The sequence below is a fragment of the Pristiophorus japonicus genome, chromosome 1 (assembly GCF_044704955.1).
Source record: "Pristiophorus japonicus isolate sPriJap1 chromosome 1, sPriJap1.hap1, whole genome shotgun sequence".
NCBI classification, from domain to species: domain Eukaryota; kingdom Metazoa; phylum Chordata; class Chondrichthyes; family Pristiophoridae; genus Pristiophorus; species Pristiophorus japonicus.
Window position 1 is genome coordinate 410,613,842 of NC_091977.1, and position 144,179 is coordinate 410,758,020.

The 144,179-nt window shown below is 47.3% G+C and overlaps 1 protein-coding gene and 1 long non-coding RNA gene across 3 annotated transcripts; both read right to left on the reverse strand.

Annotated features, from left to right (window-relative positions):
* Nucleotides 1-508: 508 nt before the first annotated feature.
* Nucleotides 509-86,263, reverse strand: LOC139275064 (NSFL1 cofactor p47-like). 2 transcript variants are annotated; one of them, XM_070892017.1, is made up of 9 exons: nt 86,147-86,263; nt 41,821-41,924; nt 34,332-34,409; nt 31,755-31,920; nt 29,759-29,851; nt 21,194-21,303; nt 20,446-20,583; nt 19,564-19,722; nt 509-5,763 (listed from the first exon to the last, which is right to left on the reverse strand). In XM_070892017.1, the coding sequence occupies exons 1-9, from the start codon at nt 86,255-86,257 to the stop codon at nt 5,601-5,603; spliced, it is 1,122 nt and encodes a 373-aa protein (XP_070748118.1). In that variant the 5' UTR covers nt 86,258-86,263; the 3' UTR covers nt 509-5,600. The 2 variants fall into 2 exon arrangements, with proteins under 2 accessions (XP_070748118.1, XP_070748110.1); XM_070892009.1 differs by having other exon boundaries at nt 34,332-34,412.
* Nucleotides 48,601-49,140, reverse strand: LOC139275072 (uncharacterized). Its single transcript, XR_011595667.1, has 3 exons — nt 49,064-49,140; nt 48,793-48,947; nt 48,601-48,658 (listed from the first exon to the last, which is right to left on the reverse strand). It is a non-coding gene; the product is annotated as an uncharacterized lncRNA (long non-coding RNA).
* Nucleotides 86,264-144,179: the final 57,916 nt, after the last annotated feature.

Sequence of the window (144,179 nt, forward strand, 5' to 3'; positions counted from 1 at the left end):
GGGTCTAGACAGAGTAGATATAAACTGTTCCATTGGTGGAAGGGTCGAGAACCAGAGGACACAGATTTAAGGTGATTGGCAGAAGAACCAAAGGAGACATGAGGAAAAACTTTTTTACACAGCGAGTGGTTAGGACCTGGAATGCACTGCCTGAAAGAGTGGTGGAGGCAGATTCAATTGTGGCTTTCAAAAGGAAATTTGATAAGTACCTGCAGAAAAAGATACGGGGAAAGGGCAGGGTAGTGCGACTAGCTGAAATAACCTTGCAGAGCCAGAGCACTGGCTTGACAGGCTGAATGGCCTCTTTCTATTCTGTAATCATTCTATGAATCTATGAAAAGTGTTTTGGTTGCAGCAAAATATGAGTGCATTTGGTAAGTGTTCAACTTCTTCTGGATTTTCTTCTTAAAAATCTATGATTTAACACATCCTGCAGCTAAAAACATACAAATTTAGATCAATTCACCAGAAATGTAACATTTATTTTAAAATGCAAATTGCTGATGCAAACCATTAAGGTACAAAGAATATGACTTCTTGCGAAGAGAACACAAAAATAAATAGCTTTTCAATGTGCCTGTTTACAGGAAAACATTTAATTATCATGCAAAAGGAACATTCCATAAGGTTACTAAAACGAGTGCCCAGTTTAATCTGCAGTTATTTTCACAGCTGCAAAATTAAAATTAGTCAACAACCTTGTGAAAATTACTGTAAATTGATGGTCATTACCATTTCTGATACATTCGATATTCATGACTACATGTCGCTTTTAAAACACAAAAAAAGAGATGAAGAGACTTAATAAATATGAGACGAAGCCAGCATGAGGCAATCAAGGTTGGAGTTTCATTTTCAAGCTGTAGGAGAACACAATATTTATATTTCCTTCCAAAAACTTAAAGAAAGGTTTAGGATGAAAATACAAAAAATGTATTAAAATAGTCAAATGTCTTTTATCTATAGGCTTAAGTTTACATACTGGCCCGGAATTTGCAGTCAGCGGCAAAATGATAGCGATCACTGCTGACCTCGAAGAAAGCTGCCCAAAAAGATCTCTGTGGTGAAAACTTTTGCTTTCTCAACCTTAATTTGATTGGAGCGCTGTCAAAAGGGGATCCTCAGCTTACACCAGCAGTGATGTCATCAATCTGTCTTAGCAACCAATCACATTAGATAGCAGAACAGGAAATAAAGAGCACTGATTATCATTTCACTTAAAACATTTTAGAGAATGAAATAAAAATTGGAACATACACATGGGGTTATGGTAGAAGCTGAAATATCAAACAAACTTTACAAAAATAGTTTTGTTATTTTAAAAATCTAGTAATTTTGATCATAATAGAGAAATTTGACATTCCACAAATATAAAATTAGTTTTTCAGTGCCGGAGCGGTTGTTCAGCAGTCAATATGGCGTTAAAACCCCAGTTAGACCTATTTCAACAAGGTATAAATTTTTATGGAGTGTTTAAGTGATACTAGAGCAGAAAAGGGGAATTTGTCATCAGTTCAACTGATTTCAATGATTGCCAGCTATGGGAAGTTCCACAATGCAGCCTGTGGTGGAGCTGGGAATGACTGACCGCAATTTCAGGAATACAGTTTTTAATCTGTGCATGCACTAAATCCTGAAATTACAGTCAGTTCCAGAGGGGTGATGACGGCGAACACTGAAAGTTTCACTGTCATTACCACCGCAAAATCCGGGCCATTATAACCAAACATTGCAAATTTTCTCATACTTTTCATTTTAGTGAGAACTCACCCATTTCAAACATTATCAAGCAAGGACAAGACCTCACACCACATTACCATCTACAAGGATCTTGTATGCTTAGATGTAGTTATAAAACTTCTGTCATCCACATACTCAACTAGCAATTCCATAAAACTGAGACCAGGATAATCAATCAACAATGAATAATATTCATTCCTTCATATTTTAAAAATTGTATTCAAAATTAGGGCAAAGATTCACCTTATTGTTTTAAGGAAATGTCAACAAGAAAATAAAATTTGTGAAAGGCACAGCGTAATTTAATTTTTTAAAAGCACAGATTTTTCAACAATGTAAAGGAGTAAACAAAATGTATAGAAACAAAAAGCAGCATGTTGTCCTGTGTAAATTCAGTCCAGTGCAAAGTAGCAGCCGAGAGCAGAATTAGAACTCTTCCCTGTTAAAGCTTGGAAGCCTGCAGAAGCAGAATAGAGCATGCTCATCTCAGATGGACTGATTTGACAACCAAAATTCAGACCATGTAGCCATTTCATGAAAAGGCTTCTGGACATAGTTGCTGTTTTGAATACACAAAATGATTATTGCTAGCTAGTAATTTTATGTTTGCTACAAGAACATAAGAATTAGGAGCAGGAGTAGGCCATACAGCCCCTTGAACCTGCTCCGCCATTCAGTAAGATCATGGCTGATCTTCAACCTTAACCCCACTTTCCCCGTCTGATCTCCACATCCCTTGATTCCCCTAGAGTCCAAAAATGTATTTATTTCAGAATTAAATATACTCAATGATTCACCATCCACAGATTCCAAAGATTCACAAATCTGTGAAGAAATTCCTCATCTCAATCTTAAATGGCCAACCCCTTATCCTGAGACTATGCCCCTAGTTCTAGACTTTCCAACCAAGGGAAACAACCTCTCAGCTTCTACCCTGTCAATCCACCTCAGAATCTTGTATGTTTCAATGAGATCACCTCTCATTCTTCTAAACTCTAGAGAGTGTAGGCCCAATCTACTCAATCTCACCACATAGAACAACCCTCTCATCCCAGGAATCAATCTCATGAACTTTTGTTGCACCGCCGAAGCCTTGCAGAATGGTAGCATGACTTCCTTACTCTTGTAATCCATGTCATTTGCCTTAATTGCTTGCTGTACCTGCACACTAACTGTGTTTCCTGTATGAGAACAGCTAAACCGCTCTGAAAACCAACATTTAAGTTTCTTGCCATTTAAAAAAGTTTTTCTATTCTTCCTACCGAAGTGAATAACCTCCCAATTCTCCATATTATACTCCATCTGCCACCTGATTGCCCACTCACTTGTCCTGTACTTTTATCCCTTTGCAGGCTCTTTCCTACTTAGCTTTGTATTGTCAGAAAACTTGGATACATTACACTCTATCCCTTTATCCAAGTCATTAATGAAGATTGTAAATAACTGAGGCCCAAGCACGGATCCTTGCAGCACCCCATTAATTACAGCCTGCCAACCTGAAAATAACCCAATTATCCCTACTGTTTTCTGTCCGTTAACCAATCCTCTAGCCCTAATATATTATCCATAACCGCCTTTATCTCGCATAGCAACTTTTTATGTGGTACCTTATCCAAATATACTACATCCATCAGTTCCCCTTTATGTACCCTGCTAGTTACATCCTCAAACACGATTTCCCTTTCATAAAAACCGTGTTGACGCTGCCTAATCATATTAGGATTTTCTAAATGTCCTGTTACCACTTTCTTAATAATGGATTCCAGCATTTTCCCCGACTGATGCTGTGCTAACTGGCCTGTACATAAGAACATAAGAAACAGGAGCAGGAGTAGGCCATATGGCCCCTCGAGCATGCTCCATCATTCAATAAGATCATGGCTGATCTGATCATGGACTCAGCTCCACGTCCCCGCCCGCTCCCCATAACCCCTTATCATTTAAGAAACTGTCTATTTCTGTCTTAAATTTATTCAATGTCCCAGCTTCCACAGCTCTCTGAGGCAGCGAATTCCACAGATTTACAACCCTCTGAGAAGAAATTTCTTCTCATCTCAGTTCTAAATGGGCAGCCCCTTATTCTAAGATCATGTCCTCTAGTTCTAGTCTCTCCCATCAGTGGAAACATCCTCCCTGCATCCACCTTGTCAAGCCCCCTCATAACCTTAAACGTTTTGAAAAGATCACCTCTCATTCTTCTGCATTCCAATGAGTAGAGGCCCAACCTACTCAAACTTTCCTCATAAGTCAACCCCCTTATCCCCAGAATTTCTCTCCCTCTTTTCTTGAATAGCAGGGTTACAATTGCTACTTTCCAATCTGCTGGGACTGTTCTAGAATCTAGGGAATTTTGGAAGATCACAGTCAATGCTTCCACTATCTCTGCAGCCACCTCTTTTAGAACCCTAAGATGTAGTCCATCAAGTCTAGGGAATTTATCAGCTTTTAGTTCCTTTAGTTTCTGAAGTACTTTTTCTCTACAGATTGTAATGACTTTAGGTTCCTCACTCTCATTAGCTCCTTGGTTCACAATATTTTTAGTATGCTTTTTGTGTCATCTACTGTTAAGACAGATACAAAATGCTTGTTTAAAGTCTCTACCATTTCCTTATTTCCCATTATAATTTCTCCTGTCAGTCTCTAAGGGACCAACGCTTACTTTTATTACCTTAGAATCATAGAATGGTTACAGCATGGAAGAAGGCCATTCGGCTCATTGAGCCCAAACCTTCTTCCCTTATATGTTGTGTGGAATTTATGTATTTAGCAGGGTCCAGAAATGCAGCCTTTTCTCTATAACAAGTTATTGCATAACCAGCTCCCAATCTAAAATTAAACAAAAATAGGGGATACTCAATAATAGAATACGAATGCTTGCATGCAGTTTATCAGTGATGATGACCTTATAACTCTGTTATCCCTGGAATAGTCTGTTCGTGCCAATTATTATTATTATTATTATTATTTTTTAAAAAGGCTCCCTCTTATTTCTTACTGTCGGATGGTGCTCTGGATGATGAAAATAGCGACAAATTTAATAATGTAAAAACTAGTTTCAAAATAAGTAAGAGTCATCGCTGAATTCCAAAGTTTAAACTTTTTAACTAGTTCCACAAGCAGTTATAAAACATGTTGCTATTGCTGTAAAGCCACTTCTAAAGAACTTAACCATCAATTTAAGACGTGACAAATGGTAATGTTCATCTCAGAAACAGCTGGAAGTGGCAACTGAAGCAACATTCAGCATGGCATAATTTTATGGGATACATTTCAAGAACATTTTATTCCACAAATATGAGTTTACCAACAGTATATACATTTTAATTACTTTTTACAGCTCCCATAAAATAACAGTATGATATTCCATATTTGTATACAACCAGTATCATGCATAAATACAATGTCTGCCCTTATTACTTAGTGCATTTTCCATCTCCAGATGCAGTTTAAATACATTTTCTTTTAAATTCAAGTAAATCTAGCCCAAATACAGCAGTGATTGTTTAAACCAAATTCCAAGATTATAACAGTAGTCAGAAGTCTCCAGTTACTTTTGCAGAATGTTTCCAGTTACTATTACTACAAAGGAATTCCTATATGAGATTAGTAGACTTGTACATATTCATATTAACAGTGCATTTATCGTACAGATAACTGTTCCCATAAGCTTTCCTAGGAGAGTGAGGAAAGCCTCCTGCTGGAGGCCAATAACAGCTTCACTCCTCCCTCCAGTGCTAAATGGTTTTGGGGTGAGCATCATGGCAATTTTACTATCTTTTGGCACGCAGCTCAGATTCAGCATGCTGAAAGATTTGTAAGGCTTGTTCCATCCTTTATGGTTCGACAAGTCAATGGTGATGTTACTTCAGACGCTGAACAATCACCGCATTAAGCAACTTGGCCTCTTGCAGAGTCTGCTCTTCATCTATCAGCTCTTTATTTGGGAAAGTGGTCATCAGTACGAAGGAGGAAGTAGCAAAGACAGAACGGTGTTGGATGATAAATTGACGAATATCACTAATTCTGTAATTAAAACAGAGAGTTTTGATTAACATGCATTCAAGACCACTGTGAGATTCAGAAACCGTCAAAAGGATTGAAGGAAAACAAACACAATTTTGAGAAGTGTTCATTCTAAAATATCCATTATGGAATCATAGACATTTGCAGCACGGAAGTATGCCATTTCGGCCCATCGTGTCCGTGCCGGCCGACCAAGAGCTATCCAGCCTAATCCCACTTTCCAGCTCTTGGTCCGTAGCCCCGTAGGTTACGGCACTTCAAGTGCCTATCGAGGTACTTTTTAAATGTGGTGAGGGTTTCTGCCTCTGCCACCCTTTCAGGCAGTGAGTTCTAGACCCCCACCACCCTTTGGGTGAAAAAATTACCCCTCAAATCCTCCTCCCAATTACTTTATGCCCCCTGGTTGTTGACCCATCTGCCAAGGGAAACAAGTCCTTCCTATCCACTCCCCTCTTAATTTTATACACCTCAATCAGGTCTCCCCTTAGCCTCCTCTGTTCCAAAGAAAACAGACCCAGCATCTCCAATCTTTCCTCATAGCCAAAATTCTCCAGTCCAGGCAACATTCTTGTAAATCTCCTCTGCACCCTTTCCAGTGCAATCACATCTTTCCTGTAATGTGGTGACCAGAAATGCACACAGTACTCCAGCTGCGACCTAACCAGTGTTTTATTCATAGAAACATAGAAAATAGGTGCAGGAGTAGGCCATTCGGCCCTGCAAGCCTGCACCACCATTCAATGGGATCATGGCTGATCATTCACTTCAGTACCCCATTCCTGCTTTCTCTCCATACCCCTTGATCCCTTTAGCTGTAAGGGCCACATCTAACTCCCTTTTGAATATATCTAACGAACTGGCCTCAACAACTTTCTGTGGTAGAGAATTCCACAGGTTCATAATTCTCTGAGTGAAGAAGTTTCTCCTCATCTTGATCCTAAATAGCTTACCTCTTATCCTTAGACTATGACCCCTGGTTCTGGACTTCCCCAACATCGGGAACATTCTTCCTGCATCTAACCTGTCCAATCCCGTCAGAATTTTGTATGTTTCTATGAGATTTCCTCTCATTCTTCTAAATTCCATTGAATATAAGCCTAGTCATATGTCTTCATATATCAGTCCTGCCATCCCAGGAATCAGTCTGGTGAACCTTCGCTGCACTCTCTCATTAGCAAGAATGTCCTTCCTCTAATTAGGAGACCAAAACTGTATACAATATTCAAGGTATGGCCTCACCAAGGCCCTGTACAACTGCAGTAAGACCTCCCTGCTACTATACTCAATTCCTCTCGCTATGAAGGCCAACATGCCATTTGTCGTCTTCACTGCCTACTGTACCTGCATGCCAACTTTCAATGACTGATGTACCATGACACCCAGGTCTCGTTGCAACTCCCCTTTTCCTAATCTGTCACCATTCAGATAATATTCTACCTTCTTGTTTTTGCCACCAAAGTGGATAACCTCACATTTATCTACATTATACTGCATCTGCCATGCATTTGCCCACTCAGAAACATGGTTGCAGGGTGGCCAAGACTGGGAATTAAACATACAGGGGTATCTGACGATTCGGAAAGATAGACAAGAAGGGAAAGGAGGTGGGGTAGCTCTGTTAATAAAGGATGATATCAGGGCAGTTGTGAGAGATGATATTGGCTCGAATGAACAAAATGTTGAATCATTGTGGGTGGAGATTAGAGATAGTAAGGGGAAAAAGTCACTGGTGGGCGTAGTTTATAGGCCCCCAAATAATAACTTCACGGTGGGGCGGGCAATAATCAAGGGAATAATGGAGGCATGTGAAAAAGGAACGGCAGTAGTCATGGGGGATTTTAACTTACATATCGATTGGTCAAATCAAATCGCACGGGGTAGCCTAGAGGAGGAATTCATAGAATGCATACGGATTGTTTCTTAGAACAGTATGTTATAGAACCTACAAGGGAGCAAGCTATCTTAGATCTGGTCCTGTGTAATGAGACAGGAAAAATAAACGATCTCCTGGTAAAAGATCTGTAATACAGATTGAGGGTGAGGAAGTTGTGCCAGAAACGAGCGTACTATGCTTAAACAAAGGGGACTACAGTGGGATGAGGGCAGAGTTGGTTAAAGTAGACTGGAAACACAGACTAAACGGTGGCACAATTGAGGAACAGTGGAGGACTTTTAAGGAGCTCTTTCATAGTGTGCAACAAAAATATATTCCAGTGAAAAAGAAGGGCGGTAAGAGAAGGGATAACCAGCCGTGGATTACCAAGGAAATAAAGGAGAGTATCAAATTAAAGACCAATGCGTATATGGTGGCCAAGGTTAGTGGGAAAATAGAAGATTGGGAAAATTTTAAACAACAGCAAAGAATGACTAAAAAAGCAATAAAGAAAGGAAAAATAGATTACGAAGGTAAACTTGCGCAAAACATAAAAACAGATAGTAAGTAAAAGCTTTTACAGATATATAAAATGGAAAAGAGTGACTAAAGTAAATGTTGGTCCCTTAGAAGATGAGAAATAGGATTTAATAATGGGAAATGTGGAAATGGCTGAGAAAATAAACAATTATTTTGCTTCGGTCTTCAGTGGAAGACACAAAAACCATGCCAAAAATTGCTGGTCACAGGAATGTGGGAAGGGAGGACCTTGAGACAATCACTATCACTAGGGGGGGTAGTGCTGGACAGGCTAATGGGACTCAAGGTAGACAAGTCCCAGGGTATTAAAAGAGATGGCGGAAGTTATAGCAGATGCATTCGTTATAATCTACCAAAATTCTCTGGACTCTGGGGAGGTACCAGCGGATTGGAAAGCAGCTAATGTAACGCCTCTGTTTAAAAAAGGGGGCAGTCAAAAGGCAAGTAACTATAGGCCGGTTAGTTTAACATCTGCAGTGGGGAAAATGCTTGAAACTATCATTAAGGAAGAAATTGCGGGACATCTAGATAGGAATAGTGCAATCAAGCAGACGCAGCATGGATTCATGAAGGGGAAATCATGTTTAATTAATTTACTGGAATTCTTTGAGGATATAACGAGCATGGTGGATAGAGGTGTACCGATGGATGTGGTGTATTTAGATTTCCAAAAGGCATTCGATAAGGTGCCACACAAAAAGTTACTGCAGAGGATAGAGGTACGCGGAGTCAGAGGTAATGTATTAGCATGGATAGAGAATTGGCTGGCGAACAGAAAGCAGAGAGTCGGGACAAATGGGTCCTTTTCGGGTTGGAAATCGGTGGTTAGTGGTGTGCCACAGGGATCGGTGCTGGGACCACAACTGTTTACAATATACATAGATGACCTGGAAGAGGGGACAGAGTGTAGTGTAACAAAATTTGCAGATGACACAAAGATTAGTGGGAAAGCGGGTTGTGTAAAGGACACAGAGAGGCTGCAAAGAGATTTGGATAGGTTAAGCGAATGGGCTAAGGTTTGGCAGATGGAATACAATGTCGGAAAGTGTGAGGTCATCCACCTTGGGGAAAAACAAAACAGTAAAAGGGAATATTATTTGAATGGGGAGAAATTACAACATGCTGCGGTGCAGAGGGACCTGGGGGTCCTTGTGCATGAATCCCAAAAAGTTAGTTTGCAGGTGCAGCAGGTAATCAGGAAGGCGAATGGAATGTTGGCCTTCATTGCGAGAGGGATAGAGTACAAAAGCAGGGAGGTCCTGCTGCAACTGTATAGGGTATTGGTGAGGCTGCACCTGGAGTACTGCGTGCAGTTTTGGTCACCTTACTTAAGGAAGGATATACTGGCTTTGGAGGGGGTACAGAGACGATTCACTAGGCTGATTCCGGAGATGAGGGGGTTACCTTATGATGATAGATTGAGTAGACTGGGTCTTTACTCGTTGGAGTTCAGAAGGATGAGGGGTGATCTTATAGAAACATTTAAAATAATGAAAGGGATAGACAAGATAGAGGCAGAGAGGTTGCTTCCACTGGTCGGGGAGACTAGAACTAGGGGGCACAGCCTCAAAATACGGGGGAACCAATTTAAAACCGAGTTGAGAAGGAATTTCTTCTCCCAGAGGGTTGTGAATCTGTGGAATTCTCTGCCCAAGGAAGCAGTTGAGGCTAGCTCATTGAATATATTCAAGTCACAGATAGATAGATTTTTAACCAATAAGGGAATTAAGGGTTACGATGAGCGGGAGCGTAAGTGGAGCTGAGTCCACGGCCAGATCAGCCATGATCTTGTTGAATGGCGGAGCAGGCTCGAGGGGCTAGATGGCCTACTCCTGTTCCTAATTCTTATGTTCTTATGTTCACTCACCTAACCTATCCAAGTCACCCTGTAGCCTCTTTGCATCCTCCTCACAGCTCACACTGCCACCCAGCTTAGTTCAAACATAACCTCCTTGCTCTTGTATTCCATGCCTCGACTAATAAAGACAAGTATTCCATATGCCTTTTTAAACACCTAATCTACCTGGAATGTTATCTTCAGGTATCTGTGGATATGCACTCCAAGGTCCCTTTGTTCCTCTACACTTTTCAGTGTCATACCATTTAATGTGTATTCTCTTGCCTTGTTAGACATCCCCAAATGCATCACTTCACACTAATCCGGATTGAATTCTATTTGCTGTGTTCTGCCCAATACATTGATATCTTCCTGCAGTCCGCAGCTTTCTTCTTTATTATTAACCACACAGCCTAGTTTAATGTAATCAGCAAACTTCTTAATCATACCCCCAACAGTCAAGTTCAAATCATTGATATATATCACAAAAAGCAAGCGAACCAGCACTGAGCCCTGCGGAACTGCACTGGACACAGCCTTCCAGTCACAAAAACACCCATCAATCATTACCATTTGCTTCCTGCCTCTGAGCCAATTTTGGATCCAACTTGCCACCTTGCCCTGGATCCCATGGGCTATTACTTTCATGACCAGCTGCCATGTGGGACCTTATCAAAAGCTTTGCTAAAATCCATATACACTACATCATACACACAGCCCTCATCGACTCTCCGGGTTACCTCCTCGAAAAATTCAATCAAGTTAGTCAGGTACAACCTTCCCATGACAATTCCACGCTGACTGTCCTTGATTAATCCATGTCTTTCCAAATGAAGATTTATCCTGTCCCTCAGGATTTTTTCCAATAATTTTCCCACCACCAAGGTTAGGCTGACTGACCTGTAATTACTCAGTCTATCCCTTTCTCCCTTTTAAAACAAATCGGCGTGGTCCCGGCCTGCAAGACTATCAGCAGGCTGGGGCCATTACAGGGAGCAACGTGCGGTGGCCTTCCACTGCAGGGAGCAGCGCGAGCTGCTGCAGGAAGACGACGGCTGCGCAGAGGGCGACTGGATTTGACGTCACCTAAATCCAGGTTGTTGATTGCAGTGCGGGAGGTACAGAAGGAGTGGCGAGGTTGGGGTGAAGGAGCAGCAAGAGTTTGTAGAGGGATGTGATTGGGGCCCAGGAGAGGCATGAGTTCGGGGCCCAGAAGAGGCGTGGGCCCAGGGACAGCACGGGCCAGCCACACTGCAACATGTGTGCACACTAGGTCCGTCCAGCAGAGCTGGTCTCCAGTCGTCTTGGTTAACCCTTGCCATTGGACCAAGACCTAGCTCTGTGTGGTGGCTAGTGTGCAACGGCCACCACACGTTAAAAAAATCCATGCACAGGCATCTTCCACCCTTCAATATGTAGTTCAGGATCTGGAATATTAGGTCCTTTGTTGAAACGCCTGTGAACTCATCCCTTTTTGGCATGGAAGCAAGTCATCCTCGTTTCGAGGGACTGCCTATGATGATAATGATTTTAAACAAAGGTACAACATTAGCAGTCCTCCAGTCTGCTGGCACTACATCTGTCGCCAGAGAGGATTGGAAAATGATGGTCGGAGCCTCTGCGGGAAAATCGAAGCCATTGTTTTCGGTCCCTGCCACAAACTGTTCCTTAGCCACTGACTCCATCCCTCTTCCCAACTTCTGTATGAGGCTGAACCAGGCTGTTCGCAACCATGGTGTCACATTTGATCCTGAAATGAGCTTTCAACCACATATCCGCAGCATAACTAAGACCGCCTATTTCCACCTTCGTAACATCGCCTGTCTCTGCCCTTTCCGCTGTTAGAACCCTCATCCATGCACTTGTTACCTCTAGACTTGACTATTCCAACACACTCCTGGTGGGTCTCCCACATTCTACACTACGTAAACTAAAGGTGATCCAAAACTCGGCTGTTCTTGTCCTAACTCGCACCAAGTCCCGCTCACCCATCACCCCTGTGCTCGCTGATCTACATTGGCTTCCGGTTAAGCAACGCCTCGATTTCAAAATTATCATCCTTATTTTCAAATCCCTCCATGGCCTTGCCCCTCTCTATCTTTGTAATTTCCAACAGCCCCACAACTCCCCCGCGATGTCTGCGCTCCTCTAATTATGCCCTCTTGAGCATCCCTGATTATAATCGCTCAACATTGGTGGCTGTGCCTTCTGCTGCCTAGGCCACAAGCTGTGGAACACCCTGCCTAAACCCCTCCGCCTATCTCTCCTCCTTCAAGACACTCCTTAAAACCTACTTCTTCGACCAAACTTTTGGTCACCTGTGCTAATTTCTACTTATGCGGCTCAGTGCCAAATTGGTTTATCTTATAATACTCCTGTGAAGTGTCTTGGGACGTTTCACTATAGTAAAGGTGCTGTATAAATACAAGTTGTCGTTCTTCGAAAGAGCTGGTGCGGACTTGATGGGCTGAATGGCCTCCTTCTGTGCTGTACTATTTTATGATTCTATGCCAGGGAGACAGGGACACCTCCTGGACTCCCAGTTGGTCCAGTGTGCAGCTCCTTCAGGTAGAACCATGTTTTTTTTTAATCGTTCTGGGATGTGGACATTGCTGGCAAGGCCAACATTTATTGCCCATCCCTAATTGCCCTCGAGGAGGTGGTGGTGAGCTGCCTTCTTGAACTACTGCAGTTCCTGTGGTGAAGGTACTCCCACAGTGCTGTTGGGGAGGGAGTTCCAGGATTTTAACCCAGCGACGATGAACGAATGGCAATATATTTCCCAAGTCAGGATGGTGTGTAATTTGGAGGAGAACTTTCGGGTGATGGTGTTCCCAGGCACCTGCTGCCCTTGTCCTTCTAAGTGGTAGAGGTCGCTGGTTTGGAAGGAGCTGCCGAAGAAGCCGTAGCGAGTTGCTGCAGTGCATCTTGTAGATGGTACACACTGCAGCCACGGTGTGCCGGTGGTGGAGGGAATGAATGGTTAAGGTGGTAGCAGTCAATCAAGCAGACTGCTTTGTCCTGGATAGTGTCGAGCTTCTGGAGTGTTGGAGCTGCACTCATCCAAGCAAGTGGAGAATATTCCATCACATGCCTAACTTGTGCCTTGTAGATGGTGGAAAGGCTTTGGGGAGTCAGAAGGTGAGACACTTGCTGCAGAATACCCAGCCTCTCACCTGCTCTTGTTGCCACAGTATTTATATGGCTGGTCCAGTTAAGTTTCTGGTCAATAGTGACCCCTAGGGATGTTGATGGTGGGGGATTCAGCGATGGTAACACCGTTGCATATCAAGGAGAGATGGTTGGGCTCTTGTTTGTTGGAGATGGTCACTGTCTGGCATTTGCGTGGCTCGAATGTTATTTGCCTTTTATCAGCCTAAGCCTGAATGTCGTCCAGGTCTTGCTGCATATGGGCATGGACTGCTTATTTTTGAGGAGTTGCGAATGGAATTGAACTTTGTGCAGTTAGTGAACATCCCCACTTTTGACCTTAGGAAGGAGGGAAGGTTATTGATGAAGCAGTTGAAGATGGTTGGGACACTGCCCTGAGGAACTCCTGCAGAAATGTAATTGGACTGGGATGATTAACCTCCAACAACCTTTGTGCTAGGCATGACTCCAGCCATGTGAAATGGGAGATGGGAAGAAAATTTCCTGAGAGACACACTGAGGGCTGAAATTAAAGAGCCAGAATCCTGATGCTTTCCAATTCAGATGGCAGCATGCATGGCACATGGACATGCACCTCTTGTAACAACTGCAGGGAATGGGAGGAGGGGGCTGGGGGGCCAACCTGGTACTATAACTAAAACATTTCAAGGAACAATAGAAATGATTGGATAGTGGATAAAGCACTAAGGAAAAAATCTGAATATTCTGACAAAAGCAGTATGACTGGATTTTAGACTGAATATTTCTACCATTGCTGGGCTGGAACTTTTTTCTTTTGAGCCATGTGCTTTCTAAGGTGCAGGAGCAGAGAGTTCACAGATGTCAAAACATCTCCTCCTCTCTCTCCTCCTGTTTTGGAACAAGACCATTCTATGAATCCATCAGTGGAAATATGCTACAATGTACAGCTTTGTTATAGTGTACCTTGGAATAATGTAACACTGCTTATAACTTTTTAATGGCCTCAGAGCCTTTATATAGAAGCTACTGCTAGCACCACATGGACCCTTACATTTCAATAGTTTGCCTATTACAAAAGAAGGTGGTTGTGCTTGTTGGAGGTCAATCATCCCATGTACAAATGCTATAGTGCAAAATGTGGTGTGTACAAGGGGGTCCAAGATTCTTAAAATCTTCCATCTGAGGATGTGTGCAGGTGTCTCGTGTGCAGACAAATGGCAGATGGCTACTTGAACAAAAGACTGGAAGACAACTGTATCAAGATTTCACCTTTGGGTGTACCCTAAACTTAACCTTCCTGAGGCACTCAATTTGTTTTTCTATAAGATGTTCTTCACATACAATATACTGTATAATGTTATCTGTGGAGGTAAAGTATGTGGTGTTGTGATACATAGAAACATAGAAAATAGGTGCAGGAGTAGGCCATTCAGCCCTTCGAGTCTGCACCGCCATTCAATGAGTTCATGGCTGAACATGCAACCTCAGTACCCCCTTCCCGCTTTCTCGCCATACCCCTTGATCCCCCTAGCAGTAAGGACTTCATCTAACTCCTTTTTGAATATATTTAGTGAATTGGCCTCAACAACTTTCTGTGGTAGAGAATTCCACAGGTTCACCACTCTCTGGGTGAAGAAGTTTCTCCTCATCTCGGTTCTAAATGGCTTACCCCTTATCCTCAGGCTGTGACCCCTGGTTCTGGACTTCCCCAACATTGGGAACATTCTTCCTGCATCTAACCTGTCAAAACCCGTCAGAATTTTAAACGTTTCTATGGGGTCCCCTCTCATTCTTCTGAACTCCAGTGAATGGCAGCCCAGTTGATCCAGTCTTTCTTGATGGGTCAGTCCCGCCATCCCGGGAATCAGTCTGGTGAACCTTCGCTGCACTTCCTCAATAGCAAGAATGTCCTTCCTCAAGTTAGGAGACCAAAACTGTACACAATATTCCAGGTGTGGCCTCACCAAAGCCCTGTACAACTGTAGCAACACCTCCCTGCCCCTGTACTCCAATCCCCTCGCTATGAAGGCCAACATGCCATTTGCTTTCTTAACCGCCTGCTGCACCTGCATGCCAACCTTCAATGACTGATGTACCATGACACCCAGGTCTCGTTGCACCTCCCCTTTTCCTAATCTGTCACCATTCAGATAATAGTCTGTCTCTCTGTTTTTACCACCAAAGTGGATAACCTCACATTTATCCACATTATACTTCATCTGCCATGCATTTGCCCACTCACCTAACCTGTCCAAGTCACTCTGCAGCCTCATAGCATCCTCCTCGCAGCTCACACTGCCACCCAACTTAGTGTCATCCGCAAATTTGGAGATACTACATTTAATCCCCTCGTCTAAATCATTAATGTACAGTGTAAACAGCTGGGGCCCCAGCACAGAACCTTGCGGTACCCCACGAGTCACTGCCTGCCATTCTGAAAAGTACCCATTTACTCCTACTCTTTGCTGCCTGTCTGACAACCAGTTCTCAATCCATGTCAGCACACTACCCCCAATCCCATGTGCTTTAACTTTGCACATCAATCTCTTGTGTGGGACCTTGTCGAAAGCCTTCTGAAAGTCCAAATATACCACATCCACTGGTTCTCCCTTGTCCACTCTACTGGAAACATCCTCAAAAAATTCCAGAAGATTTGTCAAGCATGATTTCCCTTTCACAAATCCACGCTGACTTGGACCTATCATGTCACCTCTTTCCAAATGCGCTGCTATGACATCCTTAATAATTGATTCCATCATTTTACCCACTACTGAGGTCAGGCTGACCGGTCTATAATTCCCTGTTTTCTCTCTCCCTCCTTTTTTAAAAAGTGGGGTTACATTGGCTACCCTCCACTCGATAGGAACTGATCCAGAGTCAATGGAATGTTGGAAAATGACTGTCAATGCATCCGCTATTTCCAAGGCCACCTCCTTAAGTACTCTGGGATGCAGTCCATCAGGCCCTGGGGATTTATCGGCCTTCAATCCCATCAATTTCCCCAACACAATTTCCCGACTAATAAAGATTTCCCTCAGTTCCTCCTCCTTACTAGACCCTCTGAACCCTTTTATATCCGGAAGGTTGTTTGTGTCCTCCTTAGTGAATACCTAACCAAAGTACTTGTTCAATTGGTCTGCCATTTCTTTGTTCCCCGTTATGACTTCCCCTGATTCTGACTGCAGGGGACCTATGTTTGTCTTTACTAATCTTTTTCTCTTTACATATCTATAGAAACTTTTGCAATCCGTCTTAATGTTCCCTGCAAGCTTCTTCTCGTACTCCATTTTCCCTGCCCTAATCAAACCCTTTGTCCTCCTCTGCTGAGTTCTAAATTTCTCCCAGTCCCCGGGTTCGCTGCTATTTCTGGCCAATTTGTATGCCACCTTCCTTGGCTTTAATACTATCCCTGATTTCCCTTGATAGCCACGGTTGAGCCACCTTCCCTTTTTTATTTTTACGCCAGACAGGAATGTACAATTGTTGTAGTTCATCCATGCGGTCTCTAAATGTCTGCCATTGCCCATCCACGGTCAACCTCTTAAGTATCATTCGCCAATCTATCCTAGCCAATTCACGCCTCATACCTTCAAAGTTACCCTTCTTTAAGTTCTAGACCATGGTCTCTGAATTAACTGTTTCATTCTCCATCCTAATGCAGAATTCCACCATATTATGGTCACTCTTCCCCAAGGGGCCTCGCACAACAAGATTGCTAATTAATCCTCTCTCATTACACAACACCCAGTCTAAGATGGCCTCCCCCCTAGTTGGTTCATCGACATATTGGTCTAGAAAACCATCCCTTATGTACGCTAGGAAATCCTCCTCCACCATATTGCTTCCAGTTTGGCTAGCCCAATCTATGTGCATATTAAAGTCACCCATTATAACTGCTGCACCTTTATTGCATGCACCCCTAATTTGCTGTTTGATGCCCTCCCCAACATCACTACTATGTTTGGAGGTCTGTACACAACTCCCACTAACGTTTTTTGCCCTTTGGTGTTCTGCAGCTCTACCCATATAGATTCCACATCATCCAAGCTAATGTCTTTCCGAACTATTGCATTAATCTCCTCTTTAACCAGCAATGCTATCCCACCTCCTTTTCCTTTTATTCTATCCTTCCTGAATGTTGAATACCCCTGGATGTTGAGTTCCCAGCCCTGATCATCCTGGAGCCATGTCTCCGTAATCCCAATCACATCATATTTGTTAACATCTATTTGCACAGTTAATTCATCCACCTTATTACGGATACTCCTTGCATTAAGACACAAAGCCTTCAGGCTTGTTTTTTTTAACACCCTTTGTCCTTTTAGAATTTTGCTGTTCAGTGGCCCTTTTTGTTCTTTTTCTTGGGTTTCTCTGCCCTCCACTTTTCCTCATCTCCTTTCTGTCTTTTGCTTTTGTCTCCTTTTTGTTTCCCTCTGTCTCCCTGCATTGGTTCCCATCCCCCTGCCATATTAGTTTAACTCCTCCCCAACAGCACTAGCAAACACTCCCCCTGGGACATTGGTTCCGGTCCTGCCCAGGTGCAGACCGTCCGGTTTGTACTGGTCCCACCTCCCCCAGAACCGGTTCCAATGCCCCAGGAATTTGAATCCCTCCCTGCTGCACCACTGCTCAAGCCACGTATTCATCTGCATTATCCTGTGATTCCTACTCTGACTAGCATGTGGCACTGTTAGTAATCCCGAGATTACTACTTTTGAGGCCCTACTTTTTAAATTTAGCTCCTAGCTCCTTAAATTCGTTTCGTAGGGCCTCATCCCTTTTTTTACCTATATCGTTGGTACCAATGTGCACCACGACAACTGGCTGTTCTCCCTCCCTTTTTAGAATGTTCTGCACCCGCTCCGAGACATCCTTGACCCTTGCACCAGGAAGGCAACATACCATCCTGGAGTCTCGGTTGCGGCCGCAGAAACGCCTATCTATTCCCCTCACAATTGAATCCCCTATCACTATCGCTCTCCCACTCTTTTTCCTGCCCTCCTGTGCAGCAGAGGCAGCCACGGTGCATGAACTTGGCTGCTGCTGCCCTCCCCTGATGAGTCATCCCCCTCAACAGCACTCAAAGCAGTGTATCTGTTTTGCAGGGGGATGACCGCAGGGGACCCCTGCACTACCTTCCTTGCACTACTCTTCCTGCTGGTCTTCCATTCCCTAGCTGGCTGTGGATCCTTCTCCTGCAGTAAGACCAACTCGCTACACGTGCTACTCATGTCGTTCTCAGCATCGTGGATGTTTCAGAGTGAATCCACCCTCAGCTCCAATTCCGCAACGCGGTCAGTCAGGAGCTGGAGGCGGATACACTTCCCGCACACGTAGTCGTCAGGGACACCGGAAGAGTCCCTGAGTTCTCACATAGTACAGGAGGAGCATATCACGTGACCGAGCTCTCCTGCCATGACTTAACCCTTAGATACACTTAAATTGGCAACAACAATGTTAAAAGTTCTGATCTAAGGTTCTGAGCCTAGGAAACTTTTGTAAATGTTTTTTCAGCTGCAGAATCTGCTGATAGCGCATATCTTGAGGTTTGGAGGATGAACCAGCTCAGTTTGGTGTTGGGGACAATAAGATTATTCTCATGTAGGTGGACTGAGAGGATTACATGCTTATATTAAGTAATCCTGTTCTTAGACTAAATCATTATGCTCTCGACAGATACTTACTGTATTGCACACCTCATTAAAAAGCATACTTGGCTTGGACCCCAAGAGTAACAATGTAACAAGGGTATACCCTGTATTGTATATTTAATACCCTACTAGATTCATAGCCTACTTCAATTTGTTATTTTTAAGCATAGTCACTTTTGTGTAGGCAAACGTGGCAGCCAATCTTCTCCCAGCAAAGTCCCACAAACAGCAAATAAGATGTGAGCAGTTAATCTGCTTTGGTAGTGCTGGTTAAGGGATAAATGTTAGCAAATACATCAGAACTCCTTCACAAAAGCAAAATACTGTGGATGCTGGAATTTGAAATAAAAACAGAAAATGCTTGAAATTTCAGCGGGTCAGGAACTATCTGTGGAGAAACAATTCTGTTTCTCTCTCCACAGATGCTGCCTGACCCGCTGAGATTTCCAGCATTTTCTGTTTTTACATCAGAACTCCTTGCTCTTCTTCGAATGGTGCCATAGGATCTTTTATGTCCAGATGGTGACAACATTTAATGGCTGATCTGAAAGACAGCAATGCAGAACTCCCTCGGTACCATACTGGAGTGTTAGTGTAGATTGTGCGCTCAAGCCCTGCAGTGTGACGACTTGAACCCACTTAGTGAAAGTGCTACCACTAAAATAAATTACAGATTAGGTATCACAGCTATTATTATGCTTGTGGAGTGTGAACACATGAAAAGGGATACTATGGTATCATAAAGTGAGACCCATATAATTTCTTACCGATGAGCTTGATTGAATTTCTGCACCAAACGACTCCCGTCTGCTAGACGAATCTGAATGTTGGTTGTTGGCTCAGAATCTTTTATGTTCACAATATTAACAAAATATTTGAACTCCTCTTCAGGAGAAGACGGTGTGCTAACTATGGTTGGGGTAGGGCTATACAAAGGGAGAAAAGCATACAATTTATGACTACCAAAAGTACAGATATTTCTTGGTTTAGCTACAACTTGGGAAACAATATATTAAAAAAACTCTATGCATTTAAAGCACTACAGATACTGAGACTTTTAATTCCCATGACTAGGTCAACCTGATTTCAAATTCTACTGTTGAGAATGGATAATGTTCTGTTGTCACTTCCACCAATGCTCCCTTTTGCCAGCTATTAGAAGCTATGAGATACCAAACAAGTAGGACACTCTGGATGATTGGTCACCCTTCTCTTAGGGATTGAACCCTAAGAAATTGTTTTCTCTGGCACAAAGAACAGCAAAGGGATGGACATAGAATAAAGCTCAGAAAAGGTGAAAGGTCACAACAATGTAACAATTTTACAGAGAATGTTTGGAATGTACTGCCCAGCAAGGCGATCAAAGCTGATCACATCAATAATTTTAAAAGGACCTTCTTTACCCCAAACTATCTTGTGATCTTAAGAAACATTCCAGATTTAAGGCCTTATTTACAAGTGCCAACTTATATGCAATTTCAAGGACTAGAAGTTTAAGTAGGTTTGTCGACATCTTGATTTTTTAGCTTACAGAAGAGTAGTTTGTAAAAAGAAATGTTTAACTCCAGCAAACATCTACTTAAGGTTTGAGGACATTTCCAAGTGTCAAATCTACACCATGGACAAGCCACCTAATACTCATATCTTACCTTCCCAGTTTCTGTCCATCTCCAGAAAACGCCTTGAACTTCAATTTGTGCTTTAAATATTCTTCACTTCTGTGATCCTCCATATCCAAACTTACTTGACTTCCATGAACCAATTTTTGGAGCTCAACGGGAATCTCTCTGGATGAAACAATGCACACAAAAAACACAACACAACTGAAATGCCATTCAAACAACAGGCCTCGTAGCGGGTGCAGACATGCAAAGAAAGAAAGTGTGGAATGCATGATTAAGGGGGATTAGAGGGGGCAAGGGAAGGTGGAAGTAGTGGAATAGGGAAAGAGGGGAGGGGAAGGGAAGTGGGTGAGAGGGAGGATGGGGAGAAGACAGAGGAGAAAAAGAGAGGATAGAAAGGAGTGACAGTAGGCACACTGTAGGGAGGAAGAGTACGAGACAAGGTAACGAGAGGGAAACTAAAACAGTCACAAGAATTACTGTGTACAGGAGAGACAGACAGCATGTAATAGTGGAGAGGGGTAGACTTGACACAAAGTGCATGTACAAGATACAGACAGTGAAGACAAGAAACAGATAGCATATACAAGGCAGATTGCACAGATCACATTTCTGCTGAGTAAAGCTCTAAAGATTCAGTCTGCTTTTGCCTTATGTTTTAGCCTGTCTCAAAGTAACATAATTGAAACACGTCAGTAAATATTTTTACAAATAATATTCAAGAATTTTAGATTACCTTTTAAACATCAACACTACTGTATTAACAGTATCTTACCCTTTGCTAATGGATTCCAAAAACAGAGCATTTGTAGGGTCTGTATAGGTTCGGAGTTCTCCATCATCCAGACTGAAGCCATTTTTCCACAGCTTCAGCAAAATCTGAACCTATCAAGAATCACATACATACGTCACATAAGTTAATGGGAAAAGAACACCGGGCATATAAAATACATAATTAATGAGAAAGTCTCACCATCAAGTCCAATTTTTTTTTTAAAAAGCAGAAAAATAATTTGGATTAGCTTTGGCTTCTTTTGCAGTAGCATCTACTCTAATAACAAACATGAATCCAACAGCCAAATGCAATCTTAATGTACCAAACCATTTACTACTCATTCCTTTGTAAATAAAAATGCTTAGCTGCTTAACTTTTAAATGGATCAAGCATTTAAATTATTCACAGTTCCTATAGTTCATTCACCAAAGACATTCCTTTATACTGTATTGAGAGTCTGGGGTAGAATTAAAAAAAATATTCAGGAATTACCGGCATGGACTGTTTCTGTGCCGTATCCTATGTAATGAATGTGAAACATGCTGGGAGCACCAAACATACATTCATTCCTGTAATTCCCTATGCTGAAAATTCCCATTATCAGTTGCATCGTTGTACAGCTGAAATTACAAACTTTCTGCTGGGAAAGCGGGGTTGGGGGTGGAAAAGAGAGAAAAGTTGGAACTCATTCTCAGGTCACTTTTACACACTGCCTACTGGCTGGGTCAGAGGTTGGACGAGGTTGCTCACCTTCTCAGCTACCACTGGTATGTCACAACAGACAGAAGAGAAAATCTTTCCCGTAAAAATAAATACAGCAGGTTTTTAAAATTCTAAATCAAACATTGAGAAAACACAACAAAAGACATTGGCCCGAATTTTGCTGTCAGTGGCAAGGGAAAGGCACTCACTGTTCACCTCACCAACAGTTGCTCAGAGATTTGACTGGCTTTAGAACGGAGACTTCCAGTCATCGGGCGTCTGTTCCAGCATGGTGCCCTCTACAGGGGATTTGTCAAATCTGTGGACAGGCCAAGGAACAGTGAGGCTCTTCAACCAATCAGACTGAAGAATCTTCACAGATATGAAGAGTCCAAACCAGGAAGCATAAAGCATAAATTATTAGATTTAAATGGTGAATGCGTGGCTGGAGAGATGGTGCTGCAGGGAGGGCTTTAGATTCCTAAGGCATTGGGACCATTTCTGGGGGAGGTAGGATCTATACAAGCTGGACGACAGGTTGCACGTTAACAGAGCCGGGTTGGGGGAGGGGGGGAGGCGGGTGGCTATTGCTGTTGGGGGATGGTTTAAAATAGCTTGTCGTGGGATGGGAACCTGAGAATAGATTCAGAAGGGAGAGAAGCAAAGCTGGAATTGGAAATCTGAACAGTAGAAAGTGAATTTAGAAAGCAGAGGAAACAGAAGGCTAGAAAATAGACAATAAGGGAGTCTGGCAGTGCTAAATGGTATAAATACTTCAATGCAAGGAGTCTAGGGAATAAGGCAGATGAGCTGAGAGCACAGATAGACACTTGGGAGTATGATATAGCTATTACTGAGACATGGCTGGAAGAAGGGCAGGTATGGCAGCTCAACATTCCTGGTTACAGGGCTTTCAGACCGAATAGAGAGGCGGATAGAAAAGGAGGGGGGGGGGGGGGGGGGGGTTGGGTCGCAGTATTGATTAAAAAAACAATTACAGCTGTGAGGAGGGATGATATGTTAGAAGGATCATCAAATGAGGCCATATGGGTTGAATTGAAGAACAAAAAAGAACAGTATGTAGCAAGCCCAATAAGAGAGGGGGCAGTTCTGGACTTAGTTTTAGGAATGAAGCTGGGCAGGTGGTGCTTGTGATCATAATTCAGTTAGATTTAGAGTAGTTATGGAAAAGGACAAAGATAGACCAGAAATAAAAGTTCTCAATTGGGGAAAAGCCAATTTTGCCAAGCTGAGATGGGACTTAGTCGAAGTGGATTGAAAACTGCTACTTGAAGATAAATCAGTGTCAGAGCAGTGGGAGTCATTCAAGGAGGAGATCTGGAGGGTTCAGAGCTAGTATATCCCCTTAAAGAAAAAGGGTGGGACTAACAAATCTAGAGCCCCCTGGATGTCGAGGGGCATACAAGATAGGATGAAGAAAAAAGGGGAGGCTTATGACAGATATCGAGGGCTCAATACTGCAGAAACTCGAGAGGAGTATAAAGTGCAGGGGTGAAATTAAAAGGGAAATTAAGAAAGCAGAGAGCATGAAAATATTTTGGCATGTAAAATCAAGGAAAATCCAAAGATGTTTAATAAATACATTAAGAGCAAGAGGACAATTAAAGAAAGAGTAGGGCCCATTAGAGACCTTAAAGGTAATGTGTGTGTGGAGGCGGAAGACATGGGTATGGTTCTTAATGAATACTTTGCGTCTGTTTTCACAAAAGAGAGGGGCAGTGCAGACATTGCAATCAGGGAGGAGTGTGAAATATTAAATGAAATAAACAGTGAGAGAGGAAGTATTAAGGGGCTTAGCAGCTTTGAAAGTGGATCAATCCCTAGGCCCAGATGAAATGTATCCCAGGCTGTTAAGAGAAGCAAAAGAGGAAATAGCAGAGGTTCTCACCATAATTTTCTAATCCTCTCTGGCTACAGGTGTGGTGACAGAGGACTGGTAACCTTGTTTAAAAAGGGAGAAAGGGATAGACTGAATAATTACAGGCCAGTCAGCCTAACCTCAATGGTGGGAAGACTTCTGAGGGACAGGATAAATCTTCCTTTAGAAAGACACGGCTTAATCGAGGACAGCTAGCATGGATTCGTTAAGGGAAGTTCGTGTCCGAGTAAAAACAGAAAATGTTGGCAATCTCAGCGGGTCAGGCAGCATCTGTGAAGAGAAACAGAGTTAACGTTTCAGGTCGATGACCCTTCGTCAGAACTGGCAAAAGTTCGAAATGTAAGATTCGTAAGGAAGTGCTGGGGTCCCGAAAAAGGGAGTGGAGGAAAGAACCAAAGGGAAGGTCTGTGATAGGGTAGCAGGCAGAAGGGATTTGAGAGACAAAAGGGATGATGCGCCAAATTGAGATGGTAATGCTGCCTGACCCGCTGAGATTTCCAGCATTTTCTGTTTCTATTTCAGATTCCAGCATCCGCAGTATTTTGCTTTTGTATTCGTGTCTGACTAACTTGATTGAATTTTTTGAAGTGGTAACGAGGAGGGTCGATGAGGGTAGTGTGTTTGATGTAGAGTATATGGATTTTCGTGAGGCTTTTGATAAGATCCCACATGGCAGACTGGTCACAAAAGTAAAAGCCCATGAGATCCAAGGCAAAGTGGCAAGCTGGATCCAAAATTGGCTCAGAGGCAGGGAGCAAAGGGTAATGGTTGATGGGTGTTTTTGTGACTGGAAGGCTGCTTCCAGTGGGGTTCTGCAGGGCTCAGTACTAGGACCGTTGCTTTTTGTGGTATATATCAATGATTTATTTACACTTGAATGTAGGGGGTATGATTAAGAAGTTTGCAGATGATACAAAAATTGGCAATGTGGTTGATAATGAAGAAGGAAGCTGTAGACAGCAGGAAGGTATCAATGAAATGGTCAGTGGAAAATGGAATTCAATCCAGAGAAATATGAGCTAATGCATTAGGGAGGGCTAACAAAGCAAAGGAATACACATTAAATGGTAGGACACTGAGAAGTGTAGAGGAACAGAGAGACCTTGGAGTGCATGTCCCTGAAGATAGCGGGCCAGGTAGATAAGGTGGTTAAGAAGGCATGTAGAATACTTGCCTTTATTAGCCGAGACATAGAATACAAGAGCAGGGAGGTTATGTTTGAACTGTATAAAACACTAGTTAGGCCACAGCTGGAGTACTACGTGCAGTTTTGGTGACCACATTACACGAAAGATGTGATTGCACTGGAGGGAGAACAAAGGAGATTTATGAGAATGTTGCCTGGACCGGAGAATTTTAGCTATGAGGAAAGATTAGATATGCTGGGTTTGCTTTCTTTGGAACAGAGGAGGCTGAGGGAGACCTGACTGAGGTGTATAAAATTATGAGGGGCCTAGATGGAGTGGATAGGAAGGACCTATTTCCCTTAGTAGAGGGGTCAACAACCAGGGCACAGATTTAAGGTAATTGGTAGGAGATTTAGAGGGGATTTGAGGGGAAATTTTTTCACCCAGAGAATGGTTGAGGTCTAGAACTCACTGTCTGAAAGGGTGGGAGGTAGATGCAGAAATACTCACCACATTTAAAAAGTACTTGGATATGCACTTGAAATGCCATAACTGACAAAGCTGCAGACCAAGAGCTGGAAAGTGGGATTAGGCTGGATAGCTCTTTGTCGGTCGGCGCGGACACGATGGGCCAAAATGGCCTCCTTCCATGCTGTAAATTTCTATGATTCTATGATTCTAAATGATGTGGGGAAAGTAAAATAAAGATTGGAAAATACAGATGGGATATGGGCCAGACTTACCACATTGAAAAATAGCTCCATTTTTTGGCATTATTTCCAATTAACGGCCGTTTTTCTAGGCCGAAATAACGCCAAAAAAGTAAGGCCTAAGTTTTGCCAAAAGTTTGGCATAGCCTTAAATTACCGTTTTTAAGGACGGAGCTAAATTTTTTTGCCTTAAAAATAACACCCGTTCTGCACATGCCCAACACTTGAAGCATTTAGGTTTCCAGGGTAACGTTATTCAATGAAACAGGAGGCTCAATTGCAACTTGGCGAGTTTGTTCACAAAAAGACGGGGCTCTCGGCAATCTTAACAAATTGCATTTTCTGTTTGCATTTTGCCCCAGCTGCTTAAACTAATAACAGTTATAGTAGCCTGAATTAAACAGGAGGGATTCACAAAACCCCGAGTTGGAAGGATTCCCACTGACCCGATTATGGATGGCAGAAATTTCGGCCACCACTGAACTGTTCACATTCCGTCTCCGAAACTTTCAATTGTGTGTTATTATTTTTGAATGACCTTTGTATATTGGTTATACCGTTACTCCCACTCAATAAAGAGCAGCAACTATCTAGAATGCTGGATATACATTTGTGGGATATGCTGTAAATATTTTAAAGTAGTTTTTATATAAAATATAGGTTTTGTTCTCTCCAAAAACTTTAACTTTTAGCTCTGTTTCCCAAGGTGGCCCCGTTAACGCCGATTTCGATTAGACTTGATTAGGTAGGACAAGCTTTGTAAAAATGGTATTTAACAATGTCCTTAAAAATATCCTTATTGGGGAAACTCGCAAAAATGGTGTTATCGTTGGGTTTGACCCCGAATGACATTACAAAAACAGTTCTCAAAAAAAAAATCGGCCCTTATTTATTTATTTTAAGGACAGCATTACACCACTGGCAAAACTAGCAAAATGGCCTTAAATTTATTTAGCTTCAAAAAAAAACTTTTAGCTCCAAAAAATGGAGCTAAGTTGATCGTTACGGTGCCGAGTTTCTGGCCCCAAGGGAGATAAAAGAGGCAAGCAAAAAAAGTTAAAAAAAATTAACAAAAATCTGCAACAATAATTTTCTTCTGAGGTAATGAGACTCCTCCACATTTGTAAAATTAATTTTTCAGGTTGAGAGGCTGTATAGCAGTAATGATCATTTATTACACATTTAAAAACTCACTTACTGCTGACTACATTAGCTCTAACTTTTTCAGCTGTGTTGCATGCAGAACTAGTGGGCAAGTACCCCAAGTTGACGCCATTACAGTGATTTTAATGCCGAGTCTATCGGGGAGAACTGCAACAGCGCATCCCGTAGAAGAGCAGGGTATCTCTGACAGAAACTTCTGGATTTCTGCGTTTAACTGAGCATGTGCGGACACGAGAGGTTGCTGTCAGATTTACCCTGTAATAAGGGCAAGTGCCGATAGCCTTGCCGATAGATTACAGTAGAATCTGGGCCATTCATTAGCAAAGATAACAGCCTTGTGAAGCAATTTATCTAGTTTATACATGGTAATGATTCCTTTAATGCAGTTATAATAGTAAAACAGTTTAAAAATCAGCTGCATTCAAAAATCATATCCCCAGATACAAGGTTGTGAACACTTTTGTTCAGTTTGGTCTTTGAGCAAATAGCACTGGAGGAGGAGCCAGCCACATTCAAACAAAAGCACACCGATTTGCTCAGTTATGGGTATGGCTTGCAGTTACTGTTGAATTTAGTCAAAAGGCATTCAAACCCATAACTACTGATTAAGTATCTAAGAGCAGGGACTGTTCAAGTTGTTGATTCAGATTGAAGCTTCTGCAGCCGGTAAGGCTACAGCTATAATAACTGCAAATGTAAAGATTAACTATAAAATAGTCCAGTGCAGAGATTGTAAACATTTATTTTCATTTTAACGATATAGTACCTATCTAAATATTTGCATCACATTACTGTTTATTTGCTTCTTCAACCATTGTTCAATAAAATCACTTGATAAAGTATGAAACAAGATCTTATATTGCCATGCTCACCTACTTTTTTTAAGACGTGAGCAAAATTCTATGGAGGTGATGAATAGATCCAATAAAGAAAGGTTTTCTATTTGTTATTCCGGGCATGCTACCAAGACCTATCCAGATATCAGGGCCAATAAAGGTATTCAAGGCTTTGAGGAAGGAGCTCACATAAACCAGTGTCTAGGATAACGGCAGAAAAGGCCCAAAATGTAACCACTATTTCTGCTTTTTCAAAAAATAGAAGGAAAATGGTGACCTTTTTCTACCTGAATTTCCAACTCCTCTCCAAATGTTTTACAAATAAAATGTCTTGGATTATATGGATTAAGATTTTAAAATGTCTATGTGTCCCAATAACACAGAAACTGAATGTATATTCAGTTGTTTTGCAGGATTGCTCACTACCTATGGAATTGATGATTTTTCCTGGCACTATTAAACAACACCGTTTTTTCATTTAACATTTTTGTGTGTTTTTGTACTATTTCTATTTTTGCTGTTATGCTTTAACAAAGTTAGTTTCCTAGTTATCTTCAGCCTATTCAATTCACTACGTGATATCAAGAACCGACTGAGTGCACTGGATACGGCAAAAGTTATGGGTCCTGCCAACATCTGGTTGTAGTGCTGAAGACTTGTGCTCCAGATCTAGCATAAAGCAAGATGGTTGTACTTGATGGAGACCAATCAGCTCAGCCCTAGGACATCACTGCATGAGTTCCTCAGGGCAGTGTCTTAGACCCAACCATCTTCAGCTGCTTCATCAATGACCTTCCCTCAATCATAACGTCAGAAGTGAAGATGTTCGCTGATGACTGCAATGTTCAGTTCAATTTGTAATTCCTCAGTTAATGAACTAGCCCGAGGGAATCCACATGTAGCAAGACCTGGACAACATCCAGACTTGGGCTAATCAGTGGCAAGTAACATTCGTGCCATACAAGTGACGGGCAATGACCATTTCCAACAAGAGTCTTATCACCTCCCCATACCATTCAATGGCATTACCATTGTTGAATCCTGCACTAACATCCTGGGGGTCACCATTGACCAGAAACATAACTGAACCAGCCACATAAATATTGTGGTTAAAATAGGTCAGAGGATGGGTATTCTGTGGCGCGTAACTCTCCTCATGACTCCGCAGTCTTTCCACCACCTGCAAGGCACAAGTCAGGAGTGTGATCGAATACTCTCCATTTGCCTGGATGGGTGCAGCTGCAACAAGAAACGAAACACCATCCAGGACAAAGCAGACCACTTGATCAGCACTCCCTCCACCATTTTAAACATTCACTCCCTCCACCACCAAAGCAATGTGGCTGCAGTGTGTATCATTTACACTGTAGCAACTCACCAAGGCTTCTTTGACAGCACCTCTCAAATCTTGGACCTCTACCACCTAGAAGGACAAGGGCAGTAGGCACATGGGAACACCACTACCTCCAAGTAACACATCACCCTGACATAGAAATATACTGCCGTTCCTTCATTGTCAAAATCCTGGAACTCCCTACCTAACAGCACTCTGGATGTACCCTCACCACACGGACTGCAGTGGTTCAAGGTGGTGGCTCACCACCACTTTCTCAAGGGCAATTAGGGATGGATAATAAATGAAGTGATGCTCACATCCCATGAATGAATTTAAAAAAAAAATCTACTTTTCCCTTATTTATAATTCCACTTCTTCAGGTGAGAAATGGGGAAAACACAATTTCGAGCAGCAAAATTCAATTTCTCTGTTCTGACAAATCTGACCATAACCTTCATTCCATGCCCCGGTGCAAGTTACACGTTGTACTGTATCACCTGTTGATAAAGAGCTCAAATAGGAGTAGTGTTGCCCACTGTAAGTAAGATATTGTTCACATAGTAGTAGCAGCTGTAATGCTAGGTAATAGAGATGGATATCCAGCCAGATTCAGACAAAGTAAATATAACAAATGTAACATTCTTCAGTGAATGTCGACATAAAATTTGCAGGCAGATTCCTCGAATGGGGGAAAAACAACAGGTGCAAGCAGTTTCAAGGAATAAAAAACAGCTTTGCTGTAGACAAGCCTTACGACTTTTTTTTCCAGCCTTCAGTTCTCACAACTTACATCCAAGCTAGAATCCTGTTTTTTATTTTGTGAAACATATTCAGATAGTTCTTGCGATGATGCACCCAGTCGGTATCCACCACCAGCAAATGGCTATAAAATAAATCACAAACCTTACAATAAATACAACACATTTATCAGTGTTGTTGTGTATTCATACAAAGTAATGGAACATTAAAAGACTTTACCCAGAAGGCAACTACAGCACACTACATTTATCGTATCATATTGAGCAGATCTCTCAATCCCAAAGGTCTCATGTGGAGCAAACATTTTGAAAGGTGAGGCACCAGGTTCAGTGTGAAGTTATTATGTGAAATAAAGCTTCTACATTATCAGAACTCATTGCCAAATGATGACAGAATAAAAATTAAAGTAAGAAGCACCAAGCATTATATATAAAAGTAACTATTATGATATTTATTTTATAGGGGCAAAGGTGAGGAACTTAATATCTTGGCACTTCCAGGCGTCCCTGGTTTGTGGATTGGCTATTTTCTTTAGCTCACATATGGTGCTAACACCAAGAAACTCACTCACTTGTAGCTTTATTACCTTTTAAACCTATTAACCTTACAAAACAAATATTAAAAGAACCTCATTTTGGTTTTGCCCATCTTCACTTCTCTCATTCACTCCTCCCTTCCTTATTATTTTGGATTATTTAAATGCCATATTCTAAATGTTCAGTTTAAACAAGTTTGGTACCTGGTGTCCTGTGTCCTCCATTGTATCACTTTCAATTTAGCTCTGACACACAAGTTTAAATCAGTCACCGAGAGATTAAAAACTCGCTCCCAAGGTTGTTTTCACCTGATCTAATCATCTTGTCCCTGAAATTATCAAGTGAAAACACTTTAGCTATAATCAGGCTGACATCCCGAAGACTGAGCACCCATGAAGATAACAAATCAGCTGTTCAGGTGACGGAACACTGCCAAAATGAGTTATCTTGTCTTTTTAAAATGGCAGATAGAGACAGTGCAGAAACAACATTTCTATAGTGCGTTACAATGTCAAATTGTCAGGAAGTACTTTTTAAAATGGTGACTTATTTAGGCATACATGGTAATGTAAATATTCAGTGGTAACGTTTAGCAGGAACAGTGAGATTCTTCTCAAAAATGTCACACTCCTGGATTTTAATATTATGGGACTGAGGGCAGGCTTTGCAAACAACTCATGCAATAGCATGTAGTAAGTCCTAGCCAACTAAGACCGTTGTCCTACTCAACCTCCCTCCCCTGGCTCCCCATCCCAACACATTCGTTTTAAAATCCTTGTATTTATTCACAGATTCCTCCATAGCCTCGCACATCTGCACAATCTGCTCCAGCCTTGCATTTCTACTTGCAATTCCCGTTCTGCCGACTGACCCTGCTGTGGATACACTGTCCCTCCAATCCACCATTGATGGCAGAACCTTCAGTAATCATATACCTGCACTCCAGAATTCCTTTCCTAAATTCTTCCAACTTGCTACATATCTCCCAGTTTCAAATGCCTCTTCAGAACCTCTTTCTTTGATTGCCTTCCCTAACAGTAGTAACTCATCATGAAGTGTTCTGGGATATTAAAGGTACTTTATAAATGCAAATCACAGGTTTCACTTGTCAAAAAAAAACATTGTTTGGATTTGGGAACCAATCAATCAAGCGGTAAAATTAATAAATTATTTTATGAACAAACTTTTGCAAGAACCCTTCAAGAACCCTCCTCCTCCTCCTCCTCCCCCCCGCCCCATGTATGTTTCTGTGCTATGTTTAAAACCAGATTTTGGAGACTTGGTTATGTGCCAGTTTCTATGATCCACCAGGAAAGGTCCCCATAATTATGGCAGATAATCATGGCTCTATGCCTTTATTTTATTACAAATTTACTTTTCCGACTTTAAAAAAAATGCAGCACTGTAACTTTTCAAAACAGCAAAAAAGTAACACTATTTTGAGACCGCTGAATTCACAATGCTTCTGTAGACATTCCTACATTCTCTTACCACTGCTCTGTTTGCCTCTCCTACACCTCCTGTCCAGTGATCCACTGGAACTGCCCCATGTTCCTTAGCTCCTTTAAAAAGATCATCCACAATTTCATTTAGATTCTTTTTCTTTGGAGGTCCAACAATCTCCTGGCCACTGTGTTCAGAACCACCTGCATAAAAGCTTAAAAAATTAATATACAGTGAGTGAAATCCAGTGCTTTACTTTAACAAAAATAGCATAAGGCACATTAACAAATGAACATTATCATTACATTTGCTCTTGCTCTCCAAGCGTAGAGAAAGTACACATCTCTTTGACACACATTACCATCACAGAGTACTCTTCCATGAAACAATGCATCAGGGAAAAATTAGATGTTTCACTGCTTGCAAGTCCAATTCTATTACTGACCTAAGGGCTTGATGTATCCTACAAAACACAAACAATGAAATGTACTTAAATAGCTCCAACAATGCTTCAGTGGGTAAATGCATTGCCTGGTATGCAGCTGAACCATACAAGTAATAAAGAAAGAGGAAAATAGATAAATAACTTGTATTTATATAGTGCCTTATGTCCTGAGGATGCCATAAAGTGCTTTACAACTAGTGAATTACCTTTAAAATGTAGACAGTATTACGATGTAGGTTAATGGAGCAGCAAATTTGAACCCAGCAAGGTCTCACAAACAGCAAATGAATAAATGACCAGTTAATCTGACTTGGGTAGTGTTGGTCGAGGGAGGAATGTTGGTCAGGATGCTGGGAGAAGTCCCTGCTCTTTTTTGAACACTGCTATGAGATCCTTTACATTGACTAAATACATTTCCGTTGCACAGAAATTTATAAAGAAGCAGAAAAAAAGCATGTATGCCAGATGTCAGGTTGCAAATACATCTGAGAATCAGGCTAAATATAGAAAGTTCAGAGGAAAAGTGAAAAAGAAAATAAGAGGGGCAAAGAGAGAGTATGAGAACAGAATGGCAGCCAACATAAAAGGTAATCCAAAAGTCTTCTATAGGCATATAAATAGTAAAAGGGTAGTAAGAAGAGGGGTGGGGCTGATTAGGGACCAAAAAAGAGACCTATGCATGGGGCAGAGGGTATGGTTGAGGTACTAAATGAGTACTTTGCATCTGTCTTCACCAAGGAAGAGGATGCTGCCATAGACAGTGAAGGAGGAGGTAATGGAGATACTGGATAGGATAAAAACTGATGAGGAAGAGGTATTAGAAAGGCTGGCTGTACTTAAAGTAGATAAATCACCAGGAGCGGATAGAATGCATCCTAGGATGCTGAGGGAATAGAGTGCGGAAATTGCGGAAGTACTGGCCATAATATTCCAACCCTCAATAGATACGGGGGTGGTGCCAGAGGACTGGAGAATTGCAAATGTTACATCATTGTGCAAAAAAGGGAATAAAGGTAAACCCAGCAACTACAAGCCAGTCAGTTTAACCTCGGTAGTGGGGAAGCTTTTAGAAACAGTAATCAGGAACAACATTAACAATCACTTGGATAGGTATGGCGTAATTAAGGAAAGCCAACACTGATTCGTTAAAGGCAAATCGTGTTCAACCAACTTGATTGAGTTTTGTGATGAGGTAACAGAGGGTTGATGAGGGTAATACAGTTGATGTGGTATACACAGATTGCCAAAAGGCGTTCGACAAAGTGTCACATAATAGGCTTGCCAGCAAAATTGAAGCCCATGGAATAAAAGGGACAGTGGCAGCCTGGATACGAAATTGGCTAAGTGACAGGAATCAGAATAGTGATGAACGGTTGTTTTTCAGGAGGAAGGTATACAGTGGTGTTCCCCAGGGGTCAGTTCTAAGACCACTGCTTTTAATGATGTATATATTAATGATTTGCATGTGGGTTCGAAGGGCCAAATGGCCTTATTCCTTGCTGAAACCATTCTATGATTCTAAATAAGGCTTAGTATGGGTGGTGCAGGCTCACAGCTAGTTTTGTTTGTGACCATAATGGTGAGGTTTGCAGTGTGTTCTGTAACTTTGGCTGAAGGAAAAGTAATGGATTGTTATTGTGACTATTCTGGATGGTACTTCATGGATTATGGGCAGGCTAGGGACCCGATAGTCTGTGTGGCCTGTGTCAGCATGGTCTGTGCTATGTTCTCAGACCTCATTCACAGTCATGGGATAAGGAGAGATATTTTGGCACTGATTCATAGAGACAAGTCATGGTTTTGGTATATCTGGTATTTTCACAATGCACCCAATCTGTGAAACCTAGACTTGGTGAGAACAGTGTTGGTCATAACTCTGCCTTGTTTTGTGAAACAGTACTTGTAGCTACTGTGGACCTTTGCAAGCAAAAAATTGAATACAAATTCAATTGAGTTTTATTATATTCAATTCTATTAATTAGATCTCTGGAGATCAACCCCTCAGACTGATTCTAGAAATCCAACAGTTGGTTGACCTTAAGGAAAATGGTGCACAACCTCTATTTCAGGATGAAGTCAGATTACCCACAGCAGCATTACTTATTTGGCACTCAAGATTATTCTGTGCTGTCACCATGTAGAACAGGTTCCAATCTGCCAGAAATGTCAAAAACCCTTACCGTTGACCCTCATCAGTCGTACTGCTACTTTGTTCATCCTTCTTCAGGTCTTTCAAGGAGGATATTCTGGAAGTACCACTGCTGGAAGAGGGAAAATAAGTATCTATTGTTTAGTTCACTGTGATAAAAGATTTAAAACAATCACTGATTTAAATTTCCAGCTCATACTTAAAGTAAATCCCATTAAATCAGTATAACTCAATTTTTAAACTCATTTTACCAATTAAGTCCATTATTGAAGAATCACTGCAAGTTTGTCAAGTGATAATGTACAATTGATTAAGTAGCACATGAGCAGTGTGCACTACACGTTACTACAATGTAGTTATTGACATATTATGATAATCTCTTCAGATAATATCAGGGATAAGGAAGACATCAACAAACACTGACCACATACACCAAAAAATGGAATAAAAAATGTCACTTGAAGCATTAGGGAATATAAAATCTATTTGATTTTTTTGAAGTGGGAGGAATTCTTGCAGTTTTGGACATCATCCAAACCCCTCTCAGATTTTAGCTCCATGACTCGCTCCCATACATATGCAGTCCAACCCTCTGCTAGATATTTATTAACTGTCCTTTAATGACACAAATATAAATTAACCCTCAGGTTCATATCTTGCATAGAAGAAAAGTGCTGTTGAAACCATCAGGTCACCTACAGCTTAAGGTGTTGGCACTTCTATTAATGACAATACTGAACTATTGAATGAAGCAATTAAGATGGAGAGGATGAAAAAATACATCCAACAACCATTGCTGACTGTTTAAGTAGCAAAACTGATACTTGGAAACAACCTGCATAGATCAAGAAACAAAACATTTTACATCAAGAATGCACACGTTTACCCAGCTACTTAAAACAAATACTGCTAAACTCTCTCGAGTAATCAAAAGGTTAAAAATCTAAGATAAGCAAGATAATTCAGCATACAGAGGTCCCAATCAGGATGGTCCTTGAATTTCCCCAAGCTTTTGTCTTCACTGAGATTTAATGTGCACACGGTTATTAGTGTGTAAATTGTCCAGCAAATTGTGGGGAGGAAGAGATACCCAGTGAGTTGTGAATTGCCAAAAATTGCTGTTAGCCTCGCGAAAATGGCAGCTTGCCATCAACTTCACCATGTGTTTCAAGACATTGATGCATTTGTGCAGTAATTACCAATTAAACTTCCTGCAGAAATTTAAGGTTGGTACTTAACAGCGCAAGTACCCTTTTAATAACAAGATTCATTTTTGTGAGTTCGGGAAGTGAGAGGGGTCCGAGAGTACGGGAGGTCCGTGAGTTCGGGAGGTCCGTAGGTCAGTTGGGAGTTCAATTCGGACGAGGATCTCACAGCTCTCGTCCAGGCGGGTAAGTGGTTGGCTGTTTGATTGGTAAATATCTCTCTTTTTCTTTTAATTAGATAAGTTTCATTAGAGGGATGGCAGGGCAGCTCAGTCCTGTGGAGTGCACATCCTGCGGCATGTGGAAGTCCTGGACGCTTCGCACGGCCTAGACAACCATGTGTGCAGGAGGTGTCTCCAGCTTCAACTACTTGAGCACCGCGTTTCGGAGCTTGAGTGGCTGCTGGAGTCAATACGGTGCATCCGCGAGGCTGAGAGCTATGTGAATAGCACATTTCAGGAGGTGGTCACCCCGCAGCTTAAAAACATGCAGGCAGAGGGGAAATGGGTGACCACCATACGGAGTAAGAACGCTAGGCAGGTAGTGCAGGAATCCCCCCATGAGTCCTTCTCACTTTCAAACCGATATTCACTTCTGAGCACCGGTGAGGGCGATGCTGCCTCTGGGGAGTGCGGCAAAGAGTCAATTCCAAGGCACCACGGGTGGCTCAGCTGCACAGGGGGGAGGGACGAAGATTAAAAGAGCTCTAGTGATCATGCTTGACAAATCTTCTAGAGTTTTTTTGAGGATGTAACTAGTGGAGTGGATAAGGGAGAACCAGTAGATGTGGTGTATTTGGACTTTCAAAAAGCTTTTGACAAGGTCCCACACAAGAGATTAGTGTGTAGAATTAAGGCACGTGGTATTGGGGGTAATATATTGACGTGGATAGAGAAATGGTTGGCAGACAGGAAGCAAGAGTGGGAATAAAGGAGTCCTTTTCAGAATGGCAGGCAGTGACAAGGGGGTGCCGCAGGGTTCAGTGCTGGGACCCCAGCTATTTACAATATACATTAATGATTTAGACAAAGGAATTGAATGTAATATCTCCAAGTTTGCAGATGACACTAAGCTTGGTGGCAGTGCGAGCTGCGAGGAGGATGCTATGAGGCAGCAGGGAGACTTGGACAGGTTAGGTGAATGGACAAATGCATGGCAGATGCAGTATAATGTTGATAAATGTGAGCTTATCCACTTTGGTGGCAAAAACAGGAAGGCAGATTATCTGAATGATGATAGATTAGTAAAAGGGGAGGTGCAACGAGACCTGGGTGTCATGGTACATCAGTCACTGAAGGTAGGCATGCAGGTACAGCAGGCAGCAAAGAAAGCAAATGGCATGCTGGTCTTCATAGCGAGGGGATTTGTGTATAGGAGCAGTGAGGTCTTACTGCAGTTGTATAGGGCCTTGGTGAGACCACACCTTGAGTATTGTGTGCAGTTTTGGTCTCCTAATCTGAGGAAGGACGTGCTTGCTATTGAGGGAGTGCAGCGAAGGTTCACCAGACTGATTCCCGGGATGGCAGGACTGACATATGAGGAAAGACTGGATCGGCTAGGCTTATACTCACTGGAATTTATGAGAGGGGATCTCATAGAAACGTATAAAATTCTGACGGGACTGGACAGGTTAGATGCAGGAAGAATGTTCCCGATGTTGGGGAAGTCCAGAACCAGGGGGCACGTCTAAAGATAAGGGGTAAGTCATATAGGACCAAGATGAGGAGAAACTTTTTCACCCAGAGAATTGTGAACCTGTGGAATTCTCTGCCACAGAAAGTTGTTGAGTCCAGTTCGTTGGACATATTCAAAAGGGAGTTAGATGTGGCCTTTACGGCTAAAGGGATCAGGGGGTATGGAAAGAAGGCTGGGTGGTGTACTGAGGTTGAATGATCAGCCATGATCATATTGAATGGCAGTGCAGGCTCGAAGGGCCGAATGGCCTGCTCCTGCACCTATTTTCTATGTTTCTATGATAGGTGATTCTATTGTTAGGGGAACAGAGAGGCGTTTCTGCGACCACAGATGTGACTCCAGAATGGTATGGTGCCTCTCTGGTGCCAGGGTCAAGGATGTCACAGAGCGGACACAGGGCATTCTGGGGGGGGGGGGGGGGGGTGGGGGGAGAAGGTAAACAGCTAGAGTTCATGGTCCATATCGGGACCAATGACATAGGTAGAAAGAGGGATGAGGTCCTACAGGCAGAATTTAGGGAGCTAGGAAGAAAATTAAAGGGTAGGACCTCAAAGGCAGTAATCTCCGGGTTACTACCGGTGCCATGTGCTAATGAGCACAAGAATAGAAGGATAGAGAGGATGAAGAATTGGTGTAGGAGGGAGGTCTTTAAATTCTTGAGGCATTGGGACTGCTTCTGGGGAGATGGGACCTGTACAAACCGGACGGGTTGCACCTCAGCAGCCCTGGGACCAATATCCTTGCGTGGAGTTTTGCTAGTGCTGTTGGGGAGAGTTTAAACTAGCATAGCAGGAGGATGGGAACCTGAGAACAAATTCAATAAGGAAGGAAGTAAAGCAGAAATTGGATAGCAAGAATTTAGGATGTGAATCTGTAAGTAGTAATCAAGGAGGTCTTCCTGTGCTAAATGGTATATACTTTAATGCAAGGCGTATAGTGAATAAGGCGGATGAGCTAAGAGCACAGGTAGACACTTAGGAGTATGACATTATAGCCATTACAGAGACATGGCTGAAAGAGGCACAGGTTTGGCAGATCAATATTCCTGGTTACAGGATTTTTAGACAAGACTGAGAGGGGGGGCAAAAAAAGGGGGAGGTCGCGATATTGATTAAAGAAACTATTACAGCGATGAGGACATATGGGTCGAATTGAAAAATAAAAAAGGGGCGATCACACTGCTGGGCATGTATTATAGACCCCCAAACTGTGGGAGGGAGATAGAGGAGCAAATATGTCGGCAAATTGCTGTGAAGTCCAAAAACCATAGGGCAGTAATAGTAGGGGATTTTAACTATTCTAATATTGATTGGGACAAATATAGTGTGAAGGGTATAGAGGGTGTGGAATTCTTAAAATGCATTCAAGAGAACTTTTTTAGTCAGTATGTAACAAGCCGAACACAAGAGGGGACGGTTTTGGGTTTAGGTTTAGTTTTGGGGAATGAAGCTGGGCAGCTGAAGGGGTATTAGTCAGATTCAAGTTAGTTATGGATAAGGACAAAGATAGATCTAGAATAAAAGCCCCAAATTGGGGAAAAGCTAATTTTGCTAAGTTGAGAAATGATTTGGCTACAGTGGACTCCAGTAGATTGGTGGGGATGCTGAGGTGCTGCCCTGAGGGAGTGGCAGTGGGTCAGTGGAGCAGGAACCTGCTGTCCTCTCTCAGGATGACAGCTTTCTTGATCCCACCATTGCCATTCCGCCATTGCACTTATCATTGCCTGTCACCCAGCTACTCCAGACTGCTGCCACCCAGCCTGAGGTGGTGCAGTCTGAAGGCGGGCCTTCCAGGCCCAGAGCTGGTCGAGGGCATCCTACAAGGCCATCTATAGTCTTTGGCCCTGACACACAGCAGCCTTCCACCAGCCATGCTGCAGCCAGAGGGAAGACACTGCGGAGAAGTAGTAGAATAGGTGGACAAAAAAAGGTCTATAAGGAAATGCACAAGGGTGATAAGTAAAGACAGTTATAAATTTTATTGCTTTTTGATAAATAGTGATTGAAGTGTTCAATGTTTGCTGTTGTCTCTCATTTCAGTGCTGGGGATTTGGTACAGAAGGAAAAATTGATGTGGTGATGGGCATGACCAGAGGAACTGGGAAATGGGATGGAAATCAGTGGAAACGAGCTCTGATGAGATGGTCGGGGACCTCTCTTAGAGGATCGTGATGGAGTCACTGCCTCCTCCGTCGTGGCTGTTGCTGCTCCTGCTCGCCCTCCTCCTGAGGTGGCACGGCTATGCCAGGTGGCAATGGCTGTGCGCTCATGATGGTCAGGTTGTGCAGCATGCAACAGACGATGGCGAATAGGGACACCCGCTCAGGTGAGTACTGCAGGACTCGTCCCGAGTGGTCAAGTCAGCAGAACCATTGCTTGAGCACTCCGACGGTCTGCTCAATGATGTTCCTGGTGGCGGCATGGCTCACATTGTACGAGGGCTGGCCAGGAGTGTTGGGGTTGCAGAGAGGAGTCATGAGCCAGGTGCATAGTGGATAGCCCTCGTCTCCGAGCAGCTAGCCGGGGGCTTCATTTGGGGACTGGAACAGAGCTGGCACAGCAGTCTGGCACAGGATGAAGTCATCGTGCTGCTGCCAGGATAGCAGGCACTTACCGTCATTATTCTGCGTGTGGGGTCACTCGCGAATTGTACATTTAGTGAGTGGTAGCCTTTGCGATTGCGGAATATCCCTGGATTATGCTGCGGTATGATGTGGGTGCAGTCAATGGCAGCCTACACTATGGAGAAGCCCGCTATCCTGGCAAAGCCACATGCACACTTGAGCTGCTTCTCTGGTCATGGGGAAGGAGATGTGGTCCCTCCTCATTCTGTACAGAGCATTTGTGACCTCGCCAAATTGGGAGATGTTGGAGATGTCTCCTGTTGCTCCCTGGAAAGATCCACTGGCATAGAAATTGAGAGCGATTGTGACCTTGACTGTCAGAGAGCCGTCCTCACTCTGGTCTGAGGCTCGAGGTCCCGTTGCAGCAGATGGCAGAGCTCTGTGACCATGTCCTTTCTGAAACACAGCCTTCGCACTGCTCTTCAGTGAAATTGATGTAGGAAAACTGCTGACGGATTACCCTGGGAGAGTAAGCTCTTCTGTTGCCACCCCTGTGGTGCCTTCTTCCTCTGGCAACATCTTCATGTGCTTCTCCCAATCTGTGCCTGTCTCTTTCAATCACTCTGTGCCTCACTCTATGGGCCTCTCCCAATGCTATTCCATCTCTTAGTCGTAGCTTTTTTCTCTCCCTCCCTCTTTCTCTGCAATTACTGGCTCCATTGTCTTCGTCGAAGCATCCTCTGACGGTGAAGTCAGAGCAGCCGGTTGACTGCCCGCACAAACCCCATGAAGGGATAGAAATAGTACAACGTCGAAAGTATCGTGAGTAACACAGAGGAAAAGGTAGAAGTCAGAACAATGGTCTAGCAAGAAGTCGCCGAGATCGGTCCAGCAGCCACAATCACTAAAAGTTGCAAACGAGAAATAGGTAATGGCCAACAAAAAACATTCCAAGATGGCGCCTTTAAATAGTGCTAGCGCATCCGGTTCTTGACTGAAACTCGACAGTGCAAGCTGTCGTTGTCATCGCCAGGCGCTGAGATCGCCTGCGCAGGGCAAGTTAACTTCCGGGGCGCTAAGGGGGCGACATGCAAGGCAATGAATCGGGCGTGCCCTGCATAAATAGTGCCCAATTCTGCAGCGGACGATTTTTTCGCCGTGCCCGGGCAAAATCTATTTTGCGTCTTGTTAGAGCCTCCCAAGATTTTTAAAGTTGGTACTTTTGTAAACATGGTGTGTGTCTATGTTTTTCATACTACCCCAGAATACTATATTCAAAAGCAATTTAAGTATAAATTGAACAAGCTTCTTACTTCAATTAGAAAACTACTATATGATTTTAATGAACATGCATTAAAAAAACATATTTTACTATATGGCTCCACTTCCCATTTTTAATCCTCTATTTTATACTGTTCATCTGAAAGCACCTTTATTCATCTGGGACAAAGAGATTGTCCAGGTCACACATGTAGCCATAACTACCATCAACATCTACGATAGGTTATAATGTAATGGTAGGAGGCATTTTTAGCTTTTTCCAACCCAAATTGCAATATTATGTTTCAGCAATGTGATTCATCCAATTGCAGGGCATTTTTTTTTTAAAAGGTATTAACAACATAACCGTGAGGATGAATGTCTCACAAAATTGACAGGTTTGAATAGACAGATAACCCCTTTACAAAACACGGCAAAAAAGTGGTCTAAAGTGCTATTGATAAGTATGTTTAGTAATGCAGTGACTGCTACCAAACTGGTGCTTAGGCCATTTTTTTTCAAAGTTATCATCCTTTATCTAGAGTCAACAAAAATATTACTTACAGCTAGGTACCATTCAAAACTGGATAGTTTCCTTTTTCAGAATGAGAATGTGTTGTTTGGACCACCTAATGTGGGCTTGTAAATATAAATGTAGGAACAGATCAGACTGTTGCAATAAAAGTTAGAAAACCCAAACCAACTGAAGGACTGCAAAAGTTGCTGAACTAAAATTTACAACACGGAAGTTTTAAAGGAAGCTGGGTATATCTCAAAATATTTCTGATATTTCTTACCTATGAACCGCAGGTCTGAAATTAGTAGTATTGCTAAACACTGGTGCATCTTGATGAACCGGTTGATCGTCACCCCCATCCTCATAAAAACTAGCCAGAGCTAGCTACATAACAAAACAAGACAAAAATTATTATCCAGAAAGGTACTTCAAAATCTGTTAGCCTTTAAACAAATAGATTTTGCTGAAATCATTAGATAGAATATACCTAAAAAGTTATGTTTTCAGGTTTCTAATATATACTAAATTGAGAGCCCACACAAAATTGAAACAATTCTCTCTCCAAAGCTACCGTAAATGATAAACAGCAAACTCTATATTCAGATGCATATAGTTCTTTTTAAAAACTGATTCTAACCACACACATTAAAATAAGCTGGTATTAATATCACTAAAACATTTACGTTCAATGCTGTTTGGATAATTTGTTTAAAAATTAATACAGGTACATCTTCTTGAATCCAGCTGTCCGAAAACCGGACATTTTTGAGGCGGCCAAGAGCGCGGCATCGGGCGACGAGGAAACTGGTAAAAAACACAGCACTGGGGAGGCCGCAAGAATTGGTGGGCAGCGAGGAGCGCCAACAGCGAGGTCCGAAATCCGGAAAAATCCGAAACCCGGCACGGTCTCAGTCCCGAGACTGCCGTATTTCAGATGTATTGATTTTTTTTGTCCAAAATACGGAAAAGTCGAAAACCAGCCTGGTCTCGGTCCCGAGGTTGCCGGATTCCAGACGTTGTACCTGTATTTACATTGTGAGGAGAACTATTTTGGATAACCATTTGATACGCAGTATTTTTTTTTAAATTGTGATGTTTGAAGTTGATGAAAAAATTCTGTCATTCAAAAATGCTAAAGATAAAAATTGCAGTAAATCCTTCGGCTAAAATAATCCCAGGCCACATTTGTAACACAGCACAGTTAAACTTTGTTAAGCAATTTTTTCCTTTTTTCTAGTCCTATCATCTAATTGATTTTTATGATCCCTACAGAGCATTATTTACAATTTGATCAGATCCTCTAGGGATGATGGCGAGGGGAGGGGGAAACAAGGCGGCAAATGACTTACTATACTCTTGTATATTTCAGTTACACAGCAGTATTGGTAGAGGTTTTGCAGCAGGTCACCTCCATGTGCACTCAGCGAGGGAGCTGTCCATGGTTTTTTGTTAAACACAAGATCAGATCTAGTAGGACATTATATCTAAGGCGATGATAGCAAAAGCAGTCACAGCTTTAAAAATCCGCCAAGTTCAGGAAGTCACCTTTGTGTTCAGCCTACTGTTTTCCTGTAATTCTTCTAAAAATGTACTTTCAGATGAAGTCACAGAAACATTTCGATAAAACGCTTAAGTGTTATCAGGAAATCTTATCTTTTGATGTACACAGATGTATGACAATGTCTAACCTTCTGTTAAATACCACGCAGTTCTGTTGCATTTATATTGATTTATGTTTCCCAGAAATGTTTGGAAATGCTTCTCGTGTAAGCAACTAATTTAAAGTGCAATAACTATTTGATAAAAGTAAATCTCAGAGTATATATAGACTTCTTTTAGGCTTCCGACATCCCAAATTTACATTAGAAAACTCAATGACAAGTGAAATAACAAAAAACTCAAACCAAGGGAACAAAAGAAAAAAATCTGCAGTCAACTCTTCCACAATAAATATTAACTTTGCTGTGTTTTCTTACTTTTACTTGATCCTTCACAGTATTTATATTAGTACAACTTCTTAGAAGAATGTTCCTGATTTCTCATTTTGCCATTGAAGCATTTCCCCTGGAGTTATAAAGGTAGATGAAAGAAAACCTTAACACAGATGATGAAATATTAAGCCATTATTAAGTTATTACCTTCACTAAACCCATGTTTCAGCCAGTGTACAAAATTAAGACTTTTAGATGTTTTTATGACCTACTAAAACTATTCATGTAACTATTCTATCAAAGAAAGCTGAAGTTTAACATTACAATTTAGTTTTATATAATCAGCTTTAATGTAGAGATTGTCCCTAGATGCTTCACAAAGTCAAAAAAACAGGCACCAAGCCTTTGCAGGAGGTTTAGGAGAGGTGACCAAAAGCTTAGTTGAAGAGATGTGCTTTGAGAAAGTATTTAAAAGTGGTGACTGCAATAGAGGGGGCAAGGGGTTACACAGCAGATTCTGCGGCACAGAATGTAGGTGGCAGAATGTTGGACAATTGGGAATTTATGGACGGTGGTGGGAAAAGGGAGAATTAAGTGTTTCAGTCGCAGTGAGACTATCATAGGGATGGAGGCAGGTAATGCTCCGGAGGTGGAAAAGTAGTCTTGGTAATGGATAGCATATGGAGTTTGAAACTCAGATCTGTGTCGAAGAGAATCCTGAGATTGCAAGTTGTATGGTTCAACCCGAGTAAAAAAGCAAAGAGAGAATGCAATCGAAGGTAAGGGTGCAGAGTTTTTAGCTGGGGCCAAAAATTATGGCTGTTTTCGGTGTCAGCTGTGGCTCAGTGGGTAGCACCCTCACCTCCAAGTCAGAAGGTTGTGGGTTCAAGTCCTACTCCAGAGACATGAGCACAAAAATCTAGGCTGATGCTCCAGGGCAGCAGAGGGAATGCTGCACTGTCAGAGATGCCGTCTTTCTGATGAGACGTCTGCTTTCTCATATGGACATAAAAAATCATATAGCACTATTTTGAAGAAAAGCAGGGGAGTTATCCCTGGTGTCTTGGCCATTATTTATCCCTCAATCAACATCACTAAATACAGATTGGAAATTCCAATGTCTCGGGTCCGTAAGAAGTTCCAATGCTGCAAAAAGGTTAAGAAGAACAAGAAAGAATAAAGAACCATAGGAACAGAGGATGTAATTGGTGACTTTCACCAAGGCAGTCTTGACGCTGTCGACAGGGCAGGGCTAAAGGGATTCAAATGGCAGTTCTGGGAGAGGGAGGACATAGAAACATAGAAAATAGGTGAGAAATGATGACATGCTCAAGTATGTTGGACAAGGGGAAGTTAGAGGTTGGGCAGTAGTTCGAAAGGACAGTAAGTTCAAGGGTGAGCTTTTGACGGGAATGTAATAATGTGTTTTACCAAAGTTAGCTTAGAGGTAAACTCTGGAAAAATTGTACAATTATTTGAGTAAAGAGGGAAGGTCTAGATGAAGTCACAAATTTAGACATTAGAACAGGAGCTCTTACTGGTGATAAAAGTAAGTAGTATTGCAGAGGTTTGATGAAGGAGGAAAAATGTAAGTTAGTTTAATATTTTAAGTTTTGGGTGTTTGAGCTTTCCTATAAAAGCCTACCATCTAGTGTGTTTATTTGGCATTGATGAAACTACTTCTGTGGGCAAATAAAAGTTGTTTTTATCCACACCCTTGGACTTTAGATAACTAAAGGGAGGGGAAAAAGACACATACACACAGGCATACCAGTGCACTAAAAAAAAGCAATAAAATGAAAGTAGATACAATGCAGATTTCCCATTGTATCAGTCAGATTCATAGTGCTCAATTTTGGCCATGACTTGCTCCAATTTTTTTGGAGTAAGTTGTTTTTTCTGGCATAAGTTAAAAAATGCCACTTTCCCCAATAAACTTGCTCCAGAGTAAATCAGTTTGGTCTGATTTTTTTTACGCCAGTTTTGGCCATTTATGCCACTTTGGCAAGCTAAAACTTACTCCAAATTGACTTAGGTCAGCGTATGTGGCCAGCTCTGAAAAACCTTGCGGGCAGTTAAGAAAGCGGCGCAGATTAGTACATCGGCGGACATTAGGCCAGGGATAGGGGAGGGAAGGGAACCGGAGAGGACCTGAAACTAAACAACCAAGCACCAAACATTGCAAGGAAAAGCTCAAACAATTAAAATACTAATAGAAATCAAGTAAATCCTATCTTAATCATTAGTCGGCCCAGGAAGGCAACGGGCCGGCCTGTGCGTGAGGCCTGGGATAGGGGCGGCTGCAAATGAACGGGAGTTGCGGCATCGTTTGGGTGGGGGGGGGGGGTGGTGTGTGTGAAGAGAGAGCGAGAGATGCTGGCCTCGATATCAATGGGTTGGGCGAAGCAGAGCAACCGAACACGGCATCGGTTGGGTGGGGGGGGGGGGGGGGGGGGGGGAGGAGGAGGAGGAGGAGGAGGAGAGAGAGGAGAGAGAGAGAGAGATGCTGCCCTTTAAATCAATGGGGAGGCTGGGGGGTGGGAGAGAGGAGAGTAGGGAGGCAGGTCACAAGACCAGGGCAGGGGGGAGTGAGGTGACCCAAGGAAGGGGGGGGGGGGGGGGGAGAGGAGAGGACAAAAGACCTTTGGGTGTGGTCCATCTGAACAGAGAGAGAACTGCAAACATGTGCTGTGCTGTGCTGCCTGCTTTGACCTTCTTTGAAAGTTTAACTTTAAGTATGGGGGCAGTACTCACAATGCCATACCTTTTGCAAGCAATCTGCATCATTGTGCTACGTAGGAGACAATTGATAATAGCTCATCACATCAGGAACATCAGAGCCCGTAGGCTGCTGGACAGGAGGCCTTACCCACATTGGCAATTTCGAGTCAGGCGTTTGTACCTGGACCTGAGTGATACAGACTGTCAGAAGGCTGCGTTTCCGCACAGAAGTTGCCCATGAGATTTGTGACTTGCTGAGACCAGACCTACAGCCGAGAAGCAGGTGGATTGCTTTGTCAGTCGAAGTGAAGGTTACAGCTGCACTTTCCTTCTATGCCTCCGGATCGTTTCAATTTACAACTGAAGATGTGTGTGCCATCTCTCAACATGCAATACATGTCTCCATTCACCAGGTCACGGCTGCACTGTATGCGCAGAGGAATGACTTCATCAAGTTCCCAATGACCGGCCAAGCAATGTATGAGCGGGCTGTGGCGTTCTCAAGGATTGCTGGCTTCCCAAAGGTACAGGGTTGCATTGATTGTAGCCACATCGCCTTGCGAGCACCTTTGGAGAATGCCGAGATGTACAGGAATAGAAAAGGCTTCCACTCCATTAATGTGCAGCTCGTGTGTGACGACATACATCGCATCAGGTCAGTCGATGCAAGGTACCCTGGCAGCATTCATGATGCGTTCATCCTACGCGACAGCCTTATAACTGAAATGTTTGAGCAGCAAAGGGAAGAACTGGCTACTGGGAGACAAAGGGTACAGCCTCAACACCTGGCTCATGACGCCCCTACGCGTAACCTGGACGGAAGCTGACCCTGAATATAACATGTCGCACATTGAGACGCACAGCATCATAGAGAGGACCATTGGCATCTTGAAACAGCGTTTCTGATGCCTGGACCATTCCGGAGGCTACTTGCAATACTCCCCTGAGATTGTCGGTCAGTTCAACTGTTGTGTGCTGCATGACTTAGCCATCATAAGGCAGCAGCACCTGGTAGTGGAAGAAGACCCACCCGAGGTGAGAGTGGCTGATGATGATGATGTGGAAGATGCAGGTGGCTAACAGGAGGACGATGATGATGATGATGATGATGAGGAAACCATGCAAGTGCCTGAGGAGAGGGAGAGAGGGCCATCGTGCCCCCTTAACGATTGCTCGAGCCTTGTGCCAGCAGCTCATCCGTGAACGCTTTGATGATGCCTGAGGGCTCAGCAACAACTATTCCGCATGGACATGTTTATTTTTTGGAGCTGTTCCTAATCTTGTGTTGTGTTAATGGAACATGATACAGTTTTAATGTAAAATATATTTTATTCAAAACTTTGCAATGTACTTAACTTTAGTGTAATAAAATTATTCGTGTATCAAACTTTACTCTTTAAGATCACTTAAATGTTAAGATCACTTAAAAACAAAAACAAAAACAGCAGCAGCAAAGAAAGGCTGCCCGCTGCACTTGGTCTTGGACTCTCCATGAGCCCTGCCCGCAGGTGGTGACAGTGTTTCTTGGGTACACACCAAGATTCTTCTTTCTAACATCTCGGCCACTGGGCAGCTCGAGGGTGGGGGCGTCAGCATCACGTGGCAAGTTGGAGGGCCCTGGCGGCAAGTTGGAGGGTGCAGCTTTGGGCTGTTCAGAACTTGGTGCGGGGATTGGCAGTTGATTCTGTCAATGGGTGCAGGGTCTGGGCATGTTCTCTTATTGCAGCAGCTAACTCACACATGCCCTTCCTCATGCACCCTGACAATGTCTCAGCGGTCTGAAACATTCCCTCCCTCATGGCCTTGTCGGCATTTCCGCTTCCTCTGACATTCCATCCCTCATGGACACCATTCCCTCACTGATGTTAGCGGACATGGTTCCCATTTCCCGTGCCATTACTGTTACTTCTCCCGACAGTCCCGCTACCTCCTCACTCACCCCAGTTATGATGTCCAGGAGTGATCGGGTAAGGTCAATGCTCTCCCCACCCAATGCCATGATCTGAACCACATCTGTTGCATCCTGCATCTCAGGAGAGTGTGGTCAATTCCTCCTTCCCCTCACCCTGGATCTGGCTCGTGGCATCCCAGTGGGAAGCGCAGGTTGGGACCTTAGGACCCTGGGTGTTCCCTGCTGATTTCCACCACCAGCACCACCAATGGGACCTGCAACCTCAGACGGTGGGGCCACGGGTGTGCAATGCTGCGGCACAACACCACCATCACCGAGACCTGCAACCTCGGACGCTGGGAAACCATAGAATGTCGAACCACTAATCACGGAAGAGCCTGGCAAGTCAGATATGTTGACCTCCTCAAGATTCAGTAGAACACTCCTATCATTGAACCCCTCCCCCTTCCACTCAAACTGCCCCTCACGCCCATGTTGGTCTGGGGGGTTGATCTCCTCTTCAGGCTCGTCCACATCTGAATCTCGATTTGGATCATCAGGATTGTCCTCAAGTTCTGCAAAAAATAACAGAACAGTCAAATGGTCAGCAGCAGAGGAGGGGGCAGGATGGGTGGCATGAGTAGGCTCACACATAGCAGGCTAGGCAGCAGGTTGATTTGAAGGGCCACGATGAATTTTCATGACTTACCCACTCCTTCGCATGTGGGCCCAGCTTGTGCAGTACTGATGGTTCTTCTCCAGGCGGGACCCATAAAAGCAGCGACCCTCTCTTCCAAGGGTGTTAGTGGGTGCAGGTTCTCCTCCTGTTCGAGTTGTTTCCCTTTTGTTGTGGGACAGTTTCTTCTGCAAAGATGAAAATGCAACTTTTTGAGAGAGGGTGTCTTTCTGCTGGGTGGGACATATACAGCTGGTCACATTTACAATTGAAATTACATTGAATAAATGGAAATATTACTTACACTAACTACTTGACCAAGGTCCTGCCACTTCTTTTTACACAATCTTCCAGATCTCTTGGTGTTCACCAATGCGCAGAATGCTTCTGCAACTTGGTTCCAGCGTTTCTTCATCTTTTTGGGTGTCACTTTTGTGTGACCTCTGCTGGTATCCAGGTGCTGCCATCTGTTCTCAATGACAGTAACTAGTGACTCGACTTCGTCATGCAAGAAATTCTTTGCTCTTGGTGTATGTTGCTACATTATTGCTGCAGCTGCTCTGAGACACGAACAGCACTTTTGCAATGCTCTGAGATACTAACAGCACTTTTGCAATGATCCCAAACACAGTCCTTATTTTGCATACATACAGCACCTTCTGTCACTTTTCCAGGCATGCAGCACTTAATTTGAGAAACCAACACAGGCAGGACACTGCTGCTTGTATTCAGTAGTTAATTCGGTTCAGAGCTCTCCTTCTGGCACAAAAACAAAACCAGCTGCAATTACCTTTAATGGCCGAGTGCCAAGTTTCGGCGCTACTGAGCATGCGCGCACATCGGACCAGACACCACTGCGCATGCGGGCAGCTGCCGGCACTGTTTTCGGCGCAGGGCTGTAGCTCCACCCCCCCACTGCACTATATACGCCGCGCTAGGACCCGGGATACTTGGCAGAGTGGCCAGGATGGGGGCACATTTTTGTTTGCGCCGTTTCCAACGTACAAAGTCGGCGCATCTAGGGTAAGTGCGCCGAAAAAAGGGGTTGGGGAAAATTGAGCCCATAATTTTGAATGCATCTAAGCAACGTTTTTGTCACATTTGCCTTCTTCTGTACTCTCGTTACTTGCTCCAGATATATTCAACAAGTGTTAAAAATAAATAAGCTATTTGAACTTGATATCGTTTCTATGCCAAACATCACAATGGCCTGAATACCAGTTATGTTTGACATGTAACGTTAAATGTTTAAATTAATCTCTAAACTAAAAGATCTAAAGATACAGTGGATTTGTATTTTAGTACCTCAAATTTCAGTGATAGATAATATATTAGCGATATTATCAGTGTCCTCACTGAGACACACATGGATGGGACAATTAAGTTTTAAGCCTTGTCGTCCATACTAAGACAGGTGACATTATTGTGCAGTTCTCAGCTTTTTCATTTAAAATCCATTAATTGTAACGATGCACTGAAGTATTGGTTCCTAATTCAAGAGCTATTGCAATATAAACAGATTTTGTAAAACACTGACTATTATCTATTAAAAAAACTACATTTACTTACATTTCCAGTCAACTTTTCTACTTATAAATTCTTATGTTTACGTTTATAATGGAAACTACAAATGAGATGCCACCACTAGCAGTAGAGTACAATTACAAAATGACATTTACATAGTTTATAAATAGGGAAATATGAATTTAGAACAGAAATATTAAAATATAAACAAAATGTATAATTAAAATGGGGACTAAATTACACCTGCATGTTCTGGACCAATTGACCTGGATTTTGCGGTTAAAAATAACGGTGAGGCTATCAATGCAAAGAGAGCAAGTTTCTGGCGACCGCACATGCACAGTTAAATGCGGAAATCAGGAAGTTTATGTCCAAGTTATCCTGCTCCTCCAGCTTAGCTATACTGGTATCTCATGGAGAGACTTGCTATTTAAATATATGGAAGGGCGTGAAGTTGGGGTTCTTACATGATCGTTACCAACTAAACACACCAGAAAATGTCAGGACTTGTCCATTCAAGTGTAAGCGAACTTTTAATGATGTGAGAAGTCTTAATTACTGCCAAACAATTTTTCTGGCACTGAAAATTAACTTTTACAAGTGCAGTGTCTCATTCCTTCAGATTTTAAATATTGCTGGAGATTTCAAAATAATTAAATTTGCTTTTTTTTAAAAAAAAAACTTTCTTTCTGTCTCGTTTATCTCTCTCTCAATCCCATCTTTCTTTACCGCTCTATTTCTATTTCTGTACATGATTTGGCATCGAATTAACTATTCTAACTTGGTTAGAAGAGTCTAACTGATTCAGACTTTGTGGTCTGGATGTTGCGCTGAACTGCAGGCCTGAGACATTTTGGCAGTCCGATCATTTCATTCTGCAGTACTAAAATTTACAGCAATTTATTTTAGAAGTTAGCAAGATACATAGGCCTCAAAAATAGTTAGTATTCCAACAGAATTAAATCCATGGAGCTGTCAATAAATAGTTTGTGGCTCATTCAACAATGAAAATAAAGGTACAGTACAAGCCCCACCTTCTCCCCAAAAACTGATCCAGCAGCAGACCGCCTCCAAATTTTAGCACCAGGCCTAAAGGGCAATTACCATAGACCAGGAAATAGTTAGATTTTCTTCTGGAAAAAGTGCCATTGTACTCAACAAGTTTTAATCTTAAATTTCAAATATTAAAATGCTACAGTATTGTTAAATGAAAGAAAATAAAATTAAAGGAAATAAAAGAAATAACATTTATTATTAAATGATGTGGATGTTGCATTAGCCAAATGTTCTGGCATGAACAAAAACATTATACTATGACAATGAATATGAATAACCAAATTGAATCAGTACTGGGGCACCGTACAAGGAGGTGAGGGAGGAAATAGCAGAGGCTCTGACCATCATTTTCCAATCCTTTCTGGTTACAGGCATCGTGCCATAGGACTGCTAACATTGTGCCATTGTTTAAAAAGGGAGAAAGGAATATACCGAGTAGTTACAGGCCAGTCAGCCATATCTCGGTGGTGGAAAAGTATAAATGAGGCACAGTATAAATCATCATTTAGAAAGTCATGGATTAATCAAGGACAGTCAGCATGGACTGGTCAGGTGGTCTGAAAAGTGGCAAATGGAATTCAATGGGAAGAAGTGTGGGGTAATGCATTTGGGGAGGCAAGGCAAGGAAATACAAAATAAATGATAAAAATACTGAGAAGTGAATAGGAACAGAGGGATCCTTGAAGGCAGCAGACAGGTAGATAAGGTGGTTAATAAAGCATACATGATGCTTGTCTTTATTAGCCGAGGCAGAGAATACAAGAGCAGGCAGGTTATACTTGAACTGTATAAAACATTAGTTAGGCCACAGCTGGAGTACTGCGTACAGTTCTGGTCACCACATTACAGGAAAGATGTGATTGCACTAGTGGGGCTACAGAGGAGATTTACGAGGATGTTGCCAGGACTGGAGAATTTTAGCTATGAGGAAAGATTGAATAGGCTGGGGTTGTTTTCTTTGGAACAGAGCAGGCTGAGGGGAGACTTAATTGAGGTGTATAAAATTATGAGGGGCCTAGATAGAATGGATAGGAAAGGCCTCGATAGAGTGGATAGGAAGCACCTATTTCCCTTCGCACAGAGGTCAATAACCAGGGGGCATAGATTTTAAATAATTGGTAGAATGATTAGAGGGGAGTTGAGGAGAATTTTTTTCACCCAGAGGGCGGCAGGGGTCTGGAACGCTCTGCCTTGAAAGGGTGGTAGAGGCAGAAGCCCTCATTATAATTAAAAAGTACTTGGATATGCACTTGCCGTAATCTACAAGGCTACAGACCAAGAGCTGGACAGTGGGATTAGGCTGGATAGCTCTTTGCTGGGTATGCACGATGCGCCGAATGGCCGCGTTCTGTGCCGTAATTTTCTATGTTTCTATACTAATACCCACTCACAATTAATTACTTCTAATTGTTTTTGGCTTATAAACAATTGCACATCCAAACATTTTAACCTTTATTTTATTGATAGTGCAGAAATGTACTGTCATTTAAAGAGTTTGTAATACCATTATTCTGTAAATGGTAATTTCAAAGGAAAAACACATTATCAAAAAAGTGGATTATATGCACACTATTTCTAGTCTAATTTCCTATGGAATTGCTCAGTGAATCACAGAGATGACATGGTTAACATGTGGTGAGGAGGAAAATGAGGGACATTTATTTGAGGAAGCAATTTTGCTGCTAAAATGAAATGAAAATAAGACTGAAGATATGTTCAGACAGTGAAATATTTGTGTGATTTTGATTGGATCCTGTGAAATTTGAACTTATAACTTGTATGATGGATACTTTACATGTGACAGAAGATTAAACATTGCACAAAATAAATGGAAGTGTGTCTACGTGTTTGTAGTAAACTGAACAGATTTGAACATTAATATAAAAGAGGGTTTTTATTTTTATTGATCGAATGTTACATTCCGAAAAGCCATAAAACATCACAAGTGATTTTTACCTATTTTAACTAAACAAACCAGTAACATGAACCAAACACTAAGGCCCCAAGTTTCCACATGATTTGCTCCTGATTTTTAGGAGCAACTGGTGCAGAACGGAGTATCTTAGAAATCAGAATTCTAGTCATTTAGTTTGCTCCAGTTCTAGTCAGTTAGAACAGTTTCACTTTGGAACAGAATTTTTTTTCCAAAAGGGGGCGTGTCCGGCCACTTACGCCTGTTTTCAAAGTTTCGTCAGTGAAAACTTACTCCAAGAAGGGGGGAGGGATGGGGGAGAAGGGGGGAGGGATGGGGGAGAAGGGGGGAGGGATGGGGGAGAAGGGGGGAGGGATGGGGGAGAAGGGGGGAGGGATGGGGGAGAAGGGGGGAGGGATGGGGGAGAAGGGGGGAGGGATGGGGGAGAAGGGGGGAGGGATGGGGGAGAAGGGGGGAGGGATGGGGGAGAAGGGGGGAGGGATGGGGGAGAAGGGGGGAGGGATGGGGGAGAAGGGGGGAGGGATGGGGGAGAAGGGGGGAGGGATGGGGGAGAAGGGGGGAGGGATGGGGGAGAAGGGGGGAGGGATGGGGGAGAAGGGGGGAGGGATGGGGGAGAAGGGGGGAGGGATGGGGGAGAAGGGGGGAGGGATGGGGGAGAAGGGGGGAGGGATGGGGGAGAAGGGGGGAGGGATGGGGGAGAAGGGGGGAGGGATGGGGGAGAAGGGGGGAGGGATGGGGGAGAAGGGGGGAGGGATGGGGGAGAAGGGGGGAGGGATGGGGGAGAAGGGGGGAGGGATGGGGGAGAAGGGGGGAGGGATGGGGGAGAAGGGGGGAGGGATGGGGGAGAAGGGGGGAGGGATGGGGGAGAAGGGGGGAGGGATGGGGGAGAAGGGGGGAGGGATGCGGGAGAAGGGGGATGAGGGATGCGGTGGGAGGGATGAGGGATGAGGGGGGGAAGGAGATTGCGGGGGAAGGGGGATGAGGGATGCGGTGGGAGGGATGAGGGATGAGGGGGGGAAGGAGATTGCGGGGGGAAAGGAGATTGCGGGGGGAAAGGAGATTGCGGGGGGAAAGGAGATTGCGGGGGGAAAGGAGATTGCGGGGGGAAAGGAGATTGCGGGGGGAAAGGAGATTGCGGGGGGAAAGGAGATTGCGGGGGGAAAGGAGATTGCGGGGGGAAAGGAGATTGCGGGGGGAAAGGAGATTGCGGGGGGAAAGGAGATTGCGGGGGGAAAGGAGATTGCGGGGGGAAAGGAGATTGCGGGGGGAAAGGAGATTGCGGGGGGAAAGGAGATTGCGGGGGGAAAGGAGATTGCGGGGGGAAAGGAGATTGCGGGGGGAAAGGAGATTGCGGGGGGAAAGGAGATTGCGGGGGGAAAGGAGATTGCGGGGGGAAAGGAGATTGCGGGGGGAAAGGAGATTGCGGGGGGAAAGGAGATTGCGGGGGGAAAGGAGATTGCGGGGGGAAAGGAGATTGCGGGGGGAAAGGAGATTGCGGGGGGAAAGGAGATTGCGGGGGGAAAGGAGATTGCGGGGGGAAAGGAGATTGCGGGGGGAAAGGAGATTGCGGGGGGAAAGGAGATTGCGGGGGGAAAGGAGATTGCGGGGGGAAAGGAGATTGCGGGGGGAAAGGAGATTGCGGGGGGAAAGGAGATTGCGGGGGGAAAGGAGATTGCGGGGGGAAAGGAGATTGCGGGGGGAAAGGAGATTGCGGGGGGAAAGGAGATTGCGGGGGGAAAGGAGATTGCGGGGGGAAAGGAGATTGCGGGGGGAAAGGAGATTGCGGGGGGAAAGGAGATTGCGGGGGGAAAGGAGATTGCGGGGGGAAAGGAGATTGCGGGGGGAAAGGAGATTGCGGGGGGAAAGGAGATTGCGGGGGGAAAGGAGATTGCGGGGGGAAAGGAGATTGCGGGGGGAAAGGAGATTGCGGGGGGAAAGGAGATTGCGGGGGGAAAGGAGATTGCGGGGGGAAAGGAGATTGCGGGGGGAAAGGAGATTGCGGGGGGAAAGGAGATTGCGGGGGGAAAGGAGATTGCGGGGGGAAAGGAGATTGCGGGGGGAAAGGAGATTGCGGGGGGAAAGGAGATTGCGGGGGGAAAGGAGATTGCGGGGGGAAAGGAGATTGCGGGGGGAAAGGAGATTGCGGGGGGAAAGGAGATTGCGGGGGGAAAGGAGATTGCGGGGGGAAAGGAGATTGCGGGGGGAAAGGAGATTGCGGGGGGAAAGGAGATTGCGGGGGGAAAGGAGATTGCGGGGGGAAAGGAGATTGCGGGGGGAAAGGAGATTGCGGGGGGAAAGGAGATTGCGGGGGGAAAGGAGATTGCGGGGGGAAAGGAGATTGCGGGGGGAAAGGAGATTGCGGGGGGAAAGGAGATTGCGGGGGGAAAGGAGATTGCGGGGGGAAAGGAGATTGCGGGGGGAAAGGAGATTGCGGGGGGAAAGGAGATTGCGGGGGGAAAGGAGATTGCGGGGGGAAAGGAGATTGCGGGGGGAAAGGAGATTGCGGGGGGAAAGGAGATTGCGGGGGGAAAGGAGATTGCGGGGGGAAAGGAGATTGCGGGGGGAAAGGAGATTGCGGGGGGAAAGGAGATTGCGGGGGGAAAGGAGATTGCGGGGGGAAAGGAGATTGCGGGGGGAAAGGAGATTGCGGGGGGAAAGGAGATTGCGGGGGGAAAGGAGATTGCGGGGGGAAAGGAGATTGCGGGGGGAAAGGAGATTGCGGGGGGAAAGGAGATTGCGGGGGGAAAGGAGATTGCGGGGGGAAAGGAGATTGCGGGGGGAAAGGAGATTGCGGGGGGAAAGGAGATTGCGGGGGGAAAGGAGATTGCGGGGGGAAAGGAGATTGCGGGGGGAAAGGAGATTGCGGGGGGAAAGGAGATTGCGGGGGGAAAGGAGATTGCGGGGGGAAAGGAGATTGCGGGGGGAAAGGAGATTGCGGGGGGAAAGGAGATTGCGGGGGGAAAGGAGATTGCGGGGGGAAAGGAGATTGCGGGGGGAAAGGAGATTGCGGGGGGAAAGGAGATTGCGGGGGGAAAGGAGATTGCGGGGGGAAAGGAGATTGCGGGGGGAAAGGAGATTGCGGGGGGAAAGGAGATTGCGGGGGGAAAGGAGATTGCGGGGGGAAAGGAGATTGCGGGGGGAAAGGAGATTGCGGGGGGAAAGGAGATTGCGGGGGGAAAGGAGATTGCGGGGGGAAAGGAGATTGCGGGGGGAAAGGAGATTGCGGGGGGAAAGGAGATTGCGGGGGGAAAGGAGATTGCGGGGGGAAAGGAGATTGCGGGGGGAAAGGAGATTGCGGGGGGAAAGGAGATTGCGGGGGGAAAGGAGATTGCGGGGGGAAAGGAGATTGCGGGGGGAAAGGAGATTGCGGGGGGAAAGGAGATTGCGGGGGGAAAGGAGATTGCGGGGGGAAAGGAGATTGCGGGGGGAAAGGAGATTGCGGGGGGAAAGGAGATTGCGGGGGGAAAGGAGATTGCGGGGGGAAAGGAGATTGCGGGGGGAAAGGAGATTGCGGGGGGAAAGGAGATTGCGGGGGGAAAGGAGATTGCGGGGGGAAAGGAGATTGCGGGGGGAAAGGAGATTGCGGGGGGAAAGGAGATTGCGGGGGGAAAGGAGATTGCGGGGGGAAAGGAGATTGCGGGGGGAAAGGAGATTGCGGGGGGAAAGGAGATTGCGGGGGGAAAGGAGATTGCGGGGGGAAAGGAGATTGCGGGGGGAAAGGAGATTGCGGGGGGAAAGGAGATTGCGGGGGGAAAGGAGATTGCGGGGGGAAAGGAGATTGCGGGGGGAAAGGAGATTGCGGGGGGAAAGGAGATTGCGGGGGGAAAGGAGATTGCGGGGGGAAAGGAGATTGCGGGGGGAAAGGAGATTGCGGGGGGAAAGGAGATTGCGGGGGGAAAGGAGATTGCGGGGGGAAAGGAGATTGCGGGGGGAAAGGAGATTGCGGGGGGAAAGGAGATTGCGGGGGGAAAGGAGATTGCGGGGGGAAAGGAGATTGCGGGGGGAAAGGAGATTGCGGGGGGAAAGGAGATTGCGGGGGGAAAGGAGATTGCGGGGGGAAAGGAGATTGCGGGGGGAAAGGAGATTGCGGGGGGAAAGGAGATTGCGGGGGGAAAGGAGATTGCGGGGGGAAAGGAGATTGCGGGGGGAAAGGAGATTGCGGGGGGAAAGGAGATTGCGGGGGGAAAGGAGATTGCGGGGGGAAAGGAGATTGCGGGGGGAAAGGAGATTGCGGGGGGAAAGGAGATTGCGGGGGGAAAGGAGATTGCGGGGGGAAAGGAGATTGCGGGGGGAAAGGAGATTGCGGGGGGAAAGGAGATTGCGGGGGGAAAGGAGATTGCGGGGGGAAAGGAGATTGCGGGGGGAAAGGAGATTGCGGGGGGAAAGGAGATTGCGGGGGGAAAGGAGATTGCGGGGGGAAAGGAGATTGCGGGGGGAAAGGAGATTGCGGGGGGAAAGGAGATTGCGGGGGGAAAGGAGATTGCGGGGGGAAAGGAGATTGCGGGGGGAAAGGAGATTGCGGGGGGAAAGGAGATTGCGGGGGGAAAGGAGATTGCGGGGGGAAAGGAGATTGCGGGGGGAAAGGAGATTGCGGGGGGAAAGGAGATTGCGGGGGGAAAGGAGATTGCGGGGGGAAAGGAGATTGCGGGGGGAAAGGAGATTGCGGGGGGAAAGGAGATTGCGGGGGGAAAGGAGATTGCGGGGGGAAAGGAGATTGCGGGGGGAAAGGAGATTGCGGGGGGAAAGGAGATTGCGGGGGGAAAGGAGATTGCGGGGGGAAAGGAGATTGCGGGGGGAAAGGAGATTGCGGGGGGAAAGGAGATTGCGGGGGGAAAGGAGATTGCGGGGGGAAAGGAGATTGCGGGGGGAAAGGAGATTGCGGGGGGAAAGGAGATTGCGGGGGGAAAGGAGATTGCGGGGGGAAAGGAGATTGCGGGGGGAAAGGAGATTGCGGGGGGAAAGGAGATTGCGGGGGGAAAGGAGATTGCGGGGGGAAAGGAGATTGCGGGGGGAAAGGAGATTGCGGGGGGAAAGGAGATTGCGGGGGGAAAGGAGATTGCGGGGGGAAAGGAGATTGCGGGGGGAAAGGAGATTGCGGGGGGAAAGGAGATTGCGGGGGGAAAGGAGATTGCGGGGGGAAAGGAGATTGCGGGGGGAAAGGAGATTGCGGGGGGAAAGGAGATTGCGGGGGGAAAGGAGATTGCGGGGGGAAAGGAGATTGCGGGGGGAAAGGAGATTGCGGGGGGAAAGGAGATTGCGGGGGGAAAGGAGATTGCGGGGGGAAAGGAGATTGCGGGGGGAAAGGAGATTGCGGGGGGAAAGGAGATTGCGGGGGGAAAGGAGATTGCGGGGGGAAAGGAGATTGCGGGGGGAAAGGAGATTGCGGGGGGAAAGGAGATTGCGGGGGGAAAGGAGATTGCGGGGGGAAAGGAGATTGCGGGGGGAAAGGAGATTGCGGGGGGAAAGGAGATTGCGGGGGGAAAGGAGATTGCGGGGGGAAAGGAGATTGCGGGGGGAAAGGAGATTGCGGGGGGAAAGGAGATTGCGGGGGGAAAGGAGATTGCGGGGGGAAAGGAGATTGCGGGGGGAAAGGAGATTGCGGGGGGAAAGGAGATTGCGGGGGGAAAGGAGATTGCGGGGGGAAAGGAGATTGCGGGGGGAAAGGAGATTGCGGGGGGAAAGGAGATTGCGGGGGGAAAGGAGATTGCGGGGGGAAAGGAGATTGCGGGGGGAAAGGAGATTGCGGGGGGAAAGGAGATTGCGGGGGGAAAGGAGATTGCGGGGGGAAAGGAGATTGCGGGGGGAAAGGAGATTGCGGGGGGAAAGGAGATTGCGGGGGGAAAGGAGATTGCGGGGGGAAAGGAGATTGCGGGGGGAAAGGAGATTGCGGGGGGAAAGGAGATTGCGGGGGGAAAGGAGATTGCGGGGGGAAAGGAGATTGCGGGGGGAAAGGAGATTGCGGGGGGAAAGGAGATTGCGGGGGGAAAGGAGATTGCGGGGGGAAAGGAGATTGCGGGGGGAAAGGAGATTGCGGGGGGAAAGGAGATTGCGGGGGGAAAGGAGATTGCGGGGGGAAAGGAGATTGCGGGGGGAAAGGAGATTGCGGGGGGAAAGGAGATTGCGGGGGGAAAGGAGATTGCGGGGGGAAAGGAGATTGCGGGGGGAAAGGAGATTGCGGGGGGAAAGGAGATTGCGGGGGGAAAGGAGATTGCGGGGGGAAAGGAGATTGCGGGGGGAAAGGAGATTGCGGGGGGAAAGGAGATTGCGGGGGGAAAGGAGATTGCGGGGGGAAAGGAGATTGCGGGGGGAAAGGAGATTGCGGGGGGAAAGGAGATTGCGGGGGGAAAGGAGATTGCGGGGGGAAAGGAGATTGCGGGGGGAAAGGAGATTGCGGGGGGAAAGGAGATTGCGGGGGGAAAGGAGATTGCGGGGGGAAAGGAGATTGCGGGGGGAAAGGAGATTGCGGGGGGAAAGGAGATTGCGGGGGGAAAGGAGATTGCGGGGGGAAAGGAGATTGCGGGGGGAAAGGAGATTGCGGGGGGAAAGGAGATTGCGGGGGGAAAGGAGATTGCGGGGGGAAAGGAGATTGCGGGGGGAAAGGAGATTGCGGGGGGAAAGGAGATTGCGGGGGGAAAGGAGATTGCGGGGGGAAAGGAGATTGCGGGGGGAAAGGAGATTGCGGGGGGAAAGGAGATTGCGGGGGGAAAGGAGATTGCGGGGGGAAAGGAGATTGCGGGGGGAAAGGAGATTGCGGGGGGAAAGGAGATTGCGGGGGGAAAGGAGATTGCGGGGGGAAAGGAGATTGCGGGGGGAAAGGAGATTGCGGGGGGAAAGGAGATTGCGGGGGGAAAGGAGATTGCGGGGGGAAAGGAGATTGCGGGGGGAAAGGAGATTGCGGGGGGAAAGGAGATTGCGGGGGGAAAGGAGATTGCGGGGGGAAAGGAGATTGCGGGGGGAAAGGAGATTGCGGGGGGAAAGGAGATTGCGGGGGGAAAGGAGATTGCGGGGGGAAAGGAGATTGCGGGGGGAAAGGAGATTGCGGGGGGAAAGGAGATTGCGGGGGGAAAGGAGATTGCGGGGGGAAAGGAGATTGCGGGGGGAAAGGAGATTGCGGGGGGAAAGGAGATTGCGGGGGGAAAGGAGATTGCGGGGGGAAAGGAGATTGCGGGGGGAAAGGAGATTGCGGGGGGAAAGGAGATTGCGGGGGGAAAGGAGATTGCGGGGGGAAAGGAGATTGCGGGGGGAAAGGAGATTGCGGGGGGAAAGGAGATTGCGGGGGGAAAGGAGATTGCGGGGGGAAAGGAGATTGCGGGGGGAAAGGAGATTGCGGGGGGAAAGGAGATTGCGGGGGGAAAGGAGATTGCGGGGGGAAAGGAGATTGCGGGGGGAAAGGAGATTGCGGGGGGAAAGGAGATTGCGGGGGGAAAGGAGATTGCGGGGGGAAAGGAGATTGCGGGGGGAAAGGAGATTGCGGGGGGAAAGGAGATTGCGGGGGGAAAGGAGATTGCGGGGGGAAAGGAGATTGCGGGGGGAAAGGAGATTGCGGGGGGAAAGGAGATTGCGGGGGGAAAGGAGATTGCGGGGGGAAAGGAGATTGCGGGGGGAAAGGAGATTGCGGGGGGAAAGGAGATTGCGGGGGGAAAGGAGATTGCGGGGGGAAAGGAGATTGCGGGGGGAAAGGAGATTGCGGGGGGAAAGGAGATTGCGGGGGGAAAGGAGATTGCGGGGGGAAAGGAGATTGCGGGGGGAAAGGAGATTGCGGGGGGAAAGGAGATTGCGGGGGGAAAGGAGATTGCGGGGGGAAAGGAGATTGCGGGGGGAAAGGAGATTGCGGGGGGAAAGGAGATTGCGGGGGGAAAGGAGATTGCGGGGGGAAAGGAGATTGCGGGGGGAAAGGAGATTGCGGGGGGAAAGGAGATTGCGGGGGGAAAGGAGATTGCGGGGGGAAAGGAGATTGCGGGGGGAAAGGAGATTGCGGGGGGAAAGGAGATTGCGGGGGGAAAGGAGATTGCGGGGGGAAAGGAGATTGCGGGGGGAAAGGAGATTGCGGGGGGAAAGGAGATTGCGGGGGGAAAGGAGATTGCGGGGGGAAAGGAGATTGCGGGGGGAAAGGAGATTGCGGGGGGAAAGGAGATTGCGGGGGGAAAGGAGATTGCGGGGGGAAAGGAGATTGCGGGGGGAAAGGAGATTGCGGGGGGAAAGGAGATTGCGGGGGGAAAGGAGATTGCGGGGGGAAAGGAGATTGCGGGGGGAAAGGAGATTGCGGGGGGAAAGGAGATTGCGGGGGGAAAGGAGATTGCGGGGGGAAAGGAGATTGCGGGGGGAAAGGAGATTGCGGGGGGAAAGGAGATTGCGGGGGGAAAGGAGATTGCGGGGGGAAAGGAGATTGCGGGGGGAAAGGAGATTGCGGGGGGAAAGGAGATTGCGGGGGGAAAGGAGATTGCGGGGGGAAAGGAGATTGCGGGGGGAAAGGAGATTGCGGGGGGAAAGGAGATTGCGGGGGGAAAGGAGATTGCGGGGGGAAAGGAGATTGCGGGGGGAAAGGAGATTGCGGGGGGAAAGGAGATTGCGGGGGGAAAGGAGATTGCGGGGGGAAAGGAGATTGCGGGGGGAAAGGAGATTGCGGGGGGAAAGGAGATTGCGGGGGGAAAGGAGATTGCGGGGGGAAAGGAGATTGCGGGGGGAAAGGAGATTGCGGGGGGAAAGGAGATTGCGGGGGGAAAGGAGATTGCGGGGGGAAAGGAGATTGCGGGGGGAAAGGAGATTGCGGGGGGAAAGGAGATTGCGGGGGGAAAGGAGATTGCGGGGGGAAAGGAGATTGCGGGGGGAAAGGAGATTGCGGGGGGAAAGGAGATTGCGGGGGGAAAGGAGATTGCGGGGGGAAAGGAGATTGCGGGGGGAAAGGAGATTGCGGGGGGAAAGGAGATTGCGGGGGGAAAGGAGATTGCGGGGGGAAAGGAGATTGCGGGGGGAAAGGAGATTGCGGGGGGAAAGGAGATTGCGGGGGGAAAGGAGATTGCGGGGGGAAAGGAGATTGCGGGGGGAAAGGAGATTGCGGGGGGAAAGGAGATTGCGGGGGGAAAGGAGATTGCGGGGGGAAAGGAGATTGCGGGGGGAAAGGAGATTGCGGGGGGAAAGGAGATTGCGGGGGGAAAGGAGATTGCGGGGGGAAAGGAGATTGCGGGGGGAAAGGAGATTGCGGGGGGAAAGGAGATTGCGGGGGGAAAGGAGATTGCGGGGGGAAAGGAGATTGCGGGGGGAAAGGAGATTGCGGGGGGAAAGGAGATTGCGGGGGGAAAGGAGATTGCGGGGGGAAAGGAGATTGCGGGGGGAAAGGAGATTGCGGGGGGAAAGGAGATTGCGGGGGGAAAGGAGATTGCGGGGGGAAAGGAGATTGCGGGGGGAAAGGAGATTGCGGGGGGAAAGGAGATTGCGGGGGGAAAGGAGATTGCGGGGGGAAAGGAGATTGCGGGGGGAAAGGAGATTGCGGGGGGAAAGGAGATTGCGGGGGGAAAGGAGATTGCGGGGGGAAAGGAGATTGCGGGGGGAAAGGAGATTGCGGGGGGAAAGGAGATTGCGGGGGGAAAGGAGATTGCGGGGGGAAAGGAGATTGCGGGGGGAAAGGAGATTGCGGGGGGAAAGGAGATTGCGGGGGGAAAGGAGATTGCGGGGGGAAAGGAGATTGCGGGGGGAAAGGAGATTGCGGGGGGAAAGGAGATTGCGGGGGGAAAGGAGATTGCGGGGGGAAAGGAGATTGCGGGGGGAAAGGAGATTGCGGGGGGAAAGGAGATTGCGGGGGGAAAGGAGATTGCGGGGGGAAAGGAGATTGCGGGGGGAAAGGAGATTGCGGGGGGAAAGGAGATTGCGGGGGGAAAGGAGATTGCGGGGGGAAAGGAGATTGCGGGGGGAAAGGAGATTGCGGGGGGAAAGGAGATTGCGGGGGGAAAGGAGATTGCGGGGGGAAAGGAGATTGCGGGGGGAAAGGAGATTGCGGGGGGAAAGGAGATTGCGGGGGGAAAGGAGATTGCGGGGGGAAAGGAGATTGCGGGGGGAAAGGAGATTGCGGGGGGAAAGGAGATTGCGGGGGGAAAGGAGATTGCGGGGGGAAAGGAGATTGCGGGGGGAAAGGAGATTGCGGGGGGAAAGGAGATTGCGGGGGGAAAGGAGATTGCGGGGGGAAAGGAGATTGCGGGGGGAAAGGAGATTGCGGGGGGAAAGGAGATTGCGGGGGGAAAGGAGATTGCGGGGGAGAGAAAGGAGATTGCGGGGGGAAAGGAGATTGCGGGGGGAAAGGAGATTGCGGGGGGAAAGGAGATTGCGGGGGGAAAGGAGATTGCGGGGGGAAAGGAGATTGCGGGGGGAAAGGAGATTGCGGGGGGAAAGGAGATTGCGGGGGGAAAGGAGATTGCGGGGGGAAAGGAGATTGCGGGGGGAAAGGAGATTGCGGGGGGAAAGGAGATTGCGGGGGGAAAGGAGATTGCGGGGGGAAAGGAGATTGCGGGGGGAAAGGAGATTGCGGGGGGAAAGGAGATTGCGGGGGGAAAGGAGATTGCGGGGGGAAAGGAGATTGCGGGGGGAAAGGAGATTGCGGGGGGAAAGGAGATTGCGGGGGGAAAGGAGATTGCGGGGGGAAAGGAGATTGCGGGGGGAAAGGAGATTGCGGGGGGAAAGGAGATTGCGGGGGGAAAGGAGATTGCGGGGGGAAAGGAGATTGCGGGGGGAAAGGAGATTGCGGGGGGAAAGGAGATTGCGGGGGGAAAGGAGATTGCGGGGGGAAAGGAGATTGCGGGGGGAAAGGAGATTGCGGGGGGAAAGGAGATTGCGGGGGGAAAGGAGATTGCGGGGGGAAAGGAGATTGCGGGGGGAAAGGAGATTGCGGGGGGAAAGGAGATTGCGGGGGGAAAGGAGATTGCGGGGGGAAAGGAGATTGCGGGGGGAAAGGAGATTGCGGGGGGAAAGGAGATTGCGGGGGGAAAGGAGATTGCGGGGGGAAAGGAGATTGCGGGGGGAAAGGAGATTGCGGGGGGAAAGGAGATTGCGGGGGGAAAGGAGATTGCGGGGGGAAAGGAGATTGCGGGGGGAAAGGAGATTGCGGGGGGAAAGGAGATTGCGGGGGGAAAGGAGATTGCGGGGGGAAAGGAGATTGCGGGGGGAAAGGAGATTGCGGGGGGAAAGGAGATTGCGGGGGGAAAGGAGATTGCGGGGGGAAAGGAGATTGCGGGGGGAAAGGAGATTGCGGGGGGAAAGGAGATTGCGGGGGGAAAGGAGATTGCGGGGGGAAAGGAGATTGCGGGGGGAAAGGAGATTGCGGGGGGAAAGGAGATTGCGGGGGGAAAGGAGATTGCGGGGGGAAAGGAGATTGCGGGGGGAAAGGAGATTGCGGGGGGAAAGGAGATTGCGGGGGGAAAGGAGATTGCGGGGGGAAAGGAGATTGCGGGGGGAAAGGAGATTGCGGGGGGAAAGGAGATTGCGGGGGGAAAGGAGATTGCGGGGGGAAAGGAGATTGCGGGGGGAAAGGAGATTGCGGGGGGAAAGGAGATTGCGGGGGGAAAGGAGATTGCGGGGGGAAAGGAGATTGCGGGGGGAAAGGAGATTGCGGGGGGAAAGGAGATTGCGGGGGGAAAGGAGATTGCGGGGGGAAAGGAGATTGCGGGGGGAAAGGAGATTGCGGGGGGAAAGGAGATTGCGGGGGGAAAGGAGATTGCGGGGGGAAAGGAGATTGCGGGGGGAAAGGAGATTGCGGGGGGAAAGGAGATTGCGGGGGGAAAGGAGATTGCGGGGGGAAAGGAGATTGCGGGGGGAAAGGAGATTGCGGGGGGAAAGGAGATTGCGGGGGGAAAGGAGATTGCGGGGGGAAAGGAGATTGCGGGGGGAAAGGAGATTGCGGGGGGAAAGGAGATTGCGGGGGGAAAGGAGATTGCGGGGGGAAAGGAGATTGCGGGGGGAAAGGAGATTGCGGGGGGAAAGGAGATTGCGGGGGGAAAGGAGATTGCGGGGGGAAAGGAGATTGCGGGGGGAAAGGAGATTGCGGGGGGAAAGGAGATTGCGGGGGGAAAGGAGATTGCGGGGGGAAAGGAGATTGCGGGGGGAAAGGAGATTGCGGGGGGAAAGGAGATTGCGGGGGGAAAGGAGATTGCGGGGGGAAAGGAGATTGCGGGGGGAAAGGAGATTGCGGGGGGAAAGGAGATTGCGGGGGGAAAGGAGATTGCGGGGGGAAAGGAGATTGCGGGGGGAAAGGAGATTGCGGGGGGAAAGGAGATTGCGGGGGGAAAGGAGATTGCGGGGGGAAAGGAGATTGCGGGGGGAAAGGAGATTGCGGGGGGAAAGGAGATTGCGGGGGGAAAGGAGATTGCGGGGGGAAAGGAGATTGCGGGGGGAAAGGAGATTGCGGGGGGAAAGGAGATTGCGGGGGGAAAGGAGATTGCGGGGGGAAAGGAGATTGCGGGGGGAAAGGAGATTGCGGGGGGAAAGGAGATTGCGGGGGGAAAGGAGATTGCGGGGGGAAAGGAGATTGCGGGGGGAAAGGAGATTGCGGGGGGAAAGGAGATTGCGGGGGGAAAGGAGATTGCGGGGGGAAAGGAGATTGCGGGGGGAAAGGAGATTGCGGGGGGAAAGGAGATTGCGGGGGGAAAGGAGATTGCGGGGGGAAAGGAGATTGCGGGGGGAAAGGAGATTGCGGGGGGAAAGGAGATTGCGGGGGGAAAGGAGATTGCGGGGGGAAAGGAGATTGCGGGGGGAAAGGAGATTGCGGGGGGAAAGGAGATTGCGGGGGGAAAGGAGATTGCGGGGGGAAAGGAGATTGCGGGGGGAAAGGAGATTGCGGGGGGAAAGGAGATTGCGGGGGGAAAGGAGATTGCGGGGGGAAAGGAGATTGCGGGGGGAAAGGAGATTGCGGGGGGAAAGGAGATTGCGGGGGGAAAGGAGATTGCGGGGGGAAAGGAGATTGCGGGGGGAAAGGAGATTGCGGGGGGAAAGGAGATTGCGGGGGGAAAGGAGATTGCGGGGGGAAAGGAGATTGCGGGGGGAAAGGAGATTGCGGGGGGAAAGGAGATTGCGGGGGGAAAGGAGATTGCGGGGGGAAAGGAGATTGCGGGGGGAAAGGAGATTGCGGGGGGAAAGGAGATTGCGGGGGGAAAGGAGATTGCGGGGGGAAAGGAGATTGCGGGGGGAAAGGAGATTGCGGGGGGAAAGGAGATTGCGGGGGGAAAGGAGATTGCGGGGGGAAAGGAGATTGCGGGGGGAAAGGAGATTGCGGGGGGAAAGGAGATTGCGGGGGGAAAGGAGATTGCGGGGGGAAAGGAGATTGCGGGGGGAAAGGAGATTGCGGGGGGAAAGGAGATTGCGGGGGGAAAGGAGATTGCGGGGGGAAAGGAGATTGCGGGGGGAAAGGAGATTGCGGGGGGAAAGGAGATTGCGGGGGGAAAGGAGATTGCGGGGGGAAAGGAGATTGCGGGGGGAAAGGAGATTGCGGGGGGAAAGGAGATTGCGGGGGGAAAGGAGATTGCGGGGGGAAAGGAGATTGCGGGGGGAAAGGAGATTGCGGGGGGAAAGGAGATTGCGGGGGGAAAGGAGATTGCGGGGGGAAAGGAGATTGCGGGGGGAAAGGAGATTGCGGGGGGAAAGGAGATTGCGGGGGGAAAGGAGATTGCGGGGGGAAAGGAGATTGCGGGGGGAAAGGAGATTGCGGGGGGAAAGGAGATTGCGGGGGGAAAGGAGATTGCGGGGGGAAAGGAGATTGCGGGGGGAAAGGAGATTGCGGGGGGAAAGGAGATTGCGGGGGGAAAGGAGATTGCGGGGGGAAAGGAGATTGCGGGGGGAAAGGAGATTGCGGGGGGAAAGGAGATTGCGGGGGGAAAGGAGATTGCGGGGGGAAAGGAGATTGCGGGGGGAAAGGAGATTGCGGGGGGAAAGGAGATTGCGGGGGGAAAGGAGATTGCGGGGGGAAAGGAGATTGCGGGGGGAAAGGAGATTGCGGGGGGAAAGGAGATTGCGGGGGGAAAGGAGATTGCGGGGGGAAAGGAGATTGCGGGGGGAAAGGAGATTGCGGGGGGAAAGGAGATTGCGGGGGGAAAGGAGATTGCGGGGGGAAAGGAGATTGCGGGGGGAAAGGAGATTGCGGGGGGAAAGGAGATTGCGGGGGGAAAGGAGATTGCGGGGGGAAAGGAGATTGCGGGGGGAAAGGAGATTGCGGGGGGAAAGGAGATTGCGGGGGGAAAGGAGATTGCGGGGGGAAAGGAGATTGCGGGGGGAAAGGAGATTGCGGGGGGAAAGGAGATTGCGGGGGGAAAGGAGATTGCGGGGGGAAAGGAGATTGCGGGGGGAAAGGAGATTGCGGGGGGAAAGGAGATTGCGGGGGGAAAGGAGATTGCGGGGGGAAAGGAGATTGCGGGGGGAAAGGAGATTGCGGGGGGAAAGGAGATTGCGGGGGGAAAGGAGATTGCGGGGGGAAAGGAGATTGCGGGGGGAAAGGAGATTGCGGGGGGAAAGGAGATTGCGGGGGGAAAGGAGATTGCGGGGGGAAAGGAGATTGCGGGGGGAAAGGAGATTGCGGGGGGAAAGGAGATTGCGGGGGGAAAGGAGATTGCGGGGGGAAAGGAGATTGCGGGGGGAAAGGAGATTGCGGGGGGAAAGGAGATTGCGGGGGGAAAGGAGATTGCGGGGGGAAAGGAGATTGCGGGGGGAAAGGAGATTGCGGGGGGAAAGGAGATTGCGGGGGGAAAGGAGATTGCGGGGGGAAAGGAGATTGCGGGGGGAAAGGAGATTGCGGGGGGAAAGGAGATTGCGGGGGGAAAGGAGATTGCGGGGGGAAAGGAGATTGCGGGGGGAAAGGAGATTGCGGGGGGAAAGGAGATTGCGGGGGGAAAGGAGATTGCGGGGGGAAAGGAGATTGCGGGGGGAAAGGAGATTGCGGGGGGAAAGGAGATTGCGGGGGGAAAGGAATTGCGGGGGGAAAGGAGATTGCGGGGGGAAAGGAGATTGCGGGGGGAAAGGAGATTGCGGGGGGAAAGGAGATTGCGGGGGGAAAGGAGATTGCGGGGGGAAAGGAGATTGCGGGGGGAAAGGAGATTGCGGGGGGAAAGGAGATTGCGGGGGGAAAGGAGATTGCGGGGGGAAAGGAGATTGCGGGGGGAAAGGAGATTGCGGGGGGAAAGGAGATTGCGGGGGGAAAGGAGATTGCGGGGGGAAAGGAGATTGCGGGGGGAAAGGAGATTGCGGGGGGAAAGGAGATTGCGGGGGGAAAGGAGATTGCGGGGGGAAAGGAGATTGCGGGGGGAAAGGAGATTGCGGGGGGAAAGGAGATTGCGGGGGGAAAGGAGATTGCGGGGGGAAAGGAGATTGCGGGGGGAAAGGAGATTGCGGGGGGAAAGGAGATTGCGGGGGGAAAGGAGATTGCGGGGGGAAAGGAGATTGCGGGGGGAAAGGAGATTGCGGGGGGAAAGGAGATTGCGGGGGGAAAGGAGATTGCGGGGGGAAAGGAGATTGCGGGGGGAAAGGAGATTGCGGGGGGAAAGGAGATTGCGGGGGGAAAGGAGATTGCGGGGGGAAAGGAGATTGCGGGGGGAAAGGAGATTGCGGGGGGAAAGGAGATTGCGGGGGGAAAGGAGATTGCGGGGGGAAAGGAGATTGCGGGGGGAAAGGAGATTGCGGGGGGAAAGGAGATTGCGGGGGGAAAGGAGATTGCGGGGGGAAAGGAGATTGCGGGGGGAAAGGAGATTGCGGGGGGAAAGGAGATTGCGGGGGGAAAGGAGATTGCGGGGGGAAAGGAGATTGCGGGGGGAAAGGAGATTGCGGGGGGAAAGGAGATTGCGGGGGGAAAGGAGATTGCGGGGGGAAAGGAGATTGCGGGGGGAAAGGAGATTGCGGGGGGAAAGGAGATTGCGGGGGGAAAGGAGATTGCGGGGGGAAAGGAGATTGCGGGGGGAAAGGAGATTGCGGGGGGAAAGGAGATTGCGGGGGGAAAGGAGATTGCGGGGGGAAAGGAGATTGCGGGGGGAAAGGAGATTGCGGGGGGAAAGGAGATTGCGGGGGGAAAGGAGATTGCGGGGGGAAAGGAGATTGCGGGGGGAAAGGAGATTGCGGGGGGAAAGGAGATTGCGGGGGGAAAGGAGATTGCGGGGGGAAAGGAGATTGCGGGGGGAAAGGAGATTGCGGGGGGAAAGGAGATTGCGGGGGGAAAGGAGATTGCGGGGGGAAAGGAGATTGCGGGGGGAAAGGAGATTGCGGGGGGAAAGGAGATTGCGGGGGGAAAGGAGATTGCGGGGGGAAAGGAGATTGCGGGGGGAAAGGAGATTGCGGGGGGAAAGGAGATTGCGGGGGGAAAGGAGATTGCGGGGGGAAAGGAGATTGCGGGGGGAAAGGAGATTGCGGGGGGAAAGGAGATTGCGGGGGGAAAGGAGATTGCGGGGGGAAAGGAGATTGCGGGGGGAAAGGAGATTGCGGGGGGAAAGGAGATTGCGGGGGGAAAGGAGATTGCGGGGGGAAAGGAGATTGCGGGGGGAAAGGAGATTGCGGGGGGAAAGGAGATTGCGGGGGGAAAGGAGATTGCGGGGGGAAAGGAGATTGCGGGGGGAAAGGAGATTGCGGGGGGAAAGGAGATTGCGGGGGGAAAGGAGATTGCGGGGGGAAAGGAGATTGCGGGGGGAAAGGAGATTGCGGGGGGAAAGGAGATTGCGGGGGGAAAGGAGATTGCGGGGGGAAAGGAGATTGCGGGGGGAAAGGAGATTGCGGGGGGAAAGGAGATTGCGGGGGGAAAGGAGATTGCGGGGGGAAAGGAGATTGCGGGGGGAAAGGAGATTGCGGGGGGAAAGGAGATTGCGGGGGGAAAGGAGATTGCGGGGGGAAAGGAGATTGCGGGGGGAAAGGAGATTGCGGGGGGAAAGGAGATTGCGGGGGGAAAGGAGATTGCGGGGGGAAAGGAGATTGCGGGGGGAAAGGAGATTGCGGGGGGAAAGGAGATTGCGGGGGGAAAGGAGATTGCGGGGGGAAAGGAGATTGCGGGGGGAAAGGAGATTGCGGGGGGAAAGGAGATTGCGGGGGGAAAGGAGATTGCGGGGGGAAAGGAGATTGCGGGGGGAAAGGAGATTGCGGGGGGAAAGGAGATTGCGGGGGGAAAGGAGATTGCGGGGGGAAAGGAGATTGCGGGGGGAAAGGAGATTGCGGGGGGAAAGGAGATTGCGGGGGGAAAGGAGATTGCGGGGGGAAAGGAGATTGCGGGGGGAAAGGAGATTGCGGGGGGAAAGGAGATTGCGGGGGGAAAGGAGATTGCGGGGGGAAAGGAGATTGCGGGGGGAAAGGAGATTGCGGGGGGAAAGGAGATTGCGGGGGGAAAGGAGATTGCGGGGGGAAAGGAGATTGCGGGGGGAAAGGAGATTGCGGGGGGAAAGGAGATTGCGGGGGGAAAGGAGATTGCGGGGGGAAAGGAGATTGCGGGGGAGAAAGGAGATTGCGGGGGGAAAGGAGATTGCGGGGGGAAAGGAGATTGCGGGGGGAAAGGAGATTGCGGGGGGAAAGGAGATTGCGGGGGGAAAGGAGATTGCGGGGGGAAAGGAGATTGCGGGGGGAAAGGAGATTGCGGGGGGAAAGGAGATTGCGGGGGGAAAGGAGATTGCGGGGGGAAAGGAGATTGCGGGGGGAAAGGAGATTGCGGGGGGAAAGGAGATTGCGGGGGGAAAGGAGATTGCGGGGGGAAAGGAGATTGCGGGGGGAAAGGAGATTGCGGGGGGAAAGGAGATTGCGGGGGGAAAGGAGATTGCGGGGGGAAAGGAGATTGCGGGGGGAAAGGAGATTGCGGGGGGAAAGGAGATTGCGGGGGGAAAGGAGATTGCGGGGGGAAAGGAGATTGCGGGGGGAAAGGAGATTGCGGGGGGAAAGGAGATTGCGGGGGGAAAGGAGATTGCGGGGGGAAAGGAGATTGCGGGGGGAAAGGAGATTGCGGGGGGAAAGGAGATTGCGGGGGGAAAGGAGATTGCGGGGGGAAAGGAGATTGCGGGGGGAAAGGAGATTGCGGGGGGAAAGGAGATTGCGGGGGGAAAGGAGATTGCGGGGGGAAAGGAGATTGCGGGGGGAAAGGAGATTGCGGGGGGAAAGGAGATTGCGGGGGGAAAGGAGATTGCGGGGGGAAAGGAGATTGCGGGGGGAAAGGAGATTGCGGGGGGAAAGGAGATTGCGGGGGGAAAGGAGATTGCGGGGGGAAAGGAGATTGCGGGGGGAAAGGAGATTGCGGGGGGAAAGGAGATTGCGGGGGGAAAGGAGATTGCGGGGGGAAAGGAGATTGCGGGGGGAAAGGAGATTGCGGGGGGAAAGGAGATTGCGGGGGGAAAGGAGATTGCGGGGGGAAAGGAGATTGCGGGGGGAAAGGAGATTGCGGGGGGAAAGGAGATTGCGGGGGGAAAGGAGATTGCGGGGGGAAAGGAGATTGCGGGGGGAAAGGAGATTGCGGGGGGAAAGGAGATTGCGGGGGGAAAGGAGATTGCGGGGGGAAAGGAGATTGCGGGGGGAAAGGAGATTGCGGGGGGAAAGGAGATTGCGGGGGGAAAGGAGATTGCGGGGGGAAAGGAGATTGCGGGGGGAAAGGAGATTGCGGGGGGAAAGGAGATTGCGGGGGGAAAGGAGATTGCGGGGGGAAAGGAGATTGCGGGGGGAAAGGAGATTGCGGGGGGAAAGGAGATTGCGGGGGGAAAGGAGATTGCGGGGGGAAAGGAGATTGCGGGGGGAAAGGAGATTGCGGGGGGAAAGGAGATTGCGGGGGGAAAGGAGATTGCGGGGGGAAAGGAGATTGCGGGGGGAAAGGAGATTGCGGGGGGAAAGGAGATTGCGGGGGGAAAGGAGATTGCGGGGGGAAAGGAGATTGCGGGGGGAAAGGAGATTGCGGGGGGAAAGGAGATTGCGGGGGGAAAGGAGATTGCGGGGGGAAAGGAGATTGCGGGGGGAAAGGAGATTGCGGGGGGAAAGGAGATTGCGGGGGGAAAGGAGATTGCGGGGGGAAAGGAGATTGCGGGGGGAAAGGAGATTGCGGGGGGAAAGGAGATTGCGGGGGGAAAGGAGATTGCGGGGGGAAAGGAGATTGCGGGGGGAAAGGAGATTGCGGGGGGAAAGGAGATTGCGGGGGGAAAGGAGATTGCGGGGGGAAAGGAGATTGCGGGGGGAAAGGAGATTGCGGGGGGAAAGGAGATTGCGGGGGGAAAGGAGATTGCGGGGGGAAAGGAGATTGCGGGGGGAAAGGAGATTGCGGGGGGAAAGGAGATTGCGGGGGGAAAGGAGATTGCGGGGGGAAAGGAGATTGCGGGGGGAAAGGAGATTGCGGGGGGAAAGGAGATTGCGGGGGGAAAGGAGATTGCGGGGGGAAAGGAGATTGCGGGGGGAAAGGAGATTGCGGGGGGAAAGGAGATTGCGGGGGGAAAGGAGATTGCGGGGGGAAAGGAGATTGCGGGGGGAAAGGAGATTGCGGGGGGAAAGGAGATTGCGGGGGGAAAGGAGATTGCGGGGGGAAAGGAGATTGCGGGGGGAAAGGAGATTGCGGGGGGAAAGGAGATTGCGGGGGGAAAGGAGATTGCGGGGGGAAAGGAGATTGCGGGGGGAAAGGAGATTGCGGGGGGAAAGGAGATTGCGGGGGGAAAGGAGATTGCGGGGGGAAAGGAGATTGCGGGGGGAAAGGAGATTGCGGGGGGAAAGGAGATTGCGGGGGGAAAGGAGATTGCGGGGGGAAAGGAGATTGCGGGGGGAAAGGAGATTGCGGGGGGAAAGGAGATTGCGGGGGGAAAGGAGATTGCGGGGGGAAAGGAGATTGCGGGGGGAAAGGAGATTGCGGGGGGAAAGGAGATTGCGGGGGGAAAGGAGATTGCGGGGGGAAAGGAGATTGCGGGGGGAAAGGAGATTGCGGGGGGAAAGGAGATTGCGGGGGGAAAGGAGATTGCGGGGGGAAAGGAGATTGCGGGGGGAAAGGAGATTGCGGGGGGAAAGGAGATTGCGGGGGGAAAGGAGATTGCGGGGGGAAAGGAGATTGCGGGGGGAAAGGAGATTGCGGGGGGAAAGGAGATTGCGGGGGGAAAGGAGATTGCGGGGGGAAAGGAGATTGCGGGGGGAAAGGAGATTGCGGGGGGAAAGGAGATTGCGGGGGGAAAGGAGATTGCGGGGGGAAAGGAGATTGCGGGGGGAAAGGAGATTGCGGGGGGAAAGGAGATTGCGGGGGGAAAGGAGATTGCGGGGGGAAAGGAGATTGCGGGGGGAAAGGAGATTGCGGGGGGAAAGGAGATTGCGGGGGGAAAGGAGATTGCGGGGGGAAAGGAGATTGCGGGGGGAAAGGAGATTGCGGGGGGAAAGGAGATTGCGGGGGGAAAGGAGATTGCGGGGGGAAAGGAGATTGCGGGGGGAAAGGAGATTGCGGGGGGAAAGGAGATTGCGGGGGGAAAGGAGATTGCGGGGGGAAAGGAGATTGCGGGGGGAAAGGAGATTGCGGGGGGAAAGGAGATTGCGGGGGGAAAGGAGATTGCGGGGGGAAAGGAGATTGCGGGGGGAAAGGAGATTGCGGGGGGAAAGGAGATTGCGGGGGGAAAGGAGATTGCGGGGGGAAAGGAGATTGCGGGGGGAAAGGAGATTGCGGGGGGAAAGGAGATTGCGGGGGGAAAGGAGATTGCGGGGGGAAAGGAGATTGCGGGGGGAAAGGAGATTGCGGGGGGAAAGGAGATTGCGGGGGGAAAGGAGATTGCGGGGGGAAAGGAGATTGCGGGGGGAAAGGAGATTGCGGGGGGAAAGGAGATTGCGGGGGGAAAGGAGATTGCGGGGGGAAAGGAGATTGCGGGGGGAAAGGAGATTGCGGGGGGAAAGGAGATTGCGGGGGGAAAGGAGATTGCGGGGGGAAAGGAGATTGCGGGGGGAAAGGAGATTGCGGGGGGAAAGGAGATTGCGGGGGGAAAGGAGATTGCGGGGGGAAAGGAGATTGCGGGGGGAAAGGAGATTGCGGGGGGAAAGGAGATTGCGGGGGGAAAGGAGATTGCGGGGGGAAAGGAGATTGCGGGGGGAAAGGAGATTGCGGGGGGAAAGGAGATTGCGGGGGGAAAGGAGATTGCGGGGGGAAAGGAGATTGCGGGGGGAAAGGAGATTGCGGGGGGAAAGGAGATTGCGGGGGGAAAGGAGATTGCGGGGGGAAAGGAGATTGCGGGGGGAAAGGAGATTGCGGGGGGAAAGGAGATTGCGGGGGGAAAGGAGATTGCGGGGGGAAAGGAGATTGCGGGGGGAAAGGAGATTGCGGGGGGAAAGGAGATTGCGGGGGGAAAGGAGATTGCGGGGGGAAAGGAGATTGCGGGGGGAAAGGAGATTGCGGGGGGAAAGGAGATTGCGGGGGGAAAGGAGATTGCGGGGGGAAAGGAGATTGCGGGGGGAAAGGAGATTGCGGGGGGAAAGGAGATTGCGGGGGGAAAGGAGATTGCGGGGGGAAAGGAGATTGCGGGGGGAAAGGAGATTGCGGGGGGAAAGGAGATTGCGGGGGGAAAGGAGATTGCGGGGGGAAAGGAGATTGCGGGGGGAAAGGAGATTGCGGGGGGAAAGGAGATTGCGGGGGGAAAGGAGATTGCGGGGGGAAAGGAGATTGCGGGGGGAAAGGAGATTGCGGGGGGAAAGGAGATTGCGGGGGGAAAGGAGATTGCGGGGGGAAAGGAGATTGCGGGGGGAAAGGAGATTGCGGGGGGAAAGGAGATTGCGGGGGGAAAGGAGATTGCGGGGGGAAAGGAGATTGCGGGGGGAAAGGAGATTGCGGGGGGAAAGGAGATTGCGGGGGGAAAGGAGATTGCGGGGGGAAAGGAGATTGCGGGGGGAAAGGAGATTGCGGGGGGAAAGGAGATTGCGGGGGGAAAGGAGATTGCGGGGGGAAAGGAGATTGCGGGGGGAAAGGAGATTGCGGGGGGAAAGGAGATTGCGGGGGGAAAGGAGATTGCGGGGGGAAAGGAGATTGCGGGGGGAAAGGAGATTGCGGGGGGAAAGGAGATTGCGGGGGGAAAGGAGATTGCGGGGGGAAAGGAGATTGCGGGGGGAAAGGAGATTGCGGGGGGAAAGGAGATTGCGGGGGGAAAGGAGATTGCGGGGGGAAAGGAGATTGCGGGGGGAAAGGAGATTGCGGGGGGAAAGGAGATTGCGGGGGGAAAGGAGATTGCGGGGGGAAAGGAGATTGCGGGGGGAAAGGAGATTGCGGGGGGAAAGGAGATTGCGGGGGGAAAGGAGATTGCGGGGGGAAAGGAGATTGCGGGGGGAAAGGAGATTGCGGGGGGAAAGGAGATTGCGGGGGGAAAGGAGATTGCGGGGGGAAAGGAGATTGCGGGGGGAAAGGAGATTGCGGGGGGAAAGGAGATTGCGGGGGGAAAGGAGATTGCGGGGGGAAAGGAGATTGCGGGGGGAAAGGAGATTGCGGGGGGAAAGGAGATTGCGGGGGGAAAGGAGATTGCGGGGGGAAAGGAGATTGCGGGGGGAAAGGAGATTGCGGGGGGAAAGGAGATTGCGGGGGGAAAGGAGATTGCGGGGGGAAAGGAGATTGCGGGGGGAAAGGAGATTGCGGGGGGAAAGGAGATTGCGGGGGGAAAGGAGATTGCGGGGGGAAAGGAGATTGCGGGGGGAAAGGAGATTGCGGGGGGAAAGGAGATTGCGGGGGGAAAGGAGATTGCGGGGGGAAAGGAGATTGCGGGGGGAAAGGAGATTGCGGGGGGAAAGGAGATTGCGGGGGGAAAGGAGATTGCGGGGGGAAAGGAGATTGCGGGGGGAAAGGAGATTGCGGGGGGAAAGGAGATTGCGGGGGGAAAGGAGATTGCGGGGGGAAAGGAGATTGCGGGGGGAAAGGAGATTGCGGGGGGAAAGGAGATTGCGGGGGGAAAGGAGATTGCGGGGGGAAAGGAGATTGCGGGGGGAAAGGAGATTGCGGGGGGAAAGGAGATTGCGGGGGGAAAGGAGATTGCGGGGGGAAAGGAGATTGCGGGGGGAAAGGAGATTGCGGGGGGAAAGGAGATTGCGGGGGGAAAGGAGATTGCGGGGGGAAAGGAGATTGCGGGGGGAAAGGAGATTGCGGGGGGAAAGGAGATTGCGGGGGGAAAGGAGATTGCGGGGGGAAAGGAGATTGCGGGGGGAAAGGAGATTGCGGGGGGAAAGGAGATTGCGGGGGGAAAGGAGATTGCGGGGGGAAAGGAGATTGCGGGGGGAAAGGAGATTGCGGGGGGAAAGGAGATTGCGGGGGGAAAGGAGATTGCGGGGGGAAAGGAGATTGCGGGGGGAAAGGAGATTGCGGGGGGAAAGGAGATTGCGGGGGGAAAGGAGATTGCGGGGGGAAAGGAGATTGCGGGGGGAAAGGAGATTGCGGGGGGAAAGGAGATTGCGGGGGGAAAGGAGATTGCGGGGGGAAAGGAGATTGCGGGGGGAAAGGAGATTGCGGGGGGAAAGGAGATTGCGGGGGGAAAGGAGATTGCGGGGGGAAAGGAGATTGCGGGGGGAAAGGAGATTGCGGGGGGAAAGGAGATTGCGGGGGGAAAGGAGATTGCGGGGGGAAAGGAGATTGCGGGGGGAAAGGAGATTGCGGGGGGAAAGGAGATTGCGGGGGGAAAGGAGATTGCGGGGGGAAAGGAGATTGCGGGGGGAAAGGAGATTGCGGGGGGAAAGGAGATTGCGGGGGGAAAGGAGATTGCGGGGGGAAAGGAGATTGCGGGGGGAAAGGAGATTGCGGGGGGAAAGGAGATTGCGGGGGGAAAGGAGATTGCGGGGGGAAAGGAGATTGCGGGGGGAAAGGAGATTGCGGGGGGAAAGGAGATTGCGGGGGGAAAGGAGATTGCGGGGGGAAAGGAGATTGCGGGGGGAAAGGAGATTGCGGGGGGAAAGGAGATTGCGGGGGGAAAGGAGATTGCGGGGGGAAAGGAGATTGCGGGGGGAAAGGAGATTGCGGGGGGAAAGGAGATTGCGGGGGGAAAGGAGATTGCGGGGGGAAAGGAGATTGCGGGGGGAAAGGAGATTGCGGGGGGAAAGGAGATTGCGGGGGGAAAGGAGATTGCGGGGGGAAAGGAGATTGCGGGGGGAAAGGAGATTGCGGGGGGAAAGGAGATTGCGGGGGGAAAGGAGATTGCGGGGGGAAAGGAGATTGCGGGGGGAAAGGAGATTGCGGGGGGAAAGGAGATTGCGGGGGGAAAGGAGATTGCGGGGGGAAAGGAGATTGCGGGGGGAAAGGAGATTGCGGGGGGAAAGGAGATTGCGGGGGGAAAGGAGATTGCGGGGGGAAAGGAGATTGCGGGGGGAAAGGAGATTGCGGGGGGAAAGGAGATTGCGGGGGGAAAGGAGATTGCGGGGGGAAAGGAGATTGCGGGGGGAAAGGAGATTGCGGGGGGAAAGGAGATTGCGGGGGGAAAGGAGATTGCGGGGGGAAAGGAGATTGCGGGGGGAAAGGAGATTGCGGGGGGAAAGGAGATTGCGGGGGGAAAGGAGATTGCGGGGGGAAAGGAGATTGCGGGGGGAAAGGAGATTGCGGGGGGAAAGGAGATTGCGGGGGGAAAGGAGATTGCGGGGGGAAAGGAGATTGCGGGGGGAAAGGAGATTGCGGGGGGAAAGGAGATTGCGGGGGGAAAGGAGATTGCGGGGGGAAAGGAGATTGCGGGGGGAAAGGAGATTGCGGGGGGAAAGGAGATTGCGGGGGGAAAGGAGATTGCGGGGGGAAAGGAGATTGCGGGGGGAAAGGAGATTGCGGGGGGAAAGGAGATTGCGGGGGGAAAGGAGATTGCGGGGGGAAAGGAGATTGCGGGGGGAAAGGAGATTGCGGGGGGAAAGGAGATTGCGGGGGGAAAGGAGATTGCGGGGGGAAAGGAGATTGCGGGGGGAAAGGAGATTGCGGGGGGGAGGAAAGGAGAAGGGGGAGGGAGGCTGAATGGACCGGGCCCGAGACTTCGGGCAGGGCTCGTCCCCACCACCAGATTTACAGGTAGGTGGCGTTGGGTCGGGTCGGGGGGAGCGCGGGTCGGGGGTGGTGGGAGGGAGTTCGGTTCGGGTCGGGGGGAGGGAGGGAGAGGGAGGTCAGGTTGGGGGGAGGGAGGTCAGGTCGGATCCAGTCCGGGGGCAGGGGGGGGAGCGGGAGTCGGGTCGGGTCAGGTCCAGTCAGGGGGTGGCGGGAGTCGAGTCGGCTCGGGAGGAAGCAGGAGCTGGCCTGGGAGGAGCCTTATTCACGCAGCCCCAGTGAGGCCATTCGGCCAGGGGCTGCGTGCTTCGGCCCCTCCCACACAGTTTTGGGCGCCTGGAGCTACTGCACATGCGCGCCCACTGTAGCGCGCATGTGCAGAGTACCCGGCACTGTTTTCAGCGCAGGGACCTGGCTCTGCCCCCTACAGCTCGTGCTGCGCTGCGCCGAGGGCCAGAGGACCTGCAGGGAGGTGGAGAATCTGGAGGGTTTTTTTAGGCGCACTTTGTGGCGCGAAAAACGGGTGTCCACGTCGGGACTGCGCCGTTCTAGACGCGGCTCGAAACTTGGGCCCTAAGTTTCCAAAAATTGTATCAAGGCACAAGGACAGTCAACAGAAGAGACCAGTAATCTAATGAGCTAGATTTCTACAAGAGAAAGGAATACTACCTAAATTGTCAATCCTGAGGGTCCAAAAAGGGGACAGCTGACAGGAATGCAAACTATAATGGGACAGATTTTGCTGTAGAAATAACAGTGAGGCTAACAGCAACTTCCGGCCACTGCACATCTGCAGTTAAATGCAGAATTCCAGACGTTGCTGTCCAAGATGCGATGTTCCTCCAAAGGTTGCCCGAAAATAGCATCTGGCTCCTCATTCAAATACATTAAACGCTGTGAAGTTGCTGTACTTATCTCATGGATACAAACTAAACTCGTCAGAAAAAAAGTTAGGGCTTGTCCATCCCAATGTAAATATCCTTTTAGCAGTGTGGCAAGTCTTAATTACTTCCAAACAACCCCCGGCATTGAAAATTAATTTTGTGTGGAGTCTCATTCCATCAGATTTTAATTATTGATGGAGTTTTTAAGAAAAATTAAAGGAAATACAGTTGCTTGCCCTGTTCTCACAGGTTCCAGATGCCCTGTAATTGGCTGACGTGCAGTGTGAAAGCCCATAGAAAGTCTATGGGCAAGGGTAAGTGTAACGAACGATTGCCGCTGTTCATTCATCACTCAGTTCAAAATATAGCCTAATTTATCTGCTTTACAATGTTGAGAACAATGGCTCAGATTTAATGATCAGCAGCGAATGAATGTGCTTGCTGTCCATTGCACTTACACAGACTTTGTGGGTTTTTGCACTGGAACTTGCGGTGATTTGTGAACCAAATAGTATGGCGTCCTCTACAGGGGATATGGGACCTGTGTGAACAGGACAAGCAACGGTGTCTCTGCAACCAATCAGATTGAAGAATCCTTACTGAGACACAGAGTCTAAACCAGGAAGTGTATGTCATAATAGTTAATTCAATGTAAAATCATGTGCAGAAAGCAAAATAAAGAGAGGGAAAGAAATATGTTATTGAGAAATAAAAGATAGTAATCAAAAGTAAAAGAAATATACTTTTTAAAATCTCCAACAATAATTAAAATCTGAAGGGATGAGTCTTCACACTTATAAAAGTTAATTTTCAGTGCCAGAGAGGTTGTTTGGCAGTAATTAAGACTTGCCATGGCATTGAAAAATCATTTATACTTGAATGGACAAGCCCCAACTTTTTCTGGTGTGTTAAGTGGGTATCTGGTGGGTGAGCACCTGAACTTCATGCTGTTGCATGTTTGTGAATACAGAGTCTATCGAAGAGATACATTTTGGTTGGAAGAATGAGGAGAGGCAATATAAACTAAAGGATACAATTCTAAAGGGAATGCAGAAAGAGAGAGACCTGGGGATATATGTGCACAAATCGTTGACGGTGGCAGGACAGGTTGAGAATGTGGTTAAAAAAGCATACGGGATCCTGGGCTTAATAAATAGAGGAAAAGAGTACAGAAGCAAGGATGTTATGATGAACCTTTATAAAACACTGGTTCGGCCACAATTAGAGTATTATGTTCAATTCTGGGCACCGCACTTTAGGAAGGATGTGAAAGCTTGAGAGAGGGTGCAGAAAAGATTTACCAAAATGGTTCCAGGGATGAGTTACGTGGATGGACTAGAGAAGTTGGGCTGGTTCTCCTTAGAGCAGAGAAGATTGTGAGGAGATTTGATAGAGGTGTTCAAAATCATGAGGGGTCTAGACAGAGTAGATAGAGAGAAATTGTTCCCATTGGTGGAAGGGTCGAGAACAAGAGGACACAGATTTAAGGTGGTGATTGGCAGAAGGTCCAAAAGGAAAAACTTTTTTTTTTAAATAGAGCGAGTGGTTCTGATCTGGGATGCATTGCTTGAAAGTGTGGTGGAGGCAGATTCAATCATGGCTTTCAAAAGGGAATTCGATAAGTAGCTGAAATAAAAAGGAATTGCAGGGCTACGGTGAAAGGGCAGGGGATTGGGACGAGCTGAAGTGCTCTTGCAGAGAGCCAGTTCGGACTCGATGGGCTGAATGGCCTCCGACTGTGCTGCAACAATTATATGATTCTTGGAGCAAAGCTTGTAGAGGAACAGGGTAACTCACACAGCAACTTCCTAATTTCCATATTTAATTGTGCTTGTATGAACGCCGGAATGTTACCGTCTGATTTCCTCCTTTAACGGTGAGCGCTGATAGCCTCACTGCTATTCTTACCGCAAAACCCTGGGCAACGCAAGGAAATCTCTGCAACTTCTGAAACCATTAGGATTGTATGGACTGAGGAAAATCTTGTGTATTTTCTCCATAAAATCCTGAGAGCGGAACATTTACAGGCCTGGATGAAATGTATCCCAGGCTGAAGAGAAGCAAAAAAGGAAATAGCAGAAGCTCTGACCATCATTTTCCAATCCTCTCTGGCTACAGGTGCAGTGCCGGAGGACTGGAGGACTGAGAACGTGGTACCTTTGTTTAAAAAGGGACAAAAGGATAGACTGAGCAATACCAGGCAGTCAGCCTAACCTCGGTGGGTTGGAAAATTATTGGAAAAATTCTGAGGGATAGGATAAATCTTCATTTAGAAAGACACAGATTAATCAAGGATAGTCAGCAGGATTCGTTAAGGGAAGGTCATGTCTGACTAACCTGATTTAATTTTTTGAGGTAACAAGGAGGGTCGGTGAGGGTAGTGCATTTGATGTAGTGTATATGGATTTTAGTAAGGCTTTTGATAAGGTCCCACATGACAGACTGGTCATGAAAGTAAAAGCCCATGGGATCCAGGGCAAAGTGGTAAGTCGGATCCAAAATTGGCTCAGAGGCAGAAAGCAAAGGATAATGGTTGTTGGGTGTTTTTGTGACTGGCAGGCTGTTTCCAGTGAGGTCCTGCAGGGCTCAGTACTAGGTCCCTTGCTTTTTGTGGTATATATCAATGATTTAGACTTGAATGTAGGGGGAATGATTAAGAAGTTTGCAGATGATACTAAAATCGACTGTGTGGTTGATAATGAAGAAGAAAGCTGTAGACTGCAGGAAAATATCAATGAACTGGTCAGGTGGCCAGAACAGTGGCAAATGGAATTTAATCCGGAGAAGTGTGAGGTAATGCATTTGCGGCAGGCTAACAAGGCAAGGGAGCACACATTAAATGGGCGGACACCGAGAAATGTAGAGGAACAAGGGGACCTTGGAGTGCATGTCCACAGATCCCTGAAGATAGCAGGCCAGGAAAATATGATTTAAGATGTACGGAATACTTGCCTTTATTAGCCGAGGCATAGAATACAAGAGCAGGGAAGTTATGCCTGAACTGTATAAAACACTAGTTCGGCCACAGCTAGAGCACAGTGTGCAGTTCTGGTCACCACATTACAGGAAAGATGCGATTGTACTAGAGAGGGTACAGATGAGATGTACGAGGATGTTGCCAGGACTGGAGAATTTTAGCTATGAGGAAAGATTGGATAGGCTGGGTTTGTTTTCTTTGTAACAGCAGGCCGAAGGGAGACCTTATTGAGGTGTATAAAATTAAGAGGGGCCTAAATGGAATTTAATCCGGAGAAGTGTGGGGTAATGTATTTGCAAAATAATGCAAATTGCAAAGTGCTGCAGTACAGAGAGACCTGGGGGGGTCCTTGTACATGAAACACAAAAAGTTAGTATACAGGTACAGCAAGTAATCAGGAAGACAAATAGAATGTTGGCCTTTATTGCAAGGGGGATAGAGTATAAAAGCAGAGAAGTCCTGCTACAACTGTACAGGGTATTGGTGAGGCCATACCTGGAGTACTGCATATAGTTTTGGTCTCCGTATTTAAGGATATACTTGCATTGCAGGCTGTGCAGAGAAGGTTCACTAGGTTGATTCAGGAGATGAGGTGGTTGACTTATGAAGATAGGTTGAGGGAGTTGACTTATGAAGATAGGTTGAGTAGGTTGGACCTAGACACATTGGAGTTCAGAAGAATGAGAGATGATCTTATTGAAACTTATAAGATAATGAGGGGGCTTGACAAGGTGGATGCAGAGAGGATTTGTCCACTCATAGGGGAAACTAAAACTAAGGGACATAGTCTTAGAATAAGGAGCCGCCCATTTAAAACTGAGATGAGGAGAAATTTTTTCTCTCAGAGGGTTGTAAATCTATGGAATTCTCTGCCCCAGAGAGCTGAGGGGTTGGGTCATTAAATATATTAAAGGCGGAGATAGACAGATTTTTGAGCGATAAGGGAGTAAAGGGTTATGGGGAGCGGGCAGGGAAGTGGGGCTGAGTTGGTGATCAGATCAGCCATGATCTTATTGAATGGCGGAACAGGCTCGAGGGGCCAAATGACCTGCTCCTGTTTCTTGTGTAGAATGGATAGGACGAACCCATTTCCCTTAGCAGAGGGGTCAAGAACCAGGGGGCATAGATTTAAAGTAATTGGTAGGGGGTTTGGAGGGGATTTGAGGGGAATTTCTTCACCCAGAGGGTGGTTGGAGTCTGGAATTCACAAACTGAAAGGGTGGTAGAGGCAGAAACGCCCATCACATTTAAAATGTACCTGGATGTGCACCTGAAGTTCCCTAACTTATAGGGCTATGGACCATAGAAACATAGAAAATAGGTGCAGGAGAAGGCCATTCGGCCCTAAAGCCTGCACCGTCATTCAATGAGTTCATGGCTGAACATGCAACTTCAGTACCCCATTCCTGCTTTCTCACCATATCCCTTGATTCCTCTAGTAGTAAGGATGACATCTAACTCCTTTTTGAATATATTTAGTGAATTGGCCTCAACAACTTTCTGTGGTAGAGAATTCCACAGGTTCACCACTCTCTGGGTGAAGAGGTTTCTCCTCATCTCGGTCCTAAATGGCTTACCCCTCCCTTATCCTTAGACTGTGACCCCTGGTTCTGGACTTCCCCAACATTGGGAACATTCTTCCTGCATCTAACTTGTCTAAACCCGTCAGAATTTTAAACGTTTCTATGAGATCCCCTCTCATTCTTCTGAACTCCAGTGAATACAAGCCCAGTTGATCCAGTCTTTCTTGATATGTCAGTCCCGCCATCCCGGGAATCAGTCTAGTGAACCTTCGCTGCACTCCCTCAATAGCAAGAACGTCCTTCCTCAAGTTAGGAGACCAAAACTGTACACAATACTCCAGGTGTGGCCTCACCAAGGCCCTGTACAACTGCAGTAACACCTCCCTGCCCCTGTACTCAAATCCCCTCGCTATGAAGGCCAACATGCCATTTGCTTTCTTAACCGCCTGCTGTACCTGCATGCCAACCTTCAATGACTGATGTACCATGACACCCAGGTCTCGTTGCACCTCCCCTTTTCTTAATCTGTCACCATTCAGATAACAGTCTGTCTCTCTGTTTTTACCACCAAAGTGGATAACCTCACATTTATCCACATTATACTTCATCTGCCATGCATTTGCCCACTCACCTAACCTATCTAAGTCACTCTGCAGCCTCATAGCATCCTCCTCGCAGCTCACACTGCCACCCAACTTAGTGTCATCTGCAAATTTGGAGATACTACATTTAATCCCCTCGTCTAATTCATTAATTTACAATGTTAACAGCTGGGGCCCCAGCACAGAACCTTGCTACAGTACCCCACTAGTCACTGCCTGCCACTCTGAAAAGTACTCATTTACTCCTACTCTTTGCTTCCTGTCTGACAACCAGTTCTCAATCCACGTCAGCACACTACCCCCAATCCCATGTGCTTTAACTTTGTACATTAATCTCTTGTGTGGGACCTTGTCGAAAGCCTTCTGAAAGTCCAAATACACCACATCAACTGGTTCTCCCTTGTCCACTCTACTGGAAACATCATCAAAAAATTCCAGAAGATTTGTCCAGCATGATTTCCCTTTCACAAATCCATGTCACCTCTTTCCAAATCCGCTGCTATGACATCCTTAATAATTGATTCCATCATTTTACCCACTACCGATTTCAGGCTGACCGGTCTATAATTCCCTGTTTTCTCTCTCCCTCCTTTTTTAAAAAGTGGGGTTACATTGGCTACCCTCCACTCCATAGGAACTGATCCAGAGTCTATGGAATGTTGGAAAATGACTGTCAATGCATCCGCTATTTCCAAGGCCACCTCCTTAAGTACTCTGGGATGCAGACCATCAGGCCTTGGGGATTTATCGGCCTTCAAGCCCATCAATTTCCCAACACAATTTCCCGACCAATAAGGATTTCCCTCAGTTCCTCCTTCTTACTAGACCCTCTGACCCCTTTTATATCCGGAAGGTTGTTTGTGTCCTTCTTAGTGAATACCAAACCAAAGTACTTGTTCAATTGGTCTGCCATTTCTTTGTTCCTAGTTATGACTTCCCCTGATTCTGACTGCAGGGGACCTACGTTTGTCTTTACTAACTTTTTTGTCTTTACATATCTATAGAAGCTTTTGCAGTCCATTTTAATGTTCCCTGCAAGCTTCCTCTCGTACTCTATTTTCCCTGCCCTAATCAAACCCTTTGTCCTCCTCTGCTGAGTTCTAAATTTCTCCCAGTTCCCAGGTTCGCTGCTATTTCTGGCCAATTTGTATGCCACTTCCTTGGCTTTAATACTATCCCTGATTTCCCTTGATAGCCACACCTTCCCTTTTTTCTTTTTATGCCAGACAGGGATGTACAATTGTTGTAGTTCATCCATGCGGTCTCTAAATGTCTGCCATTGCCCATCCACTGTCAACCCCCAAGAGCTGGAATGTGGGATTAGGCTGGATAGCTCTTTGTTGTCCGGCGTGGACACGATGGACAGAAATGACCTCCTTCTGTGCTGGAAAATTCTATGATTCTTTGATTTATACAACAGGGTGGGAAAGGTAATCAAGTTCATTTTTATCCCTCAGCTCGTTGATAAAAATGGGTGAGTGAATGTGTGGCAATATCAGTATGAATCACACAATACTGAGATCACCGTACATTCGCCCATTTTTTGTGCTGATCACAGAAAACTGATGGATCAAAATGTTGATAAAAGGAACATGTTCTCTTTCCAACATTACAGTGTCCCTGGTCCAGATGCGATTTGTCAAACCATCGTAATCCGACCCTAAGCCTGAGTGGAGAGCCGGCTCTGGCGGAGTGACGGGACCGTCCCCACCCACCTCAGAGATTCAGCACCGGGACACTTAGTGTTAAACCAGGGGCTTGTCGCAGTTTGCGCTCGACAGGCGGCAGTAACCCTGAGCCGTGTTGCCGGCGCCGTGTGCTCAGGGGGCCGGCGGCCGGCGACACTTCGGAAATCGCAATCGTCAACAAGTGCGTCACGGCCTCTTACATACCCGACCGAGAGAAAGAATAAAACCCCGGGGCGGGGGGACGAGATCACAGGGGGAATTAAAAAAAAACCCTGAGCGAGCGAGTCCGTCACCTGCACATCCCACCCGGCCGCCTCCAGCTGAGCCCTGGCCCGCTCCTCCAGCGCCCCGGTCAGCCGCACCAACCGCCGCGTCTGCTCCTCCCGCTCGGCACCCTCCGCCATCTTGGCCCCTCCGCCGCTTCCGGTCTGCGCCAGCCCACGCTGCGGCTGGGTGTGCCGGTTCCTGGAGCAGGGCGGCGGAGCTGAAGCGCCCGGTCGCAGCACAAAGTGCATCGAGGAAGAGCATTCGCACCCTATTACCGCCACTGGAGCCTGGACTTTCCATCTCCCCTTCCCTTCCCCGCCCTCTCCTAGCTCCTCTGTCAGCAGTGACTCAGTTGGTCTCTTGAGTTCTGAAGGTTGTCGGTTCAAGTCCCACTCCAGAGACTTTTGAGCACATCAATCGAGGCTGTCACTCCAGTGCAGTGCTGAGGGAGTGCGGCACTGTTAGAGGTGCCGTCTTTTGGATGAGACGTTAAACTGCCCTCTCAGGTGGACATAAAAGATTCCATGGCACTATTGCAAAGAAGAGCAGGGGAGTTATCCTGGTATCCTGGCCAGTATTTATCCCTCAATCAACATCACTAAAACAGATTATCTGGTCAAAATCACATTGCTATTTGTGGGAGCTTGCGCAATGTGTGCGCGATTTGGCTGCTGTGATTCTACATTACAACAATGACTACACTCAAAGTACTTAATTGGCTGTACAGTGCTTTGAGGCATCCAGTGGTCTTGAAAGGCACTATATCAATGCAAGTCTTTCTTAATGATAAACTTTATTTTATTTCATCAATTAAACAAATGTTATCTGTTCCTAATGTATATAGTAGTTTTTATATATTTTGTCCTTGAAATTTCACAGGATTCTACTGATCTCCTGTTGTAACTCCAGTGGGAGGCTGCCAAAACCACAAGCGAAATGGTGCAAGTAGTTATTTACGCTATTTTCCTGGAGGTTTCATCGGTCTCCTGCCAGAATTGTGGTGGGAGACAAGTAGAACCACCGCAGAATTTCAGGGCCTTATTTTTTTTTGCATGAAAAGATTGGGCAACATAGCACCCATTTTTCATATGCTACACGGCCTACTAAAGCCCCAAATGGAAGGCAGAAGTGCGTCAATCAGCATATTGGGTAAGAACCAATAAGAGGCATCCATTACCCACTCCTGAAGCAGGCGTTAGGCCCGATCCAACCTGCGGTCCCACTTAGCCGAGGCCGCTGCGACCCTAAAATGTTGAACTCCCTAGCAAAAACAGTTGAATACAAGTCAGAGATAGTTGTGATGAAACGGTACAGACCACACCTTGAGTGATGTGTCGATTTCTGGTTGCCAAGAAACAATGGAGAGATTCAAATCCTGGAGGCAGTGCAGAGAAGAGCCATTGTCAGGCATTATGAGAATCTTCTATCATCTACACCACTAGCCTCACACACTGCTCAAGGCACAGCTCCCCCATCACTCACCTACCAACAATCTATGCCAAACACAAGGCACACCTCATGTTCCTAGCTTCACCTCACCTACTTGGAGGAGACTATGCTGCTCATTTTTGGCAGGTGCATGGCTGAGCCCTTGGCCATCGACAAGGCTGAAAGAATACAAGATGTCGGTATCCTCATACGTTACCCTCCTTCTCTCATCTCACTTCCCCCTCATCCCACAATCCTTTCTGCTTTACAAGCTGCATATGATGTAAGCACCTCTTGTTTTACCCCTCACCACCCTTGTGCCTTCCTCATTTCAGACACCCAAGAGATAAAGCCTGCCAAACAAGTGGTTGACCAAGAAGAGTGAAGAAGAAGGGGAAGAAACACCATCACGCGATTTGACATTCCCAGCCACCAGCTCCCTGAGGTCGACCTGCAAGGCCATTTGCAGTGTCCCCCACTGAAAGTTAGCAGCCTTCCATCAGCCATGCTACAGCCCCCCATCAGCCATGCTGCAGCTCCAGGGTAGCACTGCGTAAGAGCACTAGGATAGGCAAAGGCACACGCAAGACACTCATTAAGAGAGTCTTGCACAAGCTGATATTTTGATGTAATATTGGATGCATATATGGATAAAGTTGGATTGGAAAGTTTGATTTGTGGTGGCTTTTATTTCAGCATTGTGGTCAACTGGCGGTCAGTAACAGAGGGGAGTTAAGATGTGGGACAAATGTTGAAAGGGGAATTTGTACCACAGGCGGATGATTCGATCCCATATATCCCGGCCAGAAAGGGGCTGTCTGGGTTGCCTCCTTCCGCTTTCTCCTCTTCTGCTTCATTCTCTTTTGCTTTTTCTTCTTCCTTCTCCTCCCTCTGTGATCAGCTTGTTCCCTTTGCTGCTTCTGCTCCATCGCCATGTCATTCTGCAACCCAAGGGGGTCTGTATCTAGAACCACCAGAGCTGGGAGCAAGAAGTGTTCTCAGAGCATTCCATTTAGAGCCAAAGCCTTGCAAATGTCCAGCAGCACTCACTGCACTCCCTTCACACTTTAACAACTTTTTACATGTATTATACTAAGCCACTATTCTTATAAAATGTAAAGAAACCAAAAGCAAAAATCTAAACTTACATGAAAGTTGCAGGTGTCCCTTTAAGAAGCGCTGGTAGGGGGCCCGTCATACAGCTGCATGCATGTTCTGCCGTCAGCTTTGGTTAGGGCGTTAATAAAAGTGGGGACATCCAAAATACTAAAGCGTGCATCAATTCAGCGTTGTAAACTAATTAACGTCACAATCTGACTCATTGAAATATCTGGAGTGAACGCAGGCAATGGCAGCGCTGCCGATATGCCCAAAATGGTGGCTGCCGCATTCCGCGCCTGATGTGGGCAGATGTGAGTCGACCGAATTTTTTCTTTTAAACCGGCTTAACAGCCGGCGCAAACAGTTTCAATTTCCCGGCCAGATGGTTTTAATTGAGATTAAATAAAATTGTTGCCTGGCTAAAAGATCTGAAGAAATTCCTTCAAAATTTGAATGGCTTGTAAAATGGAAGAAGGTAGAAGATGCAGGAGTTAGAGGTCAGGGTTGGGATGGGGACAGTCGATTAGGTGGGCAAACCTCTGAACTCTTAAATGACCATTACAGTACAGCAAACAACATGTGGCAGTGTGCGTGCACTTTGGCGTGTTGTGGTTAACGTTACGTGGTGTTCAGTGGAGCTCGGCACGAACGAGCAGCAGCTGATGTCACGTGGGGTGGGGTGGCGTAAAAGAGAATAGCAAAGTAAGAAAGAGTAAAAGTGAAGAGTAGAGTAAAAGAGAGGAAAGGTATGAAGGCAGAGTTGGCTAAAGTGGACTGGGAAAATAGATTAAAGTGCGGGACAGTTGATGAGCAGTGGCAGATATTTAAGGAGATATTTCATAATTCTCAACAAAAATATATCCAAATGAGAAGGAAAGACTCTAAGGGAAGGGATAATGATCCATGGCTAACTAAGGAAATAAGGGATGGTATCAAATTGAAAACAAGGGCATACAAAGTGGCCAAGACTTGAGGATTGGGAAACTTTTAAAAGCTAGCAAAGAATGACTTAAAAAATAAATAAAGAGAGGGAAGATCGATTATGAAAGTAAACTAGCACTAAATATAAAAACAGATAGTAAGAGTTTCTACAGGTACATAAAAACGAAAAGAGTGGTTAAAGTAAATGTTGGTCCCCTAGAGGATGAGACTGAGGAATTAATAATGGAGAACAGGGGAATGGCAGAGACTTTGAACAAATATTTTGTATCGGTCTTCACAGTAGAAGACACTAAAAACATCCCAATAATAGATAATCAAGGGGCTATAGGGAGGGAGGAACTTAATACAATCACTATCACAAAAGAAGTAGTACTTGGTAAAATAATGGGACTAAAGATGGACAAGTCCCCTGGACCTGATGGCTTGCATCCTAGGGTCCTAAAAGAAGTGGCTGCAGAGATAGTGGATACATTGGTTGTAATCTACCAAAATTCTCTGGATTCTGGGGAGGTCCCAGCAGATTGGAAAGCCGCAAATGTAACGTCTCTATTTAAAAAAAGAGGCAGACAGAAAGCAGGAAACTATAGATCAGTTAGCCTAACATCTGTTGTTGGGAAAATGCTGGAGCCCTTTATTAAAGAAGCAGTAGCAGGACATTTGGAAAAACATAATTCAATCATGTCAGAATGGTTTTATGAAAGGGAAATCATGTTTGACAAATTTGCTGTTGTTCTTTGATGATGTAACGAGCAGGGTGGATAAGGGGGAACCAGTGAATGTGGTGTATTTGGATTTCCAGAAGGCATTCGATAAGGTGCCACATAAAAGATTACTGCACAAGACAAAAGTTCACTGGGCTGGGTGTAATATATTAGCATGGATAGAGGGCTGGCTAACTAATAGAAAACAGAGAATCAGGATAAACGGGTCATTTCCGGTTGGCAAACAATAACTGGTGGGGTGCCGCAGGGATCGGTGCTGGGTCCTCAACTATTTACAATCTATATTAATGATTTGGATGAAGGGCCCGAGTGTAATGTAGCCAAGTTTGCTGATGGGTGGGAAAGCAATTTGTGAGGAAGACACAAAAAATCTGCAAAGGGATATAGACAGGCTAAGTGAGTGGGCAACAATTTGGCAGATGGAGTACAATGTGGAAAAATGTGAGGTTATCCACATTGGCAGAAAAAATAGAAAAACAAATTATAATTTAAATGGAGAAAAATTGCAAGGTGCTGTAATACAAAGGGACCTGGGGCTCCTTGTGCATGAAACACAAAAAGTTAGCATGCAGGTACAGCAAGTAATCAAGAAGGCAAATGGAATATTGGCCTTTATTGCAAGGGGGATAGAGTATAAAAGCAGAGAAGTCCTGCTACAACTGTTCAGGGTATTGGTGAGGCCACACCTTAAGTACTGCATACAGTTTTGGTCTCCGTATTTAAGGAAGGATATACTTGTATTGGAGGCTGTTCAGAGAAGGTTCACTAGGTTGATTCTGGAGATGAGGGGGTTGACTTATGAAGATAGGTTGAGTAGGTTGGGCCTATACTCATTGGTGCTCCGAAGAATGAGATGTGATCTTGTCGAAACATATAGATATTGAGGGAGCTTGCCAAGGTGGATGCCAAGGAGAAGATATTTCCACTCATAGGGGAAACTAAAACTAGGGGACATAGACTCAGAATAAGGGGCCACCCTTTTAAAACTGAGATGAGGAGGAATTTCTTCTCTCAGAGGGTTGTAAATCTGTGGAATTCTCTGCCCCAGAGAGCTGTGGAGGCTGGGTCATTGAATATATTTAAGGCGGAGATAGACAGATTTTTGAGCAATAAGGGAATAAAGGGTTATGGGGAGCGGGCAGGGAAGTGGAGCTGAGTCCTTGATCAGATCAGCCATGATCTTATTAAATGGCGGAGCAGGCTCGAGGGGCCAAATGGCCTACTCTTGCTCCTATTTCTTATGTTCTTATGTAAAAGAGAGGAGAGTGTGAAAGAGTGAGAGAATAAAAGCGAGGAAAGAATAGAAAGAGCTGAGAGAATAAAAGAGTGGAAAGAGGAGAGAGTAAAAAAAATGGAAAGATAAAAGAGAGGAAAGAGCACCCAGGGATCATGTTGACCAAAACCCTACTCATTGTCACAGGATTGTGAGTATTATTATATAGTCTGTAATTCTATGTTTTGTAACAATCAAGTCGCCACATTTGATTGACTGTCTAAAATTGAGTAAAAAAATGAATAATTGTTTAATATATAAATAAAAAGGATTTGGGAACCAATGAAGATTAAAGTTTAGTCATTACCAAACCGGGATTACCTGGGGCCCCAGTAGAAAGTACCTGCTTCCCTTAAGGGAGAGAGATTCTTACCGACTGACTAAGAAAATACAACAAGAGCCCAATTTTCCCCAATGATTTGCGCCATTTTTTTGGCATGCGCCGCTTTTTTTGGCTTTATTAAAAAATCCAAATTTCCCCAATCTTTGTGCACCAATGTAACTCAGTTAGTTATGATTTTTATAGGTTAGGTTTTTTTTGCTTCAAAAGGGGCGTAACCTGATGGCTGCACCAGTTTTCCACAATTATGCAAGTTTGGCCAATTTACATTTCTCCTAGGACGGCATATGTGACCACTATCAAAAAACCTCTGGGCACTTAAGGAAAACCAGTGTACATTAAAAAATCGGCACAGAAAGACGCCATTGCTTTTAGGCGAAGTTTTGGAGGCAGTCAAGAACGCATAAATATGCATAATCAAGCTTAAATTGTTAAAACTTAAAATGCAGGAAATGGAAGTTTAATGGAATTCTTTAAGTTTTGATTTTTTAAAAACTGACACGCCACCACTGAACATCTCCAAACCAGGCTCGAGGGTTGGAGCATCAGCCAGCAGAATCAGTCCCTCACCCGGACATGGGCTCGGGGCTCAGCTTGAAAAGATGTCCGGTGGGTGTGGGGGGTTGTGGAAGGTGAACAGAAGGCATGAGAATCCTTACACTATGCATCAAATGAAGCCCGGGGGCGGGGGGAGGTTTCCCAATCATTGTGGTCCATTCTAGGGGAGAGAGAGAACAAAGAACCTTGTCCTGCCTGCCATTTTGAACTTCTTGCAAAGGTACAATTTAATCATGGGGGCAATACTGACAGTGCCATACCTTATGCAAGCCTTTTGCAAGAAGGTGCTGCAGAGGAGACAATTGAGTCAACATCATCGCATCAGGAACATCAGAGCACGTAGGGTGATGGGCAGGAGACCTTACCCACGTTGGGTATATCGAGACAGGCGTTCGTACCTGCACCTGACTGATGCAGACTGTGTCAGAAGGCTGTGTTTTGGCAAAGAAGTTGTAACTGAGATCTGTGAATTAGTAAAAGCAGACCTGTAACCTAGAAGTGTCAGGAGGACTGCTTTCTCAGTTGAAGTGAAGGTTACAGCTGCATTTTCATTCAATGGATCTGGATCGTTCCAGGCCACAACTGGGAATGTGTGCTCCATTTCTCAACATACAACACATATCTACATTCGGCATGTGACTGCTGCACTATATGCCCGAGGAATGACTACATAAAGTTCCCCATGGCCGCCTAGGCAATGCGTGAAAGGGCTGTGGACTTCTCCAGGATTGCTGGCTTCCCAAAGGTACAGGGCTGCATTGATTGTACCTACATGGCCTTGCGAGCACCTTTGGAGGATTCCGAGACGTATAGGAACAGAAAAGGCTTCCACTCCGTTAATGTACAGCTCGTGTGTAAAAACATGCATCGCACCATGTCAATTGATGCAAGACACCCTGAGAGCACCCATGATGCGTTCATCCTACGCGAGAGCGCTATATCTGCCATGTTTCAGCAACAACCAGAAGGGCAGAGCCTCGCCACCTGGCTCATGATGCCCCTACGTGAAAACCTGGCGGAAGCTGACCGGGAATACAACATGTCGCACATTGTGACGTGCAGCATTATAGAGAGGACCATTGGCATCTTAAAACAGCATTTCCGATGCTTGAACCATTCCGGAGGCTACTTGCAATACTCCCCTAAGATTGTCGGTCAGTTCACTGTTGTGTGCTGCATGCTGTGTAACTTAGCCATCATAAGGCAGTAGCAGCTGTTAGTAGAACACCCACCTGAGGTGAGAGTGGCTGATGATAATGAGGAAGATGCAGGTGACAAGGAGGAGGAGGAGGATGAGGACAAGGAAGCCATGCAACTACCTGAACCCGAAGCACGACTGCGGAGGAGGGCGGGCCATCATGCCCCTTTAACGATTGCATGAGCCTTGCGCCAGCAGCTCATCTGTGAACGCTTTGCTGCCTGAAGGCTCAGTGGCAACTATTCCACATGGACCATGTTTACTGGTTGGACCTGTTCTGTAATGTTGTGTTGTGTTAATGGAACAAATGATGGAAATAATTTTTGTTTACTTCAAAAAGCTGTGTTCATTATGGAACAAATAATGTAAATGATTCAGTTATAATTTAAAATATATTTTATTCAAAAGTTTAACAAACATTTGTTTGTACTTAATTTAACTTTAATAAACATATTTTTGTATCAAATGTTAAAGTTTTCAGTTACGATCACTTACAAACTCTAAGATCACTTAAAAACTTTAAGATCAATTACAAACTTTTAAACTTGTAAATTTACATAACTTACAAAAACTTTGAATTTGAGAACAGTTACAACAATAATAATAACAGCAGCAAAGAAAGGCTGCACCCATCTCTCCTCTACCTTATTCTAAGACCGCCCACTGCACTTGCTCTTGGTGAATCCACCCCTGCCTGCAGGCGCTGGCGCAGCGTTTCTCGGGTTAGTACTAAGCTTATTCTTTCAAACATCCCAGGTAATGCGTACTTCTTGATGGGGCGGAGTGGGGTGGAGGGGGGGAGCGGAGGGGGGGTGGTGCCAGTGGTAACGTGGAGGGCCCAGCTTGGCCTCTTCAGAGGCTGGTCTGGGGATTGGAATGGGAGTTGCAGTTGATTCTGTCATTGGGCGCGGGGTCTGGGCGTGTTCCCTTATTGCAGCAGCTAACTCCGACATTCCCTCCCTCATGTTCACTGACAGTGTTTCAACTACCTGCAACATTCCCTCCTTCATGTTCACTGACAGTGTTTCAACTACCTGCAACATTCCCTCCTTCATGTTCACTGACAGTGTTTCAACGACCTGAACATTCCCTTCCTCATGTTCACTGACAGCGCATCAGCTGCCTGTGACATTCACTCCCTCATGTGCACCAATATTGTTTCACTGACTGTGATATTCCCTCCCTCACGTTCCCAGAAAGTGTTCCCATTTCTCGTGAGAGTGTTGTTACTTCACCCGACAGTCCCGATACCTCATCACCCACCCCACTGATGGTGTCCAGGATTGATCGGGTAAGGTAAATGCTCGCCGCACTCATTGCCATCATCTGAACTGTTATGTATGCAACCCTATGCAACCTGTATCATACCACCACCAGAAGGCATACCTGTTGGAGTCCCAAGGGATCCCAGCATCACTTGGGAACACTGTATATAAGCAGGCCTCCCATGCTGTACCAACACTCTGGAGTTTGAATAAAGGAGCTAAGGTCACACTTACTCAAGTCTACAGTACTCACTTACATTACTTTATTATGAACATAAAAACTGGCGACAAGATAACGAACAATCACGTGAAAATGCAGAGAACTGTTGGTATCCTGGAGAAATTCTCAGAAGGGGACGATTGGGAGGCCTTCGTGGAGCGACTCGACCACCAGCGATAACACCAAACAAATTTCGCAGCATAAAGAGGTTTCGGCAAGTACTGTACACATAGTAACTGTTATAAATGTATACTTGTATTTACTCTGTACAGCCACCAGAGGACTCATCCCCTGGTGTCCCAAGGGATCCCATAATCCCTTGGGAGCACACGTATTTAAGGAGGCTTCACAGGTTGGAGAGGCACTCTGGAGACCTGCAATAAAAGACTAAGGTCACACTTTACTTTGAGCTCACAGTGTTCAGTCTGACTCTTTCTCCATACACAACAGTAACGTTGTTTTCAGGCAGGAATGCATATGGCAGAATGTACACGCCTATAGCTGCATGACCTCAGATGACCCAGAGTCCGCCATCAAACGTTAAGGCGAGGAAGTTAACACCTTGTTGGTGCTGCGGAGGTGATCATCGAGCCCATTGATGCCGCTTCAAACACTATGTGTGCAAAAGCTGTGGAACAATGGGACACCTCTAGTGAATGTGCAGACGAGCTGCAAACCCTGCAAAGCACCACGTTGCAGAGGAGGATCGATCCATGGCAGATCAGGCTGAACTAGAAACTCGAACAGAGGAGGCAGAAGTGTACAGGGTACATACCTTCACCATGAAATGTCCACCGATAATGCTAAAAGTCGTACTGGACGGAATTCCAGTATCCATGGAACTGGATACGGGTGTGAGTCAGTCTATCATGAGCATAAAGGCCTTCGATAGGCTGTGTTGCAAAAAGGCACACAGGCCCAAGCTTAGGCCCAAGCTTAGCCTCATTCATATCAAGCTAAGAACTTACACTAAAGAGCTGATCCCTGTAATTGGCAGCAGCAGTAAAAGTCTTCTATGATGGAGCAGTGCATGAACTACCACTATGGATTGTACCAGGAGATGGCCCCACACTGTTCGGCAGAAGCTGGCTGGGAAAAATCCGCTGGAGCTGGGACGACATCCAAGCACTCTCGTCCGTCGACGAAACCTCATGTGCCCAGGTTCTGAGCCAGGCATCGGAAGTTTCTCGGGGGCGAAGGTGCAGATCCTCTTGGTTCCCTGTACATGACCCATCCACCACAAGGCATGGGCGGTGCCATGTATGATGCGAGAGAAAGTGAAAATTGAGCTGGACAGGCTGCAGCGAGAAGGCATCATCGCGCCGGTGGAGTTCAACGTGTGGGGCAGTCCAATTGTCCCGGTTCTCAAAGGCGATGGCACGGTCAGAATTTGTGGGAACTATAACTTCAATAGATGCCCGTTTAGGATTTGATCAGCCGTGGCAATTTTTCAAAGGAACATGGAGAGCCTGCTAAAGTCGGTTCCGCGCACTGTGGTTTTCCAGGATGACATACTGGTCACATCGAACACTTGAAGAACCTGGAAGAGATTCTAATTCGGCTACATTGTGTGGGACTCAGATTGAAATGCTTGAAGTGTGTTTTCCTGGCGGAAGAGGTCGAGTTCTTAGGGAGAAGAATCGCGCAGACGGCATCAGACCCCCCCGTTTAAGCCCACATCCAACGGCCAGGCAGAATGGGCAGTCCAAACCATCAAGCAAAGCTTGAAACGTGTGTCGGAAGGCTCCCTGCAGACACGCCTGTCCCGAGTCTTGCTCAGCTACTACACCAGACCCCACTCGCTCACCGGGGTTCCCCAAGCCGAGCTGCTCATGAAAAGGGTACTCAAAACAAGGCTCTGTCTTGTCCACCCTGATCTCCATGATCATGTCGAGGGCAAGCGGCATCAACAAAGTATGTACCATGAACTTGTCACGCGATATTGAGGCCAATGACCCTGTATTTTTACTCAACTATGGACATGGTCCCGAATGGCTTGCTGGCACTGTCCTAGCTAAAGAAATGAATAGGTGTTTCAGGTCGAACTTGCTAATGGACTAACCTGCAGAAAGCATTTGGACCAAACCAAACTGCGATTCACAGACAGCCACGAGCAACCCGAAGAGGACACCACCAACTTCAACCCTCCAACACACACACAAGTGGCAACCGACATCACAGTTGACCACGGAGCTGAACTCACCATCCCTAGCAGCCCAGCAAGGCCAGCTGCCCAGTAGCCCAGCGAAGAACCAACCAACTCACCCACACCTGCATTTGTACCGAGGCGATCGACAAGGGAGCGAAAAGCCCCAGATCGTCTCACCCTGTAAATAAGTGTGCTATTGACTTTGGGAGGGAGTGATGTTATGTATGCAACCCTATGCAACCTGTATCATACCGCCACCAGAGGGCATACCTGTTGGAGTCCCAAGGGATCCGAGCATCCCTTGGGAGCACTGTATATAAGCAGGCCTCCCATGCTGTACCAACACTCTGGAGTTTGAATAAAGGAGCTAAGGTCACACTTACTCATGTCTACAGTACTCAGTTACATTGCTTTATTATGAATATAACATGAACCACATCTGTTAGATCCTGCACCTCAGGAGAGCGCTAGCAAGCTCTCCTTCCCTTCCTCACCCTGGGTGTGACTCACTGCATCCCACTGGGACCCACAGCCTCGGACGGTGAGGCCCTGGGTATGCCTTGCTGCATCCCACTGGGACCCGCAGCCTGGGACAGTGGAGCCCTGGGTGTGCCTCGCTGCACCCCCTGGGACCCACCGCCTGGGATAGTGGGGCCTTTGGTGTGGCTCGCTGCACCCCACTGGAATCCCCAGCTTCGGACTGTGCAAAACCAGGAAATGTCCCAACACTCGCACCACTCAGGGAAAGGGCTGGCACCTCAATGGACAGCACCTGCATCTCCTGCAGAGTGAGTACAACAGTGGGGGCTTCATCCATCCCACTCCCCCTCACCCCCATGCTCTTGGTCTGGAAGATGAGATCGGAAGATGTTCTCCTCTTCAGGTTCGTCCGCATCTGAATCTTCTTCTGCAGCGGCTTCATACTCCTCAGGGTTGGCCTCAAGTTCTGCAAAATATAACAGACAAATGGTTAGCAGCAAAGAAGGGGGTCAGAGTGGCATGAGTAGGCTCACACAGTGCAGGCAGCAGGCTCATTTGAAGGACTACGATGAATGATAGCACATTGCATCAACCGAAGTGTAGTTGACGGAGACATCCCCATGAACCAAAGCATGGCTAGCCCACGCAGTACTTAACACTTAGCAAAGCCAGAATGTGGAATTTGCAGGACTTACCCTCTCCCTCGAGTGTGGGCCCACCTACTGCAATGGTGGTTGTGTTTCTCCAGGCAGGACCCATCAAAGCAGCGACCCTCTCTTCCAAGGGTGTCAGTGGCTGCAGATTTGCCGGGCCTCCTCCTGTTCGAGTTCTTTCTCGTTTGTTGTGTGCCACCTTCCTCTGCAAAGATGAAAATATAACTTTTTAGAGAGGGTGTCCTTCTGCTGGGTGGGACATATACAGCTGGTCACATTTACAATTGCAATTCCATTGAATAAATGAAAATATTACCTACACTAATTGACCAAGGTCCTGCCACTTCTTTTTGCACTGGTCTCCAGACCTCGGGGTGGTCGCCATTGCACAGTAATTATCTGCAAGTTGGTTCCAGTGTTTCTTCATTTCTTTTGGTGGAACTTTTATGTGACCTTTGCTGGTGTCCAGCTAGTGCCATCTGCCCTCAATCGCAGTAACCAGTGCCTCCACTTCATCCTGTAAAAAATTCTTGTCCAAGTGCCGCTTTGCATCTTGTATTGCAGTTCTGATTTTTCCAATGAGAATTAAAGTTCTCACACACAGCTGGCTCTTTAAAAATGGCCAAATGCAGACCGGGAGCTGGACTGGGCATGCTTGCCCATAGGAATCAGATCAAAAACATCCTTTTTTTTTCGCGCATGGGGAAGGGGAAGCATCATTTTTTCGGCGCAGACATTAGGCTCCACCCCCCCGAAGCTACAGGACAGGCTGCGCGGCGCCAATTTCAAAAAATAGACCGGGGAAACTTGCTACTTTTTTTTTGGAGTAGTTGGGGCCAAGAAAAATGGGTGTAACTCTGGCAATACGCCAAAAAACGCCATTGGGGAAAATTGAATCCAAGACCCGGTTAATTACTAAATCTATTGTATGAGAGGAAACCTCTTAGCAGGAGGGTAAATACAAAATTGTTACAACAGCCAAAGAATGCATACGTTAGGGGAGTGAGAGGTTAGTATCAGGACAAGCTGAGAGGAAGATGCAACCATCAGGAAAAAATAATTAAAAGGGTCATATAGCCAAAGAAACAGTGAAGTTAGGGTGAAATGGGCCTTGCATCAGAGAGAAATGGTGGGACAGGAAGAAGAGCAAGGCAGAGGTGCAGGTTAAGCAGCGAGGATGTAAATAAAGCTGCGGTTTAGGATAGTTTTGGGGACGGTGGTCTGGCAGATGGACAGAATATGCAGCAAGCTCTTGGAGCTCTGCAGTGCAAGTTAAGTAATGGTAAGTACATTAAGGGCGAATTTCTGAGGGGCTTCTCCTGTTCAATTACTGTAACTAAATTGTGCAAATACCATTTAGGCTGCTTTTTTCAGGGTTTCCGCAGTTCTTCCTCCAAGGTTACGGTGGATGACTGGGAGTCCCGCCGTGAAAATTAATTCCCATTATATTTTAATAAATGTTACCCAAAGTGTTACAGCAGGTGTTACCCCACGTGAAACTGATTGGCACACAACCATGAATAAATAGCGACACAGAAATTAAACATGACAAACAGGAAGTTTCAAGAGTGAGTGTGAGTTATGTGAAAAGAGAAAAGGAAAGGAAGAAGCCTAAACATAGAAACATAGAAATTAGGTGCAGGAGTAGGCCATTCGGCCCTTCGAATCTGCACCACCATTCAATAAGATCATGGCTGATCATTCAACCTCAGTACCCCTTTCCTGCTTTCGCTCCATACCCCTTGATCGCTTTAGCCGTAAGGGCCATATCTAACTACCTTTTGAATATATCTAACGAACTGGCATCAACAACTTTCTGCGGTAGAGAATTCCACAGGTTAACAACTCTCTGAGCGAAGAAGTTTCTCCTCATCTCGGTCCTAAATGGCCTACCCTTTATACTTAGACTGTGACCACTGGTTCTGGACTTCCCCAGAATCGGAACATTCTTCCTGCCTCTAACCTGTCCAAACCCATCAGAATTTTATATGTTTCTGTGAGATCCCCTCTCATTCTTCTAAACTCCAGTGACTACAAGCCCAGTCAATCCAGTCTCTCCTCATATGTCAGTCCTACCATCCCGGGAATCAGTCTGGTGAACCTTCGCTGCACTCCCTCAATAGCAAGAACCTCCTTCCTTAGATTAGGAGACCAAAACTGTACACAATATTCCAGGTATGGCCTCACCAAGGCCCTGTACAACTGCAGTAAGACCTTCCTGCTCCTATACTCAAATCCTTTAGCTATGAAGGCCAACATGCCATTTGCCTTCTTCACCGCCTGCTGTACCTGCATGTCAACTTTCAATGACTGATGTACCATGACACCCAGGTCGCACCTCCCCTTTTCCTAATCTGTCACCATTCAGATAATATTCTGCCTTCGTGTTTTTGCCACCAAAGTGGATAACCTCACATTTATCCACATTATACTGCATCTGCTATGCATTTGCCCACTCACCTAACCTGTCCAAGTCACCCTGCAGCCTCTTAGCATCCTCCTCACAGCTCACACCGCCACCTAGCTTAGTGTTATCTGCAAACTTGGAGATATTACATTCAATTCCTTCATCTAAATCATTAATGTATATTGTAAATAGCTGGGGTCCCAGCATTGAACCCTGCGGCACCCCACTAGTCACTGCCTGCCATTCTGAAAAGGACCCATTTATTCTGACTCCCTGCTTCCTGTCTGCCAACCAGTTCTCTATCCACATCAATACATTACCCCCAATACCATGTGCTTTAATTTTGCACACTAATCTTTTGTGTGGGACCTTATCAAAAGCCTTTTGAAAGTCCAAATACACAACATCCACTGGTTCTCCCTTGTCCACTCTACTAGTTACATCCTTAAAAAATTCTAGAAGATTTGTCAAGCATGATTTCCCTTTCATAAATCCATGCTGACTTGAACCGATCCTGTCACTGCTTTCCAAATGCTCTGCTATTTCATCTTTAATAATTGATTCCAACATTTTCCCCACTACTGATGTCAGGCTTACCGGTCTATAATTCCCTGCTTTCTCTCTCCCTCCTTTTTTAAAAAGTGGTGTTACATTAGCTACCCTCCAGTCCATAGGAACTGATCCAGATTCAATAGAATGTTGGAAAATTATCACCAGTACATCCATTATTTCTAGGGCCACTTCCTTAAGTACTCTGGGATGCAGCCTATCAGGCCCCGGGGATTTTTTGGCCTTCAATCCCATCAATTTCCCTAACACAATTTCCTGACTAATAAGGATTCCCTTCAGTTCCTCCTTCTCGCTAGACCCTCGGACCCCTAGTATTTCCGGAAGGTTATTTGTATCTTCCTTAGTGAAGACAGAACCAAAGTATTTGTTCAATTGGTCTGCCATTTCTTTGTTCCCCATTATAAATTCACCTGATTCTGACTGCAAGGGACCTACATTTGTCTTCACTAACCTTTTTCTCTTCACATATCTATAGAAGCTTTTGCAGTCAGTTTTTATGTTCCCTGCAAGCTTCCTCTCATACTCTATTTTCCCCCTCCTAATTAATCCATTTGTCCTCCTCTGCTGAATTCTAAATTTCTCCCAGTCCTCAAGTTTGCTGCTTTTTCTGGCCAATTTATATGCCTCTTCCTTTGATTTAATACTATCCCTAATTTCCCTTGTTAGTCACGGTTGAGCCATCTTCCCATTTCATTTTTAGTCCAGACCAGGATGTACAATTGTTGAAGTTCATCCATGTGATCTATTGCCTATCCACTGTCAACCCTTTAAGTATCATTTGCCAATCTATCCTGGCCAATTCATGTCTCATACCATCAAAGTTACCTTTCCTTAAGTTCAGGACCCTAGTCTCTGAATTAACTGTGTCACTCTCCATCTCAATAAAGAATTCTACCATATTATGGTCACTCTTCCCAAAGGGGCCTCGCACAACAAGATTGCTAATTAGTCCTCTCTCATTACACAACACCCAGTCTAGGATGGCCAGCTCTCTAGTTGGTTCCTCACCATATTGGTCTAGAAAACCATCCCAAATACACTCCAGGAAATCCTGCTCCACCGTATTGCTACCAGTTTGGTTAGCCCAATCTATATGTAGATTAAAGTTGCCCATGATAACTGCTGTACCTTTATTGCATGCATCCCTAATTTCTTGTTTGATGCCATCCCCAACCTCACTACTACTGTTTGGTGGTCTGTACACAACTCCCACTAACATTTTCTGCCCTTTGATATTGCGCAGCTCTTACCCATACAGATTCCACATCATCCAAGCTAATGTCCTTCCTTACTATCGTGTTAATTTCCTCTTTAACCAGCAACGCTACCCCACTCCTTTTTCTTTCTGTCTATCCTTCCTGAATGTTGAATACCTCTGGATGTTGAGTTCCCAGCCTTGGTCACCCTGGAGCAATGCCTCCGTAATCCCAATTATATCATATTCGTTAATTTCTGCCAACGCAGTTAATTTGTCCACCTTATTACGAATATTCCTTGCATTGAGACACAGAACATTCAGGCTTGTCTTTTTAACACTCTTTGTCACTTTAGAATTATGCGGTAATGTGGCCCGTTTTGATTTTTACCTTGGATTTCTCTGCCCTCCACTTTTACTTTTCTCCTTTCTATCTTTTGCTTCTGTTCCCATTTTACTTCTCTCTGTTTCCCTGCATAGATTCCCATCCCCCTGCGGTTATTAGTTTAACCCCTCCTCAACAGCACTAGCAAACACTCCTCCTTGGACATTGGTTCTGGCCCTGTCCAGGTGCAGACCATCCATTTTGCACTGGTCCCACCACCCCCAGAACCGGTTCCAATGTCCCAGGAATTTGAATCCCTCCCTCTTGCACCATTCCCCAAGCCACGTATTCATCTTAACTATACTGCTATTTCTATTCTGACTAGCACGTGGCACTGGTAGCAACCCTGAGATTACTACCTTTGAGGTCCTACTTTTTAATTTAACTCCCAACTCCCTAAAGACCCTGTTGTGCATGGCAACCAACCTGGCCACCTCCAAAGCTACATGTCCTTGCTCTGCCAATAATGTCGATGGCAACTTCTTCCATTTGTGTCAGTGTCTGTAGAATAATAGGGCCTCCTCCTGTTCTGGTACTCTCCCTCCTCTTGTGTCCCAGCATCTCTTGCAAGTAGAGTGGAAATAGGTTAATGTGTCCACTTTGTTGATTTTCAAGATGTATGAGGCAACTTACCATAGTGTGCATGATGACAGGAATGCACTTCAGCCAGGTCAAGGGGAATAGAACCTCCTTCTTGCTGCTTACTTTGTCAATAAGCACCTCTATTGCTGAAAAAGAGAACCTGGGGATCTCTGTCAAAGTCATCTTGAATTTTGCTGTACAATCTCACTGCCCACTATCCACCACTGTAAAAAGCACCTCTCCTTTAAGGTGCTGCTGGGTGACTTTAATTAGCTGCCCTGCTGGATTTCCTGGAGGAGGAGGTCATGGACGGTTCTGAGCAGGAGGTCTTACCCACCTAGGGTCCTCAGGGAGCACTTTTCCTACTTGCATCTAAGCCAGGAGCAGTTTATTCGGAGGCTTTGCTTCACCAAAGTGGTGATCATGGAACTCTGTCATCTGTTGGAACCAGACCTGCCGCCTCAGAGCAGGACGTCAACGACTCTGCCAGTGGCCCACAAGGTAACCGTGGCCCTGAAGGCACTTCATTGTCTTCTTTCTAAACAGAGAGCAAGTCCCTTTCCACAATTGTAAACCTAGCCACTTGATAAAGTCTGAATTGAGATCTAATGTTATGATGCTTTATTGCTTTTTGAAGATGTGAGAGAGGTCCTGTGCAGGCACACAATAAATCCAGTAGTTAAAGTAATGTAAATGAAGATTTTCTGTTCATTATCCTGGTTACTTAACCAGAAATGTATCCCATTATCAGAGCCAGTGAAGGTACTCTCAAAGCAATGAGGAGCTGAAAACTCATTTATGAGAGTAATTTAAAATACAGGAGCTGAAGTATCTTGGAATAAAGGGGTGGAAAAATATCATAAACATAACAAATCCCTTATGGGGACCGTCTTTCTCCATTTGACTAGTGCTATATAAACTAATGAAAGCCTCAGTACCCTCGAAGGTATGTTAACCTTTGTCTGATTTGCTTGATTGTGCTGCTGTTGCCTGGAATTTGGATTTGTCACTGGGTGTGAATCAGAGCTTTGAGCTGCAATATCTGCTGTCTTTAAGAGAGCAGCGCAAGATAAAAAAACAAGGTTAAAAAGGGAAAAAACAGATCAAAATACAGATAGTGTTTAGCAAGCAGTCAGCCACCAGACTTTCAAATTATAGGTATATATTGATAATTGAAAGTATTTGGAAGTATCTTAGTAGGTTATAGGAAAATTGGCAAACAGATGATCTGACCAGCATCACCAAGCATCTAGATATTCCCTGAACAAAACATCTCTCTGTCTGAAAATGGGTTATTGAGGGAAAATGCTCAGAGGTGCCCTGGGTACAGTCATTACCTCTCAGCAAATTGGTGCATCAGAGAACTACTAATTACAAAATGTAACAGGGACATAGACATAGGCATAGCCAGCTTCTTAATTAGCACTACCAGGAAAATTTGCTGTTATTACACGTCAAGGAGTTTATTTTCCTCATGGTGTAAAAAAGGAAAAGTGCATAAACTGGTGAGAAAAGCTAATCCTTCTCAATCATTTTCAGCAAACTGTGCTATTCTTTCCTGTTGCTGATTTCCTCCCATTGTGAAGTGCTGAGATGCAAGTAACAAAAACATAGAGAATGAAAAAGTCTGTTAACTCTTTGTTAATATCGGGAATGTGTTTGTTTGGATAGAAACATTTAGTGCATCTCTCATGTAGAAATAATTTGATTATGGTGATATTCTTATAAGAACATAAGAAATAGTTACAGGGGTAGGCCATACGGCCCCTCGAGCCTGCTCCTCCATTCATTAAGATCATGGCTGATCTCATCATGGACTCAGCTCCACTTCCCCGCTCGCTCCCCATAATCTCTTATCCCCTTATCGTTTAAGAAACTGTCTATTTCTGTCTTAAATGTATTCAATGTCCCAGCTTCCACAGCTCTCTGAGGCAGCGAATTCCACAAATTTATAACCCTCTGAGAGAAGAACTCTCTCCTCATTTCTGTTTTAAATGGGCGGCCCTTATTCTAAGATCATGCCCTCTAGTTCTTATCTCCCCCATCAGTGGAAACGTCCTCTCTGCATCCACCTTGTCAAGCCCCCTCATAATCTTATACGTTTCGATAAGATCACCTCTCATTCTTCTGAATTCCAATGAGTAGAGGCCCAACCTACTCAACTGTTCCTCATAAATCAACCACATCATCCCCGGAATCAACCTAGTGAACCTTCTCTGAACTGCCTCCAAAACAAATATATCCTTTCGTAAATATGGAAGCCAAAACTGCACGCTTTATTCCAGGTGTGGCCTCACCAAAACCTTATATAGCTGTAGCAAGACTTCCCTGTTTTTATACTCCATCCCCTTTGCAATAAAGGTCAAGATACCATTGGCCTTCCTGATCACTTGCTGTACCTGCATACTATCCTTTTGTGTTTCATGCACAAGTACCCCCAGGGCCCGCTGTACTGCAGCACTTTGCAATCTTTCTCCATTTAAATAATAACTTGCTCTTTGATTTTTTTCTGCTGAAGTGCATGACCTCACACTTTCCAAAATTATACTCCATCTGCCAAATTTTTGCCCACTCACTTAGCCTGTCTATGTCCTTTTGCAGATTTTTTGTGTCCTCCTCACACATTGCTTTTCCTCCCATCTTTGTATCATCAGCAAACTTGGCTACGTTACACTCAGTCCCTTCTTCCAAGTCATTAACATAGATTGTAAATAGTTGGGGTCCCAGCACTGATCCCTGCTGCACCCCACTAGTTACTGTTTGCCAGGGAATGAACCATTTATCCTGACTTTCTGTTCTCTGTTAGTTAGATAATCCTCTATCCATGCTAATATATTACCCCCAACCCCATGAATTTTTATCTTGTGCAGTAGTCTTTTATGTGGCACCTTATCAAATGCCTTCTGGAAGTCCAAATACACCACATCCACTGGTTCCTCTTTATCCACCCTGTTCGTTACATCCTCAAAGAACTCCAGCAAATTTGTCAAACATGACTTCCTCTTCATAAATCCATACTGACTCTGGATGACCGAATTTTGCTTTTCCAAATGTCCTGTTACTGCTTCTTTAATAATGGACTCCAACATTTTCCCAACCACAGATGTTAGGCTAACTGGTCTATAGTTTCCTGCTTTTTGTCTGCTTCTTTTTTTAAATAGGGGCATTACATTTGCAGTTTTCTAATCTGCTGGGACCTCCCCAGAATCCAGGGAATTTTGGTAAATTACAACCAATGCATCCACAATCCCTGCCGCTACTTCTCTTAAGACCCTAGGATGCAAGCCATCAGGTCCAGGGGATTTATCTGTCTTTAGTCCCGTTATCTTACTGTGTACCACCTCCTTAGTGATTATGATTGTGTTAAGTTCCTCCCCCACTATAGCCCCTTGACTATCCACTGTCGGAATATTGTTAGTGTCCTTTACCGTAAAGACTGATACAAAATATTTGTTCAGAGTTTCTGCCATCTCCATTTTCCCCATTACTAATTCCCCGGTCTCGTCCTCTAAGACATTTACTTTAGCCACTCTTTTCCTTTTTATATACCTATAGAAACTCTTGCTATCTGTTTTTATATTTTGTGCTAGTTTACTAGACTATCTTCCCTTTCTTAATCATTTTTTTAATCGTTCTTTGCTGGCTTTTAAAAGCTTCCCAGTCTTCTGTCCTCCCACTAGTTTTGCCCACTTTATATGCCCTTGTTTTTAATTGGATACCATCCTTTATTTCTTTAGTTAGCCACGGATTGTTATCTTTTTTCTTACACCTTTTCCTCCTCACTGGAATATATTTTTCTTGAGAGTTGTGAAATATCTCCTTAAATGTACACCACTGTTCATCAACCGTCCTGCACTTTAATCTATTTTCCTAGTCCACTTTATGCAGTTAACATTCCCATTAATTTTCAAACAGAGGTGAAGTTGTCCAAGTCTCACTAAAGTACATTATCTAAAGCAGTGTACCTGTTTTTGGTGGGTGATTATCCCATTGTAATTTATACTGTGACCCTTTCCCCTTCCCCCACTCTCATACGTTCCCAATGTCAATCTTGGCCTTCTTGGTCAAACTTGAACATTGCTCCTATTGTTAGATTCCATCTGACCAAATACAGCTCAATAGTGCTAATTTTACAAGCCCATGCTGCTGTCAGTGAATATTGGAAATTCAGTTGCGGCCTTTCCATGATTTTCTGATTAAATTTCTGATATGTTCTGCTGGTGGACAAAGATCCCGCCAGCAGTATGGACTAGAAAAATTGCCCCTAATATAAAGTGCATGAGACACTGTATAGTATAGTGCAGTATATGTGCAGCAAACATTAGTAGGGAGCACATACTGTAAAATTTTGTTTGGGCAACTTAGTTGTCATTGACTACTTCTAGTATTGGAAAAATAGATGTCAGTTGTTATCAGAATTTGACTTGGTGGTAAAGCCTCCATCATATAGTCAACTAGTCCATCAGCAATAATGGTCAATGTTCCCCCTAAGGTGCGTGGCCATGCACCAATCGCGAGGTCCCGCGTAGGCTGCTCACCAGCTGCTGCCGGATTGCACAGCAAATGTAAAGGGCACATGTAGGGAAAATATTTAAAGGGAACATTGCTTATGCTCCATGATGATGATCATCATCGTAGGCAGCCCCTCGGAGTCGAGGAAGACTTGCTTCCACTCTAAAAGTGAGTTCTCAGGTGTCTGTACAGTCCAATGCGAGACCGACAATCTCTGTCACAGGTGAGGCAGACAGTGGTTGAAGGAAAGGGTGAGTGGGGAGCCTAGTTTGCCGCACGTTCCTTCCACTGTTTACGCTTGGTTTCTGCTTGTTCTTGGCAATGGGACTCGAGGTGCTCAGCGGCTTCCCGGATGCTTTTTCTCCACTTTGGGCGGGCGTGGGCCAGGGATTCCCAGCTGTCAGTGGGGATGTTGCACTGGAGGCTTTGAGGGAGCCCTTGAAGAATTTCCACTGCCCACCTGGGGCTCGCTTGCCGTGTTGAAGCTCCGTGTAGAGTGCTTGCTTTGGGAGTCTTGTGTCGGGCATGCGGACGATGTGGTCCACCCAACGCAGCTGATCGAGCGCGGTCAATGCTTCGATGCTGGTGATGTTGAGCGAGAACACTGACGTTGGTGCGTCTATCTGCCAATGGAGTTGCAGGATCTTGTGGAGGCATCGTTGGTGGTACTTCTCCAGAGTTTTGAGGAGTCTGCTGCATATATTCCACATCTCTGAGCCATACAGGAGAGCAGGTATCACTACTGCACTGTAGACCATAAGCTTGGTGCCAGATTTGAGGTCCTCGTCTTCAAACACTCTCTTTCTCAGGTGACCGAAGGCTGCGCTGGTGCACTGAAGGTGGTATTGGACCTCGTTGTCAATGTCTGCTCTTGCTGACAGTAGGCTCCTGAGGTATGGAAAATGGTCCACGTTGTCCAAGGCCTCATCGTGGATTTTTATAATCAGGGGCCAGTGCTGCATACTGGGGTCAGGTTGGTAGAGGACCTTTGTCTTAGAGATATTTAGCGTAAGGTGTTGACGATGGCTTGGAGTTCGGCCTCTGAGTGTGCGCAGATGCAAGCGTCGTCTGCGTACTGTAGTTCAATGACAGAGAATGGGATGACCTTGGATCTGGCCTGGAGGCGGCAGAGGTTGAACAGATTCCCATTTGTTCTATAATTTAGCTCCACTCCAGCGGGGAGCTTGCTAAGGTACATAAAGGTTGGCCACACAAGAAAAGTATAAATTCGAGTGTTGCATCCAAACCTCATTGAACAAATGGCAAGAAGATTACAATTTTGTAAAGTTTCCAAATGCTTAATTAATTGCTGTTCATATATGAAAGACAAAATCACAGTCATCTGAAATCATTGGCGTGGAAATCCCAGCCTCCCCGGATCCATACAGTTTCTACGGACCTGGGAAGGCATTGAAAAAGCCGGTTTCCGGCGCGCAATGCTGAAAACCGGCTTTTCCGATCTGTCAAGTTTCTGGCTTGACAGATCTCACACATATCAGGAGCGAGGACATTTGCAAGGGCAAGATTGCGGGATTTACGCATATCTTGCCCAGCAAGTGTCCTCGAAACTCTTGTGCCTGATAAAAGCAGGCGCATAGCCTATTTTTACAGGCATAAGAGTTTAAAAACATATCAGAAACATGATTAAAATAAAATTTAAAAATACATATTTATGTTAAAACTCTGCCCACTCAGGTAATTTTATTTTAAACCATAATTAAAACTTAAAAAAAAGGCACTTTTTTTTCTTTAAAAAACATTTCTATCAACTTTAATTTCCATAATGTATTTATGTGAGTTTTTTTTTAATGTTTTATGTAGTGTTTGGGGCTGTTTCTCATTCATAGTAATAGGAGTTTCCGACTTAGGAAACTCCTATTACTATGAATGAAAAAATACTTTACCGTGATTGGTGTCCAGACCCACGTGACTCCTGCGGACGTCCCAAAGTGAATGCGCTCCATCGCGTAAGAAGAGGCGGCCTTGAGTCCGGGATCTCTGGCGGGCATTCGACCAAAAGGTAGGTGCGCATCTTCTCTCCTATTTTTAGACGTACGCCCGTGGGAAGAAGCAACAGGTATTTCTGAGCCATTAAGGAAGATGTGCAATTGTTATAGGACTATTTAAACACTAGATGGCAGACAACAACCATATAAAGTCCATGCAGAATTACTGAAAAGTGACAGCAGGATTTTCCAAGCAAAAACATCCCTCACAACCTGAAACCAAATACACTTTCAACCTATTTGTGAAATTGAGAATGGTTTGTAAAAGCAGAGTGATGTGAATCAGATCTGGCCTTCCTCTTACTATCCTGCTATAAAACATTTGTTTCATATTATATTTAAAACATTAATAAAGAGGTGCAGCAGTTGCATTGTTACATTTTCTTCAATATGTCCATTTTATGCTTGAGAAAAGCTCAGCAAAAATATAGGCTGAGAAATTGGAGCCAGAGACTGACGCAAAATGGGTGTCATGAAGGGTACATAAATGACATGAAGACCTCAGCCTGAGGCTTGTTGAAAATTGGGTCTCATCTACATAAAACCGGTGAGCTGTGGATGCCAATTGGGCACCCCAATGCAGCTTGTCGGTCAGGACCGCAGGAAAATTGTCCATCTCCATCATCCAACCGGCCCACAGATAGGTCCAGGGTAGGGGAACTGAAGGGGGTGTAGGGTGGGGGTGGGGCGGCGAGCCCAAGCTGGCAGGCCTGTTTCTCCTGGCTCCACATTAAGTAAAAAAAGTTAACTTACCTTTTCTCGGTGGTCTCTAGCAGTCTCTGTAAGGACCACTGGATAGGCTGCTGTCAACCTGGAGAAACTGAGCAGAGCATGGGAGGCAGATGCTCTGCCCAATTTATGTCAAATTTGGGAGCGGGATCCTAAAACAGGCATTAGGATGCTGTTTAGGATATTCAAGGGGCCTAATACCTGTTTCAGGTGGGATCTGGGCACTCAGAAATCGCCGGCTTCCAATTTGGCAGTCGGCACACTTTCAGGGGAGACCGGTAGTGAAGGATCGTGCCCGGTAATTGGTCCACCCAATGTTAAATTCTTGCCCTAAAATTGAACGTGAAGAGCTCCAATTTCTCCTCTCTAGCTTCTAATTTAGAACATTATAACACTGCAGAGATGTACATGTTTATTTAGAGTGAGAGGAGAATCTTCTCTCTCACTCCAGACAGTTTCATCCATGCTGCATTTGTCGAAAGCCCTGTGATGCTGCATGGCTCTCATTTCAGGCTGTACTTTAAACATTTTGTACGAGTTTTAAACCAAAATTTTGTAATTTCAGAATTTCTTTTACCATTTTGAACCATGTGGTTGACTAATGGCCCTGCCTTTTGACACTATTAATCTGACACAGGAAATGACGCATGCTGGCACAAGATCCCTCAAACAAAACAAAAGTGCAAAAATGATTAAAACCTATTCTTGTTCCTTGCTAATCTGTGTCACAAAAAACTTTTGCTCGGTTTGTATGCTGCAGAATTCTTTGCTTGTGGGATGTGTTGTGGTCCTTGATTAAAATGGCAATGACATGAAGGACTTATTTATATGCTGTTTGTGAAATTGGTCTGTAACTTTTATAGGCGCACATTTTCAAAATACAAAACAGATGCTAATGGAATGTTTGCCTTTATCTCAAGAGGGTTGGAATACAAAAGTGAGGAAGTGATGCTTCAGTTGTACAGAGCCTTGTTCAGACCCATCAGGAGTACAATGTTCAGTTTCAGGGGTGCAATGCAGATTTACCAGGATGATGCCAGGACATAAAGGGTTAAATTATGACAACAGGTTGCATAAACTTGGCCTGTATTCCCTTGTGTTCAGAAGGTTGAGAGGGTGATCTAATCAAAAGTATTTAAAATAATAAAGGGATTTGATAGGGTAGATACAAACTAATTCCTCTGGTGGGGGAATCCAAAACAAGGGGACATCATTTTCAAATTTGAGCTAGGCCATTTAAGGAGTAAAATCAGGAAACACTTTTTCACACAATGGCTAGTGGATATCTGGAGTTCTCTCTCCCAAAAGGCTGTAGATTCTACGTTAATTAATATTTTCAAGATTGAGATCAATAGTTTTTAGTTAGGTAAGGGTATTAATGATATATGGATCAAAGGCATGGGGTTGAGGTACAGTTCACGACATCATTTGGAACATAGGGATCTAATTGAATTGCGGAACAGGCTCGAGGGACTGAATGGCCTATTCCTGTTCTTATATTCCTAAGCTCTTATGCTCTGGCAATATCAGTTAATGTCAAAATTCCCTGGAAGGCAAAGAGCAACGACACTTGTGTGATGTCAAATTTTATGGGCTGAATTTTCCTTTTCCCACTTCAAAGAGACAAGGTGTCACTTCGACCCACTGCCCTGACCTCACCACGATGTGAACACTTTATTCAGGCTGACATTTCAGTACAGTACTGAGTGACTTCTGCACTGAAGTGTCAACCTAGATTATGTGCTCAATTCTTTGGAGTGGGGCTTGAACCTATGACCTTCTGACTCAGAAATAAAAGTACTATACTGAGCCAAGCCTGACACTTAGATAGGGATGTTATGTTTATATGGTGCCTTGTGCCTCCATATAGCTGGTCAAAGGGGGCATTGGCAGAGGCTTGAAGTCTCTTGACTTGAGTTCAGGTCAATTTGGGAAAAACTACATTGAAAAATATACTAACAAGAATAAGTCAAACACAAAAACCTCAATTAAATTTTACACAAAAATGACAATCTCTTGGTTGGTTGTCTCCTCCACATGTTATAATGAATACAGCCAGACTTTAACAGCTGCAAATTTACAAATATTAGGAGTCATTTCACTGCTTATTAAAAATTATATTTTCCTTCCTCCTACTACATTAGACAGGGTCCACTATCTATGTTTGGGTCATTGAGGAAGTAATCAATTCTCTCACTTCATTAGTTTTGCAAATCAAATAGCCAGAGAATATTCTCTCTTGATTGACAAGAGCTGCAGCCTTTATGTTCACTTGTGATTAACTTGCTGAATACACTAACCTGCCTCCTCCTTTTTTCCCTCTAAAAATACAGTTCAAAGACATCATTTGGAACATAGGGATATTCTTCCCTTCTCAGCTAAATAGATCAAAGTGGATAATGTTGATGTAGTGGATTCAGTCCAAGAAAACCAGAGAACAGAACAATGTGAGTTGCATATTGTGACAAGATTGCACGGTTGCTGAAAGTAGCACGAATCAATTAGTGGCATCATCAAGTTACTTAAATTTCAATTCAGATTAACATTTTCATTTTTGATTTGAATTTGATCCAATCATTGATGCAAAAATAAATTATGCTTAAATCACTTTGTTTGAAGTGGAGTACATATTGAGACTGTTAGAACTTTGCATAGTCTGGACATTGAAATAAAGAACCATTAAATTACAAAAGGACACATAAATAGGAGGATACTGAGAGGTGTGGAGGAACAGACGAACCTTGGAGTATATATCCACAGATCCTTAAAGATAGCAGGACAGGTCGATAAGGCAGTTAAAAAGGCATACGGAATGTTTTCCTTTATTAGCTGAGGCATAGAATACAAGAGCAGGGAAGTTATGCTAAAACTGTATATAACACTAGTTAGGCCACAGCTTGAGTACTGCGTGCAGTTCTGGTCATCATGTTACAGGAAGGATGTGATTGTACTAGAAAGGGTGCAGAGGAGATTTACGAGGATGTTGCCAGGACTGGAAAACTTTAACTGTGAGGAAAGATTGGATAGGCTGGGGTTGTTTTCCTTGGAACAGAGGAGGCTGAGGAGAGATTTAATTGAGCTGTATAAAATTATGAGGAGCTTAGATAGAGTGGATAGGAAGAACCTATTTCCCTAAGCAGTGGGGTCAATAACCAGTGGGCATAGATTTAAAGTAGTTGGTAGAAGGATTAGAGGGGAGATGAGGAAAAGTTTCTTCACCCAGAGGGTGGTGGGGGTCTGGAACTCACTGCCTGAAAGGATAGTAGAGGCAGAAACCCTCATCACATTTAAAAAGTACTTGGATGTGCACTTAAAGAGCCGTAATCTACAGGGCTACGGACCCAGTGCTGGAAGGTGAGATTAGGCTGTGTAGCTCTTTTTCAACTGGCACGGACACGATGGGCCGAATGGCCTCCTTCTGTGTCGTAATTTTTCTATGGTTCATTGATTCTATGATAAGGGTAAAGTTTACAAATAATTGCTTCTGCCGCAGAGCATATCAGGAATTCACCCAGAGATTAGTGAGCCCTGCACCATTTTCTGTCTCTTAATATTAATGGATTAAAATGCCTGGCCTGCATGGCCTGAGCTGTACTTGTATGCCCAATATGCATCCCTGGCAGGTGAAGCTCCATACCAGAACAACAAATTCGTAAGTCTGTCTTATATATTGTGAAAGTCTACTGCAAGGAAGAAAAGGACACACTTAATAGAAAAGTTTGTGCCATGAGCTGTATGGACAACAATGATCTTGAAACAATAGGGCAGATTTTGAGCCCTTCCCCTCAATGGTGGAAACAGAAGAGGGGGTAGTGCCCTGAAAATGACTTACCACTTCTATCCCATCAATGATGTGGTTGATGCTATGTTCCAAGGGACTACCTCTGGGTGGTAGGAACTCATGTCTGATTAAGGCAGTAGGCACTTTAAATAAGCAAATTAGCATCCTATGACATATTGGGACTCAACTGGGTGGCGTGTGCACCACGCACACTGCACACAGCTTCACCTGGAGGTTCAGCCAAGGAGGAGCCCAGAATGTAAGTTTTCATTTAATTTTATGGGGCCACGAGGAGCAAGAGTACTCCTCTGGGTTCCACATAAACAACCCAGGCTGCTGCCACATTGGGCTCCTGTTTCCAAGAAATCTAAAGCTGCAATAGTATGGAGCCCAATACTCATCATCATCATCATAGGCGGTCCCTCAAATGAAGATGACTTGCTTCCACATGAGTTCACAGATGTTTCAATGAAAGACCCGATGTGCCAGTCCTGAACTCCAATTGAAGGGGTGGAAGATGCCTGTGGGTGGATTTTTTTAATGTTGCATACCAGCCACCACACGGGCTCGACAGAAGTAGGCCTTGATCCAGTGGCAAGGGTTAACCAGGATGACTGGAGACCTGCTCTGCTGCACGGACCTAGTGCGCACACCCAGCGCAGGCAGCAGGCTGATATGAAGGACCACGATGAATGATAGCACATTGCATCAACTGAAGCGTAGCTGAGGGAGACGTCCCCATGAACCGAAGCATGACTAGCCCACGCAGTACTTAACATATCGCATACAGTTGTCTAACTGAGGCCTTATTAAGATTTTACATAGGTTCATCATTACCTCTTGACTATTATATTCTATCATCATAGGCAGTCCCTCGGAATTGAGGAAGACTTGCTTCCGCTCTTAAAATGAGTAGGTGGCTGAACAGTCCAATACGAGAACCACAGACTCTGTCACAGGTGGGACAGAAAGTCATTGAGGGAAAGGGTGGGTGAGACTAGTTTGCCACATGCTCTTTCCGCTGCCTGCGCTTGATTCCTACATGCTCTCGGCAATGAAACTCGAGGTGCTCAGCGCCCTCCCGGATGCACTTCCTCCACTTAGGGCGGTCTTTGGCCAGGGACTCCCAGGTGTCAGTGGGGATGTTGCACTTTATCAGGGAGGCTTTGAGAGTGTCTTTGTAACGTTTCCTCTGCCCACCTTTGGCTCGTTTGCCGTGAAGGAGTTCCGAGTAAAGCGCTTGCTTTGGGAGTCTCGAGTCTGGCATGCGAACGATGTGGCCTGCCCAGCAGAGCTGATCAAGTGTGGTCAGTACTTCAATGCTGGGGATGTTGGCCTGGTCGAAGACGCTAATGTTGGTGCGTCTGTCCTCCCAGGGGATTTATAGAATCTTGCGGAGACATCGTTGGTGGTATTTCTCCAGCGACTTGAGGTGTCTACTGTACATGGTCCATGTCTCTGTGCCATACAGGAGGGCGGGTATTACTACAGCCCTGTAGACCATGAGCTTGGTGACAGTTTTGAGGGCGTGGTCTTCCAACACTCTTTTCCTCAGGCGGCCGAAGGCTACACTGGCACACTGGCGGCGGTGTTGAATCTCGTCGTCAATGTCTGCTCTTGTTGATAAGAGGCTCCCGAGGTATGGAAAATGGTCCACGTTGTCCAGGGCCGCGTCATGGATCTTGATGACTGGGGGGGCAGTACTGTGCGGCGAGGACAGGCTGGTGGAGGACCTTTGTCTTACGGATGTTTAGTGTAAGGCCCGTGCTTTCGTACGCCTCAGTAAATACGTCGACTATGTCCTGGACTTCAGCCTCAGAATATGCGCAGACGCAGGTGTCATCCACGTACTGTAGCTCGACGACAGAGGTTGGGGTGGTCTTGGACCTGGCCTGGAGACGGCGAAAGTTGAACAGGTTCCCACTGGTTCTGTAGTTTAGTTCCACTCCAGCGGGGAGCTTGTTGACTGGTGCAGCATGACAGCGAGGAAGATTGAGAAGAGGGTTGGGGCGATGCGCAGCCCTGTTTGACCCCCGTCCGGACGTGGATTGGGTCTGTAATGGATCCGTTGGTAAGGATCATGGCCTGCATGTAGTCATGGAGTAGGCGGAGGATAGTGACGAACTTTTGGGGGCATCCGAAACGGAGGAGGACTCTCCATAGACCCTCGTGATTGACAGTATCAAAGGCCTTTGTAAGGTCAAAGAAGGCCATGTATAAGGGCTGGCGCTGTTCCCTGCATTTTTCCTGCAGCTGTCGCACAGCAAAAATCATGTCCGTTGTGCCCCAGAGGGGACGAAATCCGCACTGTGACTCCAGGAGGAGCTCCTCGGCCACAGGGAGAAGACGGTTGAGGAGGACTCTAGCGACGACTTTCCCAGTGGCTGATAACAGGGAGATTCCTCTGTAGTTGCCGCAGTCGGACTTGTTCCCTTTTTTAAAGATGGCCACGATCACTGCATCTCTGAGATCTCCCGGCATGCTCTCCTCCCTCCAGATGAGAGAAATGAGGTCATGTATTCACGCCAACAGTGCCTCTCCGCCATACTTCAGTGCCTCAGCAGGGATTCCATCTGCTCCCGTAACTTTCTTGTGTTTTAGCTGTCTTATGGCTTTTTCTAACTTGTGCTGTGTTGGGGTTTTACTGAGGTGGTGGCGGGTAGCATGCTGCGAGATGGCATCGAGAACACTCGAGTCAAAGGTAGAGTCTCGATTGAGTAGATCTTCAAAGTGCTCCTTCCAGTGGGCCCTGACAGTCTCGGTTTTCTTGATGACTGTTTCCCCGTTCTTGGCCAGCAGTGGGGTGGGGCCTTGGGTGTTTGGACTGTAGGTGACCTTGACTGCGATGAAGAATCCTTGCACATCATGACTGTCGGCCAGCTGCTGTATCTCCTGTGCTTTCTCCATCCACCACCTGTTCTTTAGGTCCCGGGTTTTTTGTTGGACCTCAGCCTTGAGCCGTCTGTCATGCTGCTTTGCTGCTCCCGAGTTGGGTTGTTGTTTAAGGCTCAAAAATACCCTGCGCTTGCGATCTATTAGCTCTTGGATCTCCTGATCATTCTCATCAGACCAGCCCTGGTGTTTCCTGGTTGCAGGCACTGGTTATGGAGGCCTGGAGGGCACACCAAGCGCTGTGGGCATTCTGCGTCTCGGGGTCATCAAGGCACACCAGGTTAGTTGTGAGGCGCTGACTGTAAAGGGCTCTCTTAGCTGGGTCCTTAAGTGCCCCGGCATTGACATTTTTGCGGCACTGCTTCTGCTGCCCTCACCGCTTTGTGGCTATGTTGATGGCAATGATGGACCGATTAGGCGGTGGTCCGTCTAGCAGTCGTCAACTCCTGTTATGTTGCACGTGATGCGCACATCTTTGCGATCCCTGGCTTGGACGATGACATAGTCGAGCAGGTGCCAGTGTTTGCAGCGAGGGTATTGCCACGATGCCTTGTATTTGTCCCTCTGTCGGCACAAGGTGTTGTTGCTGCCAAGTTCATGTTCTAGACATGTTGTCAGGAGTAGGGTACCGCTGGAGTTGGCTTTCCCTACCCGCTCTCTGCCAATCACACCTCCCCAGAGGGCTGTATCCTTGCTGATCCTGGCATTGAAATCACCGAGGAAGATCAGTTTGTCGTCCGCGGGGACGCGGGATCGGGATTTTTCGAGGTTGGAATAAAAACTCTCTTTGGTCTCATCTGTTGCATCGAGTGTTGGGGCGTAAGCCCTGATGACTGTGGCGCATTGATTCCGGGATAGGGTGAGTTGAAGAGTCATGAGGCGTTCGTTAACCCCATAGGGGGAGTCTCTGAGGCGGTCGACCAGCTCGTTTTTGATGGCGAAGCTGACTCCGTGGAGGTGGTGTTCTTCCTCTGGTTTCCCTCTCCAGAAGAAGGTGTAACCTCCACCTTATTCCTTGAACTGGCCTTCCCCTGCCCACCGGGTCTCACTTAGGGCGGCGATGTCGATATCAAAGTGTCTAAGTTCCCGGGCAACTATGTTGATGCAGCGTTCCAGCCTGTCGCTGTTGGAGTTGTGCATGAGGGTCCTGACATTCCAGGTCCCTAACTTCATGTTAACGGAGTGGAAGATGCCTGTGCGTGGGTTCTTTTAACGTGGGGTGGCCGTTGCACACCGGCTACCACACGGGCTCAGCTGAGCAAGGTCTTGGTCCGGTGGCAAGGGGGATCAAGATGATTGGAGATCAGGCACTGCTGTATGAACCTAGTTGCCTACGGCAACATGTTGGCCGCAGGCTTGGCACTGAGTAGCGCCCTTGATGGTAGGTGGTCCGAGGCTTGGTTGGGGGGATCAGTGGCCCATTGGGGTTCAGAACAACCCTGCGAATCCCACAAGTTTGGGCCTACCTCAGGCAACGACCTGGACCTTTTCTCCCCTTCGGCGGCCTCCTCCTCGACATCGACTCACCTACCTCACCCGATCCTCGATCCCCGACGCTGCCAGGCGAGCCAGATGAACCTCCGACCAGGCGATCGGGCATCCACTCCCCCCTCCAACGCCGATCGGAACACCTCCATGATGGCGCCTGGGCCTCCTCGACGACGGCTGGACCTCCTGCAGCGACTGGGTCCTCCCCTCCTACGATGGCGGTTGGCCTCTCCTCCTCCTTCAGTGATGACTTGACCTTTCCTTCCCCACTGGTGATCTGGCCTCTTCTCCTCCTCCAGCACGTGGTGAGTACCATGGCTGTGACCCTCCCTATTATATTCTACATCCCTTGTGATAAACCCTAGCATTACATGATCTGGGTTTCATAAATCTCAAGGACAGGAGCAAGATAGATAATTTTAGAAGACTAAATTTGAAAAAAATAATGGAACAACTTCAGCAATTGTTTTAGAGGAGGTTGTTCAGCAGCAGTTCAGTAAAGGACAAATGGAACACTTTCAAAAGCATAATACTGAGCATGCAGAATAAAGACATACCTAGAACCATCATATGCATACTAAACAAACGTGACCTGAAATGTATTAACAACTTAATTGGAAGTGAAATAAAGAGGCAAAATGATCTCTATAAATTCTGCAAGGCGAAAGAGGAGGTGAAGGGATTTACTGGGATAAAAATAGGAATATGCAGAAAAGGGCAACAGATTTAGGGCTAGATTTTACACTTTTGTGCAGATCGCCCAAAAATGGGCGTTATTTCCGGTGTGCGTGGTAAATATGGGTTTTCAGATCGCCGGCTTGTCACCCACTTTCAAAGCCCCTAGTCTCCAGTTTAAAAATTGGCCGTTACCGTGAGCGATCTGAAATGGGCGTTAGCATTAAATCTCTCTGACCTTCTGCAGTAAAGTGTCACCGTCCTTAGCAACGGCATGGTAACGCTTGTTTCCCGCGATTCAGGAGGTCAAGGGTCATCATTACATGTGCAAAAGAGGAGACAGAGAGAGAGGGAGCTGAGAGGGAGTGAAGGCATGTATGGGTGTGGTGTGGCTGCTTTGGGAGGAAGGAGGGAGAGTTTCGAGCTTCATAGCAAATTGTACGAAAAAAGTTAGCTTTTACCAGCCAGATATTTTTAACAATTTGGTGCCTATAATGGAGGGAGTGGAGGATGCGACACAACACGCTGTGGAGACTGACACTGGTGAAAGCAGTGAGCTGGGAGAGGAACAAATGGGAGGATGCGAGAGAGTGAGAAGGTTCTCGGAGGAGGCAAATGCCTCTCTCATACAGGAGGTCGAGTCATGCTGCAGTGATTTGACCCAGGAAGGGCGTGGGAAGCCCACCCCAAAGGCCTATCAGAAGATATGGGCCGAGATAGCAGAGGTGGTTTCGTCGGCAACCAACGAGGAGTGTGAGGGAAACCAATGCCGAATGCGATGGAATAACCTTGTCGGATCCGCAAGAGTAATTATTACATTTATTTACATGTACTTATATATTTAAATAATTTGATTTGTAAGAGTCATGAGAGACCAGAATCAGATGTGAGGTCTTTCACTTTTACCGGGAATGTTGTACTCAAAGCCTGCGGTCACGGTGCACGTCTTTAGGTCAAGAATGATAATTCTCATAATAATCATGATTACATCTGTCGGTTATGCATTGTATCAGCCTCTGTGACAGTACCCAGTCTCTGTGACAGTACCTAGCAATGATATCACGCAATGATCTCATGCCATGTCATCCTGTTACCTTTTACAGAAGAAGCTAACGACGAATAGGTCTGAGCAGAGGCGAACGGGTGGCGGGCCACCAGTCACCAGCGACCTCACTGACGTCGAGGAGAGGGTGCTCTCACTCGTGGGGACCCATCTGCGGATGGCCACGCAGGCAGCTGCAGAACCTGAAGTGATGTCACGTGAATAAAGTATACACCATTGCATGATGTAAATTCAATAGATGCCACACTCACTCATATCCGAACAATAATGTATGATAGATGATTTCTAAAAGTGTCCTATAAATAATGCTGGCCTCATGAGAATCATTGCAATGCAGAATGTGTTGATGGGCATGAAATATGATGTCCATGATGATTTTGAGAGCGGTGGTGCTTTTCTCGTGCATATGCTGTGTGTAGCGCTGGACTGACATTGTGACCCTGGCACCCCCTTCTCCTCTAATAACCTTATTTGTGTTTTGCAGCTCAGCCAGCAGCGCATCCCAAGGCAAGACCACAGAGGCCAGAAGGTGGGGGCGCGGGGCCGGACTTGCTGGATGATCCTGGTGCTGAGGAGGTCCGATTCTCGCCCATCAATCAGCTGGTTCCGTTCTCCACAGATGAGAGCGCCAACTTTGAAGAGCCTGCATCGCCAGGCTCCAGAAGGCAGTCCACCCCAAGGCCATCTAGTGCTCCTCCGGCCATTCCCACCTCCACTCTGAAGGTACCGGGCTCAAGCACCTCACCACAGGGCATCCCAGGTGTCCCCAGGACGGCGCTGACCCTGCGGAGGTTTCGTGGACGCGGCAGGTCTGCTCCACGAGCGCCAGATGAGAGGGGCGACATGGTAGAGTTGTCCAGGAGGGCTATAGACATAGGTGCCCAGATCCTACAGGCATTGGGGGGCATATTCCGTCAGCTGGCCAGCATCTCCAGCACCATGACGGAGTACTTTCCATGGATGGCAGAGGTCCTGGAGGCGATAGCCAGGAACACTTGTGGCACAGGCTTCCCAGTGGTCCCGGAGCGGGGCACTACCTCGAGGCTCCGCACCCCCAGTGCCAATGACACATGAAAGGCAGGAGCAAGATCCTGCTCCTGGATCCGAGGATGTTGCCACCCCCCGCTCCCGTATCCGTGCAACCACCAGCTCTGCCTTCATCCCCCCCAATGAGGCACCGCCTGAGGAGCGCCTCGGCCAGGCGGTGTGGAGCGAGGAGGGGAAGGGGTAGAGGTGGGGAGAAGAAGGGGAGGGGGGAAGGAAAGTGAGATGCATGTCTGCAGGTGATGGCTGTATTATAGCTCCATCTCGGTATATGCAATTTGTTGTAAGGTATGGGGGGAGGGGGGCCACCCTGTTGGTTTGCATTTGTGTTCTGTGTTGCTGGACACATTGACTATTTGATTTATGTCAATGTTTTAAAAAGTGGCGTGGGGGTGGGGTGTTTTTGCCTGTGATATTTATGATTTCAGACCAATGGTCGTATTAAATGTTTTTTATTTAACATAACCTTGTTACGCATTGTCTCAGATAGCTGGACTGTTACACACTGGTGATTCCTTAACATGAAAGGGTTAAATAAAACTTAGCTTCAATCAACTTAAACTTTAACTGGTACCAAGATGATGCCCATCCTTGATGTCTGAGCTGCACAGACAGCAGTGTGTCAGCTTTGTCAATAATAGCAATGTTCTTTCAGGCAAATCGCTCAATTATGAGCTGCTGACGTAAGAGTCTTGCAGCTATGTAGCCACCATGGGCCCTTGCCTGCGGTCTGGAGGGGGGCGTGGGCATGGTTGCATAGTCAACCTGATTGTCTGACCCGAGGTCAGCATCCAGCCCCTCGTCCTCCTCTTCCTCTCTCTCCTGAGGTGGACCATCTCCTCCTGATAGCCAGGTTGTGCAGCATGGAGCACCCGACCACGAATTGAGCTACCTGATCAGGGTTGTATTGTAGCTCCCCTCCTGAGTGTTCCAGGCATCTAAAGTGCTGCTTAAACACACTAATGGTTTAATGGACCACATTGCGTGTGGCTCTGTGCCTCTTGTTGTATCGCTTCTCGGCCTTGGTGTGAGTGCCACGCAGGGGAGTCATCAGCCAATTGGCAAGGCCATATCATTTGTCACCAAGCATCCAGCATTGTCCTTGTGGCTGACTGGTAAACATGTCAGATACAGCGCTCTCATGCAGGATGTGAGTGTCATCGAAGCTGCCCGAAAATTTGGCATTCACTGCCATAGTTATCTGGTTGTGGTCGACAACTAGTTGGATCTTCAGGGAGTGAAATCCTTTTCATAGAAACATAGAAACATAGAAAATAGGTGCAGGAGTAGGCCATTCGGCCCTTCGAGTCTGCACCACCATTCAGTAAGATCATGACTGATCATTCACTCAGTACCCCTTTCTCGCTTTCTCTCTATACCTCTTGATCCCTTTAGCCATAAGGGCCATATCTAAATCCCTCTTGAATATATCCAATAAACTGGCATCAACAACTCTCTGCTGTAGGGAATTCCACAGGTTAACAACTCTCTGAGTGAAGAAGCTTCTCCTCATCTCAGTCCTAAATGGCTTACCCCTTTATCCTTAGATTATGTCCCCTGGTTCTGGACTTCCCCAGAATCGGGAACATTCTTCCTATATCTAACCAGTCCAGTCCCATTAGAATTTTATATGTTTCTATGAGATTCCCTCTCATGCTTCTAAACTCCAGTGAATACAGGCCCAGTTGATCCAGTCTCTCCTCATATGTCAGCCTTGCCATCCCGCAAATCAGTCTGGTGAACCTTCGCTGCACTCCCTCAATAGCAAGAACGTCCTTCCTCAGATTAGGAGACCAAAACTGAACACAATATTCCAGGTGAGGTCTCACTAAGGCCCTTTACAACTGCAGTAAAACCTCCCTGCTCCTATACTCAAATCCTTTAGCTATGAATTCCAACATGCCATTTGCCTTCTTCACCGCCTGCTGTAACTGCTTGCCAACTTTCAATGAATGATGTACCATGACACCCAGGTCTCGTTGCACCTCCCCTTTTCCTAATCTGCCGCCATTCAGATAATATTCTGCCTTCGTATTTTTGCCCCCAAAGTGGATAACCTCACATTTATCCACATTATACTGCATCTGCCATGCATTTGCCCACTCACCTAGCCTGTCCAAGTCACTCTGCAGCGTTTTAGCATCCTCCTCACAGCTCACACAGCCACCCAGCTTAATGTCATTTGCAAACTTGGAGGTATTACACTCAATTCCCTCATCCAAATCATTAATGTATATTGTAAATAGCTGGGCTCCCAACACTGAACCCTGCGGCACCTCACTTGTCACTGCCTGCCATTCTGAAAAGGACCCGTTTATCCTGACTCTTTGCTTCCTGTCTGCCAACCAGTTCTCTATCCACGTCAATACATTACCCACAATACCATGTGCTTTAATTTTGCACATCAACCTGTTGTGTAGGACCTTGTCAAAAGCTTTTTGAAAGTCCAAATATACCACATTCACTGGTTCTCCCTTGTCCACTCTACCAGTTACATCCTAAAAATTCTAGAAGATTTGTCAAGCAGGATTTCCCTTTCATAAATTCATGCTGACTTGGACCGATCCCATCACTGCTTTCCAAATGTGCTGCTTTTTCATCTTTAATAATTGATTCCAAAATTTTCCCAACGACCGATGTCAGGCTAATCGGTCTATAATTCCCTGTTTTCTCTCTCTCTCCTTTCTTAAAATGTGCTGTTACATTAGCTACCCTCCAGTCCATAGGAACTGACACAGAGTCGATAGACTGTTGGTAAATGATCACCAATGCATCCACTATTTCTAGGGCTACTTCCTTAAGTACTCTGGGATGCAGACCATCAGGCCCCGGGGATTTATTGGCCTTCAATCCCATCAATTTCCCGAACACAATTTCCTGACTAATAAGGATTTCCTTCAGTTCCTCATTCTCACTAGACCGTTGGTCCCCTAGTATTTTCAGAAGGTTATTTGTGTCTTCCTTCGTGAAGACATAACCAAAGTATTTGTTTAACTGGTTCACCATTTCTTTGTTCCCCAATATAAATTCACCTGAAACTGACTGCAAGGGACCTACGTTTGTTTTCCCTAATCTTTTTCTCTTCACATATCTATAGAAGCTTTTGCAGTCAGTTTTTATGTTCCCAGCAAGCTTCCTCTCATACTCTATTTCCCCCCTCCTAATTAAGCCCTTTGTCCTCCTCTGCTGTATTATAAAATTCTCTCAGTCCTCAGGTTTGCTGCTTTTTCTGGCCAATTAATATGCCTATTCCTTGGATTTAACACTCTCCTTTATTTCCCTTGTTAGCCCCGGTTGAGCCACCTTCCCCATTTTATTTTTACTCCAGACAGGGATGTACAATTGTTGAAGTTCATCTGTGTGATCTTTAAATGTCTGCCATTGCCTATCCACTATCAACCCTTTAAGCATCACTCGCCAGTCTATACTAGCCAATTCACATCTCATACCATCGAAGTTACCTTTCCTTAATTCAGGACCCTAGTGTCTGAATTAACTGTGTCGCTCTCCATCTCAATAAAGAATTCTACCATATTATGGTCACTCTTCCCCAAGGGGCCTCGCACAGCAAGATTGCTAATCAGCCCTTTCTCATTACACATCACTCAGTCTAGGATGGCCAGCTCCCTAGTTGGTTCCTCGACATATTGGTCCAGAAAACCATCCCTAATACACTCCAGGAAATCCTCATCCACCGTATTTCTACCAGTTTGGTTAGTCCAATCAATATGTAGATTAAAGTCGCCCATGATAACTGCTGTACTTTTATTGCATGCATCCCTAATTTCTTGTTTGATTCTGTCCCCAACCTCACTACTACTATTTGGTGGTCTGTCGACAATTCCCACTATTGTTTTCTGCCCTTTGGTATTCCACATCATCCAAGCTAATGTCCTTCCTTACTATTGCATTAATTTCCTCTTTAACCAGCAATGCCACCTCACCTCCTTTTCCTTTCTGTCTATCCTTCCTAAATGTTGAATCTCCCTGGATATTGAGTTCCCAGCCTTGGTCACCCTGGAGCCATGTCTCCGTGATGCCAATTACATCATACCCGTTAACTGCTATCTGCGCAGTTAATTCGTCCACCTTATTCCGAATACTCCTCGCATTGAGGCACAGAGCTTTCAGGCTTGTCTTTTTAGCACACTTTTCCCCTTTAGAATGTTGCTGTAATGTGGCCCTTTTTGCTTTTTGCCTTGGGTTTCTCTGCCCTCCACTTTTACTTTTCTTCTTTCTATCTTTTGCTTCTCCCCCATTTTACTTCCCTCTGTCTCCCTGCGTGGGTTCCCATCCCCCTGCCATATTAGTTTAACCCCTCCCCAACAGCACGAACAAACAATCCCCCGAGGACTTTGGTCCCGTTCAATCTCTCTGATCTTCTGCAGTAAAGTGTCACCGTCCTTAGCAACGGCATGGTAACGCTTTTTTCCCGCGATTCAAGAGGTCAAGGGTCATCATTACATGTGCAAAAGAGGAGATAGAGAGAGAGGGAGCTGAGAGGGAGTGAAGGCATGTGTGGGTGTGGTGTGGCTGCTTTGGGAGGAAGGAGGGAGAGTTTCGAGCTTCATAGCAAATTGTGCGAAAAAAGTTAGCTTTTACCAGCCAGATATTTTTAAGAATTTGGTGCCTATAATGGAGGGAGTGGAGGAGGCAACACAACACGCTGTGGAGACTGACACTGGTGAAAGCAGTGAGCTGGGAGAGGAACAAATGAGAGGATGCAAGAGAGCGAGGAGGTTCTCGGAGGAGGCAAATGCCTCTCTCATGCAGGAGGTCGAGTCATGCTGCAATAATTTGACCCAGGAAGGGTGTGGGAAGCCCACCCCAAAGGCCTACCAGAAGATATGGGTCGAGAAAGCAGAGGTGGTCTCGTCGGCGACCAACGAGGAGTGTGAGGGAAACCAATGCCGAATGCGATGGAATAACCTTGTCGGATCCGCAAGAGTAAGTATTACATTTATTTACATGTACTTATATATTTAAATAATTTGATTTGTAAGAGTCATGAGAGACCAGAATCAGATGTGAGGTCTTTCACTTTTACCGGGAATGTTGTACTCAAAGCCTGCGGTCACGGTGCACGTCTTTAGGTCAAGAATGATAATTCTCATAATAATCATGATTACATCTGTCGGTTATGCGTTGTATCAGCCTCTGTGACAGTACCTAGCAATGATATCACGCAATGATCCCATGCCATGTCATCCTGTTACCTTTTACAGAAGAAGCTAACGACGAATAGGTCTGAGCAGAGGCGAACGGGTGGCGGGCCACCAGTCACCAGCGACCTCACTGACGTCGAGGAGAGGGTGCTCTCACTTGTGGGGACTCACCCGCGGATGGCCACGCAGGCAGCTGCAGAACCTGAAGTGATGTCACGTGAATAAAGTATACACCATTGCATGATGTAAATTCAATAGATGCCACACTCACTCATATCCGAACAATAATGTATGATAGATGATTTCTAAAAGTGTCCTATAAATAATGCTGGCCTCATGAGAATCATTGCAATGCAGAATGTGTTGATGGGCATGAAATATGATGTCCGTGATGATTTTGAGAGCGGTGGTGCTTTTGTCGTGCATATGCTGTGTGTAGCGCTGGACTGACATTAAGACCCTAGCACCCCCTTCTCCTCTAATAACCTCATTTGTGTTTTGCAGCTCAGCCAGCAGTGCACCCCTAGGCAAAACCACAGAGGCCAGAAGGTGGGGGCGCGAGGCCGGACTTGCTGGATGATCCTGGTGCTGAGGAGGTCCGATTCTCGCCCATCAATCAGCTGGGTCTGTTCTCCACAGATGAGAACGCCAACTTTGAAGAGCCTGCATCGCCAGGCTCCAGAAGGCAGTCCACCCTAAGGCCATCTAGTGCTCCTCCGGCCATTCCCACCTCCACTCTGAAGGTACCGGGCTCAAGCACCTCACCACAGGGCATCCCAGGTGTCCCCAGGACGGCACTGACCCTGCGGAGGTTTCGTGGACGCGGCAGGTCTGCTCCACGAGCGCCAGATGAGAGGGGCGACATGGTAGAGTTGTCCAGGAGGGCTGTAGACATAGGTGCCCAGATCCTACAGGCATTGGGGGGCATATTCCGTCAGCTGGCCAGCATCTCCAGCACCATGATGGAGTATTTTCCATGGATGGCAGAGGTCCTGGAGGCGATAGCCAGGAACACTTGTGGCGCAGGCTTCCCAGTGGTCCCGGAGCGGGCCACTCTACCTCGAGGCTCCGCACCCCCAGTGCCAATGACACATGAAAGGCAGGAGCAAGATCCTGCTTCTGGATCTGAGGATGTTGCCACCCCCCGCTCCCGTATCCGTGCAACCACCAGCTCAGCCTTCATCCCCCCCAATGAGGCACCGCCTGAGGAGCGCCTCGGCCAGGCGGCGTGGAGCGAGGAGGGGAAGGGGTAGAGGTGGGGAGAAGAAGGGGAGGGGGGAAGGAAAGTGAGATGCATGTCCGCAGGTGATGGCTGTATTATAGCTCCATCTCGGTATATGCAATTTGTTGTAAGGTATGGGGGGAGGGGGGCCACCGTGTTGGTTTGCATTTGTGTTCTGTGTTGCTGGACACATTGACTATTTGATTTATGTCAATGTTTTAAAAAGTGGCGTGGGGGTGGGGTGTTTTTGCCTGTGATATTTATGATTTCAGACCAATGGTCGTATTATATGTTTTTTATTTAACATAACCTTGTTACGCATTGTCTCAGATAGCTGGACTGTTACACACTGGTGATTCCTTAACATGAAAGGGTTAAATAAAACTTAACTTCAATCAACTTAAACTTTAACTGGTACCAAGATGATGCCCACCCTTGATGTCTGAGCTGCACAGACAGCAGTGTGTCAGCTTTGTCAATAATAGCAATGTTCTTTCAGGCAAATCGCTCATTTATGAGCTGCTGACGTAAGAGTCTTGCAGCTATGTAGCCACCATGGGCCCTTGCCTGCGGTCTGGAGGGGGGCGTGGGCATGGTTGCATAGTCAACCTGATTGTCTGACCCGAGGTCAGCATCCAGCCCCTCGTCCTCCTCTTCCTCTCTCTCCTGAGGTGGACCATCTCCTCCTGATAGCCAGGTTGTGCAGCATGGAGCACCCGACCACGAATTGAGCTACCTGATCAGGGTTGTATTGTAGCTCCCCTCCTGAGTGTTCCAGGCATCTAAAGTGCTGCTTAAACAACTAATGGTTTACTGGACCACATTGCGTGTGGCTCTGTGCCTCTTGTATCGCTTCTCGGCCTTGGTGTGAGTGCCACGCAGGGGAGTCATCAGCCAATTGGCAAGGCCATATCGTTTGTCACCAAGCATCCAGCATTGTCCTTGTGGCTGACTGGTAAACATGTCAGATACAGCGCTCTCATGCAGGATGTGAGTGTCATCGAAGCTGCCCGAAAATTTGGCATTCACTGCCATAGTTATCTGGTTGTGGTCGACAACTAGTTGGACCTTCAGGGAGTGAAATCTTTTTCATAGAAACATAGAAACATAGAAAATAGGTGCAGGAGTAGGCCATTCGGCCCTTCGAGTCTGTACCACCATTCAGTAAGATCATGACTGATCATTCACTCAGTACCCCTTTCCCGCTTTCTCTCTATACCTTTTGATCCCTTTAGCCATAAGGGCCATATCTAACTCCCTCTTGAATATATCCAATAAACTGGCATCAACAACTCTCTGCTGTAGGGAATTCCACAGGTTAACAACTCTCTGAGTGAAGAGGTTTCTCCTCATCTCAGTCCTAAATGGTTTACCCCTTTATCCTTAGATTATGTCCCCTGGTTCTGGACTTCCCCAGAATCGGGAACATTCTTCCTGTATCTAACCAGTTCAGTCCCATCAGAATTTGATATGTTTCTATGAGATCCCCTCTCATGCTTCTAAACTCCAGTGAATACAGGCCGAGTTGATCCAGTCTCTCCTCATATGTCAGTCCTACCATCCCTCAAATCAGTCTGGTGAACCTTCGCTGCACTCCCTGAATAGCAAGAACGTCCTTCCTCAGATTAGGAGACCAAAACTGAACACAATATTCCAGGTGAGGCCTCACTAAGGCCCTTTACAACTGCAGTAAAACCTCCCTGCTCCTATACTCAAATCCTTTAGCTATAAAGGCCAACATGCCATTTGCCTTCTTCATCGCTTGCTGTACCTGCTTGCCAACTTTCAATGAATGATGTACCATGACACCCAGGTCTCGTTGCACCTCCCCTTTTCCTAATCTGCCGCCATTCAGATAATATTCTGCCTTCGTATTTTTGCCCCCAAAGTAAATAACCTCACATTTATCCACATTATACAGCATCTGCCATGCATTTGCCCACTCACCTAGCCTGTCCAAGTCACCCTGCAGCGTTTTAGCATCCTCCTCACAGCTCACACAGCCACCCAGCTTAGTGTCATTTGCAAACTTGGAGGTATTACACTCAATTCCCTCATCCAAATCATTAATGTATATTGTAAATAGCTGGGCTCCCAGCACTGAGCCCTGCGGCACCTCACTTGTCACTGCCTGCCATTCTGAAAAGGACCCGTTTATCCCGACTCTTTGCTTCCTGTCTGCCAACCAGTTCTCTATCCACGTCAATACATTACCCACAATACCATGTGCTTTAATTTTGCACATCAACCTCTTGTGTGGGACCTTGTCAAAAGCTTTTTGAAAGTCCAAATATACCACATTCACTGGTTCTCCCTTGTCCACTCTACCAGTTACATCCTCAAAATATTCTAGAAGATTTGTCAAGCAGGATTTCCCTTTCATAAATTCATGCTGACTTGGACCGATCCCATCACTGCTTTCCAAATGTGCTGCTTTTTCATCTTTAATAATTGATTCCAAAATTTACCCAACTACCAATGTCAGGCTAATCGGTCTATAATTCCCTGTTTTCTCTCTCTCTCCTTTCTTAAAATGTGCTGTTACATTAGCTACCCTCCAGTCCATAGGAACTGACACAGAGTCGATAGACTGTTGGTAAATGATCACCAATGCATCCACTATTTCTAGGGCTACTTCCTTAAGTACTCTGGGATGCAGACCATCAGGCCCCGGGGATTTATTGGCCTTCAATCCCATCAATTTCCCGAACACAATTTCCTGACTAATAAGGATTTCCTTCAGTTCCTCATTCTCACTAGACCGTTGGTCCCCTAGTATTTTCAGAAGGTTATTTGTGTCTTCCTTCGTGAAGACATAACCAAAGTATTTGTTTAACTGGTTCGCCATTTCTTTGTTTCCCAATATAAATTCACCTGAAACTGACTGCAAGGGACCTACGTTTGTTTTCCCTAATCTTTTTCTCTTCACATATCTATAGAAGCTTTTGCAGTCAGTTTTTATGTTCCCAGCAAGCTTCCTCTCATACTCTATTTCCCCCCTCCTAATTAAGCCCTTTGTCCTCCTCTGCTGTATTATAAAATTCTCTCAGTCCTCAGGTTTGCTGCTTTTTCTGGCCAATTAATATGCCTCTTCCTTGGATTTAACACTATCCTTAATTTCCCTTGTTAGACCCGGTTGAACCACCTTCCCCATTTTATTTTTACTCCAGACAGGGATGTACAATTGTTGAAGTTCATCCATGTGATCTTTAAATGTCCGCCATTGCCTATCCACCATCAACCCTTTAAGCATCACTCGCCAGTCTATACTAGCCAATTCACATCTCATACCATCGAATTTACCTTTCCTTAATTCAGGACCCTAGTGTCTGAATTAACTGTGTCGCTCTCCATCTCAATAAAGAATTCTACCATATTATGGTCACTCTTCTCCAAGGGGCCTCACACAGCAAGATTGCTAATCAGCCCTTTCTCATTACACATCACTCAGTCTAGGATGGCCAGCTCCCTAGTTGGTTCCTTGACATATTGGTCCAGAAAACCATCCCTAATACACTCCAGGAAATCCTCATCCACCGCATTTCTACCAGTTTGGTTAGTCCAATCAATATGTAGATTAAAGTCGCCCATGATAACTGCTGTAGCTTTATTGCATGCATCCCTAATTTCTTGTTTGATTCTGTCCCCAACCTCACTACTACTGATTGGTGGTCTGTAGACAACTCCCACTATTGTTTTCTGCCCTTTGGTATTCCACATCATCCAAGCTAATTCCTTCCTTACTATTGCATTAATTTCCTCTTTAACCAGCAATGCCACCCCGCCTCCTTTTCCTTTCTGTCTATCCTTCCTAAATGTTGAATCTCCCTGGATATTGAGTTCCCAGCCTTGGTCACCCTGGAGCCATGTCTCCGTGATGCCAATTACATCATACCCGTTAACTGCTATCTGCGCAGTTAATTCGTCCACCTTATTCTGAATACTCCTCGCATTGAGGCACAGAGCTTTCAGGCTTGTCTTTTTAGCACACTTTTCCCCTTTAGAATGTTGCTGTAATGTGGCCCTTTTTGCTTTTTGCCTTGGGTTTCTCTGCCCTCCACTTTTACTTTTCTTCTTTCTATCTTTTGCTTCTCCCCCATTCTACTTCCCTCTGTCTCCCTGCGTATGTTCCCATCCCCCTGCCATATTAGTTTAACCCCTCCCCAACAGCATGAACAAACAATCCCCTGAGGACATTGGTTCCGGTCCTGCCCAGGTGCAGACCGTCCGGTTTGTACTGGTCCCACCTCCCCCAGAACTAGTTCCAATGTCCCAGGAATTTGAATCCCTTCCTTCTGCACCAATCCTCAAGTCATGTATTGATTTGAGCTATCTTGTGATTCCTATTCTGACTAGCACGTGGCACTGGTAGCAATCCTGAGATTACTACTTTTGAGGTCCTACTTTTTAATTTAGCTCCTAGCTCCCTAAATTCGTCTTTAGGAACTCATCCCGTTTTTTACCTATATCGTTGGTACCTATATGCACCACGACAACTGGCTGTTCACCCTCCCCCTTCAAAATGTCCTGCACTCGCTCCGAGTCATCCTTGACCCTTGCACCAGGGAGGCTACATACCATCCTGGTTGTGGCCGCAGAAACATTTATCTATTCCCCTTACAATAGAATCCCCTACTACTATACTCTCCCACTCTTTTTCCTGCCCTCCTGTGCAGCAGAGTCACCCGTGGTGCCATGAACTTGGCTGCTGCTGCTCTCCCCTGATGAGTCATCCCCCTCAACAGTACCCAAAGCAGTGTATCTGATTTTCAGGGGGATGACTGCAGGGGACCCCTGCACTACCTTCCTTCCATTGCTCTTCCTGTTGGTCACCCTTCCCCTATCTGGCTGTGTACCCTTTACCTGCGGTGTGGCCAACTCACTAAACGTGTGAAAAACCTCTGCATCCTGAGAAGGTGCCCGCATAGCGATGTGCATACAGTGTATTGTTCCCTGCACCTTGGGGAACTTAGCAATTCGATAGAATGCTCCAGCTCTGTCAGTCTGAGCCTCCATGGTCATAGGGAGGCTGATAAAGTCCATCCTACACGCGTACAGGGCTTCAGTGACCTGTCTAATACATCAATGTGTGGCATGCTGATACAAAGGGCAAATATCTAGCGCAGAGGCCTGAAAGGAACCGGACGTATAGAACGACAGTGCTGTGGTGACCTTGACCTCGACCGTCAGTGATGTCCTGAAGGTGCTGGAAGGCTGCAGATCTGCCCTGATGAGGTGGCATATCTCCCTGACAACCATTTTGTGGAAGCACAGTCTCCGAAGGCAAGTGTTCTTAGATAAGTCGAGGTAAGATCGCTTCTCCCTGTAAGTGCGGGGGGTGAATGGTCTGGACCTCCTCATCAGTCTGGCACGTCTTATATTGGGCACATAATGCTGTGGATTGGGCGTTGTGCCATTTGCACTCTGCAGCATCTGCGCTATAAGTGATGCAGGCTGAGAAATGGCTGGCCCCATTCCAATAAAAGTATAATGCCAATTGTTGACAAGCAATAAATTTCCCCACTAAGACACCTACAGTAAAACCCAATCGCCCACACTATGCTAAAATGTCTATTCAGATGGTCACATCACCTGAGAAGAACTCCAGAGTAAATCCAAACTCCCCTGAGTTGAAGTAGCCTTTTCAATGAAGTGACCTGTGATTTACAAAATAGCGTCCACACCGCTGTGATTAATGCAGAACTTTTTCAGAGCTTTTTTTTCGGCAAGCGATATTGTGGGCGAGATGTTTGCAAGATGCTGAACGTGATGCTGGGTGATATTATGGGCTTTGGATTTGCCCATTCTGATGATTCCGCCCCAAAAAAGTGAGCGGGCGGTATTATTTTGTCTCGGTGTTACGTACATGGCGAAAGTAACACTCGGTGATAAGTCTCCGAAAAATGGGCGTCAGTTTCCATTTTGTGGCTAAATGAGCGATATCTGGGCGTTACACCTTATTTCAGCATTAAAATGGATGTTAAGTGGGCGGTATGCATGCAAAAATAATGGAAAATCTAGCCCCTGGGATAAAGGCAAAATACTGTGGATGCTGGAAATCTGAAATATAAACAGTAAATGCTGGAAATGCTCCGCAGGTCAGGCAGCATCTGTGGAGAGAAAAATAGAGTTAACGGCCCCGATCTTGACAGGGGTGGGTTGTGCAGGTGGTGGGGGTTGGGGGGTGAAGTTTTGGATGGAAAACCCAGAAGTTCGAGTTTCCCCTTGTACTCCACAGTGTGCGTATTTTTTTTGCCAGGATCCCTGATTTTAGGTGGGAACTGGTCGGAGCCTGCACAGTGCACACTCTGACCAATTCCACGGGCGATGGAACCAATGAGGCCCGCCAAAGATAGTGTCGAATCATTTTTGTGGGCTGTGGAGGAGCAGCAGTGCTCCCCCTGGGCCAACAACAATAATCTGGGCCATTGCCACCTCAGGACACCATCCCCGCCCCACAATTCACCTTGCTGACGACTGCCCAGGTCTGATCTTGGGGTCTAAATCTGGTGAGCTACCCATTTGGCGACCTGCATCTCTGCTTACCAAATTTAATTGAATCTGAGACCTCAAAAAATTGCATGGACTGATTTGCCAAAGAAACGGGCAGCTGCCCTACATGGTCGGTCACTCAACAGTCAAAATCAACCCCTTTCAGTACTCTAATAATAAGAGGGCAGTCAGAAAGGAGATTGTAATGTATTTGCTTCATGGATTCTTTGCTTAAGAATTCATAGCAACACATTGCTATTAAGAACTAATTGGTTTATTAACAAAGGTGTAACAATCACACTACACATTACCAGTTCATCCACTAAGCTCACAACTGTATATCTCATCGTGGATAATCTAGACCCAACTGACTGGGGTTTTATTGAGTCTTGTGAACATCATGTGACTGGCTAAGCCAATCACAATGCAACAGCTCGACAAACCTGTGAGCATAGTCAGGGGTGCCTACATTACAGAGATGAGAATAAAAAAAGATGCAAACAGGCTCCAACATAGAGGAAGACCAAAAATAAGGGCTGATTTTAACTTTCGGCAACGGAGGAAAATGGGCATGACTGGATCAGCTGCACATGATACACCCCATCCGATTCTCCTTTCCATTGGCCTTTACATCCCAGCTAGGTGATCTCTGCCAACATCACCACATCAAAGGGAGTATTTAGTTCCCCAGGAAATTCCTGCCTTTAGGCTTTTGGAAGATCTTGGCAGAACTCACGCCAGCTGAGACCTAGCATATGACCCTTTAAGACCTTCTAAAGGCCCAAGCCTTTACTAAAGTAAAGGTATTGATCCTGAAGAGGATTGATTATATTCTCTAGTTGGACTGACTCCAATGCGAGCTGAAGAGTTTAAAATAAAGCTATTCTTCAGCCCTTGGAAGACTCTGCTCCACCTGGAGAGAGCAGATTGATTCGACCAGCTCGAACGCTGCTAGTGCACCTTTGCAGGTCCCCCATACTATGCAACTGATCCTATGCCCAAACTTTGGGATGGAATCTCTGGCCTTGGTTGAGGGTAAGTGGCTTTCCGCTCGTTCCTGCTATGCCGGTGCAATGGGCCCCAGCAATGTTAGCGTTATGTCCCTTTAACAAATTGAATCCTTCATGCTCTTTCAGATTTAAGAATACATTTTTTATTGCATAACTTATACAAGACTGATAGCTATCTGAACTATTATTGAATATTATGAGAGAAAATGAGCAAGGTATAGAATCCAAATATTTTTGCCATCATATAGTTAACACTGATATTGTTCCTGATTTTATTACAATGATGTAACTATGATCCTCCCTAAGCTCTAAGTACTCAAAAGCTCTCTCATTTCATTCTGAACTACTGAATATTGTCACTTTAGATTTGTCAGACAAGAATAATTGCAATAAGAATAAATTGCCATGTACATGGCTGCACATCAATCAAGAATACCAGGAGTCAATATTTCTGGAGTAGCTTCTGCTGCTGTTTTATGGAGATTCTCATTGAGCAGAGAGTGAGCTGCAAAAATTAGCCTCTGGCTGGTTGAAAAGGAAAGTGTGTTTATCTATGTGATTGAAAATGTTGCCTACAAACATAACAGTTGGTGTGAATGAAAGTATAAATTTATGGGGGAATGCATAAGTAGAGTGAACTACTATAATGGGAGTCAATGCCCACTGGGGGTCTCCTGCTCATCTGTAGTGACTTTGATAGAAGAGCCGCGGAAACTCCAAAACATGACGCAAACAATGTCCTTTCACTACTGGAACCAGGTTTTAAATTCAGCCCAGACTGATGAGATGAAATTCTACTTTCTTTGCTGCCTAGAAACTTAGTGCCGACATGCCCTGATTAAACTTGTAGGGGGTGACATTTGATATCCCCAGAAACGGGCATGGCACCACGATGTGAGATATGCCCATGCCCATTCAGAAAGTGCAGGCAGCACATCAATTTGGCACTGTTTGCTAATTTAAATGATTGTAACACACAGCCTAGCACCTGATGCTCTGCTGACAGAGTATGTGTGCAGCAGGGGGTCCAAGTTTGCATCGCTGGAGCAAGGCTGCCTTTCCTTAATGTTAGCCTGTTCCTTTTCAAGGCAGTCTCTAGCTCTTAAAGCTGAACTGCCTTCTGAAAAAAAATCCTTCAGAATAAGGTAGTCTGCAGCTCTGAAAGCTCAACTGCCTTCTGCACATAAAAATTATAAAAGCGCTTCAGCACTTACACAAATGGCTCAACAGGCCAGGGAAATGACACCCAGAACTCCAGCTTTATGCAGGGGGTCAACACTGGAAGAGGGGTCCTGTACCCACAGGGGGCCAGGAGGCCTTCTAGAAAGAAGGACGTGGTACCAGATCACTGAGGCCATCATTGCCAGCAGTGTAGCCCCCACGGCCTGGCTTCAGTGCAAAAAGAAGTTTCATGACCTCAGACGACTGATCGAGGTCAGTGAATGCATCTTCAAAAGCTGTCTCTGACCAACTGCACCACTAGCCTCACACACTGCTCAATGCATGACCCACATCCCCATCACTCACCTATCAATAATCTCTACCAAATACGAGGCACATCTCCCATTCCTAGCTTCACCTCACCCCCTTGGAGAAGACGGTGCTGACCATTCTTGGCAGGGGCATGGCGGATCCCTTGGCCTGTGGTGGGGCTGAAATAATACAAGATGCTGGTATCCTCATACGTTATCCTCCTTCTCACATGCCACTTCCTCCTCTTCTGATGTACAAGTTGCAAATGGTGTACGCATGCACCTCTTGCTTTCCTGCCCTCCCCTCACCACAACCCTACCATTGTACATTTCTCATTTCAGACCCAATAAACCCAGTTTGCCCAGCCAGTGGTTGACCAAGAAGAGGTAAAGAAGAGTGAAGAAGAAGAAGAAAAAGAAAAAGAAGAAACACGCACTCGATTTCACACTCCCAGCTTGCTCCCCAAGGTTGTCCTGCAAGGCCAGCTGCAGTGTACCTCACTGAAAGTCAGCAGCCTTCCACCAGTTTTGCTGCAGTCACTGGGGTAGCACAGATACAGCCCTCTGGGGAGGCGTGATTGGCAGAGAGGGGGTAGGGAAAGCCAACTCCAGCGGTATCCTACTCCTGACAACATGTCTAGAACATGAACTCCTCATCACCAACACCCTGTTCCGCCAGAGGGATAAATACAAGGCATCATGGCAACACCCTCGCTCCAAGCACTGGCACCTGCTCGACTATGTCATCATCCAAGCCAGGGATCGCAAGGATATAGAAACATAGAAACATAGAAAATAGGTGCAGGAGTAGGCCATTCGGCCCTTCTAGCCTGCACCGCCATTCAATGAGTTCATGGCTGAACATGCAACTTCAGTACCCCATTCCTGCTTTCTCGCCATACCTCTTGATCCCCCTAGTGTAAGGACTTCATCTAACTCCTTTTTGAATATATTTAGTGAATTGGCCTCAACAACTTTCTGTGGTAGAGAATTCCACAGGTTCGCCACTCTCTGGGTGAAGACGTTTCTCCTCATCGCGGTCCTAAATGGCTTATCCCTTATCCTTAGACTGTGACCCCTGGTTCTGGACTTCCCCAACATTGGGAACATTCTTCCTGCATCTAACCTGTCTAAACCCGTCAAAATTTTAAACGTTTCTATGAGGTCCCCTCTCATTCTTCTGAACTCCAGTGAATGGAAGCCTAGTTGATCCAGTCTTTCTTGATAGGTCAGTCCCGCCATCCTGGGAATCAGTCTGGTGAACCTTTGCTGCACTCCCTCAATAGCAAGAATGTCCTTCCTCAGGTTAGAAGACCAAAACTGTACACAATACTCCAGGTGTGGCCTCACCAAGGCCCTGTACAACTGTAGCAACACCTCCCTGCCCCTGTACTCAAATCCCCTCGCTATGAATATGCGCATCACCCATGCCATGACAGGAGCCGACGATTGCTGGAAAGACCACCGCCTAATCCGATCCATCATCGACATTAAAATTGTCCCAAAGCAGAGGGGACAGCAGAAGCAGTGCCGCAAAAAAAGTCAATGCCGGGGCACATAGAGATCCAGTTAAGAGAGCCCTATACAGCCAGTGCCTCACAGCTAGTTTGGCGTGCCTTGATGACCCTGAGATGCTGAATGCTCAAATAGCTTGATCTGCCCTTCAGGCCTCTTACCAGCGCCTGTGAAGAGACACTCGGTCACTCAACCAGAAAACACCAGGATTGGTTTGATGAAAATAATCAGGAGATCCAAGAACTAATAGATCGCAAGCGCAGAGCATTTCTGAGCCTCAAGCAACAACCCAATTCGGGAGCAGCAAAGCAATGTTGCAGACGGCTCAAGGCTGAGGTCCAACAAAAAACCCGGGACTTAAAGAACAGATGATGGATGGAGAAAGCACAGGAGATACAATAACTGGCCGACAGCCATGATATGTGAGGATTCTTCATTGCAATCAAGGCCACTTATGGTTCAAACTCCCAAGGCCCCACCCCACTCCTGGCCAAGAATGGGGAAACACTCATCAAGGACACCGAGACTGTCAGGGCCCGCTAGAAGGAGCACTTCGAAGATCTCCTCACTCGGGACTCTGCCTTTGACTCGAGTATTCTCAATGCCATCCCGCAGCATGCGGCCCGACACCACCTCAGTGAAACTCCAACGTTGCACGAGGTAGGCAAAGCCATAAAACAGCTCAAGGATAACAAGGCTATGGGTGCGGATGGAATCCCTGCTGAGGCGCTAAAATATGGCGGAAAGGTGCTGTTGCCGCGGATACATGACCTCATCTCTCTCATCTGGAGGGAGGAGAGCATGCTGGGAGATCTCAAAGATGCAGTGATCGTGACCATTTTTTAAAAAGGGGACAAGTCCGACTGCGACAACTACAGGGGAATCTCCCTGCTATCAGCCACTGGGAAAATTGTCGCTAGAGTCCTCGTCAACCGTCTTCTCCCTGTGGCCGAGGAGCTCCTCCCGGAATCACAGTGCAGATTCCATCCACACGGGGATCTTTGCAGTGCGACAGCTGCAGGAAAAATGCAGGGAGCAGCGACAGCACTTATACATAGCCTTTTTCGATCTTACAAAGGTCTTTGACACTGTCAAATGTGAGGGTCTATGGAGCGTCCTCCTCTGTTTCAGATGCCTCCAAAAGTTTGGCAACATCCTTCGCCTGCTCCATGACAACATGCAGGCCGTGATCCTTATCAATGGATCTATTTCAGACCCAATCCACGTCCGGACCGGGGTCAAGCAGGGCTGCGTCATCGCTCCAACCCTCTTCTCAATCTTCCACGCTGCCATGCTCCACCTCACAGTCAACAAGCTTCCCGTGGGAGTGGAACTAAACTACAGAACCAGTGGGAAGCTGTTTAACTGCCTCCAGGCCAGGTCCAAGATCACCCCAACCTCTGTTGTTGAGCTACAGTACGCGGACGATGCCTGTGTCTGCGTCATTCTGAGGCTGAATTCCGGGATATAGTCGATGTATTCACCGAGGCATATGAAAACATGGGCCTTACGTTTACCATCTGTAAGACAAAGGTCCTCCACCAGCCAGTACTTGCTGCGCAGCACTGCTCCCCAGTCATCAAGATTCACGGCGCGGCTCTTGACAACGTGGACCATTTCCCATATCTCGGGAGCCTCTTGTCAGCAAAAGCAGACATTGATGCGGAGATTCAACACCGCCTCCAGTGCGCCAATGCAGCCTTCGGCTGCCTGCGGAAAAGAGTGTTCGAAGACCAGGCCCTCAAACCCACCACCAAGCTTATGGTCTACAGGGCTGTAGTAATACCTGTCCTCCTGTATGGATCAGAGGCATGGACGATGTACAGAAGACACCTCAAGTCGTTGGAGATATTATCACGAATGATGTCTCCACAAGATTCTGCAAATCCCCTGAGAGGACAGGTGTAACAACATCGGTGTCCTCGTCCAGGCTAACATCCCCAGCATTGAAGCACGAACCACACTCGATCAGCTTCGCTGGGCAGGTCACATAGTTCGCATGCCAGACACAAGACTCCCCTATGCAGAGCTCCCTCACGGCAAATGAGCCAAAGGTGGGCAGCGGAAAAGTTACAAGGACACACTTAAAGCCTTCCTGGTAAAGTGCGACATCACCACTGACAGCTGAAAGTGCCTGGCCGAAGACTGCCCTAAGTGGAGAAAGTGCATCCGGGAGGGCGTTGAGCTCTTCAAATCTCAACGCTGAGAGCATGAAGAGGTCAAGCGCAGGCAGCGGAAGGAGTGTGCGGCAAACCAGTCCCACCCATCCCTTCCCTCGACGAATGTCTATCCCACCTGTGACGGGGTCTGTGGCTCTCGTATTGGACTGTTCAGCCACCAAAGAACTCACTTCAGGAGTGGAAGTAAGTCTTCCTCGATTCCGAGGGATTGCCTATGATGATGACTGCGTGACATCAGTAGAATAAGTAAAGGCACACACTAAGGGAATGCACAATGGTAATTAATTGAATTTTTTATGTAATATTAGATACATATACATAGGTTGGATAGGAAAGTTTGCTTTGTGGTGGCTTTTATTTCAGCTCTGTGGCCAAGAGGACTGCAACTAGGGCCCCAAGGTCTTCTCAGAGGCCTTCCTTAAGAAGCAAAGCCTTGAAAACATTCAGCAACACGCCCTGCACTTCCTGCCCACTTTAACAACTGCACCAAGCCACTACTCCAATAAAATGTAAACAAATTTAAAAAGCTGAAATCTAAACTTACCTGAAAGATGTGTGTGTTTTTTTAAGAAGCCTTGGCAGCATCTCTGTAGTACTGCTGCATGCACATTCTTCCGTATGTGGCTTGGAGATGGCGGTATCAAGAGCGGCGAAGTCCACTATCACAGTCGTGTGTCAATTCAGGTACTGGGTGCCGATTGATGTCACAATCTGCATAATTTACATGTGGGTGACAAGCACAGGCAACAGCAGCACTGCTGACCTCCTCAAAATGGCGGCCACCGTGTTCCTCGCCAGAGTGAGCGGAAGCAGGGTGGCTGCCATTTTTCAGCAAAACCGGCCTTAAGGGACAGTGCTAAACCTCCCAATTTCATGGCCGTAACGTGTTGTAGCATTTTATAATTTGCTTGGTTTTCTTCTATATTTTTTTGTTTACAAACTAATGCAAAAGCACCAGGAAAAATGTAGCAATAATGGCCCTGAAATGCAGATCTGTAGCCAACAAACAGCAATGTGATAATGACCTTATAATCCATTTTTTTTTGTTATATTGATTGAGGGATAAATGTTGGCCAGGCCGCCTGGGATAACTCCCCTGCTCTTCTTCGAAATAGTATCATGGGATCTTGGTTTAACGCCTGATCCAAAAGACGGCCCCTCTGACAATACAGCACTCCCTCAGAACTGCACTGGAGTGTCCATTTAGAATTATGTGCTCAAGTCCTTGGAGTGAGACTTGAATCCACAACCTTCTGACTCAGAGGTGTGCATGTTACCCACTGAGCCACAATCTTATCCCAATTTCCAGAGTGGGCAAGAAGTTCACAGCATAAAACTTTCTATAAATTAGTACTAATTAGCATTAAATCAGTAGTACCTGTACCAGTCCGGGAGGTCAAACCATTGGCTTAAAATGGAAATGGTACAGTTTGGAGTTGTAAAAAGAGCTTTGCTTTCTATCCATCTCATGCTATACCTGACCTGGAAACCGTTGTTGCTGATACCGAGTGGAAAAAGTGGAAAAAAAATGTTCAATTTTTCAGCACTGACATCTCGAGTGAAAAGTGATATTACCAGAGAAATGAGAGTTGGCTGGTGTAGACAGATTTGTTTTTGGTTGGTATAGATGTTTGGAGCTAGTAAGTTCCAATATCATTACAAAGCTATTTATGCCAAAGAAATGTTGGGAATAATATTTATAATCATCAATAATGATGGAATGCAAACCCACTTAAATGGTATTGAGTTTTATTCTTCAAAGTGATGGAGTGAAAGATAAAAATAGCTTGCATTTCCAAACTCTTATTGAGTGATACCTGCCAGGACCGGATACAGTTGGATAGTTGATAGATTCCATAACCTATGCTTCTGATTTACATTCTTGTTTAAGATGCATAATATCAAGTTGACTCCTAACATGATACTTTCAGAAAGTGTTTTTCTCATGTTTGTCAGCAAAGCTCAATTATGCCACAATTATTTGTAAAATGTGTAGCTCAAGTGAAAGGAGCATTATAAGCTGAGGTGATCCTCAGCTGTCAGTCACTCAGAATAGGTCTATATTAAGCCTCAGAACGAAGCCGCTTAAAGGACTCAACACTTTGGAAAACAAATGCGAGGAAAAAGGATTGATAAACTATTGGTTTCCAACCATTTTACCACCCAGTCAACAAATTGGGCCCAGAGTGAGACTAATGGGATGAAAGTTATTTTTCTGTCTGAAATAAAGTGTGATTGGGCAGTCTCAGAGAATGTTGCTGCCTTTATTTGGTACTATATTGCAAATCTAATATGGCATCTTCTTCTTCTTTCATTTGGTAATAGCAAAGCAAATCAAATGTCAATATTTAAGTTGGATATCCAGGCCAAAGTTTCCGGTGTAACAGCGTGGATACCTTGTAGGCTTTCCTCTGAGGGCAATGTTCAATAATGTGCTCCAGGGTCTGATTAGAAGCTCCACAATCGCATGATGATGATGCTTTAACCTTCCATCTATGGAGAAAGTGGCAGCATCTACGAAGAGGCTACGAAGATGGTTGTCCACTGTTTGCGAGGATGGTTTGACCTTTCAGGTTGTATTGTGGGGCCCTCTATAAGGAATCTATTGTGTTCCTAACACAGATGAGGCTGCACACAGGGAGGTTAAAGTAACAGTGACCTCAGTCTTTAATAAGACACTCCAGAGTGAGGAACAGGCCTTCGGGGCCGGCCTATATACAGTGCCCCCAAGGGATGCTGGGATCCCTTGGGACTTCAGGGGATGAGCTCCCTGGTGGCGGAACATGGGAGTGCAAGCTTTACAGAAGCACAACATCACTTCCCCCCCCCAAAGTCAAGGTGAAAACTATTTACAAGGTGAGGCAGTCAGGAGCCTTTCTTTCCCTGGTGGACCGCCTTGGTACAAATGTCTGTTCTGGTGTGTTGGCTGTGCCCTCGCTGGGCTAGCGTGTTGTTGGCCCTGCAGGGCTGCTAGGTGAGCCTGGCCTTACTGGGCTGTTGGGCTTGATGGGTTCGATTTCCTGGTCCGACGTGGTGTCGTTGATCCTTTGGGTGTGTGTTGTGGGCTCGAAAAAGGTGGCGTCAGCTGTGGGTTGTTTAGGGCAGTCTGTGAACTGCAGCCTCGTTTGGTCCAGGTGCTTTCTGCAAATTTGTCCATTGTCTAGTTTGACTACAAACACCCTATTCCCTTCTTTAGCTATCACCGTAACCGCGATCCACTTGGGACCATGGTCATAGTTTAACACATACACAGGGTCATTCAGATCAATTTCCCGTGACACAGTGGCGCGACCATCGTTTACATTTTGTTGCTGCCGCCTGCTCTCTACCTGATCATGCAGGTTG

Bases quoted from the DNA above. Each gene is read 5' to 3' on its own strand.
- LOC139275064 (XM_070892009.1), bottom strand. From the start codon at position 86,257: ATGGCGGAGGGTGCCGAGCGGGAGGAGCAGACGCGGCGGTTGGTGCGG. The intron at 41,925-86,146 runs GTGACGGACTCG...TTTGTTATGTAG, and splicing joins CGGCCGGGTGGGATGTGCAG to CTAGCTCTGGCTAGTTTTTA. The intron at 21,304-29,758 runs GTAAGTTGTGAG...GATTCTTGATAG, and splicing joins AACAGGATTCTAGCTTGGAT to GTTCAGATTTTGCTGAAGCT.